Genomic DNA, 124,942 nt, shown 5'->3' on the forward strand with positions numbered 1-124,942 from the left:
GAGATGTTCCTCAATCCTATCCTACCGTCTTAGTCCCATGCAACCAGCACCCCTCCCTGTGCAGCTAGGAGAAAACAGCAGAATCTGTGGTGGTGAGTGGAGACTGTTCGAAGGCAATGCCTGGACCTGCTTCCAAGCTGAAGAATGGATTGCACTCATAGTCTGAATGTTCTTGCTGTAGGTCAAAAAGAAGCCTAAAGTACACCCACAAGACAAGTGTCAGTTGGTGCTGCCAATTCTTTATTATTCAGTCATAAAGCAACAGGGGGAGGTTTGAAACCTGATCCTGGAAGGTATCAGGAACCATTCACTGCCCTTAGCTCCCACTGGAAGCTAAAGGACCTTTACTACTTTTGAAGAAAATACTGCAGGAGCTTCTGTCTTTCACAGCACAAAGAACCATAGGAAGGCAAAAATACATTTTCTGTTGAAAACTGGGCAGGGGAGAAAGAAGCTTCTGCTCATAGCAAGTTTTTTTGTTGGACTTTGATTTTCTGAGTCTCTGAAGCACTGAAGAGTGAATTAACCAGGATAATGCTGCTACAAGGGACCCAGCTTCTCGCTTAGCAAGTTCTCTGCTGAACTGCTGGGTATTTGACAGATGCCTGGTGTAGAAGGTTGTGTGTCTGGGCTGAATATAAGTGTAACTGTCTACCAAGAGTCCATAAGTAAGCCCAGCTGGATACTGCAGGGTGGCTGAAGAATGTGCACTCTGCAGTAGCCTATTAGTGCCACAGACCAAGAGGAATGGGTGGTAGAGAGAGCATTTTAAAAGGCCTCTATGTTTTTCCAGCTCCTGGGCCTGGCAATACCTGAATTCGTTTTTGGTGCAAACTCAAATCTTCTTGAAATTTCTTTAACCTTTGTGAGGTTGCTCAAAAGTCACAGGATAACAATTCAAATAATTACTTTTTTCTTTTTTCCATCTGCCTTCTGTAGATGAATCTTTCTCACAAAACTTGGACCAGCCCCAAACTATGTGTGACTGGAGCCATAGGTACTGTTTGCTTTGGTTTCCTTGGCAAATATTACATAGATCCAGAGCCAACAAACAGACAAGAGCATTTTTTTAAAAAAGCAGGCTAACAAAAATGAAAGTATTCTTTTGTACTGCCTAGAATGGAAAAAAGGAAGATGAGTTGGAGGTAGGTAGAAAAGAGTGAACAGAGCCAAAACAGTTGTTTTCCAGTCCTTGCATGCAGTCCACAGGTAGAGATGCAAACTGCTATGTGACCCAGCTCTTTAGTCCCAGCTACTACTCATACCAGATTACACTGTTTACAAACACAAGACAAACTTAGAAACTATGTGGGAAATGAGGTTGCTGCTTACACCCAGAAGAAGTCACAAGCTTCTCACTGATAACTCAAGAGCAGAAATAGAAGCAAAATTTCCTATGAATTTGTCATTCGGCTCCAGTTAGCAATATGACAGCATGTTAGTAATGGCTGCTTTGCTCATTCCTGCCAAGGGAATTCCACAATCTGTTCTACACAGGCCTCAGATTCCTCCAGGTTAATCTAATGCATGATCTCCAGCCTGAAAAGCTTAAGTACTCACAGCTCTTCTCCCCAAGAAACAAACATATAATCAAATCTCATGCTTCAGGGAATAAACTGATGGCTGCAGGCTCTGCAAGGAATACTTCCCCTATTTTATGGCTTTGCACAAATCATGGGGTTTGCCTTTCCTCTGAAGCATGAGGCATTAGCTACTGCTGGATGCAGAATACCAGGCTTAATAAAGCAACGTTCAGAGCTAGCAGAGGCTGTGTTTTTCTGGTTTTGTCAGCAGCACTCTGTTTTTCCCTCTAAATTCTGAGGCAAGGAAGAACTACTAATTGGCAGCCCTGTTTGCAATGGTATGTCTGAAAGCAGTTGCATCAAAAATGGCATTACCTGTAAAGGAAACTTGGCTAATTATCTGGGGATCATACCTATGCTTGGACTCTCCTTCATGATCAGAGGGTCTGCTGCATGTAAATAGAAACACAGGTTTTATGAATGTTTCTCAAATGAGCAGATCTCTCAGAGGATTTGCTACAGCTCTCCAGTTATTATTTTATGGGCCAGTGACCAGGCTGTCCTTATAGCACAGAAAGGAATGCAGTTGCTGTTTGGTTTGCAGACATCTGACACAGTACCACATGTGAGTGAAAAAGCCTTTTCCATGGGAATAGGAATGCAGTTTCAAAAATACCTGTGGCACAGGTGGGCTTCTCTCACTGAGGCAGCCAACTCTCTTTGTCTCAAAACTGATGCTCAAAAGATAGCAATTCCAACTCATTTTCACAAAATTATGTTTCATTCCACCATTACCCCTTCCCTATAAATTCTACAGAGTGTCAGGACAAAATGTGGAGCCCAGGAAAGACACTGCAGTTCAATTATTTCAAGCAAGGGAAAAGCCTTGAATATTTTACAGGACTGAGTGGTCCTGCATATTGCGTTAGTAATAAACAAGCACAATGCAAACTCAGAGCTGAGTTCTCAGCTTCTAAATATACTGAAACTGCCAAGGCAACAGATGAGATTTTCCCATCAATAGCCATTGAGCAGACAATTACTCTGTGATCAGTTTTACACCAAGAAGAAGTAACATGGCCTTGTCACAGGTAAGGTTTGCGACTAGAAATAAACAGCCTCCATTTTATGCCAATCTTCTTAAAGAAGCAAGGCCATTTATGCTGACAGCAACAACAAAAGAGCAGATAATTTGACCTGGAGGTTCATTTAATAGTTGAGTAAATGTATGGGTTTGGTTGGGTTTTTTTCTAGAAAGACAGGTTTGTTAAAAGAAGACTGCAGCTGAGCAAATTCAAACTATCCCTTCAGCTGCCTTTACATTGTTTCTCCTTCTAAATTTTAAATGTTTGGTGCAGTTAGTTAATCTTCTAGTTCCCTTTTGGTTGGTATCTTTGGAGGTGTAGCTAGGAACACCTCCTGGAAACTACTGTGAGCCTTCAGGAGATTATCTACTGATCTTTACTCCCTCTAGGTGATTGCTGGACAACCTCCAAAACTGTGATATTTCAAAGGAGAGATATGGCACCATAGTACATCTCTGCAACAGCCAGAACAGACACCAGGGACCTTAGCTCAGAGAGTGATTAATCAGGAAATGATTACCTTGTATTATCTTTGTCTAGTTCTTTCATTCATCTGAAGCATCTCATCCCACACTTGACACTGGAAGTTGTACAGGACAGGTAGGGTCCCCATTGTAGATGTGAGTGGTGCCAGTCACGACTCTGACCCCTGGGTGGAGGTCTGCAGTACACAGATGAGAGATCATGAAAATAGCAAAGAGAAACAATGGAGTACATTGTCAAAAGACCAGCTGAAAACAAAATGTACTGGTCAATCCAAAGTGCCTCAAAATGTATAAGGATAAAAAAGTATGCTTTTTAATCTCCCAGTTAATAGCTAGGTGAAATTAAGACAGCAGCTCACAGAGGATGAAATTCAAGCACAATAGTAGGAACCAGGATGTGAAAAACAAAACCAAATGATTTATGACTCTGATTCCCAAGTGATAAGAATGAACATAATAAAAGTAGAATAGTAAAACTAGTTAGACAGGAGAACAAATCACCTTGATACCAATTTATAAAATAAATAACTTTTCAATAAAAATTGGAACTGGAAAAAAAGCGCATTTTCACACATAGCTCAGAGATCACATAAATGCCAAGTGACATGACAGTTGCTGAAATAAATGCTCTTTTTATGAGCAGCAGAGTAGTAAAGCAAGCAAAATAGATGCATAAAATGGGTAAATTTCCAGTGTATTAGTTATTGCTGCCTCTGAGCTGCAGTAAATAACAAATTCATTTTTACCTTTTTTTGTGTTCATGAATACATTTTTAGGACTGTTTTTCCACCCCCTTCTTTCATGACTCCATTTTTTAGAGATTTATGTTCTTCTTTAAAGTTTATAAATAAGAAGTATCCAGGTCTTTTCTATATGAGGCAAAAGGGCTGAAAACTCAGAAGAAACTATTTATTATGGATTTCTGAACTTTCTTTACATAAATTGTGTTGTCTGTGAACACACTGCTTCCATAAAACTTGTTTTTGTCTGGATGTCTTTCCCCTTATAAATGAAATCCAAAATAAGTTTTCTTCCAAAAATCGTGGACCTACCCACCCTGCATTTTTCTCCTTTATTTTTCTTTTTATAGGACAAAATCACAGTATGTTCTCTTTATTTACTGCTTACTATACCTATAAATAAAGGATGTAAGATTATCAAGACAGAGTGGACTGGAGTCAAAAAGATGAAAGATTTTTTTGAAATACAAGCTGACCGTTCCCAGCTGAAAATATGAAACTAGTCAGTGATTGTGAAAGTGAATAGACTTAATAAGTGCCACAATGTTCATCTCTGACTCTGATTACATCCTCTACCATGAGCCCTGCCCAAAAACCAGCAAACCCACACCCTGAAAGAAGAAGTAAAATTAAAGTTAAGGACCTTTATGTTCAGATATGTCTTTGTTTTCATCACCTGTGTAGTCATTCATATTGGTGCAAAAGACTACCCTGCTTTGCATCCATGTGCTTCATTTTTTTGCACTGAGATAAATGAGCGTGCAGAGAGCAGGGCAAACAGGAACCATAGCCAGAGTTTTTCCTTGCATTTATGAGTTCATATGTACAAATACAAGAGGGTTTAATTACTTACTGTGCTTGAAGATAAGATATCCCTTAAAATAGCAACACAGGAAGATAAAGATGATAGCTAATGTCTGAAATCACTTAGGTGTAACTAAAAAACCCATGCCAATATCTACTCATATTTTCAAATCAAGGTGAGGGACCTGAATCCTACGACCCTCCATTAATGCAGAAGAGCAGACATCCATTTAACCACCCACCTGTACCTGTTTTCCAGAGACGATTCCTAGTACAGATTCTTTCAATTCTCATGAGTTCTGTGGCTTCACAGATATCAAGACATATTACCCAAACTGGATAAATCTTTTTTTTTTTTTTTAATTTAATTTCTCAATCACACCATTCAAGGTTTATCCAGAACAGATTAATGCACTATAACTCAAGCCCCATTTAATCTAGCTGCCTGATTAATGTGTAGTTCTGGGACTTTTGCATGAAATTCAAAACAGGCATTCCAGATTATACATCGAGAGAAAATAAGCCCAGCAAGGAGAAAAAAAAAAACAAAACCACCTGCTAACTTTCATTAAAAATCTTATTCATATTGGCACAAAATTAAACAAGTAAAATAAGAAATGTATCAAACCTTAAGGACTAGTTTTTCTCCCTTCCCAAGCACTCCCCAGTCTTCACCTTTACTGATCATTAAAGCTGCTAAATGTACTGACAGCCCTCTCTCTACCCATGGAGCTGCTAGAGACAAGAAGGAGAATAGCAAAGTATAACCACATTTTTAATCAAGGAGTCACTAGAACACTTTGATAGGTTCTGCAGTGAACACATATGTCCAAGGGCATCCCAGTCCTGATGGTCAGTTAAGGACATCTGTTTATTTTCTTTTTCTTTTCCCAGGCTGCAGAGTAGAAACATAGCTGAGATTTGACATTAGAGTCACAGTTGGTATCAGTTTTCAGTCACTCTTGATTCAGGCTGACATACATATCTATACTCTATTAAGCACAAATACTGTGCTCTGTTACCCACACCATTTTAGTGCTTATCAGCTTGAGATTTTTGTTACTTGCCTGTTCCTCCAATCTTCATTCTAATTTGTTATGAATTACTAATCTTATAATTGCAAATAAGAAAGCCCATCCAGGAAATTAGGGGCTTTGGTTGGTTGTCATTTGAACTGGGATTTCAGACTTTACAGGTGTGTTTCTGTCCTTCTAAATAGGAAATAAACAGCATCTCTAACCGAAATTAATGCCGATGAGACAAAAACTATTTTTTTCTTTGTTGTATGACTCCAAAAAAGTTATGTTTTATTTCATCCTGATAGCTGGCTATCAATCATGTATGAGTCATGAAATCTTTTCATCAGTATGAGTGTCTATCACTCAATAAGCTAGATGCAGGAATCTACAGATACAGCAAAGCTGATTCCTGGAAGTATTGAATTCATCAAAGGCATCAAGCACCATTACAATATATTTTTTTAAAACCTTTTTTTTTTTTTTTCCTTTTCTTTCCCCCCCAGACCAGATGATTGTTGCCTCCTATATTGTGTAAATAAAATTTATGAGAAATCACAACTTTCTTCAACCTCCTTGCTTTTAATGATTTTTTTACATGTTTCAGAGAGTTTGATGGTCTTTGAATTAGCTGTCTTTAGTCACATCATGCAGTTAATTCCTCCTCTCGCAAATCCTGAAGCTGTATAGCAAAGCAGCTACTTGATGGGTAGCTTTGTAAAATTCATGATCTGGAATATACTAACAATGTCTCTCAGGTCATCATTATCAAGATTTACAAGCATCATAAGGTCTTAGAGGTAACTTCACTAGCAAAAAATACAGTTATGTTAGGGTAAGTTTGTATGTAAGATGACATCTCCACTCACACTGAAATTCCTGGGCATTGGACAATGTAAAATACTAACATATATGTGAAATTCACAGACTCTGTCTCTATTATGTATTTTACCATATTTAAAAGAATTAAATGTCTTAGATATTTCATCTACAGTGAAAGAAAAAGAAAGAAAGAAGAAACTTTCCAGGTAACAGAGTCTACTTCAAGGATGCATGATGAAACTCCAGATTATCTAAGATTTATGGATCTATCATTTCAGCAAGATATTCAAAATATAGTTCCTTTAAAAGTTTCAAGCTTTATTAATTCAGTATTGAGTGATAATAGATGAACAGAATGTAAGAGCTATTTATGGCAATTGCAAGAGATCACTTGTGAATAGTATATATTGTTCAGCAATTGGACATTCTTTAGGAGAGAAGGCATCTTCAGGCATAATTCTATCTTGTATTGTGAAGCCTTCTAAACCCAAAATTTGAAATTGAATAAAAATGGCAAGATAGATCAATTTCAGTACTTCTAGAATAATCTTTTCAAAACCATGTTCTATTTGGTGTGGTGCTGTCTATTAAAAAAAAAAAAGAGAGGAAAAGGAGTGAGAAAAGAATGTGGGTGAAGTGAAGAAAAATAATTTTGTTCAATTTCTAGAATCTGATTCAATGAAAATAGCAAATTAGATCATCCCACCTCAGTGTGGCTCCTTATTAGGTGGAACTGCAGTGTCCCTGTGAACACTATAAAGGGAAGAAGAGAAAGACTATCCATAAGTAACAGTAAAGAAAGACTGTGATAGTCATTCAACAGCAAAATACCCGATTCCTACACATTGCACATAATTGGAAGTCACTCCCTTTTAATTTTGTTCTATTAGAGACTAGAGACCTGTGGCTATCTCAAATTAGCTCTTGTTTTATACTTTTAAGATCATATTCTTCTGTGACTGCCAGAAGTAAAATAGAAAAGTATACTTCAGAATTGTTTTGGAACCTGAGCCCAGATATAACCAGAACTTTGTTAACACTGATTTGTTGCAGTGTATTTTATGCTGGGATGAAGGTTGTTCAGGCAGTGTGTGAAGGAATGGAAATAATTTTGTATCTTCCTCATTCTTTTTGTACACATGCAAGTGTCAATCACAAAAGCTGATGTAAAGGATGACCAACTAAAGAAAAATAAGTAAGCTTTACTCAGCTTTACTGAGCCTTTTTTTTTTTTTTTTTTTAAACTTGTTTATAAAGTTAGTATGAACCTCAGAAGTAATTTACCCTTGTTTCAATTTAGAAATTCAGATCTGGAATTTTAAAAGCTAGACAACTGGGAAAATGAGATCATAAGAAATGAGAGAAAGAGAGATTAGACCTTCCTTAGCCAAATGGTTACATTTCTTTTTTTGCCTCGACTTTGTGAGCAACTAATGATCTTCAATGACAGCTTTCTGAAAACATATTAAAGAGTTAATGCCATCTGCTAGGAGACACTGGAAATCATAAAACACATTCTTTATGGCCTTCCACAGACATAACAATAAAGGCGCATAATGCAATAATTGATAGCCTTTATTTGAAAAAAAAATGTGGCATTTTCTTCTTCTACTGCTTTATTTGTTAAAGAAATCCAAAACCTGAAAGCAAATATTATACAAATCATAAGTAAATAAGATAAAATAAGAAAAGAGAAAAAAAAATAGTCTGAAAATGAGTCATGTTTTCATGTCTAAGATAATGAGAAATCTAAACCAGAATGATTTTGGCAGCATCAGCTCTGATAAGAGTTTTGTGTAACAGTCATGCCTACTTATTGATGGTGGAAGAAAGGAGGACACTTGCTACATGTGCACTCCAAGGAAGATACTACAGGCTAATTTAGGAATAGCTTTAAGAGAAAATAAAAACAGTCGACAGCCATTGATAGTTACCAAAAGAGAAACTAAATTAGACACTCTGCAGAGCAGAGATGTGGACCAAGAGAAAGAGTACCAGGAGACTGACAAGTTGCTTCAGGAAGAACTTGATTTGGCTTATGCCAGTTTTCAGATCTGGGTAACAAGTGTAGTCAGGTAAGCAAGCAGTCTCTGCAGAATTTCTGAATGACAAAGCTTGACCACCAGAAGATCTTCAGTTCAGCTTGTCCCAGGGATGCTGATATGACAGTATGAGAGATCCTTTATTTGTTCATAAACACGTGGCCATGTTCATTTGAAAGTGCGTGGCTCCCGATTGCTGTTGGCACTTTGGTACTGACAGGTTGCCCATGGAGACAGATGAACTGTTGTTAGCCTCAGCTGGCAGCCAAACACCCACCCAGCTGCTCACTCATTCACCCCAACAGGACAGGGAAGCTAAAAATAGGATTAATAAGTGAGCAAGAAGACTTGTGGGATGAAATAAAAACAAGGAGATCACTTCCCAATTACTGTCACAGGAAAAAACAGACTCAGCTTGGGAATTTAACTTAATCTTTTGCCAATGTATGTAAATATTGGAGTACTTATTCAGATATTGGGAGAAAAAAGAAGCCACACAAAAAAGAAACAAACTAAAACATGTGGGGAAAATACACCCCTCCTCCTTTCCCAGATTCAGCTTGATTTCAGACTCCTCTCCTCCCTCTTGTTACTGTCCATTTATCCATTTATCTCCCTTGCTCCTTCCTTCACTTTTTCTCTGCTCCCTTGCAGGTCCTCCATGGGCTGCATTCCCTTCAAGAATATCTGCTCTGCCACAGAGCACGTCCTCCTTCTCCACCTCTTATCTTGGTGTTCCTTCTGCTGTTTCTCACTCCTTTTTGTTCCCTCCGCATCTTCCCCTCCTCGTCTCCCCCTCCAGCATTTTCTTCCCTTTCTTAAATATGCTTTCACAGAGGTACCACCAGCATCACTGATGGACTCAGTTATGTCTTGCACTGGGTTCATTGTGGAGCTGGGATGGGCTGTGTCCAACCTGGAGCCAGACCCTGGCTTCTTCACACAGAGGATATGTCTGCAGCTCCCCCCTACCAAAACCTCACCACCTTCACTCAGTAAAACCAGTAAGGGTGAACTGATAGACATGACAAAAAAAGACAGTGCTATAAACATTACCCTTAGCCTGGAGGTTATTGGTGGCTCTGGGCTCTGAGATTATTGGTTCTCTTTCACCTCAGGCTCCATCAATAGGAAATGCTACTTCTTTATAATGTGAAGCCCTTTACTGGACATCACGGCCATAGAAAAGAATTCTTTAATTATGGTTTACCTGGGGTTAGGCTGACAGTGCCATGACCTTTTAGGACACTGGAAGGTGGACAGAAGATGATGCAAAAGAAATCAGTGGAAGGCTGCAGGTTATAGAGCAGTAGTTATGTCACACAAGTGTGTGTAGCATTCTGCATGGTCTTGGTGAGGGCAAGGAGGAAAGAGAGCATCACCAAGGAGCTGGTGGAGGCAATTCAGAGATCTGAATGGCTTTTGATCAGAAAGAAGAAAATGGAGCTTTGTAATTAATAGACAATAATGATCAAACATAAGGCCTGATTCTTCACTTTGTGCACTCAAATCTTAAGTAAATCACTGGGCAAAAGAGATGCTCAGCAATGTCTTTGCACCTGGCTAGATTAGCCAGAATTAAAGCATAAGATCCTCGAAGTTTGCGAATATAGCCATATTTTATATAAAATTGTAATGACTTTTTAAAAGAGTTGAAAATCACTTAAATCTCTCTACACTTCAAAAGCTTCATCTGCAATGCAGAAAGTTCTGTTTTGTTTTGACATTACACTGTGGAAAAACCTACTAGGAATGCCAGTGTCAGATCACTACTAATTCCAGAGGAAAGTGGTTGCAATTCAATAGGCCATATGAAAAAACAGGATTTTTTTTTCCAAGGCTTTTGTTTCTTGTCTGGATGTTCTTTTTTGATGCAAGTTTTTCTTTAAGAACAGAAAAGTCTCTGCTTACTTAGGCTTCATGGAGTAGGTCATGCTATGGTTCACTTTAAAGTTGCATAATACATATGGCATATTATTAACTCCTTTACTATCATCACCCTCATCATCATCTTTGAAACTATAAAAATGCAAAGGTAAGACTTTTCGAGGACAGGTCACTTTTAAAAATGTCCAGGATAGTCTAACCATTATAGTGGGTTGTCAAGGCCCTTAATCCACAAATAGCAAGTGATGAAAATTACAGAATTGCCTGTTTCTTCCATTAAAAGAGGTTGAAACAGAAATAATTTCTGGAAATTGGATGCTACTGATGCATGTAGGTGAAAACAAATGACAAGAAATTCTGTTTTTCTTGGCATTTTTAAGGTCTTGAGAACAAAGATCGAGGCTTTGAATGCAAATAATTTGTGTTTAAAGTATTTTAAACCACTCAGAAACAATTAGTGTTGAATCTTTATTCTACTCAGAGTTGGAGAAAGCTGCAGAAAAAAAAAGGCTTTGTGGGGACAAAGAAATCATACAAGATTGATACCAAATACATAGACCTTTAAAAGGATTTCAAATCTGTTATTGAATTTTTTACTAAATATTTTTGCATGAAGAAACGTGGATTTCTGTGTGAAATTTGTGCAGATGGCCTGGTCTCCCATTTGCATACATAGTACCAAGCCATAAGTGTGCCAATATCCACCCAGGAAGAACTATAAACAAAATTAGTGAACATTTAAGTTCCACTTTTACAGTATTTGTAATATTAACTACCAGGTATAGACGTGTTCAGAAGTTTTGCTGGGTTCGTCACTGAATGTGTATTTCAGATCCACTCAATACCTGCTTTTCTCTGAGAACAAAATAATAAATTAATCACAAGCAGAGATCTGAAGACAAGAGCACAGTTTAATTTTTGTTGTCCAAGTAACATCCTATTTCTATAATGTTTTAGAAAAGTTTCCCTCGTCCATTGGACATTACTACCTTTCAATACCTGATCGAGAATTGGAGTGCATGGAGTAATTAGAAAGAGAGAACATTTTGTGAGCCACTTCCTTGTATTGTGTTTGATGCAGCAGCAGAACTAGAGCACTTCGTGAATATTTTTTGGCACGTTTCACTGCAGAACTTACTGAATGTTTTCTCTTGCAGGAAAATACTAAGGAAAGGTAATGAATCAAGAGGAAGCAGTATTAGGAAGGGACACTGGAGAAATGGAAAGGTTTATATCAAGCTCTAATTGTTTTTGAAGAACATCGTCCTCATCCATCCATCCATCTCAAAAAGTCTTACTCTCATGTCTCTGCCTTCCTGACTCCCAGTTTTTCCTTCTATATTTAATAAGTGCAGAAATGCTACTTAAGGATATAAAGATTGAGAGTGAAATCATAGATCCTTTCAAATTCATGACAAAACTCCCACAGATGTAACACAACCAGAATTTCAACCACAGGATATTTTACTAAGGCTGCATGAATAACAGAGAACATCATATAAGTAAAGCCATGAGAGTCATGAATGTTTCCTATCTGCACCGTACCAGCCCTCCTAATCTTTTCTCCTTCACTACTTTACATTATCCTCAAAGAATTTATGTTTTATAGTTTTCACAGAATCGTCTATGTTGGTAAAGACCTTGAAGATCATCCAGTGCAACCATTAACCTAACATTGACAGTTCCCAACTACACCATATCCCTCAGCACTATGCTTCATTTCCTTTTAAAAATTCAGTTTCATAGAAGATAAAGTCATTCTCAAATGGAAAATGTTTCAAAATGAAAAGCTAAATTGTTTAATTTAGAAAACTTGCAAGCAATTTTTCCCCCCCCCCCCCCCCCCCCAATCTTCTTATCTTCTTCATTCTTTTTAAGGTCATCTCTTCACCAGCTTTGCCCAAATGCATAAGAAGTTTTGTTCCTTCACTAAGCTGCATTTTTAATAAATTTACTACCTGCAAAAGCAATTCATCCACCTCTAGCATTTTTTTCCTTCTCAGACTATTACCTCACAAATAAAAATATTGTCTTCTATGTCTTCAAGTGTGCAAATACATCTAGAGGTATATTACACAGTAGTGACGATTTTTTTATATTCTAAATTAAAATTAAGAAAGTTCTGATGCAAAGTTCAATGGCATTTTCAATTTACACTTTAAAGCACAACCCCTCCCCTGTCATATCTTTCACTTATGGTCTTGTTTGTGATTTTCTGTTCCTATGACCAAGTTCGTAGAAACATACTTTTAACACCCATACCAACAGCTCTTCTAAAAACATGTTTATTACATATGTAGAACAGAACTACTACTATTTTAATATATATCCAGTCAGAAACAGTTTTCCTCAAAGTAAATAAACTAGTAATATCTGAGAAAGTTCAAATTTCCCAAGCCAGGAAATTTTTGATTTGTATAAAAACAATGATTTGCTGCAATGACTCATGAAGCTTTATGAAAAATTATACTGTATCCTATAAACATCCAATATGCCATAAAAATACAGCAGAAAGCTCTCATTAGAATTCTACATTTTTTTCTGTGATACTTTGCTGTATAAAGTGATGCATTTGTCCATTGATAAAACATAATATTTATGTAAAGTAGAGCTAATAGCTGTGTAGGACCATAACTCTCCTGCACACATTCATTACACAGCTCTACAAACAAGCAAATTTATCTAGATTAAACATCAAGGCTTCACAAACTGGCAAGCTTTAGGTTGTTAAGTCATTAGCGTCCTTCTGTGACAGGATGATTTTTTAAAACAGCACACAAGTGTCAGGATGTAATATAACACACTTAGCAAATGTTTTTTTAACAATCTTCATTACTGATCAGCAAAACACTGTATGAAGTGTTTTGAAAGACACTGAAAACATGTATAAAACTGGCTGTAATTAATTAAAGTAGCTTAATTCACTGAAATTAATGGTAGCTATTCAAACAGAATGATTTATATAAGGAGAAACTTTATTTTAGCCAGCACTTTTTTTTATAATATCCTTTGTCTACTTACTCTCTCCTGCAGTAGAATCAGTTTGCCCTCCCTCCTCCCTTCCTTGCCTTCTATTTTCCCCAAAATAAAATATACTTATTTACTACAGAAGAGTAAGTCATGAGGAATCATCAAGCTCTTTTTACCTGTCTGCTGTCTGCAGGATGAGATTAACTGAAGGGTTGTTGGGGCCAGAGTCTTTTTGTTCATTTCATGGGGCATCAGATTGAGCCCATTCCTTGTACTGAACAGTAACAGTGGCCTAGCACCGATTTGTTTATGCAATTCAGCTATGACAGGAGGAAGAAACTTAACTTTTTATCATTTTTTTTCGAACCACTGCATGCCCTGTGTAGTTTTATAACCAGGGCCAACTAATTTGTCATGCATAAGGTAGTTTACAGAAATAAAATGAAGATAGGTTAGTTGGGTCTAATTTAGAGACACTCACAACTCTTGCAAGATACTGAAGTGTTATTGACTGAAAAAGAAAGACATCTTTCAAGCATGACCCTTCGGTAAGACACAGAAATGGCCAGTCAGGCACCTGCAATGAGCCCGAAAGCAGTGGTGCTTATCTCCCAGCCCAGCCCATCTGTGTGATGCCATTCAGCATCAGTCCGAACTGGATATTCACTGAAGTTTGACAAGGTGATACAGATTAACAAACCAAAAGAGACACTGCTCACAGTAGCCAGTTCCTTGGCAGTAAAATATTCATCAGGATCTTCTTAATCAGTTGCCTAAGTATGCCCAAAATTAGTTTACCTGGCTCACTATTTAAACCAACTAAAACCTTTTTCCTGATGAGATAAATGGCATCTGTATTCTCTTGTAGACTATCCAGATCTGTAGCCAAATAGCCTAGTACAATCCATTCTTTAGCATGATACTTCTCTTTGGAGATTAGTGGAACCTGTATACTGTGACTGTACTCCCAAGTCCTCCGATTCTACAGCAGAGCCACAGTAGTCTCTTGTATTCAGCTTGTCCAACCTATTTAACATGCAGTTGGCACAGTCTCCTGCCTATGTAAGGGCTTTCAAAGTATCACATCACCAAATATGTGTCTAGCCCTCCCCATTCCTAAAGAAAAAAAAACAACAAACAAGCAAACTGATTCTACTGAAAAGATTGGGAGTGAGGTGACATGAATCTGTAGCTGTCATGTAGAATATAACAAAAAGCAATGATGACCATGTGTGGGTGTCCAAGGAGAAAACAATGGGCAAGTAGGAAAACATCCAATCTTTCTGACACAGAATTACTTTAATTACAGTTTCATAAATAATGACTCACTTTAACAAGGCAGTCATTGTCAGCAGCAGTCTCAGAAATGATAGCTGTTAATTAAAACTTTATTTTCAACTTTAGCTTATATTTTATCGACTAACATGGGCCTCAGAATAAGTTTAAGAGATCAGAACCTGCTGTTGCATTCACATGGCTCCTATAGAAACTTGCAGATTTATGCACCAAAAAATTATTCCTAATCTCACACACACACAAAATGGGTGCATCTCTCTTTCCTCTAGCTGGAACAGAATACCCCTAAATGATTATAGCAGTAGTGACTTGCATAGTAGATTTGTATAACTTTATATTTGTAAATAGTATGATGAGAGGCATTAACAAGCAGATAAGAAATTGCCTCATTAAAATGGTACACCTTTTACTGTCTTTCTGACACAATGTTTCTTAGCTCTGTAAGGTCTTTTCAGCACAAAATTATGGTCAAACTTTACACAATAGGTACAAATGATAGTATGGGTGTAGCTTTTAAGTTCACTTCATTGTAGCTTGAATACAATCAATGCACAAACACACTGCTAACTTTGTTCATATTCAGAACCCTGTTAAAAATAACATTGGCTCATACTTGTATGAGGTCTCCTCTTCACCCTTCCTACTTAACAAGTTCCTTTTTGGCTCTATTGGGGAATAAGATAGCTACCAGAGATGAATATCCCTTTAACATCCACATAAGCTTCTGGATAACCACTGCCTTTGAGATTTTGCTAACAGGCACCCAAATGTAAATGCAGTAAGCCACAGTGCAACATCAAAATGCAAGATCATAAAAAATTCTCATCTGCCCAGTTCTGCAGACTGGTTTTTAGTCAGTTCTTTGCCTACTTTGGGCAGAGTACAGATACATACAGATCATGAAAGAAATATGCCTTTAGTCCCAGAAGACCAAGATTTAAGTTATGTGATGTGTTCAAAGTGCTCATGGGATGCCATTTCAAACACAGGAACAGTCTTAATTCCCATACGAGAGAGCATCCTCCCAAATAGAAAATTCACACCCCATAGATTAGGAAGAAATACCACAAACTGTACATGACTGCTGAGTTTGTCTGTCTCCAGACATGTCCTCTTTTTCCACCTAGAAATCTTTTGGAAAAATCTGAGAACTCAAGTTTGTTTCCAGACGTTCTGTAGCAGATGGCACAAGGCAGCAGGATGTCAGGCAATCTCAAATATGTCCAGCACAAACTCTCAAACCAGGACAGGTACAGCAAGCTTTAAAGTTGGGGCCACTGTTAACAAATATGGTAAATAACAAAATGCCATGGAGCAGAATTTTGGCCAGAAATAAAGATATAACCAAGGAATATGGCACAAGAGATGCTTTCACAGGGAGCATTTTGGGTAAAATAAATAACATTTAACTCAGCTGAGATGCAGGTACTCTTAAATTAGGTGCAGCCAAACACTGTAAGGATCTGTTTTATTTCCATCAGTACTGCCTAGATTTTTTAATTGATTACTTGTCAGTAGGATGATTTGTATCAATTTTAGGCTTTTTTATGAGTAATATTACTATTATTATAACACTTTGGCTGTACAGATGGATTGTGTAAGCTGTCAACATTTAGAATTCTATGTAGATGATGGACAAAACTGAGCTGGAGGAATTTTTCTGAAAGACACTAATGGCTATCAGCAAGTGAGCCACTGATCTTGAATGAACACAGGTATTCTTCAACTTGATAGGTGTCTATGTATGATCTCTAGAAGCACGGGGGAAGGAGGGGCAGTCCCTTTATAGAGCATTAAGTAAAAGCCGTGGGAAGAATCCACTCAAGTTGTCAAATTCCATCCTAACCTAAGCCACACTAACTGAAGTGAGCCAGGGATCTGGTTTAACAGTTTGGTGATGCCCAGTGTGAAAGATGGCGATACACCAGTTCCTGAGTTGTTTCTAACCTCTATGCCAAGTGTTTCAGCAGTCCACTGATTTGATAACAACCCTGACCTGAAAGTGTCTACCAACACTGGGATTAAGTGATTGCTTAGTTACGGCAGTGTGCTGCTGTGCTTGGCAGAAAAAAAGCAGTAGAGAGTGAAAGAGCAGTCATGAGGCTGACAGTGACAAGGCAAGGGCAGATGCAGCCATACTGGGAATGTGGGAACAGGGCAATCCCTACAGCGTCACAGGATGGGAACACTCCCACTGCAGCAGTCTGGAAAATGAGGTGGCTATCACCTGCTTAGCTCCTTGATAACTGCAAGCAGCAGAAGCAGAATATACAAAAGGCAGCCTTAGAAAATGTACACAAGAAAAAACAGCTTCAATTTCATTCAGATATCCATGTATAGTCTCTTAAACATAAAAAGATTAGGTCAGAGAATTACATGACCCAGAATAGCAGTTTTCCTTTCAGCAGAAATAATTCACTGTGGTCCTGTATATTGGCCAAAAGGTAAAGATTTAATGACAGTTACGGGAGAAGGAAAAAATGAAATTGCTGCTGGAAGTGTTCTGGTTTTGATATTACAGAAAAGAGCAGACCAGAAAAACAGACATCCAGCCCCATAATTTTGCTAATTAAGAAAGCAAGCACAGAAGTGAATACTTTATGCAAGGCAGTATTGAAAACCCTGAAAAAATCTTTGAAGGCTCTTGAAAGTAAAATTATCCCAAATCCAGGAAAGGGTTATAATAGTGATGCCACTGTATTAAACATGAAGAAAAAAAAAAAACCCTGCAAAGATATATTTAATAGCCACAGGAGAACATATAAAATACCGGAAAGGTATGTTCTTTTAAAGATACTATACTTTAACTGGCAAATGCTACTCTAGAGGGGTTTAGTTCAGCGCTGAAGTCACTGGAGATGAGAGCAGTGTTTGAGTGGTGTAAGGTGTTTGCCCTGAGCATAGGTGGGTAGGTACTGCCTCTTGGGAAATAACTAGCTTGTCAGAGTCTAAATTCGCATGAGAAAGTGTCTCATGGAAAACGCTGCTCATGTTCAGGATTACTTTTGAGGTAAATGCGAGCAAGAAGGAAACTTTCCAGACTATCCTACTGATTTGGAAACTTAACTGAGAAAAACTTAAGAGCAAATCCTTTAACTAGGCACAACAGCAGCTATTATCTGATCCTCTACATGCTTAGTATTCAGGTCATCCACATCCAGGGCAAATGCCATAGATTATGTAGCAGGAACAGTTCTGGGAAAGGATTAAAAAAACCTTAGGGATATTGATAGATAAAACCATCCCACCCTGGATAGCCTTAGATTTCACTGTACATAGATGCAGATTTATTGAAGGCCAAAGAAAAATTTGTATTGAGAACTCCAAATGAGAACCACACGGCATTTCAGTCACCTGGTAGCAGGGGCATCATCACATTTGGATACCATGCCCCCCCACTCCCCCTCCCCTCCCCCCTCTGGATTTTATTCCAGAGAACTGAAGAAAAAGCCTGGAAGGTGACCACTAGAGTGTTCTCACAAGCACAAATACAGTCCTTAATTACCTGTGCTTTGGAAATAATCATATGCTGTACAAGGCCCATGTAACACAATTCCCAGTAGTGTACGTGGTCCACTCCACTGTCTAACATATGGCAATGACTACATTAGCATGTATTTTGCACACATTCCTACATTTACACTGCAAGTAGTTCAGAAATTTTTCTTCAAACTACATTTAGTTTGGTCCCTGTATGGTGCTTTCTCTAGTTTATAGATGTTCAAGGGACATATGTACCCACATATATTCAGGAAAGATGGAGGGCATTTTGGGCCCTCACCTGCAGTGGAGCTCTACTTTAGTTTTTCCCAGAAAGAATTGTAGTTCATGCACAGCAAAATCTCACTTTGAATCAAGATGAGACACAGCAGGAGATCTGAAGTAAAACACTAATATAGATGTAGCCAGTGCTATCTCCATTAGATTTATCTAAGGTCAACACATCTTATGCTTCCTGTGGTTCCTGACACAGGCCTGTTTGTCAGGTTTGCACATGGGGTGTTCAAAGCTGCTGCTTCTCACCTTGGCATAGATGCGGTTAAGGCCAAAACCAGCCTGGCACAAGCCTGACTCTTAAACACCTCCAGGGATGGGGACTCCACCACCTCCCTGGGCAGCCCATTCCAACGCCTAACAACCCGTTCTGGAAAGAAATGCTTCCTAATATCCAGTCTAAACCTTCCCTGATGCAGCTCAAGGCCATGCTATTCCCTCTTGTCCTATCACTTGTTACTTGGTTGAAGAGGCTCATCCCCAGCTCTCTGCACCCTCCTTTCAGGTAGCTGTAGAGGGCGATGAGGTCTCCCCTCAGCCTCCTCTTCTCCAGACTAAACACCCCCAGTTCCCTCAGCCGCTCCCCGTACGACCTGTGCTCCAGACCCTGCACCAGCTTCGTTGCCCTTCTTTGGTCACGCTCGAGTCATTCAATGTCCTTTTTGTAGTGAGGGGCCCAAAATTGAACACAGGAATCGAGGGGCGGCCTCACCAGTGCCGAGTACAGGGATGAGATCCCTTCCCTGTCCCTGCTGGCCACGCTATTGCTGACACAAGCCAGGATGCCATTGGCCTTCTTGGCCCCCTGGGCACACTGCTGGCTCCTGTTCAGCCGGCTGTCAATCAACACCCCCAGGTCCCTCTCTGACTGGCAGCTCTCCAGCCACTCCTCCCCAAGCCTGTAGCGCTGCTGGGGGTTGTTGTGGCCCAAGTGTAGAACCCAACAGTGGTTCAGATGATAGCTCAACTAACTGACCAACAGACAAGCATTGTATGAGCCAGACTGACCACCCAGAAAGCCCCTCATGCTGAAGTGCTGTAGTAGCTCTTCAAGATAGTTAGCAAATGTTTGACTGAAAACAGCCCTTCTTCTGTGAGATATGTAGTCAAAAATACACATAGAGAAAGAACTACTTTTCTGAGCTCCAGGAAAAACCACTCTGCACCCAAATTCAGCAGCCAAACTCCCTCCCAAATTGCTTCAAAATTTGTTGTGTGCTCTTGTCAGCATTTCCTTCATATCTTTCGGTTTCCATCATCTTCATCTTTTATCCAGGAAGGAAAATGTCAGTCTAACCATTTGGACTCAAAGTCACCGCCAGTATTTCTGGTTTCAACAAGTACAATCATTTTCATTACATTTAAGTCGAGCTTCCTGGGAAAGAAATGGGGAATCTCACCACAGGCACATGGCACATTCAAATTTTATCACCTATACTTACTAGGGCTATAACTCACAGAAAGAGAGAAAGAGAGAAGTATATTTCTCCAGAGAGGAGAGGACACATTTTCAATACTGTTGCCCTTGGGGCTCTACCAAGCATCCACTGCCACGGTCAGGCTTCTTGCTGTCTGTGTTTCCTTGGTTAGCCAGGGTTTTCCAGCTGGGAAATGGAGTGGACATACCACTCTATCCTGCTTAAATGCTGTAGAAGAAGCAGAGACTTCAAATTACTACCCTCAGTTGGTAAAAAAGAAAAAAAAAAAATGTTTTCCAAATCTCAAATATGTTCTTTCACCTAAAACCTGTTCTTTTGGTGAATTTCTACCTAAAACAACTTCTGTGAATCCAAAGTCCTGATTCAAGGGCTTTTTCATTAGCAGTCTTATTTTAGGAACCTACCTTTCCAGAATAGTCACCCTTCAAGAAGTTTTCAGTGAATCCCAGCAACTGAGCACCCACATATCATCTTTATGACACCAATCCTTCACCATTTTAGATTTGACCTAGAAACTGTGACTGTTCTGAGGATCACATATCCATGTTGCTTTTATAAAAAACGTCTTTTGCCTTTCTCATTCTGCCATGTCATCCTGGACTCATCCCAGCAAAAATGTGATACCTGGATCCCTCCCTCTGGATCTATTTCAACCCAGTTGCTGTGGTTGTCACTAACAGACAGCATGCCACTCTATTTTCTGGGGCTGGTCTGGAGACATGTTTGTCAGTTTTTCTTAACAAGGAGTCTCCAGTCACATAGATCTGCATCTTTCTGATAGTGGTGTGTATCTTCAGTCCTATCCCTTCTACTCTGCCTTCTGTCTGCAGATCTTTCTCCCTTCTGCTCCCATTCTCTCACACAGTTTTCTACACGCTGGCCTCATTTCTCCTCAGACTCCTTTCTACTCTGTCCTGTGTTTTGGTATTTTTGATGTTGTTGTTGTGGAATTTATCTTTTTGGGTTTTTTTTAACATAAGTGTTCTTCACTTCTTCCTTTCCACTATAATTTTTCTCTTCATTTTTCAGCAAATCTTGCAATTGGCTGTTTCTTTATCTTTTTTCCTTATCACAGGATTTTCCCCACCTCCTCAGGACTCTTCTCCCACCCAAGAACCTGCCTCCCACAGAAAAGTTCCAACTTTAGATAGCACTCTCAGAGTTACTATTTAGATACCCCAGGCACTGTTATTTATTTTATAGTGCATTTCAGCAAATCCTGTTTAATAGCTGTTGGGTTAGGCATAATCATTAGCCACTTACACAATATTTTAATTTCTGGTGTCCCAGAACAATACTATTTTATAGACTGAATCATTCTCGCACAGTACTACAGCATCGCATCATCCATCTGTTTTGGAGGTATTTTCATGCCTCAGTACTGAGCTTCATTTCATAATGGGCCAAATCTTGCTTGCTTTACTCTCTTGGTACATGCATTTCACTGTCTGAAGGAAGAGCACTGCAAATTCCAGCAAAAGTTAAGCATTTGACTCTGTGATATACACCAATAAACTCTGAAAGTGTCATGGAGTTCTCCACTTATCCTTTCCATGTTGTAACAGTGAAGTTGTATCTTCTGTTTCAAATGAAAAATCACAACAGAAAGTCTGCCCAAACCAGCAAGCTGTCAGATCGAATATGATGCTGAATTGTGCCTAAAATCAGCACATATAGGGTTATGCCAAGTTTGAGTGAAAAACATGATATTCTAAATGTTTCTCTGTTTGATTTTGAATATAAGATAACAATCTAGTTTCACTTACAGATAACAAAAATGCTATGTTTTAGATTCTATTTTTTATATATATATATAAAGAAAATAGATCAATATTTACTCATAAACCACTCTGATTTTGAACAAAATCCCTAAAACAATTCTACAATGCATAAGGAAAAGGGCAAAATCATCTTCAGCAAGAAAGAAGGTGTTCTTGACTACTGGTTCCATCCAGAAACCAGGAGCAGCTGACCCTCCTTCAGGCCTCTTTACAAAATCAGACATAGGCCTCCACATCTCAGAGCAAACAGCACCCACTGTACCTTCTCCAGCTTTTTTGCCAACTTCATCAACCGTTAGGTGAGCTATCTTCAGACATCTAAGACCCCTGTGTTGCCTAAGTGACTTTCTCATAGATATGCAGCACAGTTGTGACTGATAACACAGGCATCTAATGCATGAACAACGCTGTCATGTCTAGGTGCAGTTTCCTAATTCTCTGGAGTTTCAATTTTGCTTCATTAGCCATCACAGAAGCCTTGTTCTTGGGGGAAGCCACTCCTGGCAGCCTGTAAATGAAGATCCTGAAGTAAGTATCAGATTTCACCATTGAAAGTGTCTGCTGCTCTACACTCATCTTGGCTTTTTAGTGCAAAGGAAAGGAAACAGAAAAAAGGAGGGAAGGAATTTCAAACATGGAACAGCTGTTAGGATAGATTAGGTAGGGCCAAGAAAGAGACATGAGGCTTAATGGGGTGAGCCCTGAGAGCTGTGTGAATGGCCATAGCATGGGAAGAGACTGGGTTGAGCCTGGATGAAGGATAAAGGAAAGACAGTGAGAGACCTGATTACAAATCGAAACAAAATACAAATGGAAACTCAAATACAGTACTCAGTAAAAAGTATGTCCTAACTTCATTTCCTAGAACTCAATATATTAAACAATGTGATGGATTCTTACCAGCTTCATAATTCTGTCTTGTGGTGTTCACTCTAGTATTATAATGCAATTGTTATTGCAGATTCATCTTGTATTTCCTCACCAGCGAAGGCAATTCTAGGTAACAATCTATCCATTCAAAAATAATAAAATATCGTCTCCATTTTCTTTTCTAAATAACAAACCAGATCATTGTTCCTATTCTGCATAATAGGCCAGCTTCTTTACAGTAACATATCAACAATGCAAATCACTTAGGGCTTATTTTGCATTCCTCTGTACCTTTTGCAAAGCTGAAACATCTAGTAGAGTCAACAGAGTATGTATAAAATACTTGCATAGTCCTTCATATGGAAGAAGAAATAATGCTCAGGCCTCATAGTTCAGGTACCCCAAAAGAGAGCACTTGGATTTCGATGTTAGACTCAGTAGCATCTTTACATTTAATATAATTCATAAGATAAGAGCATCCCACACCGGAATACCAAATTTTCTAATGACATGGGAACTTCCAAGCAAAAGTAAACTTTTGAGCAGGGTCTCCCCACACAGAGGTGAGACATAAACCTCTATAAGTCTGGTGAGTCCTGTAAATATTCTGCTATGTCATTCATTGATAAAGCTCTAAAAAATGACATCTGCAGCTATTCAGTTTCAGTCAAAATGGGGTAGGTAGTTTCAAGATGATCAAAAATCACAGTTGACTTCCTGTCTACTTGGCTTTACCCTGCTGCAGTTCTGATACAGACATGCTTGCTGCTGAAAAAGGTAACCAAACTTTGTATTGCTTTCCATGTAGAAACAAGTTATGACAAAGTTTTTAGCTCAGATCCTGAGCACTGACAGTTTCACCACACTGAATGTTCTCTAGAAAAGAACAGTTTCTCAAGAATGAGGACTCTGTTATTGCATGGAATAGAAAAAATTACTTTTCCTGAATGAAAGAAATGATAAAAGATTTAGAAAGTCCCGATGTTCTCAGCAGTCTCATCCATGGAATAAATTTGGCTAAGAGAACTAACCTATTTCATTTTTCTGTGGTTATCTGATTGTGGAGAGGACAAACTCTTCAAAGAGGACTTCACAGGGCAAATGATCTGAGTTCATACATAAATGAAAGAGGGAATTCTCTTCATATAAAACACTTTTGCAAGAAAACCACTAACAAATCTAACTTCAGTTGGTATCAGATATGTACCATGTCAGCGATTTTGAAGAGAGAATGATGTTATTACTGAGGCTTTTTGAGTTACTCCTGAAGATTCAAGCAGCAGTGATGTAGCTTTTATCGTTTCGTTTATTTTCATTTCTAATGACAGTAAAGTCATGATTTATCTTAACATCAAAAATGTTTAAAAAGCAACAAGAAAATAGAACAATTACTTTTGGAAGACATGTTAGAGTTCAGGATGTATCCAGTGAGAATAGAAAGATTTTTTTTAAATTATGAATTATGGTAGTTGTATCTTATTACCTGGTGTGTACTGTGCATGGTAAATAATCTGATTAAAAATGTGGATAGCCTGAAGCAGCCCTCAGTACAAGAGTAAAACTAATCATGAATGTACTGGTATAAATCACAGAGGTGACATACATAGAGTCTCAAGAGTCTGAAAAATTGTGAGGTGCCCTTCTTTATTATTCTTTTAAATGAAACAGACATTTTCTACAATGATAGCTTTCTAAATGGGATACTGTGATGTTCACTTCCAGTTATGGTGCAAGTTCAGTGAGATCAGCCCAGCTTCACAGGATGGACTCCCTTGGATCTTAAAGGAAGAACCGACAAGCCTGAAGCCTGTTCCCTCCCCTGTTAACCCTCCCCTGAAGAGACAGACAAGTGCATATTGCAGGCAACCATAGATCCCCGGCTATGCTTTCACCTGGTGAGACATGACCCTATGTCGATGTAAAAACCATGTGACCATGTTGTCAGATCATCAGGTCAGAGCTAACATATTTTGTCCCTCAGCAGAATTTATTATCTCAGCCTGAATACAACCACAGTTCTGAAAATTTTGGTCTTCTGGGAGTGCAGCAGAGCAAGCTTGTGTCTGTGATTCTGGCCACATACACAATGATGCGTTTCACACTGATCATCCAAGGATGTCACCCCTTCTACCCACAAAGGTAATGAACCCAAGTTCACTAAGAGTAAAAGATTACAATTCCTTTTTCCCATTGCCCCCTTTTGTTTACTGTAATTCCACTACTGCAGTTTCCCTATAGCTTGCTGATTGCCTATATCTTTCATCTTCTTCCAAAAGGAAAACTACCATAGAAATCTTCATTTTTGCTTCAATAGATTCCCCTTTTATTTCTTGCATATGTTTATTTCTAAGGTTTAAAATGACAACCCACGCTCGCCATAACTGCAGAACGTGTTCCTCTTTGTTTTGAGGTAATCTCTTGGGCCATCTCAGAAACTTTTTCCCTAGAATGAGGAACAGATCCCTCAGTCTTTTCCACTACATCAGGTTCTTTGGAAAAATCAAACCATTCTGTTGGGATGTTAACCACTGTCATGCAGAATACTGAATATCAGAGAGATGCCTTCTACCATCACCTCTTCTGTCGATATTCTAATCTCACTACAGGCTGGTTTTAGTTTTCTACAAAACATATAATTGTAGTGATTTATTTCAGAAATTTCCCTTGGGATTCTCTAAGTAGCATGTGTTCACAGAGGAAAAAAAATATTTTTAATTTCTTTGCATTGATTGATGCACATTTATCGTCTGTTGCAACTGGTAACTGAATAAGCAGAATGTTTTTGAAGTCTCTGTGCTCTTTCAGATCCTTTCACCAACATTAGTGGTGTTAAATGCTCTGTGTGACTTCTGATCCTGATTCATCTCATCTACAGGGGTAGAATAGGGCAGAGGAACTTGTTACAGCTTGCAGACTCTGAGATCCTCACCTGTGAAACTGTTCCCTGTTTGGCAAATCGGCCACCTGCCAGTAGAGAATAGCCAGAGCACTTTCAGAAGCAAAGCACACTGTCAGCTTAGTGTTCCCTACAGTGGAGAAATGCCCAGCTAGCGGTCATACAAAACACCATAAAAGAACAGAAAAGAGAATGTGCCTTTTATTTTCAGTTGACTGATGCAAATTGAGCAAATGCATACAAGTATCTAAAGGTATATATTCATTTTGCACATGCATGCACGTCAGAAAATAAAAATGCGTTGAGATGTTCACATGTACTCTGAAAGTAAGGCAGAGAAAAAGGGACTTAATAGGACTTACTGCTAATCAGCAATGCAAGTCCTCCTCAAAACGATTCCTCTCCTCTCCTCTCCTCTCCTCTCCTCTCCTCTCCTCTCCTCTCCTCTCCTCTCCTCTCCTCTCCTCTCCTCTCCTCTCCTCTCCTCTCCTCTCCTCTCCTCTCCTCTCCTCTCCTCTCCTCTCCTCTCCTCTCCTCTCCTCTCCTCTCCTCTCCTCTCCTCTCCTCCCCTCCCCTCCCCTCCCCTCTCCTCCTGCCAACTTACTACACTTAAACTACCAGCAGTGTGTTAAGAGAAACTCAGAAAAATGCATTCTGAGGTTTTAAACTGGGCACTGTTGTGAAAATTCATTTCCATGAGGCTTTGCTCTGTGTGAGTCTCCAGTTCCCAGGGAGTCAGTCCTCAGGGATTGCTCTTCTGTATTTCTTCCACAAGAAAAGTTCTGTCTCTGGCTGTTCTAAGCACTGGTATTTGGTAATGTATGAAGCTTCTTTGACAACATGAAACTTGTTCTCAAGGATGTTTTCTAAACAGCTGCCCTCCTACTGATCTATAGTATCCCTCACTCCATCATGTGCTTTGTTTCTCTGTGGATTTGCTTCTGAAATCCTGTAAATAATACCAGATTTACAAGTAATTCCCATGCTCCTACATAAGCAGCAAATCATAGATGTGAGGTAATGAAGTTCTTGCTATTTACCAGAATCCAGAATTCTGCAGTAAACTAATAAAATTACAAAAATAAACTAAAAATGAGTAAGATCATAAGTCAAATTAATACTCTTATTTCTGCAGGCAAATGGAAAAGAAATCTACAAAGTGACCCATAGCATGTGGAGTTAGACAAAATCACAAAAAACAAGGAAAACATTTTCGTTTTCCATTTTGTAGAAACATTTTAATGTTATAAATTCTATTAATCCAACAGATATAAATATGAAGTTTCTTTACAAAGCAAAAAAACTTTCACAAGATTTTTTTCTCTCTTCTACTATTATTGTGAATACCCTAAAATATAGTCCATCTGTGGTTATAGAAAATCACAAACAAACAGGCCGTTAAATAGAATGTTAATTTCCACAAGAAAATGACATTTTTAATTTAAATATAAACTTTTCACATGAGGCTTGTTAGCTGTGTTTTAATCTGCATTAGTCTGGTTAAAATAACCAATTTCCCTTTTTTTTTCCTGTGATTCTACCACATTCTACTTTCTTTAGCTATTAGCAACAGTAATAGCAATTCCAGCACAAAGTCATTTCAGGCTTAGCTTGAAACTTCATGTTTAATGAATCCAAACATAACTAGGAAGGCATGAAATAGAAAATATAATAATCACAGAGGAATGGCAGCCCTCAAATAATAGTCCACAGTAAATCTTACTTGTCCTGGTCCTGGACTGTTTCAAATCTGCTTGACCCATAGCTGTAAGTGTGAGGAAAACTAGTATTTATTTTGCTGTGTTTTTGTTTAACCCTGGGAGAAGTAGAGAATTTCTCTGTGGCCTTCACCCTGACTTGCCAGCATCAAGTGCTCCCAGTCAGTCCCTCAAACAGGTCACCATCATTGGTGCCTGCTGTTTTAATTAAGTTCATCCTATTTGTGTACACATGTCTATTGGGTGAAGATGGCCAAGTTTTGGTAGCAGGGAGTTGCAGATGTGTGACCCATGAGAAGAGGCCAGGGACTGCCCCATGTGAGACACAGCCAGTTCCAGCCAGCTCCAACAGTCCCACCACAGGGTACAGCCCAAAACATCAGCCAAGCTGGCAGTGCCTCTCTGAAAACATGTTAAGACAGGGCAGTCAAATAAAGGAGGAGGAAACAAAAAGCGTGAGAAGCAGCAGAGGGAACACCAAGGTGAGAGAAGGAGAAGGAGGTACTCCATGGTAGAGCAGATGTTCCTAGAAGGACTGCAGCCCATGGAGGCTGCACGCCAGAGCAGAGGAAAAGAGAAGGAAGGAGTGTCAGAATTAAACCACTATGTTTTGCCTGAAACCCATCCTCCACCACTCACTGCCTCACTGAAGTAACTGAGTGTGACCTGCAGCCTGTACCTGACCTCCTTGTTTTGATTTTGACCCATGAGTCTTCTTGCTCACCCACTCTTCCTATTTTCAACCCCAGTCCTGTTGGGGGATGGAGGGTGGGGGTGAGCAGCTGGGTGGGAGAGTGGCAGCCAGATGGGGCCAAACAACCACAGTGTGTCATTGTTTGTGCCATGGTGAGTAACCACAAGGGCTACTTTTGATTTGTAAAATGTTTTACTTCATTTTTTTCTTAAAGTAATTCCCATGACACATTCTGTAACCCTCCGCATCAATTCCTTATGTGCTCTGGCATTATCCTAATGGAAAGAACTGCTTGCTTTTTTGCTTGAAATTTTGAAGTAACAAAAAGTAGCCTTAAAAATACTCATATCATGTATGCCTAAAACTAGAGAGAACATAATCACAGTTCCTTTGTGTAAATTCTGTTGTCTCAGCCTAGAACTCTGTCAGAAGGTGGAGACAGATATGAAATCAGCATGTAAATACTTAGAATTTGGCCTTTGATCATTGATGGTTTCACTTTCTCCATGGGAAACAGCACTTGATTGTTTTGATCCCCTGTTGTGACCAATGAAAAGAAAAAGCCAGAAGATAAAATACAAAATTGAAGTAAAATATTTTAAATACTTTCCTTCCTACATACATGATCATTTCTAGGTAGGGAAGATGGCTCATTTCCCTAAAAGACAGCAGTAATGTTATGATATTTGTTGGCTGTGGCCCAAGAACTTCAAGAAATAGACTCCAGAACAGCCTTCTGAAGTCCCAGAGTGTGGAATCAATCAAGAAACAGTTACAAATATTTTTTGTTACCACCTCTCTTTCCAAGAAAACATGGAAGGAAAGTTTTGTAGAAAACTGGAGGTGTAGAATGTGCTCTTTCAAGATGTGAACCAATAAAGCCAAGTTGTTCTCTTTTACCTTTTCTCCCCCTTTTTCCTTTCTAAGGCTGCTACAGAAAAAGAGTTATATAAAACTGAACTATTTTTTCAGACATTAACATAACACCAAATAGGTATACAATATCTAGGCCATATCAGTATTAAGATAACAATGCTTAACAAAATTGAAAATAGCTTAAAGTACATTTTAACCACAAGTTGAATAACAAATAGAGAAAACTAGGGGGAAAGGTTGACTATTACAGGAATCAAAATTTCAGGAATAACCTCTCAACAAATGTTCACATATAATACTGAAATCATATGAACACAAATCCTACAGATATAATGGTGTGGATGAATCTGGTGATAATAGATATCATAAGATCTGCAATATGTGTGTGGGAAAGGAACGTGATGACAATAGGAATTTGTCATGATGCTAAACAAGGGAAATTAATGTAAAAGAAATGATGATAGCCGTGATAACTCAGAAGAAGTCCTCAAGACTGTAACAAGTGCTACCATTTCTTGCCTGCTTGGTTCTCCCCAGAGCAGACTGTGTAGTAATGCAGACACTAGTTGCTTGCATGATTTGTTGCTTGTATGCATCTTTCTCCTCTCTCCAATCAGAAGAGTGCTCTGGTGCTCTGACTGGAAGAGCTTTTTAACCAGTTTATTTATTAAAAGGGGTGTCTCTAGGATTTGGACCATCAACTTCACATTCGCTTCACAGTGAAACTGTTTTTCCCATTTTTGAGGACAAGGTTTTCTTCTCCATATTCCCAGAACTTCATAGTGTAGACTCAGTCACTATGGCACTGTTTGAAGCTGTACAAATGGGCTGAGCTCTACAGATTGAGATGTATTAGTCTGTGCTCCTAAATTCATCATTAGGTATAAGGTATGAGACTCTACCCCCTACTACCACCATGTTAGGCTTTTTGCCCTAGCCAGGTAATGAAATGCACAGTTTCACAGCATTTTTAAATATCAGATTGTTTGTCTTTAGATACAGACTAGATAAACCTCAGGAATATCATTTAGCGAACACCTGTGATTTTAGTTTTTTACTTACCTTTGCAAAGCAATGCTTAAAGTGAGGTAGTATGTATTAGTTCCTCTATCTCAACCCTGTTTACATCAGCCAGTACTTCAGTGTTATCATAAGCAAAAGAAATGCAGTCAGAATGCCAGGAGCAGCAGCCATGTTGGGAACAGATAAGGTAGAGCTGATGAGTGAAGTTCTTCTCACTGAAATCTTGCAGAAGCTGTGGATCAAGATGGGTCCTGAGCCACTGCCTTCCCAAAAACAAAGCTCCTTCCCAGAGCAATGAGAAGACTTTCTTCACAGCAGCTGGAGAAACTGAGCCGAAGTGGCTTGGTGCTGACTGGCCTCATACTGTGTGGGTCACAGGCTTCCAGTAAATTTCTGCAGGCATGGGAATTGCCATCTCCTACGCAAAAGGACTCTGCACACTCCCTCCTCTAAGAGAACATGGGTAAGACACCTCTCCTCATCTCTTACATCCAGGGTATTACTCACAGGTAGGAGCCTAGACATGGTGTTGTGGTTGCAGCTGGAATAAAGTTAATATTCTTCCTAGTAGCTGGTATAGTGCTGTGTTTTGCATTTGGTATGAGACTAATGTTGATAACACACTGTTTTAGTTGTTGCTAAGCAGTGTTAATACTGTCAAGGACTTTTCAGCCCCTCAAACTGCCCTGACAGCAAGCAGGCTGGGGGTGCACAAAGAGTTGGGAGGGGACACAGCAAGGACAGCTAACCCCAACTGACCAAATGGATATTCCATACCATATGATGTCATGCCCAGTATATAAACTGGGAGGAGTTGGCTGTGGAACATCACAGCTTTGGCATTGGTTGGGCATCGGTCAGGAGGTGGTGAGCAATTGTATTGTACATCACCTGTTTTGTGTATTCTATTATTATTGTTGTTGTTATTATTATTGTTATTATTTTCCCTTCCTTTTCTGTCCTATTAAACTGTCTTTATCTCATCCCATGAGTTTTACTTTTTTTTTCCAATTCCTGCCCTTACCCCAGTTTTGGCAGGGGGGGAAGAGTGGGCAACTGTGTGGTGGTTTGTTGCTGGCTGGGGTTAAATCACAACACACTGACATAGTTCTCTGTTGATCACAATCCTTGGCCTATGTCAGACAAAGAAAAGCAATGAATATCAAAATATTCACTGAGCTGTTTACAAGATGCTCTTTCTTCACTGGACAGTAGGAGGAGCAATGAGAGCTCCAGCTCCCAGAAACTAAGAAAGAAACTTATGATTTATAATGCCAGGAATAAAGACAATTTCTTCCCAGTTCTAGTCTAGAGGGGACTACAGCAAAGTTGGTTCGGCATAATTGTTGTCTACATTATATACAGAAAGAACTGTAACTTTGTAGGGAAAACTGTGTGTTTGGTTGGTGTTTTGTTCATCCAGTCATGGCAGCACTTCCTTCGAGGGACCAGGGGTACCATTGGCTAACAATTATTGAAAGCATCAGCTGCAATAGAACACGAACAGCTCCTAATAAACATCCATCAAAAAGTAATTGTCTGCATTATTGAAGTGAAAGCTACATAGGATATTTGGTAGCAATTATTAAATTTTGATATAACAAAACATATTTTAACAAACCGAGATTTTACTTCATTAAAAATGTTTCATCCTTTTCTCTGTCCCCTCCCTCTAACACAGTTAGTGATAGGAAGGATATTTAAATACCAAAACTAATCTTAGATCACTAAAAAGCAGGACTCAGGCTGGGAGTGTCCAAAAGTTACGATATTTTGATGGATGCCGTCTACAAGAAAACCCCACCAAACAAAACCCAAAGCCTACCAAAATGACCAACAAACAAAACACAAACAAATCACCACTTTCTATTCACTAACAATGTGATAAATAGTCTCAATACAGGATTTAAGTGTTGGCCGACCCCTGGGATTCAAACTAGTCCTCATTTCTCCTGTCCCATAGTCCTGTTACTCAGGAATGTCAGTGGTGGGGCCAGTCAATGTCATTTAAAGAATCATTTCCCACGTCTCTTGTAAATAAGAATCATTCTCCAGCACTGATGACATTTTGCCTTTAAAAAATTTTCCTTTACATGAGAAATTTTTTGAGAACTTGAACTTTGTGCAATTGTCTCTTTACTAGCTATGTTATCATGTAGGATTTCAGTAAGTATATCAGAGAAATCAACAAGAAAATCAGATTATGAGTTCAGAGACTTCCCACATGGTTTTGCATTAATCCCTACACTGAGAACAGCAACTCCTTTGAAAGCAAAAGGAAACAACTGTAGACTTCATTCCACAAGTGAGTATGGGTTCAAATCCACCCTCAGGAGCACTTCTGAATCCCATAAATATTAGAAGAATGGCTCAAGTTTGCATACTGAAAATGACCCTGCTGCTTTTTAAAGTATACAATAGGGAAGTAGAGCCAACAAGAATGGAAATGGCATTCTTTTAACAAGCTGATTATTTAATACAAAGCCTCCTTCAGGAAAATAAGCAAAGGCACTGCCAAACATTACTGAAATTTTACAAGGGTTTAATGCCATATAAGCTGTTTTTCTTGTGGATTTTGTTGTTTTTTTGTTTTGATTTCTTTTAATCTATAAGAGAGCCTTCTCAAAGCTGGATAAACGTAGCAAAAGAAGCATTCACTCAAACTCCAAATGACTACAGAAATTTAGTATTTTTAACACCCTGATATTTATGAGTTTCCATCAATGCCTACAAACTCTCACATATACTTTTCACATAATACCTGTACTGATAAATGAGAAAGGGAACATGAGGTCTCTGAGGAGGAACTGGGGAAATGAGAAGTGTGAGAACAGGATATTTCACTATTAATCACATGATCATTTATGCCCTCTTTGAAGGTCTCATTCTTCTAAACAAGAAGCAAGGCTAATGTAAGATATAGATATGCAAGCTCTACAACACATAAAAAAAGCATCCTTCATAAAGTTCTTATTTATGAAATAGTTTTAGTTTTGTACAATGCAGTAGATATTCACAGAAGTAGAGGTGCCTTTGCCTGACAATTTGGACATAAGTAATAATGAGTCCTAATTATGGTAAAATTTCTAATTGCTACAAATACTAAGCATGTGGCTATTGATATCACTCACTGACTCCAAGTTTGAAAATATTTAAGATGTTTTCTAATCAACATCTTCCTCAACTCTCTCCTCAGTTGAAAGGCAAGTCCTGTTAAAAGAATTATTTTAAAATTTGGCACAAACAGCATATAAACAATAGCAGATTTTTGTCCACATTGGAGACCTATGCTTCTGCTGGTTTATGTTAACAGATGTAAACATTTGTTCTCTCTAGAAAGCTTAGGAAACAATAAATTCAATATCTGAGCACAGATTCTCTTTGTGCCAGTGGCACGGTAATTAACACATTTTTTCCAGTAATGCACACATGTGTGCACACACATGCACACAAACACACATGCAGAGTAAGAAGCAGATTTTTGCCTTGCCAAGTCTGCTTTGTATCATTCTCACACAACAAAGCAGACTGACACCAAACAGAACAAAAAGCACCAGTAGAAAAACAGGATAATTTCCTGGGAAAATAGGATTGAAATAATGGTTAGCAGAGGGGTCTGGCTGAGGAAATAAGGACTGTCAGGATCCATATGACTGTTGTCTCACAAAGTATCCAAAAGAACACTTCCTTCCATTGAAACATAATTTAGATAAACACTGCTTTTGTCTGTCAGCCACAGTCTGGGCTGGGCTGTGCCTCACTGAGGATGGAGCCTTTCCCAGCTCTTTGGAAGGCAACTTGTGTGTGCCAGCATTTGAAATGTTAGCAAATTCTAAGAACATATTGCTGGTGGGGTCTCTCAACATCAGGCAACCACAGGATGTTTACCATCTTCTCAGCCATTCCCACCCTAGATCTGTTCCTGAAGCAAGTGTTTGCACCAGTTTCCACAGAGTATAAAAGCACAAACATTATATAATAGATGACTTGTTTCTCATAAGCCAGAAGAAATTCTTTTTCCATAAAATGAAGTCTACAAATATTTTTTCTTCTAAGTCTAAAGATACTTAGTTACTTCCTAAGGTTGAGACTGATTCATAACAACGTTGACCATGTTGGCAAGCTGAGGATCACTTTCACTGATCTTGTGTGCAAACATAGAGATCAAAGTAATCCACAATGGGTCTTTTTTTCCCCCTCCTCAAAACTGTGAAGGAACTGCTGACCATTAACTAAAATATTGCTGAAAACATAATTTTTAAGACATCAGCTGAGCTTTTGCTTGCCCAAAGCAAACCACAGTTTCTCTTTGGTTTCATAGGACAGAGTAAATCACTGTAAGAATGGCAGGCAAGTCATCTGTGTTGACCATTAACATAGGCTGTGCTGCAGTCTGAACAAAACAGATGAAAGGAAATACGCAGAAAGCCAATTGTGGCAGCAGCAATGGACCTGACATTACAAGTGAGACAGAAGAATGGAACTCTGGTTTATTCCTTAGTTATAACTGTCATTTAGCTGGATATCAGGACTGTCCCTGTGTGCACACTCAATGCACTAAAGTCACTGACTCCCTGGGAGAGTGGTCCAAGAACTCCACAGCACATCCCTGCATAGACAAGATGCTCAACTGGCTTGAGACAATGGAGTGGGTTGAAACAATGTGACAGACCCAGCTCATCACCATCTTCATCACAAAGCATTTGACTAACTCTTGTAGGAGATCTTCAGGGGGCGACTTCAGACAGTCCTGAAGATTCCCCCCAGGCAACTCCTGCTGTGTCAAGACGAATTTTTTACTTACAGCAACATGTGTGAAGAGTCTGGCCCTTCCAGGCGGTTCTTGTGGCAGAGCTGGCATAGATTGGATACTTGTAAATAGTCAGTAGAAACGGTTCCTGCAAATGTAGAAACAGTTTTGTAAATGGGAGTTGGAGATAATTCAGTTCTGAGATTCTGTGATAACCTCTAGCAATGGATGATGCATGGGCTGGAGCAGTCATGTAGGAACCACAGTCCAGCTAGGTTATAAGAAGTGAGCAGAACAGCACTTTGGGTAATCTCATCTGTGACTCTCCCAACAGATTCTGATTGCCACCCAGACAGCAATGACTATCCTGTTCAAGAGATTTGATTCCCCATGCAAGTATTATTTTATGCCAAGATAAATTACAGTTTTTAGCAAGCACTCTGCCCATAGGTGGCTACACAACACTAGTTTTGGTGTAACCTAGACCAGGTGTGAGACATGAAAGCATTCCCGAAGAGACAAATGGCTTAGCGGAACAGAAGTTGGCTCAAGCAGGACAGAGAGCAGACTAAGCAGAAACACTACTTCAGAGAAGTAACAAGTGCTGACATTTGAGCAATAAATTGCAAAAGTAATGGGTCTTTCATGTTTTTTTTCACTCAGTTGATTTGTTCATAGCATATTTGGAACCATTAGAAGAGAAATTTATCCTGCTGAAGATGACATTGAATGGTCTTGGACAAACCTTAAGCCTTGAGAATGACTTCTCGCCACAATCAAGATATTTAACACTGTCACCATCTACTAGTTTCTTCTGGACACTGGTGACTGGGATTTTTTCTTTCTATTCCTACTTTTTGCTTTTCTTCCCAAAACCTCCGTAGGAACTCATTTTCAACAGAAGCTTTAATTTTTGTTTAACAAGATCATTGCTAATGTTTCATAATTGGCATGATAGTTACTTTTTGTGTTACAAATGAACTTCAATGAGCACAAGGCACATAACTCATTAAGGGTTTTTTTGCAAGATGGAAAAAATAACTGAGTGATATGGTCAGTTCTTGAGAATGTTGCAAAAACCAGCAGGGTAAGGACAAAGCAAGTCCTGCCCTTTCCACTTTAAATTATTCTCTATCATTTTTGGTGGATGATGACTTTCTTGCCTAAACTACCAATAAATAAAGGCTTTTCTGCTAGTTCTGCAAGGGATTAACTCCTGATCTCCTCATCTACACACTTTCATACGTGAGCTTTAAAACCCTGTGGGAATACTGTCACTTTGTACTATGGTAAGAGACAAAACCCCCACTGATTTTCTTTCCTAATTTTGCTAGGAATTGGTAATTACGTTGTATACACTATAAACTATCTAATCTGATCCTAAATTTCTGTCATATAAAGCTGCAGCTGCTAATCTCCAAAGAAAGACACTTCTTCCAATTTTCAGATCAGTGAGTAGTCTCTACATCATGGAAACAAATTCACATTAGTATAACAAATACTGTTTATCTGTTGGCCCATGTAAAATCTTAAGCATCAATGTATGGAGGCTTCTCAACCATAGAAGTTGTGATAAAATTTTGTTGAAATAAGTGCTACTGGCCTTTTAGATGCTTTGAAATACTCAGGTTCAATCGCTGTTAAATCCTAAAGCAATTTCCCTTCCACACAAAGAAGATGCAGAACTTCTGGCACTTTTTACTACCGTTTCTGTTTTCACACATCAATGCATGATCATAAATGATTTAATGTAATAAAGAATTCTTTGCACAATGGAGAGAACTGGTTTTGACTAACATAATGAAAAACCATCTAAATATATTAGGAAACAAAGGAAGAAGGAACCAAGGGAGTTTTGCTGCAAATATTTCATACCTTCATCTAGATATATAGTATGTGTGCATATATATACACAGACATAAGATAGATTTATACTCTTTTTGAACATTGGCAACATACTTGTTCATCCTTAATTGTAAGTTATCTTCTCAGAGACTAAACAGATTTACATATGTTTGAAAGTTTCACCCCAGGCCAAACGGAAATTTATTGTAAGAAACTGATCCACTTTAAGAAGCACCTACAATTTAAGGTGACTGTATCACTGGATTTCATTATGTAAGAGAACATACTGACAGGTACCGTAATGGGAATGGGAATAAAAGAAATCTCATTAAAGCAGTCTTAGAAGGCTGAAGTTTATTCAGCCTACAGCTGTGCTGTACTATCATAGTAGCCAGAATGAAGCAGGCAAGGAAGTTCTGACAAAGATTTCAGAAAGAACAAGACATTTTTGACAAAACCAGGCAAGAGAAAGAGAAAACTTGTATTCCTTAAAGAGCTAGAAGTTTGTAATACCATAGAGCAATATGAAATTTTACAGTGTCATCCATCTGTTGCAGGAGCCTGTGATATCATAACTATCAAAAGTTTCAGGACATACTTTCAATATACAGTTACTTTCCTTCTGAGTTATTACTGACAAAAGTAATTGTTGAATCTAGGCGCAGAAAATTAATTTGGCCTCTTGGTAAAATTTTATCAGAGTGGGGATCTCTTTCATACTTCTAGCAGAAAGACAGAAAAATAAAGGAAAAGTTTTCTGGTACCACTCACAGGCACACACAGAGGCCACACTATCACTTTCATACAATTTTAGTGCAGTAGCTGGACTGTAATAGCTTTTGGACACCTGTACATTGTAGTGCAAGATGTAGTACATTATTGTTTGTGACACCCTCAAACACCAATTTACTAGGCTACAGATTGCTCTGAGCCCAATAAATCTTTACAAACCCATCTAGAGTGGCTGAAGAACACTTTCCTCCCCCTCTTTCTCCCTTCCCTTTGGTAGAACTGGGTTGTTTTTTTCTTTTTTTTGCAAGTGTTCTACCTCAGATTCTGTCAGCCTGCGGTATTGAATTTTTCTGTTGTGTAATGATGGAAAAAGGCCTAGAAAACTGTTCCAGCTTTGTAACGCAATTCACATTGAGAAGAGTCATTTATGTAGTTAAAAGGAAGATATAGAAAACAGTTATCTCATCAGCTAGGTATATTATTACTATCTTATTTTAAATGCTATGAAAGCTGTAAAATAAAGCCAGTTCCTAGGGAGAAATGGCTTTTACTCTCACTTCCTCAGTTTCTACATACAAAAGACTATTCCAAGCAGCTGGAGCTCCACCTATGTCTAAGTGGGAGCTACATGCACTCTGCAGTGTGTTATCTTTAAAGTCAGGTAAGATCAAGAGAGATGTTCTGGCTGTGTCTACATAGATACTCCCATCAAACAGCTCTCCAGCTAAATTTCAGTTTTCAGGCATCCTAAATTTGCATCTGCACCGCTGAGTTTATTGCACATTAAGCTCATCCATGCAGCAGGCAATTTTTTAGGGCTAACAACAGTTTTCTGCTGTCGATATGTACAATTCTATACTAACCAAAGCTATTAATCCTGCTTTTATGGGGGGGGGGGAGGGGGAAAGAAAAAAGTTTTTTAAAAAAAGTCTCCATTGCAATGAGATTCTCTGCATTTCGTATTCACTTCAAGCAATTACTTTTGCACATTTTTAGCTCACAGGTGCAGAAACTGTACCATTCCTTCCTCTGTCTCACTATGTATGTTTGATTATTTTTATACTGCTTTCCCAGAAGTTATTGACAACATGCTGACAGTGGGGAATACACAACATCTCACAGAGACACTCTGGGAGTGCATGTACAAGAACACATTTTCCACGTCACTCTCAGTGAATTTACAGCCCAATGTACTGAGAACAAACAGTAATCTGCTGCTCACCATCAGAGACCTCAACATCCATCCTTGAGAGAAATGTCTTAAAAGCTGATAACTTCTGTAATTTTAGGTTCTGCTTCAAGCAAGCAAATGATGAGAACAAGCTGCCAATAGCTGTGCAGAGACAGAAAGAATCAGTTAAACTACAGAAACCCTCTGGAGGGAGAGTTGGTAGTCTGCTTCATTTACAAAGCTGAGAGGAAGGCAAGAGGTTGATTTTTTTTTTTTTTTTTTAGTCTGTTTAGGTAAGTATGGTTTTCAGGACTGCCTTGTACACCAGTGGAATAAAAATAATGCATTTTTTAAAAAGCTAAACTGAAAGCAGATTCAGTTGTCCAGGAAGGCAAAACCTCTCTGAGAATGCTAGAAAGCTGTTTCCTCACTGAACTTCAGACTAGTGGTACTAACAATAGAATAGTTACTATTCAAACTCAGCATGACTCAGGGTGATCCCAAGCACAAACACAGGCTGGTCAATCAGTGGATTGAGAGCAGCCCTGTGGAGAAGGACTTGGCGGTATTAGTGGATGGAAAACTGACTATGAGCCAGCAATGTGTGTTTGCTGTAATCATCTCTTTCCAGCTCTAATCTCCCAAAATCAACATATCTCACCTGCTAAAATTAATCTCTCTCTTTTCTATGAGCGCATTAGTTGTGTTCACATCAGTTTGTCAGCTGTAATTAGCCCACAGGTACTTCCAGCCACATAATGACGCTTGATTTCTCTTTAGATGACAGAAAAATGTCAAATCCAATAAGCTAAATTTTAAAAGTGAGTTCAAGTGATCACCTGTGTTAAGGTAGGAGGCATTGGTGGAGTTCTTCTTGTCACTATTTGGTTGAGTTCCGCCCAAATGTGAACAGCCAGTTACAAATTCAACTATAGCTAATTGTTCCTCTTCAGGGAACTCCTTCCAAAGACACTAGTCACAACTCCCCATTTGTTTACAATAAGTAATTTGTCCACACGGTACAAGGAAAGACAGATATATAGTGAAAGGTAGAGAAATGTTTCTTATTTCTGCATCCCAAAGAGATAAAAATGCTAAATGACCTCTTCCTTTGCATCTGATTATCTTCTTCCTTATGAGCAATGAGACAGAAGAAATTAAAATTAAAAAGGGTTGAGACATGACATAACCAAGAATGTTTATATGAAGTGCAATGGAAGCCTAAAAGCTTCATAAATATTTTCAGAAAAGGATGCTTCCATATGCACAGGAGTCCCTTGTTAAAGGATTAGAGAACTTTGGAGCCCAAATTGGGGATGTTTTAACTGACTTCCAAAGTAAGTAATGCCAGGGACTAGAGAATCTGAATTGTTCTTTAAATCGGTGACACCTAAAATCACCTTAATCTGGGAACTGGCTGAACATCAGGCAGCATGAACCTACCTTTAAATCCTCTTTAAGATCAAGCATAAGACATCGGTCTCTTGGCCAACACAGCTGAGGTCTTTTGCAACACATAGAATAAAATCTGTTGCCAACATTGTGAAACAGCAGTTGTTGGGAGAGGGTGAGAGGGTGGTATCTCATCTGTCTTGTTTTACAAGCACAAAAGAAAATGAAGCAAGGAAAGTCAGTTATGAAATTACAAAGACTTTTTTTAAAAAGGAGGGAGACATCAATGTCTTTTTATTTTCTTTTTTTCTGCTGTGATTTTCCAACTCTTTTCCGCTGCTGAACTCAGGTATCAATTTGCAACTAACTCAAGCCCTGTGGGCTGCGTGATGGGTGCTCTGAAACCCTTCAGGCTGGGGCCAGCAACAGATCTCTGTTCAGATTGTTCAAATTGATTTTTCTGAACACACAGGCAGACTAGGGAAAGAAGGCATATACTATACAGGGTAATCTAAGCAGAATGTACTGAGGGAAAAAAGATAATTCCTATCATGTATAAAATTCTGACATTTCAGTGTTTGTTTTTGCCCCAGATCTGAATGCAAAAGTTTAAATATAGAGATTTGTGGGAGATGCAAATTCCTTATGTCCCCTCAAAGAATCATTTCAAAAAAGAATCCGAGCATTTTCTTTCAAAACTGTCAGAAAATTCTGAAGTGATATATATGTACGCCTAGAGTTTATGATATAAAAGAGCTTTAAACATTATCAAAACAAAACACTTGAAGGTTTATTCACTGAAAATTGTTAAAATGAAAAATCTTCCCATTTCAAAGAGACTGTCTTTTTGGATAAAAACTTTTTCCACTGAAAAATCTTTGTCTAGTTCTACCTACAAGTTAGTGAGGGAGATTTGCTTTCTACTGTGAGCCAAATCTGCAATTAGGCAGAGGTGAATTATCATTCTTTGGGAAGCTTTTGTTTTGTAATACATTCCGTGCGTACAGTGCTGCTTACCTGGGGATCTCAAAACATTTTGCACAGGTTACAAACAGGAGCACACTGCACCTGTACCAACATGAAGTTTGTTTCAGGCTGTTCCAAAGCTGGAGCCTCAACCCCCCCTCAGCTGCATGACATACATGATGTTTCAGATTCAGTCTTCTCTCCAGAGTCAGTTCAACAGTTCTATTGTCAGGAAATTCAGCCTAATGCCTGCTGCAGTTCTGCCCATACATATAGGATGGACGCAACCCTGGTGATCTTCTCTGCAATTTGAACCAAGCTGGGTCTAAGGGGAGTTGCTCAAGTGGCAAAATTGGTAGAGGCAGTTTGCTGCCAACCTACTTCCTACTTACTTGTACCCTATTTGTTATTTACACAACACAGTGCCAGAGCTACATTTTCACAGAACCTTTGCACTAATTTGAACGACAAAAGACACGAGAAATAGTGGAAACAGAAATCTTGAGGGTTAGGTAGGAGAGAATTCAAAAGGTCTCCTGTCACTTTCAAGATTTTCCATGTCTAGCTGCCAAGCAGGTCAGGCCCATGGGATGAAGCTAAAATACTTCTGAAGAAATATGCCTTCATTCTCTCCCTTTCTGTGGGGGACAGTTAGAAAGGAAAGGAACCAAAGAGCTATTTTTCTCACCTTTTTCTCAGAGAAGGTTTTGTCTTGACTGCCCTGTGGACTTTTTTTTTTTTTTTTTTTCTTCTCACAGTTCAATCATTACTCTTTAATAAGCTTTTGACATTAAAATAACATTCAGGATCATTAGTCCTTCTTGCTCCCGTCTAGAGCTGAAAGCCCTCATCAAAAGGATGCACTTGCTGTGACAAGGGGAAGTCATTCTTCCGCTGCAGAATGACATTCTATATATTCCATAAAATACGTTAATTATAGTTTAAAATCTGTCCCGATAAACATGCTACTGACTCTCCCCAAAATCCTTTGTCTTAGACCAGCTGAAAGAATCCCTCCCTTTGCCTTCTGAGATCTGTAGCATAAGACCTTGTGCAGTATCTCCTTATGAGATCATCAGATTTCATCCAGATACTAGTCTTCTGAATTGAAACCAAAATAGACCACTCTCAATTTCATGGTAGGCTTATATTAGGGCAATATACAATATTGGAGTGATATTAGGGAGTGTAAACTTAATCATGAAAGCAAAGTCCATCGCTTTCTTCTTTTATAATCCTCTTCCACTTTCACATTCATGTGATGGTCCTAAACGACAGTTTATCTATAAGGCTGATGGAAAATTCATTGCAGTTGAAGGTGTTTGGACCTGCTGCTTATCTAGCAAAAAATCCTTGCCAGTCCCACCTGCCAAGTTTTTGTCAAGTCTATTGTAGACATGGTTTTTCCTCCACTCTATGGCCATAACACTGAGCATGCCAGCTACTTCTACACATTCAGCTGAATCCTCATCTGGGCAGAAATATTGGCCATGCTGAAGCTGATGTCATTGACTCTGAGGATTTTTGTCCAGTCAGTGTTTCACCCCAGGTGTCTGTCACTCCCATTACCACCTGTCACCTTTTTGTCACAGCTGCTGCAAGCAACTGCTATGTGCTTGTCTAGCTGGGCTTTATATTGTCACTCACCGGGAAGCTATATTCGGTGTTAGTTGTTACTTTCTGATGTCTTCTACCAAAAATAAAAGTAGTTTCTGTATGGATTAATTGGTGATAAACAATCTTCAGTCAGTGTATTTAATTGTCTGGCGGATGCAAATCAATCTCTCTCACAAAAAGCTGCTTGAAACCAAATCAGCCTGAAAAGATCTTTTCCTTTAAATTACAGTGGCACTCAGTCTTTCTCAGATATTGTAGCTCAAGTGAATTACTGGAAAGAATGGATACTGAGAACAAAAGAAAAATGATTGGCAAGAATAGAGGCTGATAGGATTGAAATAAAAACCTTCCAGTAGGGAGGCCTGAGCATAACTGCACGTCTTTGCATATTTCCCCAAGGAACAGGGTAACAAATGGTTTTGGCAGGAGGGAGGCATTTTAAGGTAGCAAAATAAAAGGGTCATGTATCAAACCAAATTGTGTTGGCTTTGAGATGTATTAAATCTTTACATGATCTTGTTTTTCTTTACAAAGCTTTTTTTTTCTCTTTAAAGAAGCTGAAGACTCAACACTTGAGTTTCTTTGATAATAATTATGCACTGCGTATTTCTGCCTGTATGCATTGTACGTAAGGTTATAACATCCCCATAAAAAGCAAACTTCAGTTTAAGAAAACAATAAGATTGCAAAGACTGTAAAATCTAACAAAATTATGAGATGCTGAAATTCTGATTGTACTTCCTTAATTGAATCTCCCCAAATAAAGCATAGGAAATAGCTTCTCATTGAATACTCACACATACCCACAAACTTATAGTTTCTTTGTCTCATACAGTGAGCAAAATATTTTCCACCAATGAGTAGCTTTAGCATTTGGCTAAAATAACACAAAACAGGAATTACTTTGAAGAGACGTCTAGTATTAGGCCCACTGTGGGAGTCAAACAAACAGATTTAAAAATGCAAAATTCATAAGAGGAGACAAAAGGAACAACCACACTGAGAATGCAGGAAAGAAGTGAAGTGAAACCAAGAAAGAATAGAGAATAAGGACAGAAAGGGGAGGAAATGAAGCCTGTGGTAGAATATATTACAGAGAGAACTACTCGTTCACTTGTGGGAATTGAGTGGGATTCAAAAAGCTGAAAAATGGTCTACTGCTTAAGGACTGGAGAGAATCCTGGAACCGGCAAAAAAAGACATAGAGTCTCTCAAAAAATAGTTTTTATACAACTGCAATTTTCACTAGTCTATGTTTTGTCAATGCAACATCAGTTGGCTACCCAGTATAAATCCTGAAGCATTTCTCTCATACTTAAATTCTCAGTTTAGATAAACAACCTAGCGATCATGCAGTTCCCTATCTTGCCCCTTTTAAAATCTGCTGACAGTATATATGAAGGCAGCAACATTTCACTGCTCTTAAACAAATCTGTGACACTTTTTCATTCATTGTTTAAACTCCAGTATCCTACAGTCATGCAGAGAAATGTAAATCTCCTCTTGCTGGCTCATTTAAGAAAGATCTGGAGGGGACAACAACTTATTCCTTCACAAAAAGTAATATTCCATAGGATTCCAAGCAGAAGGAGAAAACCAAACCAACCAACCAAACAAACAAAAAACCCCACACACAAACAATTTTGTATCCTGAGGTCCAGTTTTCCTGGAGCATATATAAAGACTTTTTTGCACCTCTTGACAGATGATTCAGGACCCTTATATTCCAGTCTTATCCAAATAAAGGAACAAGATACCCATCAACATTGAAAATGTCACCCAGACCTTGATACGTGTGAGCAGCATACAGTCTGCTTTATGTATTTAAAGCATTTTCTTCTACCAGAGTTCATTATTCTCAATGAATATAAGACTCCAATAGTCAGTGATGGGAAAACCACAGGGAATTAAATACTTTTAGGCATGTACAGAGCAACTGTGTCTAATACCCTCATCTGACTTTCACACTGGAAGAGAACAACAGCTACCATATGGACAAATAAGGACCAATCTTCAAGTCACCCTCTGTTCAATGGAAAATAATTTGCAGCAGGAAAGGCCCCCTCAGGATATCAGAAGACTAAGCTGGCACTGTGTACATACATCCAATTCAGCCAGGCACAAATGAATTATTCTGACAACTAGCATGAAAAACCCAGCAAAACAAAACAATTAAGCTCTACAGTTGGGATCTTTCTCCACAATGAGCAATAGCTGTAAGGCTGTTGCCGGCTCAGCTGCAAGCCTTTAGCCCCTCCAGCCCACTGCCTTCCGCTTTCCTTTTTTACACACTTGCAGAAAGTGTTCCCATCCTAAGTCCCCTCTGGGGCAGCGCATACTCTTCATAGGAAGCTCTTGCCAGGACTTTCCAGAAGATTGGAACAGTTTACATTCATGTGCAAGATGGGGAAAGCGGATTAGTGCTGGAATGTTACATGCAGATAAACTGGGGGCAGTGTCGAAAACAAAAGATGAGCTGAGTTAGCTGCTTGATACTGTTTTCTTCCCTTGTATTTGGGAAAAAAAAAAAAAAACACAAAAAAAACCCCACAAAAAACCAAAACCACACACACAATAAAAACCCAAAACAACCAACAAACAAACAAACAAACAAAAAAAAAAAAAACAACCAAAAAAACAAAGAGAGAGCATGAGGAAAATTGTCATTTTAAACAAAGACTGATTTGAATCTGCCATTCCTAACCAAGCACTTCCGTTACTGGCTATTTCCCCAACTGAGGGTGATCTTGGATCAAAACTTTCCTTTAGCCAAGGAAAAAAATAAACCTCTTATCACTCAGTTAAGTATTTTCATTCTATAGTGAGGCTCTCACACTCCTTCCCCTGGATAGTGCTTCATCTTACACAGAATAATTACCATGCTTTGCATAAGCAACAGAGAGAGTCCTAGTTGTTAGTCCACTCACCCAGGAAGGAGAATATCAGTTATACTTAATATTCTCAAGAGATACAGCACTTGATATTATAATTTTTAAAAGATAGAGAGCAAATCATTGCTAGGTCCACCGTTTCAATTAATCTAAATACAGGGTTGTCCCACAATATTCAACCACCTAGTAATGGAAAAGAACACCTTTCAAGGGAATCCCTTAAAGATATTTCTCAGCTCTCTTTTATTTAGCTATGCCTTAGTTCTACAGCACAGCATAAGTCATGCCACATATTCATTTAACTTTACTCAGGGAGCAACATATTATGATCTTTTAATCATTTTTGTACAGCTTGGATGAAGGTATTCAATAAATATCATCCAACCCTTAAACAGATGCATAACATCTACTATTTCTGGAAAATAAACTATAATACATTTATCTGGATACAGTCTATTCATCATCCACAGCTAACAGCCTTTCCCCTTCCACCTTCCCACTTCAAAGCATGGATGCAATGACCCTATTTCTCTTCACATCTTAATTTCCCATCCATCCAAGATCTCTTTCTACACTAACAACTGTTGTGCCAGTTCCTACATATAGAGATGATGACATAAACACCCAGGCTTTTCAAAACATATCAGCACCTACTCTTTAGGCCTTCAGACATGCAGTCATTGAGCAGTCTTCAACCATCTAAATAGTTCCCTTTCTCTCCAAAAATGCAACAGAAAACCTCAGAAGAGGGAGACAGAGTTAATCTCCCAGAATAACAAATGAAATCACAGCTCAATTAGCATTTTTAACAGGTAGAAACATCAGTGACTGTAACAGCAAAAGTAGAAAGTAACTATTGGCCTAAGCCCAGACTAGTGCTGCTACCCATACCATATTATTAGTAGTATATGTAGTGGATTGCTCTTGAAAAAAAAGCATTAGGTGTCTTGATATTTGGGTAGGAAGACAACGGTGTCTAGCAGTACACAAACGCTGTACAATGATGATCTGGGATTGTTGATGGTGTTTGGGCAGGACAAGAGCAAACTGTTCAGATAGCCAGGAATCAGACGAGTCACGGTGACCCTAGCTATTTGTTAATATGGAAAACTTCAGAATTGTATCAACAGAGTAAGATAGCCCAAATATAGTGTGAGAGTATATATATGTAAACATGTATGTCTGTGTGTGTATGTGTATGCATACCTGTCGTATTTTTTTCAATTTAGGAAATGAAACTAGAAACAGTAGCAAGGATTAAGTAGGATTAAACAGGCCTGACTCAATGTCATCTTAATCTGACAGTGAGGTCACAGGTCTGGAGGAAGAGACTGTTCCAGTGCCCAGAGCAGTCATGGGATTGCAGCCCTGTAATGCTACATTGCATTTGGCTATGTGCGCTGCCAACACGGCTGTTGCCAGACCACCCTATGGGACAACTCCCCCAAAACCAAACCCATGTTCTAGGGAAAAATCCTCCTGACTGAGAACGTCTGCAGTGTAGTGTGGTAACCTGAGCATCTTTACAATATGTGGAAATCCTAAACCATCACTAGCTGCTGTGCATTCCCTTGTGACCTGGCACAGTACCCTTCTTCTTGTAGCACTGCAACAAGTACAGACGTGACAACCATATCTGAAGTAACAGCAGCCTGATGCTGACATAAGGAATGTAAGCAGAAAAATAAAGACATCTTTTTGATGGTGATGGCAGCAAATTGCAGGTTCTTTTCTGTTGGTATTCCGATACCACAGGCTGGAACTCTACACAGATTTCCTTGAAAAGAGGCTGAAATTATACTGCTGTTCTTCCCCTTCTGACAATCCGTTCATTTTTGCACAACAAATTGGATAGGTGTCATGCCTAGACATGGCCTAGGAAATGTTCTCTGGGCTAAGAGTGCATAGGAAAATGTGAAACAACAAGCCCATATTCAAAACCTTGCTCAAGATAATCTCAGAAGGCAGAGCTGAGCTTTGGCTTGGCCATGGTACTGGTACTGGATATATTCTGATCATCCTCTTCCTGTCATATGAAAGATTCGTACAATTTAGTCCTTGCATGCTTCCCGAGATTAAAAACAAGAGTGACAAATTAAGCACTAATGCCAGCGGATGTAACTCCATTTGTGCCAGTGAAGTTTTAGTCACTTCCCCTACAGCTACACTTGATATAATGAAGCTATGGGAGCTGTGATGGGAGCTGTCTGCAAAACATCATTTTACTCAGATAAGATTTTTGGTGGAAGTCTAAGCATAACTATTGTCATACTGGAAGAGGCACAGAAGAGATTTCAGGGTTTGGGTTATTTACATAGTTTTAGAACACTGGCTTAGGCTAAAATCATGAGAAGTTTTATGATCCATATCATTTATGTTGAAACAACACTTTAAATACTGCAGTTGGGAATATTCCTATGACCTAACTCTATCATGTAGTTCTTAGTGGTATGCTTGTGCTGGACTCTATTCAATCCTATTAAATGGGTCTTACTGCAGTAATTTTTTGTTTAACAACTACAGTTAATGTGATGAAGGAGACGATTTTTCACTGTTTTCCTTATCTTTTTACCAGTCAAGGACTTTGCTTAGGGGGAAATAAACAAAACAAAACAAAAAACCAACACACACAAAAGGGTTTTAGAGTTTATCTGAAAGAGAAGGAAGCCCTGGGGAACCGATTTAATATTTTTAGTTTATCTTCTCACCCTGATATTCTGTAGAAGGTGTTATACTGTCACTGCACTTTGACCAAGCATAGTGCATGAGAGCGTGCACTGGCTGGAGGAGGAATAATCCTTTTGCACAGATATGGTTAACATGCAGGCTAATCGTAATACATCAGTCAGCAACCTTGTGCTATTGGCATTTGATTTAGAAGTCGTCTTCTTACTGAAAACAAACAAGACATCAGCAAATCTACAGAATAACATTTTCCCCTATTACACTGGCACTTTGATTGTGATCTTCATTTGACGATTGGTCAAAATAATGTTTTAATTTACATCGCTACATTCGAGCTAGCAAATACTTCTTCTGACACACAAACAAAAGAAGATATTAATGATTTTTCAGCAGTGACAAGATGCTTCCAAATTTTCAATGCAATTGTTTTCTCACTCACAGGTACTGAATTTATTTTTCACAGACAAGAAACACCTCTCCTGCCAAAAGGAAATACTGAATTAAGAAATTGTCCTTTTGCTACTCCAGTGCTTATTTTGTCTTTTTCTGCAGTATAGTTCTTGTTTCACTTTTTATGATCAGCCGGGAAAAATAATCTACTTATTTTCTTACCATTGCAGGGACATATATATAGTATAAGTGACACATTTGCTTTCTTCTGTTTTGTTTTGGTTTGATTTGGTTTGGTTTTTTCCAGGAGTTTATTATGATTTTAGCTTTTGGTCTTCTGCTATCATATGAAAAATATGACTGGTTTGTGGCCTGTGCAAATAGTGGTAGGTGGAATGGATGTTCTGTATGTCTTTCTGAATGCAGTTTCTATTATGTATTGCCTGTAATAACAGGGAAATTGACTTAATAACCCATCTAGCCAGCTGATCTTTTCCAGTACTATGCACCTACAACAAAAAAAGCAAAGGCTTAGGGTATAAGTTAAGAGTATACAATCTAACAAGACTTTGTATTACAAACGAACAAAGAAGAAAAAAAAAAAAACAAAAAAACAAAAAAAACAACTCATAGAGGAAAGCTCCAGAGAAATCTAAAAGAAAACCTGCTTGAGCAAGAACACATGTTGCAGTACTTATTAACTTGAAGACAGCATTGTTATAAAGTGGTTATATGGCTCCTGGTTCAGGGCTGACTTATGCCAGCCAACTGACAGCATAGTATAACATGAAAGAGATCAAGAAAAACAAATGTTAAAGCAAAACGTTTTGGTTTTTCTAGCTTGGAAAGCAAAATCTGAGTGAAAATATAACAGTGCCTATAAATATACTTGTTGAGATAATACTATAAGGGCATAAGACATATCTGAAAGTAAAGGCCAAGGGTAGCATAAGAATAAATGACCAGTAAAAGTTTGTTTTCTAACCATTAGACCAGTGAGATTTTGAATAACTGTACAGTGAGGACAAATACCTAAACAAATTTTAAGACAGAGTCAGTTTATGAAAGATATTATATGACCTTATTGTCTCTAATAGCAAGAAACAGGACTTGATTAATGATGCAGTTCCCTTTCTATCACTTCATCAAGACTTCATATTTTAGTTGACTATTATTTTTACAATAGTTCTGAGTCATCTTTCCTGAAAATTTCAGTTTATCCAGTCATCAGAAGGAAAATACTTGAAATCACTGCTGACCTGTGATTTACCCTTTGAATGAAAGACTTCAGATCCTGACAGGGAACTCCTTGATCTCAAGATTCTCTCTTTTGAATGCATCACTTTCTTTTATTCCCCTTTCATCTTTTGATCTTAAACAACTACACCTTATTCATCTATATTTCAAAATCATCCTCACTCATTCTTTCTGCTGTACTAACAAGACAATAACTCCTAATTTTTAAGTTGCCAACATTGCATATGCAGTACTCACCTTCCAACAAAAAATTTCACATTAGTGTGTAAGGATGATTAAAATATGAATGGAATGTAGTGCATGTCAGAGCATCCTCTTCTGACAACCCATCTAACATCTCTTTAAGGAATGTAGCTAGCTTCCAGAGGTCTAAAGTCAAATACATTGCTTTAGAAAGTAGCTTTAGAGCAAACCACAGAGCTCTCTACTTGGTAATTTAAATGACTGACCATTCAATTTATGAGCATTCTCAGTAATAAAATTCAGCCTGAACTTAATAGCACATTTTATGTGACAACGATGACAATTACAATCTATAGTTACTGCAGTCGCCCTTTGGTCTAGGGAAAGATGACAGTATTAATTACACACATTTGCCATTTGTCAGACTTAACTTGGCAGGCGATTGAGCTCTGAACCATCTTCAGCTTGACTTCTACATTTTACATTTTCTAATCCACTGGAACGAAGATAATTAGAACAGAGAAAAATGAGAGGCTTTCTTTTTCCTGACTTGTTTAAAGATGTACCAAACCTCTACCACATGTTAGTGGTATATTCAGTAACACCAGTCACATTAAGGCTGTGCCACTCCAGTTAAGAATCTGTCGACATTTACTTCACAAAAACTATGCTGCAGAGGTACTGCATATCTCATTCATTTTAATTTGCGTTAGATGAAATGTGACATGAAAAGTCTCTCAGCCCATATGTGTAACTTTCACATAATTCTAACATTTCTTACTATTTCTGTCTGGAACTCTATTTTCCATGCTTGTTGACATTTCTAGCCTTCCAGAGGAATTAAAATATGCTGACTTTCTTTAAAAATTGTAAAAGCATTTCTCTAAATTCTTTGTCAACTGAAAAGAAAACAGTTGATTTCAATTTAGGAAAATATCTTTATTTCAGAGGATGGCTAAGTACTTCATTGTTCTGTACTTAAGGGTGCAATTCCAAGGATTCAAGGTTAAGTTCTAAAGTCGATATGAATTTAAGTACATTCATTAACATTTTGGTGAGCTGGTATATCCATTTAAACAATCCTTCCAAACAATCAATTTCCCCAGTATTTACCTACTTGTGGAAAAAAAAAAAACCACAACATTTGTTGTTTTCTCCAACCAACCCAACTCTTCCCAAGTAGACATTTAAAAGGAAGAACTTCAAAGCATGAGACTTAAGTCAACAAATTTAGAACATCTGGGGTTCACAATAAATAGTTAAAACAGAGAAATGAGAAGGAAATAACACATTTCAAAGTTGAAAGACCTTCCTAAAGAAATGGCTGTTCTTTGTCTTTCTTTCATAAAGATCCTGTGTTGCTCACAGTCACAGCAATAAGGCTCAGGTAGGAAACCCACTATTAAGGTCACAGCTCTACAAATGTTTGAGCTCTCCTGAAGCATGGACCAACTCCTTCCTTCTCCCCAGACATGTATTCCTGTCCTGTCTATTGCATTAGCACTGATGTTCATCTGGCCTCACAGAAAGTAGATTCAGTGGGAGGAATCCTAGTAAAACATTCATACCTTATTCCCTGCCAACTTTGCTGCATAAAAAGTTCATCAGCAGATGAGATATCTGCCAACACTGTCATGAGAGAAGTGCATCAAAAGAGAAGATGACCTAAGACCTCATTAGGCTCCTGTGGAAACAAATAAACTTGAAGTTTGGGGTGTTTCATAAGTAAAAATCCAGACTTAAAACTCCTCCCAGTAGTATTCAGCCACAGGAAATTCTTTGCCACACCTTCATGGCAAGGTATCCCACATGCAGATGTTTGCTCTTCAGTTCTACAGACTGACTGACAATTCAAACATCAGTTCTAGAGTTTTTGCCTGGTCATCATCTAAACCTCTAATGTTGCTGTTTTACAATTTCACGCGTAACATCTTTGAAAAATAAAAGCCCAATTTTAGAGATGGTAATGATTTCACAGCTATTCTCCGTACTTAAAGGTGAAAATATGTTTGAAATAGTAACTTTTAAAGAAATACTGTTTATGCTGAGTAGACAGGTTTAAGTACACACATCAGTTTTAAGCATTCTATCATGAGCACTCTATTGTGGATTACATCTTCTTTCTGAATTTGAAGATAAAGGATTGTAATACTGTATGCCATTTAAAAATATCTCAAGGCCTTAATATTTTATCCATGTTATATGTCTAAAAAGAAAATTAAGTGATTGTGTCAGGGGAATTGTTGAGAGGTAATAAACCAAAAAGTCATCATTAAAAGTGAATAAATCCAATACTTGAGGCAGAACACTTTCAGAGCAGTCAGATCCATAATCTCGAATACTCCTCAAATACTCATAATCAAAGATCTACACTTAGCAATCAGACTGGCTGGCGGAGCATTTTAAAGTACTTAATAACAATTGTGGCTGTAAATCAAATACACCTAAAATATTTCCTCCTATTTAAATTAAATTCCCAGTTACTGATGCTGCTGTCTTCCACTTGAGACCATTCCTCTCAGTTTTGGCCATGAACTAGCATTGTTCCACAGAGACACACCAAAAAAAGCCATGCCCATACAAACACTGCACAAAAATTCCCAGTAGGATAAACTGTGGCAAGAAAAGATTGCTGAAACATGCCTTTTCCTGCACAGCCAAGGAATATTGTAGAGCTATGAAGTTATTGGCTTAGTCTTATGCATGTGCTAACTAACAATGCCTCAGCATCCTCTGCAAGCAACTCTTCCATGGAGATTTTGTGGAGTTTTTAAGGGTTCTGGAAAAGATCGTGATAAAATTGTGTCAAAAAGCAAAATGGATCTATGGGGACATTTTCTTTCTCAGGGTGTATTTACACTTTTATTAACATACTTTTGTGGGGATAAAAATGTAAGATATATAAATATACATAAACATAGACAGGCAAATACACACACACATAAACACATATACTTCTTTGTACCATGCCACTAACAGTAACAGCAGCAATAATAATTAGAGTGGATTTAGAGTGAAGATTTGCTACCATTTGCACAATGTGTTGCTTTAGTGTCAACAGACACTTCCTTTCAAGCCAGCGGAAGTTATGCCTTACTGAAGAACATAGACAATATTGTGATGCCTGGGTGTTGTGTTTTGTGTCTCTCAGAAAAGTGATCATATTCAGCTGCTAGCTGGAAAGGGTTTTTCAAGTACAAGCAGCTGTCCAGCGTGTGTGGCTGCCCTGTGCCGCAGCTGCCCCTGGACAACTTGTGTCCCCTGGGCTCAGGCTGCCTCAGGCCACATCTGCCTGCTGAGATCTCAGAGAGGCAATGTGATATTCACACACATTCCCTCTCCCTGAAACAGAAGATGGTGCAATGAGGCAGTTTACATCCCTCCATGATCCTTATGAATAACAACTTTACCTGTATTATATGTATTTAGAGGGGTTTTCAGGAGCTCTAGGTGTTCGGATTGCTGTGCAGAGAACTATCCCAATTTCAATCTACTTGCAGCTTCAATCCTCTCCATTAGTAGCTCAGCAAAGCCCTTCATTTCCAATTTACTTTCAGATGCTTTGAATCTTTTTCTTCCTCCTTCATTTTCCTCTTTCCAAAGGAATAAATTGCAGCTGTTCCCTCTTGTTCTATAGCCAATTGCTCAAAAGACAGGAGCTCACATAAGAACGAGGAGCAATCTTCCTGCCAGTTGCAGCCTTGTTGATCCATGCAATGCCCTCATATACAAACTGCATCACAAACCACTGTATCCATAGTGAGATGCATCTTCTATATGTGGATATCCTGACCTCTTTTACTTTATTCTTCTAAGCTTTATTTTCTGTTACACTTTTGGCTAGAATAAAAAGTCTTTTTCTTATCTCTCTCTTTAGTGAGTGTTCAGTCAGTACCAGTTCACTTTGTAAGAAAATCTGCTGTCAAGTCGAGCACTACTGGATTTGTTTCAGACTTCTTAACCTGCATTTAGCAGTCTTTGTAGTGATGTTAGCATTTTCTACTAGACATTCCATTGAGGAGACGAGACTTGATATATGTTGAAATCTAGAATCTCATACAGATCCTTTGAACGACATCAGATAAAATTTATGGGATTCTAAATTCAGCAAATACAAATTTAATACACACCATACTGTGTCTTAAATAGGATGTTAAATCTGAGAAAAAAAGTGAATGTCAACATTTAAATGTACTCCTTGCAAGCATGTATGCTGTCTCCCTACCTCCTCTGACATCCTGATTTATTCAACATCTCCTTTACATCTGTTCATGCCCAACTGACCTTTAGGTACTCTCTTAAGCAAACCGAGGATTTCCCATTTTTAGACATTATTGGCTCATTATTCACAGTAAATGAACAGGCCCACTTTTTTTACAGGTTTTAGTACAAGTTCATGTAATACTTGAGGAGAAATTAGGTTTTTCCTGTGAGCCCTCAGTTGTAGAGGTTTTAGTTCTATGTATTTATTCAAATATTCTACAATATTTTCACATGGAATATTTACCCAAGTGTTAGCTCCCAGTTAATAATTCACAATAGTTCTACCAATGTCCACTGAAGGAGTACATTTTCCTCTATCAACTTCTTCACCTCTACATGGAGTTGTTCTTCATTCCTGTTTGTATTACTGTCCTGATAAATATACATCAGGCAGTGGCAATTTTAAAAAGTTCATTTTAATTTTGCTGATTCTGATTGCATACTCCTCTAGAACACTAATATACCTTGCAATTGTTTTAATGTTTTCCAGTTGTGGACATATGTTTGGAACCATGCACCTTTCCCATTTCATGCTCTTGTTACAACTTTACAACTGTGTAGGTATTTGCTCTATAGTGTTTCTTTGATATATTTAGCTTCCTCTCATCTTTCCAGTTTCATGTTCCCTTAGTCAATGTCTAAGGTATCTACCTCTTGCCTTCTAGCATTTTAAAGTGGGTTTTTTTATATATTTTAATGTTCCCAGGTTCAACCCATTGTTTTGATCTTTGATTCCAATCAAAATCAAATCTCTGATAATGAAATCTACCTAAATAGCATGATTTCATGACTGACTTGCTAAGTTAATGTCCGTCAATAACCTTCTAAAGGACTTTCCTTCCTTTTGCGGTTTCATTTGGAACCTGGATGTTTCAATTGCTTTGATTTTCTTGAGAACAGAATATCCTTCATTCTAATTCATGCTAGCTCAGATGCAGACTGTTAAAAACTCCCATAGTTTCAGGTCCAGCAATAATTGAACAAACACTGTTTTAATCTCTTTTCTCAAAGAGTCCATCTACCCACATTTAGATGTCACATCCTTACCTTACTTTTCCAGGACTGCTACATTGTTTCAGCTGAGGGGGTTATTTTTAATATTTCCATTTCTCTTATAGTTTGCTTTCTCTTCGTTTTGGTCTTCATTTTGGATACCTACTCTTTCCAAACAATATGCAGGATTTATGATTTTTAAGGAAACTTTAGCTTGCCATACAGTGTAAAAAACTAGATACAACTCTCTGTCACATGATACTGATTCCAGCAGTCTGCTTGAGTGACCCTGATACACATCACCACAGCCTGCTCTGCTCTTAAAACACAGTGATCCATTTCCTTATACTGACAGTCTAAAGTTAGTCTCTTCAGGATGTGATGGATACCAAGAAGTCTTGCTGAAGTCAGCAAGGCACAATTCAACAACACACTGAAACTGTTGGTTAAGTGTCTGAGCATGAGGAGTCCCTGAAAAAAGTTTTAGAAGATATTAGTTCATAAAGCTAAGGAAACCAGGCCAAGAGAGTTGAGAGTTTCTTGTTAAGATCATTAAAAAAAACCCACAAGTTACTTCCTTCTCTGATCCCACTGTAGAAAAAGTTCTCAGCTATGAATTGATATCCTAAGGAAGAAAAGACAACATCTGTCCTCTCAAGTTACATTGTTTAAGGGATACTGCAGTTCTTGGGACAACTTGTTGAGAAGATGTGACAAACAAAACAAGTAAAATTTGCCATAGAGTACTTCTAATTTCTATTTTATGTTTGCATCTATAGTGGTTTATATTGTTGACAAGTCATCAATTAGCATATTTAGTCAATGATGACTGGTCTGTGACTGTTTTCTTCATAAACAAAGTGATAAAAGCATGGAGCAGCAGGTACTTTCACTAAAAAATTTGTCTTTCTCTCCAAGTTCTCTACCACATTTGAAAAACACAAAAAAATAAGAAAATATGTAAACATTATTTCACTCTAGGGAAACACTTGAAGTAAAAGCCTGGTGAAGAAACCACATAATTTTACATTAATTCTTATTTGTAGCTTGTAGAGAAAGAGTAGGGAAGTGAAGGGAAAGGAGTCAACATTTATATATATTATTGACGGTAGACTTCAGAAGAGCTGAATCTAAAATAAGGTAAGGTCTAATGTGATTACAAGATGCACTTTGCCAGACAAAGCAGATGATGTTCAGACTTTAAGCTTTCTCTGAAGTAAAAAGAGGACATGGTTAAGTGGATGAAGGTGATGTCCCAGAGGTGACTTGTAGCTGCCCAATTTTCATATGCTATTTTCATATGTATGGTTAACTTCAAATTCGGGTTTTTTTTAATACACTTTCTCTTGGACATCCCTGAGCCAACTCCAGAATTTCATGAGTTTGAAACCAGACTTGTAGCTCTACAGTTACTATATCTTGTTCCACAACTCTACTGACCATAGTCACTTTCATGCCTTTTATCTTCTTTATTTAAAGAAGCATTGTCCTAAAAGAATGTCAAGGTTCCTACTTCTTGTCTTGGTGGTTAAAGATTGTTTTATGGGAATCAGATGCCTAAATATACTTTCAAACTACAGTGGCCTCCTACCAAAGATAATTTTAGATCTCTGATCTTTTTTCTAACTTCGCATTGTTCAGCAACTTGTCACATGTTCACTTAGAAATATACAGCAGCATATTATTTATTCAAGAAAGGTCAGTAAGGACTTTATTCAAAACTCACTGGATTCAAAGGAAAGATTCCCACTTCTTTCAGTTGTGCATTGCATCAGATACTGATCTACTTGGATAGGTGTCACCAATAAATAAACCCACCATTACATTCATTGAAAATAGCAAAACCATTGATTAGTGAGTACAACACAGTGAAGGTCCAACAGCTTGCTGTTGCCAAAAGGGATTGTCCTGGCATTTGTAGCCAGGGCCCTTGAGAGCACAAGCATCAGATGACAAAAGAAGCCTTGACAATACAGGCACAGGTTGTTTCAGGATGACCTGGAGTTATAAACACAAGGCACCGATGTCACTCAATGGTCACTAAGGGAATTGAGTCTTGAGAGCTGGGCAGGGCCAAGTGCAGTAGCTAACCATATCCATGTGTGAAACCTGCCATAGCTGGTGAGAACAGAGAATGGAGAACAGGAAGATGAAGTCACAGCCCCAACAAGCCCAGGGATGATGAAAGAACAAAGACAGGAGTCACTCGCACTCCGGCTCTTCCTGTTATGGATGCCAAACCTGATCTGCAGCTCTGTACTACCAGGACAACTGCCCCTTCCCCTTCCTCCTTTGCCATACCCTCCATTTTTTTCTGCTGCAGCAATTGTATCTAAAGTGCTTTCTTTTCATATATAGTTGGATCAATTAAATTGGAATTGTAAAGAATAACAAGTGCCTGTCTTTTCTGCTCCAGTCTTCCCACACAGAAATGTGACTGACACCCCAGCAGTGAGCCAGGGTAAACTCAGGTGCAACATCTTCCTGCCCACTCCTGCTTCCCTCCCTGCCCTCTCCTGTCCCCACTCCCCACCACAACACCTTAATCCCCCACCCTGTGTCAGCCCTGGCCTTGCTTTGACTCCCTTGGGAGTATATTTCAGCTCGCTACCTCAGCAAGACAAGGACCAGCTTAATGAACTGAATTAGCTCATCAAGGGCCAGGTCCATACCTTCAGGAGTGCAAGCAAGCTGAATACCTGCCTGAGCAGGGATGGACTGAAGGGGGAAATACCTGCCTGAGCAGGGATGGACTGAAGGGTGAAAGTGATGAGGTGGGGAGGAGCAAGATCAAAACTTTCCATTGCAAGCAGCTGTCAGATCAGCTCAGCATTTTTCAGCCATCTTACTTCAGTGACCATTCTCATCACTGAATCCTCCTGACAACTTCCCAACACTAAAAATATCATTCTTAGTCATTTTGTTGTACCAATAAGTATTTAGTGGATTTGATATCTAATAAGAAGCCTATTTCTGTGACAGCAATCTTTTGGACATCCTGAAAGGAAGAATATTTTTCACCAAACTTTTAAACCAGTTATGATAAGAAATTTTCAATTAGAAAACTTTGATAAATTATTTAACAGATGACACAAAGACAAATTAAGAGTTAAACTACTTTGAAGTTGCATTTTTTTGTTAATTTTTTTCCTTTCAAAATAATATATTGCTATTAGAGTTGTTCCTGTCATGCCTCAAGCATACGAGCTATTTCAGCTGTATCTGTAACAATAGTCTCACATTGCAAAACCCATAACACTTACTTAAAGGGTTTTTTATAAGATTTTCATAAGAGCTACCCAATTTACTGATTAAATTTTGACCTGTACATTGTCATAAGCCTTGATCATTCAAACAGTCTTATTATCAAGGCAAATCCTAACTTTTCTCCTCACCTTCCCTTTGGAGTCAATAGTAGTAAACTGCCATTGACTCCAAAGTGAACTGATTTTAAATATATATATGCACAAGCAATATTACTAGCATTACAAAATACTAGGCAGAGTACACTTGGCCTCATTAAATGTTTCTAAGCCAGATCTTGACTATAACTATAATGCTCAGTTTCTCTAGCAAAACTCTCCATTCACATGAGAACTGTAATCAGGCTCTCTGTAATCAGCCTCTAACAGACTTCAATCTTAGAGGGTCTCCTGGAACAGTAATAATTTTGATCTTTCTTAGTTGGGGGTTTTGCTTCAACATCTATAGACTGCACCAGGCATAAAGACTTTTTGTTCCTTTTAGAATGGTGGTAATAAACACACCTACTGTCATAATATATAAAAATAATCATTTTGCATTCTTGCCTGTGCCAACATGTATTGTATTGAATGACCCAGGATTTCTCTTTTCACCCAGTGATTACGGCAGTAGTCTGAAAAAGACTCTCATATGTATACATGTACAGATATATAGATGGATGTTACTAAAGGAATAAAGTTTTTTGAAAGGTACATTTCAATAAATCAGATTATATAGGATTGTTTTAATAGGTTGTGTCTGTAAAAAATAGATCTAGAAATCCATTTTTAAAAGTATGGGTCCCCTAAGGCTAGAGTTTTATATATCTCTACAGACTAGCCACTAGCCGTTAAGAAGTGCCGAGTCTTTTACCTGGAGGAGAATATATCCTATCAAATAGTATATATTGCAGATTAATTCAATTAATCTTAATGGGTGATTTAGGTCCAGTTGTGTCTTAAGCATGTCTTTTCTGGGGCAGACATGTTAATACATGTGCTACAAACTTTATATAAACTTATATGTTGCTTATAAGGGAAAACAAAAAGGTGACATCTTATCCTGAATTGATGGGCAGATGTGAGCTCTTTTCAAGCTGGTGTTTGCTCGGATTTTGAAAAAACATAGGAAATATAATGAGTCATTGCATTGGAATAGTGAATGCATAGTAGTTGAAAACAGCTTATCAAGGGCCACAGACCTGCCTGAAGTGAAATTATATGAGAGAAAAGGGTCTCAGACAAGAGGTTCCAACAACATTCCACTACAAGAACAGATAAAATTTTTGCTAGAATTGGTCTGGCCAGTCTGACTCATAGATTTCATCTTTCTGTAATATGTTACTAGTAAGTTTGGGTATACTTTCATAAAGGTAGCTACTCGTAACTTCTTCATCTGCTGCCCAACTGCTTAGTCAGCATTCAGAATTAACAGAAGAGTCCCTATAAGAGTCAGGAAAAAAACCTAAACAATTAATGACCTGGACAATTGGTGGAGTGTGCCCTCAGTAAGTTTGCAGGTGACATAAAACTGGAGGAGTGGCTGATACACCAGTGAGTTGTGCTGCCTTCCAGAGGGACCTCAACAGGCTTGAGAAATGGGCCAACAGGAACCTTATAAAGCTCAACAACTGTAAGTGCAAAGACCTGCACCAGTGGAGAAACAACCCCAAGCACCAATATATTCTGGAGGCTACTCTAAGTAACTGAAGGAAATAATGCCTCAAATATTCAACACAGAAAAACTCAAGGACAAATTGTGGCCTTTGTGGTTAGTCTAAGGAATGACTTATCTACCTAGGGAAACTGAAGTGCTAAGACTTGGACAACTGGCCCAAGCCAGAGTTGACCTATAGATGAATCCTGTATATTTTATAACTGAAAACCATTGTGCCAGTAGGTGTTATACTAAGTTATAACAATGCACTCATGCTGATGTAAAAAGTGCTAAAGCATTGAAGTGCTGAAACCTGAACAACAGGCCCCAAGCCCAAGCTGCTTAGTGTGTAATCATTAACAAAGTGTGTGAACTCGCTAGTGAAAGATGCAGCTTAGACAAAATATAATCAGGAGTGAGGAGAGAATGTATCCAGCTTCCCTTGTTTAGCCTTGTTCAAGGCTGAGAACCCAAGTACCTGGCCTTGTTAGAAACTCCCTTGGTTTCCCCCCTGAGCCCCGGCCAGGCAGTGGGTGGAATCCAACAGGAGAATGAAACCAGAAATCTTCCGCTCAGAACAAAGGTGCCAGCTATTCTGGCCTGTCGATCTCTGGGATATAAGGCTGGGCCCGTTTGCAGTGACTTTGGACGCCTCACCTATGGGTGGACGCACCGCGTAGGATTTCCCACTTGCCGGGACAGGCCCCCCAAACCCTCGCTGCAACCGGGGCTGCCCAGACACTGCGGGTCTGGATGGTGGTAACGTATGCAAGTGGTGATGTATTTTTCTTGATCTCCATTCTCTCTCTCGTGTAGTAAACATTTAATGCATTACCCTGTTTTTTGCTGTTTGCTTCTTTAAGTGCACTATTCTGCTTTTTCTTACTGCATGTTTTCTGTATTACACTGTTATCACTAGTAAAATACGCCTGCTCTTTTCACTCTGGTGTCTGAGTTTAATTGGTATCCTTAAGCAGCAGAACAGAAACGGAGGGTGTATCAAAGAGTGAACGGCTCTTCTCCCTTGCAGTTGCATAGCCAAATTCCGTATAAGCCTTGAAGGGAGGAGACATAGACTGAGTAAAACCATATGTTCAGGTTAATGCCTACACCTTAATTTATTACTATAGCCTTGAACAAGAGCTAAAAGATTGATAAGAGAGATAAACAATTGACACTAGATGGAGATAATGACTGGGTAATTGCCCAAGAAACAAAAACTGACAGAAAAGTAAATGTGGTAGGGAAAGATCACGACCACTGACTTAACTGAACAAAAGGATTAATGTACCCCATTCCCCCTCAACGCATGCACAGAATGCATGCTCCACCTTTTCCTCGCCTCTCAGGGAAATGAGTTCATGAAATACCTGCCTCTCTTTGTCTAGTATGCAAATCAGCCAATAAGATGAACTTAGAAAGGTGACAGAAATCTTTGCTGGTGTGAACCCATCACCCAGGACTACTGGACCTGGGACAACACTGGTTCCTTGGGTGGTGATCCAGATTTCTTTGACTCTAGTTCTCTGCTTTCTTTTTTGTTTCTTCCCTATCTTTTCTTTCATATAGATTTATAAGAAATCACATTGTTTATTATCCTTTTCTAAGTTTTAGCCATTACTACTGCAAGTAAAACATTTTAACTGTTCTTTTGATGTTGTTTCACCTTTATTGAGCCCAAGGGGATCACAGAACATTTATGACACACTGGGCTCTCAGTCTGGGTCATAACAGACATGCAGCTGGGAAGGAGCTTGGCAGAAAAGGAGCTGCCGGTCCTGGTGGACACCAAGTTGAACATGATCCAAGAAATGTGGCTATTGCAGTAATGAAGGTGAATGGTACCCTGAGCTTCATTAGGAGGTGTGTTGCCAGCAGTTTGAGAGAAGAGACCTTTCCCCTCTACTCAGGACTGGTGTGTCCTGTTCTGGTGTCCCCAGTGCAAGAGAGACATGGGCACACTGGAGAGAGTCCAGTAAGTCCAAAGGGACTGGAGCATTTTTCAAATTAGGAAAGGCTCGGACAGCTGGAGCTCTCTGAGAAAAGAGAGCTTTAGAGAAAAGTCTCAGTGGGTATCTCATCAACATGTGTAAATGCCTGAAGGGAGGGTACAAAGACGATGGAGTCAAACTATTTTCAGTGGTGCCCAGTGACAGGACCAGAGACAACAGGCACAAACTGAAATAGAGCAGGTTCCCTATGAACATCAGGAAATACTTTTTTATTCTGAGTGTGTCCAAGCACTGGCATAGTTTGCTTGGGGAGGCTGTGGAGTCTCCATCCTTAGACATATTCAAAAGCCGTCTGGACATGGTCCTGAGCCACTGTCTATAGGCGGGCCTACTTGAGCAGCCGTGTTGTACCAAATGACCTCCAGAGGCTACTTCCAGTCACAACCCTTCTGTGATTCTGTGTGATCTAGGAACTAATTCAGAGATTAGGGAGGTTTCTTTCTCATGCAAAAATTCTTTAATACAGGCTAATATGTGTAGGGACTGTAATGACCGACAGAAACTACCAGCAATCAGTCTCATGGGTGAGGCAGTAAAGACTAACTGGAAGCTGTGCTACTAAAAAATAGAGTAAATCAAACACTGCTTTTGCATGAGATTTAATGTAGTGCCATGCCTCATCTATTTTCTCTTTCTTGATGTTTAATATCTTTAGCTGTGCTGCTCTGAGATACTTATTGTTTTACTGTTTTATTGGCATACCCCATGTCCTGGGGTGCATCAAGCACAGCATAGGTAACCACTCAAGGGAGATGATTGTCCCACTCTACACTGCACTGATGTGTTCCCCCTTCGAGTACGGTGTGCAGTTTTGGGTGTCTCAGTGTAAAGATATCAAACTATTAGAGTGTGTCCATAAGAGGGTGAGCAAGGACAGGGTTTATGAGGAGTGGCTGAGGTTCCTTGACTTGTTCAGCTTGGAGAAGAGAAGGCTGAGGTGTGATCTCATCACAGTGTACAACTGCGTCAAGGAGGACAGCAGAGTGGGAGGTGCTGATCTCCTCTCTCTGGTGACCAGTGACAAGCACAAGAAAATGGAATGAAGCTGCATCGGGGAAGTTCAAATTGGACATGAGGAAAAGGTTCTTCACCAGGAAGGTGGTCACTCACTGGAACAGGCTCCCTAAGGAAGTGATCACAGCACCAAGCCTATCAGAGTTCAAGAAGCATCTGGATGACACTTTTAGTCATATGGTTTCATTTTAGGTAGTCCTAAGAGGAGCAGGGAGTTGGACTCGATCCTTATGGGTCCCTTCAAATGTGAGATATTCTATGATTCTATAATTTTACACATCACGAATGTTCAATGGCAGAATAAATTAGGGAGTTAACTATTCCTTCTTGAACAAGCTGCCACCTTGTCAGCTGGCATGTGGCCATCATGCCAAGACACTACTTCCTCCACACATGAGAAAAGTGCTTTGTTGAGACAGGTGATGAGATGGCATCTGGTACATTGGCTCAGAAAAGAAAAGGAGAAGCTATGGGGCCAGACTGAGGCAGGGGTGCTTTCCCACTAGGAAAGACGTCACCTGGTACCTAGCCCCCTCTGTGGGGTGGATAGTATGTGTCTGGATTTTGGTTTCTACAGACTTGGACATAATAATATGGAGGATACAGATGCACAGTAACTAAGCTTATGACATTGTGATGTGTTTGGAATAATATTCTAAAATCAAGGATTCACACCTTTGTAACTGAAAGACATTTGGCTCTGTGTTTTGGAAACCCAAGTAATGGATTTAAACTGTGGTAATTTATAGCCATTAGGTAGTAGAAACAGATAGTCTCATAAATGACTACTGTATTGGGAAGTTGGCTCAACAGACTATCCCCGTTATAGCTCCCTATGCTGCTTTTAAAATAATTGGAAGGTCTCATGTATGGTGGGACATCTTACGTAAATAAGTGCTGGTTTTTCAATCCCTTTCTGGCACTACTTGGAAGTGATTTCTGTTTTAAGTCAGCAAAAAAACATGACAAAGCTGTTGGCTCTGGGAATTGAATTGCCTTCATGGAGGATTGAACATGCTGCATGAAGCTGATTAAAATGTAAAAATGCAGGAGGAAAGCTGCTCTGTGTCTCAAAGAACATGTGGCTTTGGAAGTCTTTGGGCTTTTTTTTTTTTTTTTTTTTATCTTAGCTGGAATGCTTTTGATGGATCAAATTTTGAAAGTCTGATAACAGCTAGATCAGTTCAGTTTTAGTCTTTGGCTAATAGTTCTGTGGGGCATTCACTAGACATAAACATCAACTTGTTATTCTTGAATGTGTATCATATATTGTGAATGAAAGCTTGTGAACTACAGCTTTCGAACTTTAGAGTGATAGGTATATATATTTTATCCTCATTGTTGGCAGAAGACAAAATTCTGACAGATCTGCCTGCAACTTGCAAAGAGGATGTAGTCTGTAAAAAGGTCCTTCAACATTCATATTTAAAGGTATTTGAAGTTGCCTGTAAATTTAGGGTGCTGGTAGGAGGACATGTGGGAGGAATGTCATTCTGGATATGAAAAACTTAACCAAAGTCTTTGGACTATCTTATTGCTGGGAATAAGAAATATTTAGAAGTTCAGGCTGTTCTTCAGGCTTTCATTAATGAGACATTTGGTTAAATGTTTTCCTTTCACTTGAAATAGAAATACAGAGCTACAAAATGAACCCTATTCCCTGCCCTCCACCACCCAACACACATACACAGAAGTTAGTTCAGTAAATGGATGCTAAACTGGAAAATTTGGTAATTTCCATTCACTTCAGATTAAGAATTTTTCTGTCTGGGCTGAGATATATTCACAGATGACTTAGCACATATTAGAAATAGTATAAAAATATCTAGGAGAGCAGAAAACTCTCTTTGTGAATGGGGAATCACATTCTGCTTCATACACCAATGTAACTATTGGTTATACAGCAAGAGTCCCTTAACATATTTTTGAATAAATAGAGGATCCATAATAAATACAGAAGAGGGAACAATTTGGTTTTATCTATTTCAATACAGCACAAACAATTTTACATACAGCCTTTGAGACTATGAACTGAAAGAGAATAATTTCTAGAATATACCCCTTCAAGTTACCTCAGCAATGTGTTTTTCAGAGAAGAGTGCAATAGATAAAGAAGCTGTTTTCTATTTTTCAAGCACAAAGAAAAGCAGATCTTGGGCTATACCACACCACTACATTTTTTTCTTTTTTTGGGGGAAAGGCACCATTTGGGTTGGCTATGAGCACCACAATCAGCCTGGCTAATCTTAGATTAGAACAAGTTTAATCCTTGTCCTGTGTATGAAAGCAAGAGTTTCTGCTCCCACTGAGCTCAGCAGGAAGGCAAAACTGTGCTGATGACATCTGATCCTGGGATGCATTGGGGTCTTGGTTTCCATGAGTGTACTGACACTAGAAGGCTATAGAAAGAAGCTGCAGACCTCAGGATGATGAAAGGAGATGACAACTGAAGTACAGCACAGCCAGGGAGTACTGAGAAGCTGCGTGGGGTGGGGCAGGTTTTGCTGGGGCCTCGTTTGCAGAGCCCTACAACCCTGCAGGCTCTTCGGCCATGGGAAGGGAGACTCTCAAGAAATTAAAGGCTGAGTCTTGCCAGATGTCTTCATTGTCCTGTCCATCCATAAGGGAGTTACACAAGATAGTGAGTGATCCTTTCACAGACCTGAGAAATATCTTGTGTTTTGTACAGTAACCCTACATAGGTTACTCTGAAAGTATTGTGAATGACTTTTTCAAAGGTCCACTGGGTTTTGGCTCCTAACGCCCTCGCACCTCCACTATTTTTGTAACACCACAACAAAATGTGACTTGGAACACATAGTTTTCAGCAGCATTCAATATACTGTATTGATCACTGGACAGTGATCAATTGAAGCTTGCAATAGTGCTAATGCACAACCTGTTCAATTATTTTCACTTTTAAAAGCCTTTATAACCCCATTGGCCAGAGGGACTAACAGGATTCAACACCCCTGTTAAAGCCAAGGAACCCGCATCTAAAGAATATCTGTTTAGAGGGTTCAAATGCCCAGTTTCCTCAGAATGAAACAGTATTTCTATACAAATCATACATCTAAGAGGATTTTGCTCCTTCAAGGGGCAACAAACACCTTTTCAAAGATATAACTACTTATTCTGGGGATTAGCCTGACAGTGTAAATAACTGGACAGGATTTCTTTCTTACTTTGAGTAGAAAGAGCTTAAAAGAACCAAGAGCTAAGCACCCACAGCAATCCAGAAGTAATAAATAATCACTTATTTTTATCCACAGCATGTAACATTTAAAAATCAACATTTTGCAGCATATTATAAATTATCTCCTCTTTCAAGCATGTGTGTAGGAGTAAGGGAAAGTGGTCTTTCATCTGCCACATGTATCTGTTAAGTGCTGACTTTTTAATAGCAACCAATGGAACCACCTCTAGCATGGTCTGAGCTTCACTCCTCCAACCATGGAAATGCAGCAAACCATATATTTTTCCTTAGGAAGAGCTGATGTGTATGCACATATGTATGTGTATCAGTGTGACTGAGAGTAGGTGCATGTGCGTGTGTACATATGTGTGTGTGTGTGTGTGTGTATATCACTAACTTTTTAACTGTGTAACTTTTTCTTTCTCAGGATGACTAATCCCTAGCCCAATTAAAGCAACAAAGTTCTTATTGGTCATAAGAATTTATTTCAGAGGTTTCAAGTTTGAATTTCTTGACTCCCAGCATGCATACTTGCTTGACTAAGGATGTTAGAGGGCACATCCTTGATGTGTTCTTTTAGTATCTGCTTAGGGACCTGTTATCCATGAATTTGTCTAACTCCTTTTTGATAGGAAGCTTAGGGATCTGTTGATACTTGTCTACGTCCAGAGTTTCCTGCAAACAGCACAATGTCCAGCTGGAGGCCAGACACCAGCTATGTATCCCAGGGATCAATACTAGAGCCAATATTTCTTAATATCTTTATTAGTGACCTGGGTGGATAAAAGTGCACTGTCAACAATTCTGCAGATTATAAAGCTGGGAGAAGTGGACGATACACCAGATGGTCATGCTGCCATTTAGAAGCACCTTGACAGGCAGGAAATGCAAAGTCCTGTGCCTGGAGAGAAACAGCCCCACATACAGCATATGTTGGGGGCCACCCAACTGGAAAACAGCTTGGAGGAAAAAAACATGGAGATCCTAGTAACACCAAATTGAACACAAGCCAGCAATGTGCCCTTGCAGCAACAGCTTCCTGGGCTGCATTAAAAATACCATTGCCAGTAAGTTGAGGGTGATGGTCCTTCCCCTCTGCTCAGCACTGATGAAACACACCTGGATTACTATGTCCAGTTCTGGACTTCTGTCACGTCCTGCTCAGACGAGGGAGACAAGTGACTCAGATTTGTAAATCCCCAATGGTGAGACAAGTCTCAAAGTCCAAACATTTATTAACTTCTCACAATGTACTAATTGGATACACGATAACTGGCTAAGCATACAATAAGTTGTGGCAGGCAATACAGTATGCCTTGCATTTCTTAATAGTAGTGAAGGAAGAGGGGAAAAAGGAAAGGAGGGAGATGGAGGGAATAGAAAAATAGAGATCACTAGTCTGGGTTCCTGCATCGATCCTGCCAGCGAGGGTTCCAGGAGGCATCTGTCCACTTCACTTCACTCTCTGGGCATCCCCATCCCTCCCCCCCCCCCCCCCCCCCAATTTATACCCACTTTCCTTGAGTCGACCCACATACCACATACCCTATGTATGGGGAGGGGTAAGGTGCTTCATGGGAGGATGTAATTAGCATGATCTTGTTAGTCTTCACTAGCATATTCAGGGGGGTTAATTTGATATGCATTTTGTGGATAATGAAGCAAAGGTCACTCATGGGACAGATGGTCCTTGAAATTTGAGCAGGTGCCCCAGAGCAGGGCCGTCCTGTCTCCACAGGTCTCCCCCCTCCAGCTGCATCCTGTGCTGGCCAGGCGGGCTTATGAGCTTCAGCCTCCACACTATCCACCCTGTGACTATAGTTTCGTTACTTGAGAGTGGTTGAGACATTCCTTAGCTCGGAGGGCCTCCACTCCCCCTGCTAACTTTTAACTCTTTCTCAGGCTGTTTTTCTCAGTCCATGTTTCTTGCAGGCCTGTTTCTACAAGTTGTCTCTCACAGCTCCCCAGTGCAGTAGAGATACTGGAACAAGCACAGCAAAGGACCATGAAGATGATTAAGAGACTGAGCATTTCTCATACAAGGAGAGGATGAGAGCTGGGCCTCTTCAGCCTGTTGAAGAGAATACTCATGGGGGATATTAGCCATCTGTATAAATACCTGATGATGGTAAGCAAAGATGATGGAACCAGACTCTTCTCAGTGGTAACCAGTGACAGGACAAGAGGCAACAGGCACAAACTGAAATATGGGAAATTCCATTTAATCATAAGAAAAAAAATTTTTATTATGAAAGCAATCAAGCACCAGTACACATTGCCCAGAGACTTTGTGGAGTCTCAGTCCATGGAAATATTCAGCCCTGAATACAGCCCTGAGCATCCAGGTCTAGTTGCTCCTGCTCTGAGCTTACGGGTTGGACTAGATGATCTCCAGAGGCTCCTTCTAACCTCAGCAATTTGGTGAGATGTCATTCTGTGAAGTTCATAACATCCACAACCTAGTGTGTGGTGAAATAGTTACTTTGTTTCTTTTAAAATGATCTACTAGTTTCATTGTATACAGTCTAATTCTGGTCATGTGGGATTTTGTGAATAATGTTCTGTATTCCCTATATCCATTCCCTTCATGGAAACTCCAGACTGTTCAGTCTCTCTGCATAAAGCACTGCCCCACCACCTTTGTAGTTTTATTTGCCCTTCTCTGTAGCTTTTCTAACTCCACCGCATCTTTCCTGAGATCTTGAAACTAGCACTGCACAGAGAACTGAAGATGGGGGTGCACTAAGGTTTTGTACCATGTCAAAATACTGATGTCTTGTTCTCAATACCTTTTCTGCTGATGTCCAGTATTTTTTTGGCTTTTTTAGCTGCTGCTGCACATAGAGACAGTGATTTCAGAGATCTGTCAGTGATGATTCCAAGATCTCTTTCCTGAACTGTAGCTGCAAAAAGGAGCATGATTTTCCATCTGTCCATTTTACTGAGGATACAACAGTAAAGCTGAGAGAAGTTGAAGGATGAATGGAAGGGAGAAAACAGGTCTGGTTGAATGTGTAGCAGTTTTCTTGCACTTTCAGTCTACTAGCACACATCTGTCTGTGGTGAGACCTTCTGGGGGGTAAGCATGACTACAGCTGCACAGCTCTGCCAGAATACGTTGCTGGAGAAACATCTCTGTAAGCAGAGTCTGCCACACCATCTCCCAATCTCTCTGCCACTTCTGCTTGAAGTTTACTTGCAACTGCCCCTGTGAAACAGCACTACCAAGGAAGACAACCTGATTTCTTTATGTTGTCTCAGTGCTACCTCGGTTCATCTGGTATTACCATGGTCTGACCCTGTGTTTTATTATTCTTAGAGTTTCAGTCCAACCTCTTACGATAATTATAAGTCAAATCTTCTCCAAGGCTTGCATATGGCAATTGCATTATTAGCTTTCCATTAGTGCCAAGGAAAGTATCTTAATTTAGCAACTGTCTGTTACTGAGAGTGCTACTTGACATAAATATTTATTGATCTTGCAGGGGAGGGAGGGGAAATCTACCAAGCAGAATGGAGTATTCATTCATGGTGGAAAATTAACAGCTGTTTCACTAACCTGCTTCTCCTATTGACTGCATTACGGGGAGTACATGTTCAGGAAATGAGTATACTAAAATGATTGTCACTAGTGCCATAAAGTGAAACCACAGCTAAACAAAAATAATACTGTACTCAAAAGTCCAGCATGGCATTACAGGGATTCTTATCTAACTACCTCGGAAATAGCCAAATTACAAGGTGCAGGGAACTTCAGCTTTTGCACTTTATGTAATCGCTGTATTTGCTACTCCTGCTATCCAATCTTTTCTAAATTTTAAACTTGTGCTGTCAAAAGGCGGAATAAACACCAGACAGGTCATCTTTAAAGCAAAAGAAGTGCTGAGCGGGCTAGCATCCAAAGAACTGAGATTATAGGAATCTGTACAGCAGGAAAGAATAAATGAGCAGAGTTGGACTTTTCCCAGGGTGAAGTAAAAGCATCTACTAAATCCTCAGCTGTGCTTCACGGTAACATTCACAACAAGTCACATCTCCCCTTTCCCCTGACAGACATTTAATGTAGGAATATTCCAAAAGAGCATTTTCATTAGTTGTTTCAGTCCTCGGCAGTGTCGTTTTCCATAGCAAAATGTCTGTATACCTGAATTAAGGGACTAAATCCTTCCCTACAGGCTGCAAAGGCTTGTGACATCTGATGAACCAACACCAAGAGGGGCTCCTCCCTATTAAGCTGAATTGTTTTCAGCCCAGAGAATACCCCTTTGGGTCCATAGTCATTAACCTTATGGATATCCATTATATCTGATCTGAAAAATTACATATACTAGAGCAATCCACCAAAAGTGAGGCTATGCCCAGATAGTGCCCAAGTACAAATCTAAGGTTAAAAATTTAATCCTCAAAAGCCCTGGATGGTTCCCCAAGCAATTGATATTTTCTTCCAGTGAAATTTTAAAAGTCTGTTTCTACATGAAGACAGAACTATTATCAGCTTAATAATCCTCTGCTCATGTCACAGACAGTGCCTGAGCAGCCTGCTCTTGGTGACCTTGCTAGAGCAGGAGGGTTGGAAAAATGTCCCTTCCAACCTTAACCCTTCTGTGATTCTGTGGTAACAGAGCCCAAGAAGGATCCTCAAGGTTATCACTTCTATGAGGTAGATTTCTAAATGATATCTAGTAGGTTTTCTCAGAGCAGGCTTAACAGCTGCCAATGACACAATACTGTATGCAAAATAGAGCTCAAGAAATGAAGGGAAGGATGCTGAACAAGTTTTATTGAGTAGCTCAGTGGTTTGTGGGACTTCTTTAGAATATGACAGATTTGACCTTCCTTCAGCCAAAGGTTCATACCCTCCTGTTTAAACAGATCTAAATCACTAAGGCAGTAGAAATGCACTTCCTACCTTGTCCTGTGGCACAAAGCTATGCTGTGGAAAGAAAGACAAGGGTCATTGCATGAAAAAAAGAAAGTACAGGAAATCACCTAGCCCAGGTGAATAGACCCTTGGTTTATAAGAAAGAGATATCTGGTTCTGCTTCCTGTTCCTACACATTGTGCCTAAACAGTCATAAGATATAATGCATAAAGAGTCCTGGCAATGCATGTGGAAATAAAAACTTTATTTCAAAAACCGAGCTTCTCTAGCTGCCAATTTTTTTTTTAAAAAAAAAAAAAAATGAGGCCTCTTCTGCTTTTTGAGAGGTACGTTCAGAAAATAGTTCCAGACACAAATCTTCATTTGAACTCCGTAAACAAACTTAAATTCATGTGATTATGTCCCCAAAAGGATTTCAAACCTAGTCCTATAGCTGCTCAGTCATACCCTCCATTTTACATCATGATTCTGATACTGTCCTGATTCTCCCAGCGCCTTGCAGGGAGCAGAGGTACCTCATCTGCAGTTACATGTTCCAAAATGACAGCATGCAACTGAGTATCACAACACAATATCCTGCTGCACATCCACAAAAAAATTCCAGGCTCAAGGTTTTAATCAGTGTTAGCTATTGTTTTACAGATTTTGTAAAAAAATATAATGGAAATAAATAATTAAAGATTACGGTATTTAAATAAGCTATCAAATGCAGCAGCTTCTAAATACTCTAGAATTACATTGGGGCATTTCTGAATTTTATAGGTTGTTACTGATGTCTGGATTTAAGCATGATAATGGGGGACACACCTCCTCCAAAACTACAGCAGCAGTAGTTTCTGTAGCAACATAAGCTCCATTTATTTTTAACTGTAAAATGTGTATGATTTACACTGCAAGCCACAGCCATTATAAAGTACTTAAGGAATTTTCAGCCAGTTATCCCATCTGATCACTGGTTTGGATAAACATGCTTAACACTATAATTCTGAAGAAACTGAATCTTTCTGAGTATGTAACTCACTGCCCTTAGACTATTCATTTTTAATGCATTTTAAAGACTGCATAATATCATAGTCAAGTCACAATCTTCAAAGCCCACAAAGACCTACAATGATTTCCACATTATCTCTCCTTGCTAGCACCATAATCTCCATGTGAGCTCACTTGCGTACAGCTGAGTATAATACTAAAGACTTTTTAAAGTCTTACTGTAAAAGGAACCAGTTCCTGTTTTATCATTCACTGCAAGAATTGTGACTTCTCAATAGAAGACCTGGTAACAAAGATGGATCTCGCTGAGACTTAAAAGATAGGCAACAATACTGTGCAGCTACTCTCCAGTTCCCTGGGTAATCTGGGGAAAGGGACTACAGCCTCCTGTGTTCTCTCCATGTTGTAGTACACCTGTACAATGAAAGGTCAGATGCCGAGTTGTTTGTGAAACACAGATGTATTTATTAAAGCATAAAATGTCCTTTAAATAATGGGAAAATTTCAACACAAGTAGTAAGGTCTTTCTGCTGGAACTAGAGAAAATAGAAAGCACTGATGCTTCTACAAGACGACACACCTCTAACCTCACTGAACTGTACACACACACACACACATATATATATATATATAAACCTCTGCTATAAAAATAGGCAGCAGTAAAATCCACATCCTAAATCAAATTCTCTGAGGATGCTGAATGGTGTATGAGCTCTTTTATAGACAAGGAGCATACAGGCTTCTAGGTAAGGCAGGCAAAATAGAAGTTGATGTCATTAGAAAAAAAAGAAATATAGGACTTATTGGACTTACATTCATCATTTTAATTTAAGGATGGATTTGATTGCCTCTGAGCCCTCAGGGAGCTTGGAAATAGGCTGAACTTTGTGCTCACGGCCCATTCATAAATGAAAGGTTGGCTAAATTAGGAGGCTGTGTTAGAGGCAAGAGAGAAAAGAAGCTCACACACAGGCTTTGTGGAACAGGTGAGAAGAAAAGGTGCTATTTTTGCTGCAGTTATTACAGTATGATTTTTTACCATGGAAAGATACATTTTGCAAAGCCTGCCTGTACACACATTTTTGCTTCTCCTTTCTTTTAAAAAGAAACCAGTCAGAGATACTTGTCTGAGGATCACAAGCTATTTTCTACTGAATTTGGCTTCAAGGGCTGATATAAATATGAGTAAAGACTAAGAAAAAAGGTTAAAATACCCATAATTTGAAAGCACTGTTGATGTTTAATTTCTGCTTCCCAAATATTTCAACTTGCCACTTGCTAAAGTTAAGCATGGGACTACTGATTCTGTCAGCCTCCTGCCATGGAAGGATATCTCTCCACACATTGGAATATACACAGACTATCATCTGAGATAAGTGGAAGTTTAGCTTTTTTTGCCTATTTCTTAATATGCAATCTGAAGCCAAGGTAGAGAGATTTGATTTCCTAAAAAAGGTGATAATTTCAAGAGTTTCCTACTCCTAACATAGACTGAACACAATTGCTTCATAAATCCTGCTAATCTAATTTCTACTTAAAGCCAATAGGACTTTCTCTATTGACTCAAATGGGAATTGAAGCAAATCTAGTGAGACTGGTACATCTATTGATTGGCTCCATTAGGACTAAAATTGCCTTTTAAAGTATTGTGAAGGTTTTTGGACACTTTTATTTCAACTCATCTCACAAGTACAAAATTGTATTTTCAGTAACTTTCCTAAACGCATTGAGAACATGGCAACTCTTGGATTTGGAAAGCAAGGAAAGTGTAGGAGTATACACCATTCCCACTCAGCTGTTTTGCCATGAATTCTGGCCACCTAAACTGTTTAACAGAAATTTCCATGATGAAGCTCAGAGAGGTTGTTCTGAAAAAAAGTGCATGATCCAAGCTCTGAATTTACATAGGTACACAAACAAATCCACCCTATCACTAGATGTACCACAGCTATCATGATGAGAAACTGAAATATGGCACATAGCCCATTACCAGAAAGGACCATATAATTACAGTTTTATGCACCCAGTGTTCTGTAAGCATGAAAAAGATATTTCTAAATAATAGAAATTAAATAGTAATTATTATGTAATAATCATTATTTTAATCACTTAAGATAAATATGTGATTAAATTATAAATAATTCTGAGTGATTTTGAATAATTTTGTTATTTACTGTTCAGAAATAAATTTGAACAGAAAAATGAAACTTCATCAACTACTTTTTATTTGTATTTTCTGCCATTTGAAAACTGCCTGGACTAGTTCACTGTGTAAGAAGGTAAGATACTGTGGGATGTGTATCTGTTCTCTGAATTGTTTCTCTGTAAGTCCTGTAGCAAAAAACTGTTTTATTTTTAATTGGGTGACGAGATTTTATCATATTTCTTTACTTGTGCAAAACATAATTTGGGTTATTTGATTAGACAAATAAATTTGTACACAGTTTATATTTCAGTCATATTAACATTGCTTGTCTTTTGTGCCTAAATTGCAAAGGTACTACTGTCCCCTATTCTGAAATGCCATCAGAACTCTGTGTGAAATATTTGATATTACTAGCATCCAGCACAAGATTGAGAGCTACCATGGAAAAATGTTTAAAAACTTAAAGTTTCAGTCCAAATAAGCCCCTACAAATAAGCATTATTACTGCGATCATATCTAAATTTTTCCAAACAATTTAGGCTGCAATTCCGGCAATGAAACAAGAGTGGAGCTGGAATTACTGTGTACACATAACTGCCCTAGACAGCCACCCTTAGCAAAGAGATCCAAATTTACATTTTGCTTTGGGACCTTCTTTGATTTTGAAAGATTTGTTATTTTGTGTAACAGGTTGTCCTGGGAATATGGTTGCATAATAATTTTCCTAAGTATTATGTTTCTATTCTCATCTTGATTCCCAGGAATAATGGGAACAAACTGAAAATGAAGAAACCAAACCTACCGGGGAGAAGAAGATAATGTTTCTGAAACCTCAAAGAAAATTCGGTTCTGGTTTCTTTTAGTAATTTCATAGTAAAACTGTTAATTCAAAAATATTATTTTTCTCTGAGATATTTTTAAGGCAACTGAAGAATTATCTGTTCAACAGACTTCAAGTACTGTTAGCTGGGAACTTTCTATTTGAATATTAACAGTCTTCTAATGTGAAAGTCAGTGCACCATCCAAAACTCCTGAACTCAGGTTTGAAAATGTGACCAATAAATTCTGAGGTCCAAAGGTAACTCTAAATTATAGTACTGGTCAGCAGCCCGGCTTCCAGCTTTAGGTGACAATAGATGTCGTCAAGTGAGTATCTGCAAAAATCACAGCTAGCACGAGGAGGTTTTTTTCGCAGTCTTACTCTTTACATCCACAGTACTACAACTGGGTTTTGCAGGAAGGGAAAAATTGGGGAGCCATGTCACAGCTGAGCTATACCAATTGTGGGGCCAGTCTCAAACTTTAGGACTGCAGATAACCCTGGATAACTAAGGTTTCCAAAAACATTTGGTGGAATTTGTCGAACATAGGAGGTTGCAAGCCTTATTCCAGCATGTTTGGTTCATCTATAAGCTTGAGACAACAAAGAAGAGCAATAAGTAATCACTGAATCCACTTCATCCATGATCTTGAGTTATGATTGGATCAGGGGGATCTGCTCTGACATGGTCTTGCAGTACACTAAAAAGCGGTATTCTTACTAAAGTTTCCATTGGCGTCAAGACAGGAAAGGTAATGCATATTCCAAACCAATAATGCTTTCAGGTTATAGGATATTTACTCAGAAATCACCTTTGTAGGAATGGGACTCACCTGATTAAAGCAGCATTTTCTGAAGCCTTTTTGCTGGCTTCCAGGATTAGCAATCTCATTCTTCAGGCAGCAGAAGAGCAGCTCCAGGCATGCACTGGAATGACTGAATGGGTAATTTATGCAAGAAGCAGTGTCACTGAAATTCATGTGTTCACAAACAAACCAGTGAAGAAAGAGGGTCGGGGACACACTGGAGGAATATAGCCATGGGCACGTTTGTCTTCTGAAAGCTGACAAGGCCTTTTCAGTATGTGATCCTGGATGACAAGATTGACAATCACACATAAGGTTGGAATCAATTTGACAAGGGCATGATGACATTATCTATCTGAGCTGCCCCTCTTTCGTTTTGCTATGGATTCTTGTAAGACTGCTTCAGAGGCAGCTGAGATGTTTGGCTCCTGGAAGGCCTTGAGTTTGAGTTTGAGTTCTTGGGTTCTGGCAGCCACATTCCACTAGGATCTAAGCCTATCTTACCAGTGGGTCAGGGTTCAAGCCAAGCAGATCTCTTGGAATTGCTGTAAATACAAGATAAAAATTCATTTCTGAATATGCAGGCACTTTGGATCTGCAGCTGGCCCGACCAAATTACACTGAACTGGAAGACCTGGGCAGACTGCTTCTGATGCATCAGAGAGCACATCATGGATTAATTGCTTCTGAAGCCACCAAGGAATGACCCTCCGTGAGTAATTGCCCCTTGGATTTAAAAACATGGGAAGGGTTGCACAATGATGCATAGTGGAAGGAATTTATGAGGCTATACAGCACAGATTTATTATATATGGAAGCAGATTGTCAAAAAGTATTCATACACCTTTTCACTTGCTTACAATTATGATATACGTATCTCTATTCACTTTCCTTCTATCCTCAGTCCTCCTATCCTCATCAGTGGGATGTGAGGAATGGCTGTAGCAGAGAATGTGACATGGGCTAGACACTTCTGTTTCAATCCTTCACCAAAAACCAGGTTGGCTCATTGGCTGGAGCAGATTAGGTCTGAGACAAGCTAAACTCTAGTCTTTACCCTGAGACACTCTTTCAGTCCTAACAGTAGAAGTTGCTTTGAGGATCTTTGGGGATCTGAAAGTTATTTCTGTCACTCTCTGACTTTCATTTCTTTTTCCCCTCCCTCTAACATAAGCACAGCAAGATAAGGAATTTCTATATTCAGAACAGTAAGACAAATTTGTCTAGAATCTCTCATTCTTTTCTCAAGGGTAAATGAGACAGGCTTAGCCAGTGGACCAAAGTTAGATTCAATCAGTTTAATTTTAGACATTTAATTGAAGTGCCTAGCTTAGGCTACCTGTTGCTCCAAACACCTATATAGACAGTTGAGAACAGGAACCTCTTGAGGGTATTTCCAATCCCTCTTTGATTTCTTACATTTTCCTCCAACTTGGGCAACTCAGTGAGATATCTACAGTTAGGCTGGTTGAATTCAGACCCATCTCGAAGCAGAGAAAGGTGACACTTTAGGACAATTCTCTCTTGATAACCTCTACACTGTCTCACATGGGAAAAAGGATATGTCCTTGTAAAGGTTGAAGAGGGAGTTTCACCACAAATCACTGATTTTATGACTGGGCTGTTGTAACCATGCACTGACTTCTAACTGCCAACTGTGTAAGTGTGATTTAGTCATTTATTGCCCAGCTGCTTTGTTAAAGCCATAAAGCTGAAGTTCATCACTTAAATCCATTCCTCACTCTGTCATTTATTCTCCTGCATGTTCTGATCGATACCTCAGAGCTCTTCCATACCATGTCACTGTATGTAATAGTTTGAAATTACATCCACGTTTTTGCTGTCAAGCTGTAAAATACAAACTCATACCCAGGAAGCATAATATTTTACAGAAAATTATCAATACCAATAGTACAGAAAGTTTCTGGACTTTCCTAGATGTGTGGCAGCTTTTCCCAGTTTCTGAGTACCTTATCCTGCTGAATACACTTACTGACATTATCAGGAATTGAGTGTGATCAAGACCCACACAAGTAATCAGTGTTCAAATTTGCAAACTTGTGTTCTTGTTTAAGACAGATTTACAAGAAACTTAACGGTTTAGTCATTCTTGGACAAAATGGGTTCAGTCTGGATAATAGACAGAAGTTGATTTTCTTCTGTTAGTTTCTCACTCCATTTCTAGAGGTATTTAAACATGAGATCTTCAAGCAATTCATTAGGCATCTTCATTATCCATGCATGTTATGGCTGTTCTTTTTCAAAGAACCTTTAATTTGTTGCTTCTTTTTCCTGCTTTATTTTAGGATTTTTTGAAAAGTCATCAAGTATACCTTTCATTTCTTTGAGCTGTAGTTCTCAAAAATATTTTCTCCTAAAATCTAAAAAGGTCCTATCTTTCCACACACTCTAGTAAGACCCTTTGATCCATGCTTAGCCATATGGATACCTACAAAAAACACAGTTATGATCTCTCTGTTTTATTTGGTGCATGTAGAGAACAAGCAACAGGAATAGGGGGAGACACTTTTTTTATCTCACTCCTTCTCTTTGGTTTCTGAGAGTCTATGACAAATTTCCACAGTAATTTATTTTAAAAGAACCCTAAGAGTGAAGAACACATATGCCTATTAGATGTCACAATGGCATACTTCAGAAAACTACATCTAGTGAAAATTAAGGATCTATTCAAATTCCCTTATTTCTTCTGAAAAGATTAATTTTAAACTGTTTTCCTAGAATACATGACTTATGCAAGCACTCTCTGTGTCTGTGTCTCCTCCCTTCTCTCCCATTCAGTAATTTTCATTCCTATTGCTTAACTAAAACAAATGGGCAAAGGTCTCTGAAGTATTATTTTCCCAATAGCCTCATGAAAACAGTCTATCAAAAAGAAGCTTGAGGGAAAGCCTGAGGTATTCCCTCATCTCTTATTAGACTCTGGAGAACTGACCCGGGGCCCAGACCAAGCATCTCTTCTTTGGTGCTCTATTTGCTGAATGAACTATTTGTTCATTCCTTGTGTCCTTGTTTAAATCATTCGTCCATTTTGCTTTGTAAATATCAAGACTCCATAGAGCTGCTAAGTGAAAACCCCCAGGGAAAGATCCAGGCTTTGGTAAAGTCCATCAGCATTTTACTATTGATTTTACTGAGGTCAGGATGTGACCAAAGACCTTTCTGTCTAAGTGGACAAGGCATATAAAAAGGTGAGAGGGAAGATCAATCTCTCAAATAAATTATTCCTTTCAGATTATTCTTTCAGCTTTAATATATAGACACAATGTCACCATAGCTATTCCATGTTTGAGCAAAGAGAAACTCCATGGTATCTATGATATCAGTGTGTGAAAACTGCCCAAAATATTAATTTGAGAAGAAAGGTTTTATGGGTATTTTGCTCTATCTTCTTTCTACCACATCTTTTCAGAGGTTGTTAAAAGCAAAACTAGAGATGCTGCACTTTGAAGGGATATCCTTTTCGTATACCAGCGCCCAGCGTCTGCCTTACAGAGAGCTGTCCAGCTGATGGACTGCAAGTTAGAGCTACCCCATGGGACAACTCTCTCTTGTTTACTGCCATTTCGGCCACCCACAAGTCTGGGACCTCAGGTGAGGGGGAATCCCCTTACCAACAATGCACATGCCAGATTACCCAACGGTCGGCCCAAAACCTCTGCTGTCTGAGCCCACAAGAAAACATGCAACAAGATCATGTCTCCTTGGGAGGAGGTTGCTGTGGTCCTGATGTTCCAGAACTACATTTTGATATTGGCCTATGGAAGTCCTAAAAGTGGCATCCAGCTTCTGTCTCTGAAAAGGTACACCCCTCCTTACTTACTAGTTATAGCAAACTTGCTGCACTTCATTCAATACCTTTAGTTTGAACTCTGATTTTATAGAGAAACATTATGCAAGAAGAGTGTGGTATCCAAACCTCTACAATAAATACTTGCATCAATTACCTAGCGCTCCTAGGCAACAATAAGAAAAGGGAGGAAGAACAAAAAGTTTCAGTCTACTTTTTATTGATTTTAGCTTGCTCATTCAGTATGTGTTAAATATCACAATGCAGAATCCATTTTACCAGACGCAAGTGGCAATTACGCTTTTACTTTTCCAGGCAGTAATGGAAAACTGTCTAATTTAGCCATTGTCAGATTTTAAAAATGATTCTTGACTGCAGAACTGGCACAATATAAATGTTTACCGAGTTTGCCTGAAACAAGCTGCATTACTTTAGGTTTTGATGTTAACTCCTGCTTTCTTGAGAATGTACTCTCCTGTGCTGGCTTTCCCCCTTTAATAGTGGGACAATCTGAGCACAGAAAAAAACAGAACAGCATATAAACAAGATTCCCTTTCCAGTCCTACTAGGAGAGCAGCAAAGAAACATTACTATGAATTCATTCATAATCATTGAATTTGAAAGCAAAAAAACTAACTCAAGAGATCTCGTTTCTTATATCAATGTGAACAGGACAAATGTTGTGCCCACAATATCAGGGAAAACACTGGCACAGCTTTTTAAAGGGAAGATGGTTTACTGAGTCTGCTTCTTCAATGTGTCGTAGGCTGAGTATTGTGGGATTCTGACAGCAAGTACCTGACAATGTGTATGAAATCTGAGTATTTACATTCACATTCAAATTATTCCATTACTTTAGAGAAGGAAGTGGAGCACTGTTAGGTACTTTAACACCAACTAGTGAGAAATTAAAAACCTCTATTTGTCCAAGGAGGGAGGGAGTGTTAGATTTACAGTTAGACTGGATGGTCTTAAAGGTCTTTTCCAAACTAAATGATTCTGTTTCTGTATTTAGGAACATGGTTTAGTGATGGACTTGGCAGTGTTAGATTTACAGTTGGACTCAATGATCTTAAAGGTCTTTTCCAATATAAATGAATCTATGATTCTATACTAATTACCCTAAGTGACAAACAAAGCTAATGGCCCATGAATATGAACTTTCATGCAATGGAATTTATGATTTCTAAATAGAGAGGTGACACAATACATGTGAATTTAGTACTGAAGAAGTCTGAGCAGCATATTCTTACCCCCTCAATGTTTTTCTACTGCTACCATAATTGATAGCATCACAACAGGTGCCTTCAGTGTGGAGGCACATTTATGGCTGAAAAATAGGAAGTCTTGAAGGAAAAATTATTTTGAGATTTATTGACTGGTATAACACATGAGGCAAGGTGGCTCAGTAGGTACTATCATATCACTGCTGAAAACACATGCTTAGACCATGGCATAAGGCACAGGGGAAAAGATACTGATCTTCTCTATATCCCCAAATTATCACTAAGCTTTGCAACACTGAGCAGGTACACTGAAGGAAGACTTCAAACCCAGCAAGGTTAAAGCAGTTCTAAACCAAGATGCCTTGGCAGATAAGACTCTTCATATGAGCTGCTAGAGATAATTCCTACTCATGTTTTTGGGCAAGCACATCAATCAGCATTTCCCAAATTTAGGAAGACAGAAGGGAATTACCCTGGGAAAGGAGAGGTGAGACACCATCCTGCAACACACCCCAGAGACATCAAGGGTTACTGCAGGATGCTGGAAAGCTGGGTTTTCTTGCCTCCCACCACAGCCAAATATACAATAATTCTAGTAATGAAGTGGATGTTACCTCCATACCTCTCAGAAGGGGTACCCAAGAGCACTAGTGGAACTCTTCAAGGAACCTTGAATGAGGAACATATGGAAAATAAGATTGGGAAATAAACACAGTAAGGAATTCTACTAACCACAAGTCAATAGGGAGATATCACATGCTGAAGTGAACATGTCTAAGATCTTTGCTTGTTCTTCCTCTCAGTCTTGAAATACATTGAAATAACTTTGAAATATAATAACTAGTCACTGGTAAGTATCACTTGATGTTCTGTTGTTGCAAATAGTATTATTAGGATTTCAGTTTTGCTGAGAGAAATCAACTTACTCCTTGGGGAGTACTTTGCTCCAGCTAACTGCTCTGCTGCCAGTTAGTATTTCCTGTTATCGGAAAACCTGAAAACCCTGCCATAGTCCAAGATCCCAATACAGAAAGCCTCCATACCAAGAACATATAGACAGCTCTTGCCTAAGTTTTGTCCTTGGTTCAGAGAGATAATTCAATTGTTTTCAGACATCCCCCTTATCTACTTGCATTCCTTCTTTGCTCAGCAAAAAGGAATAAAAATCAGTTCTGTTTTCATTTTAAAGCATCCAGGAATCTGAGCTTGCTTGAGTTGAAATTACCTTCAGAGCCCTCCTGCCTTCAGTGAGAGCAGGGCTTGTACTGCCAGTGATGGTTCAGGGCTTAAAAGATTGTGACATGACCTAACTGAAGAGGCAAATTATGCTGATTCAAAGCATTATAAAATATTAATATCCATACAGAAGTTCATCTTATTGACCTTCTCTATACACTGGTGAGCTCACCTGCTGAAAGGCTGAGAGCTCAAAGGTTTGACATTTTCTTTCTTTTGACAAAAAAGAAACATCTCCATGTTCTATAGAAAGGCAAATGAACACAGGAAGAAAAATACTGACACATGCTTCTCATCAAGCAATTTCTGAAAGATATTCTAGGTCTATTCTAATTGACAGCTGCTCCCTCCTATGAAAACTCCAGGCAAAGAAAACCAATTCTACTCCTGCTAAACACAGATTTTTGCATGGGGCTGCTTGTGCAAATCTGAAGAAATAGGATCTCATATCCTGTAAGATATCCCACCCATGGATTGCTGTGCCCACACAGTACCATAAGGAGCTTGACTACTGTCTAGGTTGTTGCACCTTCATGACTGGTAAAATCTCAAAGCAGAATCTGATCTGACAGACCCCATGCTATGCACAGCAGTTTTGGCACTCACCAAATGCATTGACAAGCAGTATTCTTTTACCAAATTCTCTAGGATACTGAATAATCCTTCTACTTCTTTTTAATTTAATATATTTAGCTTTCTAGGGTGTAGTAATTTCTACCTTTACCATTCTAATCTAAACTCTACCCTGAAACTAGTCTATGCACTTGCTTAGTTTCACATTCATTTCTATTGGGGAAGAATGGTAATTTGTGAAGAGTTTGACCTAGAGTCATTCACCATTTCCTGACAATTCTTAGTTATGATTTTCTTCCTATATTAAATAAATTATTAATTAAACCCCCTATTTAATTTAACCAAAAGTTTTCTAAGTTCTCCACCTGTCATCTTTTAATAACTCGTCTATCATATAAAACAATAGATCACTTCTGGTAATTTTAAAAAGACTGGAAGATGTGTAATCTTTATATTAGACAGTTCATTTGGATATCAAGGTCAGCATAATTGAGTTTCATTTCAATATCAAGGGTGACATAAGTAATTTTCTTATTGACAATGATAAAAAATGTTCATCTATTCTGAGACTCAGACTGAAGAAAGCAGGTAGTACTTCAGATGATGAATTCATCTGAATGTTGATACAATATGGACCAAGATTATTAGGCAAAGTACACTCATGAGAGTGTAATAATAATACTTGGTAATAATATTTTCATTGTAATTTAATGCACAAAATTTGAGATAGAATTTATCTATTCTTTTGCACAGTATTGCCATTTATGATACGTCAATCTTACTGCAACAATGCCCAAAGGCAAAAGAAAAAGCAGAAGTGGAAGTCCTGCTTTCCAAAGACTGTCCCAGAAGAAAGCTGCTTCGGGTTCCTGCAACAACATGAAATGAACTTTTCCTCACAAGAAACTTATTTCTTTCCAACCCAGGATCATGCAGGAGGCAGACTCTTAGCCCTTACAGTGCAAAGAGAATCTCAAATTTTGTTGAGGGACAACTGGTCCTTCAACAGCATCACTTGACAAGAAAGAATTGGTGAGTAGAAAGGCAGCCAGAGGAGAAGATGTGCTTCAGCTTCAAAGCCCAGATTTTTCCAAGTTCATAGCTACTCAAAGATCTCGTTGCAAACGGTCGAATATAGTCTTAAGTGTTCACTTCTTGCTCACAGTTAAATTCCTCAGTGCTATAACTGTTTTTTTCAAGGCCAAAACTGAAAGAGAAGGTCAAGGCTAATATTTGCATTTAAATCTGAGAATTAATTAAATTATGCACAGCATCAATGTTGTTTCACAGGATATGGCCGCATAGGCCGCAGTCTCATCACTTGCTTCTGGTGTGGTGAGTAGACCTAGAGCATCTCCGTAAGACCGTAGACATCAGTGAAGGTGACAGTAATGATGATGAAGTTGTTCAACTTGCAACAGAAGAGGATTGCAGTAATTTTCATTCTTTCTTTATTTGGTTTCTTTTACAAAGAAAATTAACACAGGCTCAACCATGCACTATTTAGCATGTCCTCTTTAATGAGATATGTGAAGAGTGAGGATATTTTCCAATATCACAGTATCCACAGGATCTCATTCTCTCTTCTTATTTTTAACAGTTATTTAGGTTTGGATAATATCTCTATATGTTATGAAAGCTTTTCTTGAGAGAAGTTGTCATTAAGTAGTTTTGACAGAAGGCTGATCATAATGAGAATACTTTTGGAAGACTGTTGTCTGTTGTCCTTTAACTTAGGCAAAAGAAGGCTTGAGCTGAATCTTACTCTGGCCATGGCTACTGCAGAGGATAACAGACAGGTCTGGTACCTGATTAATCACAGCTCAGCTTCTGTGACTCCAATATTGTTATATGCAATAGTAATAAGAAGATTGAATTGCATTTTTCCCTACTTTAGTTATGACAATTGAGGCTAAATTTAATTATGATATCCTCACTTACTTTGTCATTGTTATTTGTGAAGGTTTTAGCAGAAGCTTGCAAACATTTTAGAACCTGTAGAGCAGCTCTGTATCACTCTGAATGTCAATTATACATTATAAAATCCCTGTCTCCCATGTTATATGTGGCTTCTTTGGAAATTTTATGGATAAATCTTACAGCTGGTCAAAACTACTTCAGCTGTTCCTTTCTCAGAAAATGCTATTTTGATCAAAATCGCAGCTTCCTTCAGAAATCATTGATTTTTCTGGAAAGAAAATTGTATTTTTAACAGAATGCCTTAATGTTCTTTTTACAGATTGTCTTTAAAAATATTTTATATACTAGTCATAGCATTCTTCTAATAATGATGGATTGTGTAATTATACATAAAGTCATTAGATTGGAAAAATCTCCAAAATCGGGTTTTTAGTCAAATGACTATTTAAAAGTATGTTTTGGTCAATTTTGCTTTTCTTATAACATGGAATGAAATTTGAAATGTCAACATTTTCCACAGAGCTGAAATCCCTGGCTTTCAGTATTCGTGTGTATAACAACAAAGCCTTCATCTTTAAACTCCAGAAGCAGACCGTTTTGCTTCAGCTGATCTTTAACGAATTGTTTTCTTTCTGGTCTTCACTCTGCATTACGCTGGCCTCAGTGAAATATGCAAAGTGACTATCTTCTGATGAGCCATGATTCTATTTTCAGTGCTGCAGTTATCATTCAAGTCTGTCAAAACCAAATTGCAACACTTTGCAAAACAAGTACAGGAATATAAGCACAATCCTCAACTGCATATGTTATGTTGGCACCACTTTTAATCCAGAAGGTATAGACTAGCTGTAAATTGCAAAATGGTGCAGTAACTCCCGAATCACATTTGCTGCAGTGTGCTCTTTACCAAAAACCTTTAATGTATAGTTCTACACATTTTCTCATGTCTCTCTTGGTTGATTTGCAGATTTGACTGGTTGAAACACTGCCTGATGACCTGGCTGATGCACTATGTATCTGAATATTGGTTGACTTGCCTTTGGACATATGAAAAATCTCTTCAAGCATCCTGCTTTGGTTATGCATTAGTCTCTTGCCAACATATTCACAAGACTGTGAAATAGCTTTTTACCAAAGACAAACCTGGAAGGAGGAGTAGAGTAATGGAGGTCAGCTTCCGGCCAGCATTTGATGAATGCTTCCCTGGTAACTATGATTCTATGGCAAAAATCAATCCAGAAATTCTCTCTGCTGCAGTTTTATTCCAGCTCTCTGCAGCTGAGGGATTTATTACAGATTGGCTTTTTATCACCAGTCATTTTAGGCAACTTTGCTTTCCTTGGAAAACCAAAATATGCATAATGAAGACTGATTATGTTCAGTTTAGGCACTCCGTGAACTTTTGCATTCTTAGAAATGTGTTTCTAATAACCGTAGAGAGTGTGATATGAGAGATGAGCTGCTGCACCTGAAACATATTTGCTCTAGTGTTTTCACCACTGAGGTTCTTTGTTTTCTATGCCTTTTGACACAGGTTCTGGTATTTCTCCCTTAATATAGTATTGCAGACTGATAGTACCAGCTGTCCACCTTTTGTCCCCCCTGCTGACTCTGGTGTGACAGATGGTGCAAACAGCCTGGCATATAGTTGTTGGATCAATATAAGGGACAAAATACCTGCCAGATTGCTGATGACTGAGATGTTACATACTCTGGCACCAATGGACATTTTAGCAACAATGGTACTAGCCTAAAGGGAAAATAACCAAGATTCATTTTATTTTTCCAGGGTTGTTTCAGGATAAATATTATTTCATTTACAATTTTTGGGAAAAAAAAAAAAAAAACAAAACAAAAAAAACCAAAAACAAAACAACCACCTTTTAAAACCTCCTAGAATTTTCACCCCACTATCACAAAATTATAGTAAGATTAAGCCTCAGTTCCTTCTGCTTTATTGCAGCTTTTCATTGCTTCTTGTCACCTCTACTTCTAGATCTCAGCTACACTTTAGATCTCTCAACAGTTCAATGACTATTTTGCGCAGTAACTGTCCACTCCAACTGTGGTCCAGAATATTTTTTTTTCTCTCTGAGAATTTAAACAGTCGTCTTGATTCCTTCCTCATCTAAGCTCTGGAGGACTCAAAAGAGGAAGTGAGTGCTCAGGGGATGTTGGATTTGTTTGGCTCAGGATGCTCCTTGTGTATGTACAGCTGGCAATGCCCAGGCTGGCAGACATGACCTGTTCTGTTCTTGACAGCTATCCAGGTGCTTGGCCACAGATTTGTAACTGCATCCTGAAAGTTTGTGTATGAGTGACATAAAGAAATAACAGGTGAAAAACAAGAGTCCTGAACTGAGGCTTCTGTGTATGACTGAAATACATATGAAATTCATGAAAAAAAAAACAGAACCATGTTTAGTGAGGTATTTTCAGCTAAAAAGAACAAATGAAATATCATAGACTTGCTAGAGACATAGGAATGGAGGATGGGAAGGAACAAGAGCCATCAGCAACTGAAAGCAAGCTGTGAAAGAGCATGTGACATGTTCCCATCTAACCTGTCTGCACCTTCCTGAGTGCTGCCAGTAAAGCTCACTTCTGCAGGAGTTCAAAGGCAGATGAAAGTGCCTGGCAAGTTATGCCACCAGACTTCCAGAAAACCTTCTCAGTATTTCATAAAGCAAATAAATATCTTGTCTCTGTGGAGGGAAGGAAAAGGATTTCTTTTGAATCCTGAAATCCTGGCATTAACACTGTTCACTTGTTTTAACCAACAGATGTGAATAAGAATCATAGTTAAATAATTTATAATAGAAGGCTACTTTCCTTGTTCACCTCCCATACACCCTCAATGAAGTGTTTGAGAATGTCACAGCATTTGAAGAATATCCTGGAGAAACTCACAAGTGCTGCTGGGGTCCCTTCCAGTCCCAGGGCTGCATTCCCTCCATCCCTCTGGTGTCTGAGGTGGACCTAGTTACTACCTCTGATGTTCAAGATCAGCTCATGCTTCAGACAACACACTCTCCCAATCTTTGTCTCCCTGTACAGTCAGTAAAAATGGTAATGTGATACTTACGCTGGAATTACATTGCAGGTCTGAGCCAGCTCTCCTGTCCTGCCCTGTCCAGGGAGGAAACCAAGATCTGGCTAGTAGAAGGCATAAACTGCTTGTATCAGTATCCAGCACTGATTTCATAGCAAACAATCCAAACAAAACCCCTGGGATCACACTGTTTACTACTAAAAAGCCTTGTTTTCTGCTTGCTTTGGCTGTGGAGACATGAAGTACAGCAAACTGTGCAGAACAAGTGCCAGTGGCTGCAAGGGGAAGCAACCAAACAGCAGCTGCAGAGGTTGATTTGGGGATTTTAGTAGTCAGTCAGAGGAAATAGAGAAAAGAAAGGAGGTACAGTAAGAGTGAGGTGTGTGGAAAGAAAAATAAAGGAGAAAGAAAGGGAAAGGCAGAAAGGCAGAGAGTTAAATGAGCAGATGGAAACAAAACCAGAAGGGGAGGAAAAAAAAAAAAAACAAACAAAAAACCAACCAAACAAACAAACAAAACCAACCAACCAACCAAACAAAAAAACCACAAAGAAGACAAAGAAGATTAGGAAAGAGAAGAGGTTGTGGACATGAATAAAAGTACCAAGTGAGATGCAGTAACCAAGATGATGTTGCATTTCAGGTGATGAATTATTCTGGTAAGAGATTAATCTTTTAGATTTATTTTACCATTCTAGCTGGTCCTCAGAGATTAGAGGGGCTAGGGGCGGCTGGACTTATCTCTTAATAGGTATGCCAGTTGGGGCTGTAACTATAGGTCTGACATGGATGCACAAACAGCCCATATGCTGTAGGTCCAGTTGTGTTCAAGAGAATGTCAGATTCACAAATAGTACGGTTTATTTTCATGCAACGTCTACAGATTCTTTGAGATTGCCTGTGATAAATGCACAAACTGCAGGTTGGCTACACAGCACTACACAAAAGGAAAACTATTGCAATCACATACTCTTAGTTCCCAGGGAATCACCTGGCGTAGCTGAGGGCTGAAATCTTACCAAAAGGTGTCTCTTCTGAGGGGGGGCGAGGAGCACAAAACCCGTTGATCTGTCCCTCTGATTTGGTGTCAGATTATCTTGCCTCCAAGTTGGGCACAAACTCAGAGTAGTATTTATCTTAGTACGTATGTGTGAGTGGGTGGGATTGTAGTCAAGCCATTTATCTTTTGAGTGACGACACAGTACATTCCTTGGTGCAAAGGGAACAGCTGGTTTTTGTGGGAAAAAGAGGGAGGATGAGAAACAAGACCGGCTGGCTACTACAGAAATATCCCTTGAAAGAAAGGGGTAGAGCAGGAGATAAATCTGTCCTTGAGAAAAACGAAAGAATGGGACCATGCGGCCTACACCTCACTTTGCATTCCTCCGTGGCACCACATTAAACACAAACCACTGGACCTCCATCCCGTCCTGTGCTTGCTCTGGGCACCCTGTGTCAAGGAAAAGTGTGTTTTACAGATTTCTCACTGTTTTGCTTTTCTCACGCTTCCAACACTTAACAGATGGGTACATATATTGGTGGCAATGGTAAGAAACTGTCCTATTTTCCCTTGAGAAGACCCAAACAAGAAACATATGAAGGTGATCTAGTCATTCCGATTTTGGACTCTGATCCAAATCCAATCCCATTTAAAACTGGTTCTGAGATACGAGGAGGTTTTTTTCAAACAGAAAAACAATTTTCTTCTAGCCTTTCTTTTTTCATTTATCACATGACTATGTTAAAAATGTCACAGGGTAGCTCACCATTCTCATCATCATTCTGTGTCACCCAGAAACAAATTGTGTTAATAATGAAAGTAACATGTACAAAGCACAAAGAGATCTGAAAGGGGAAGGCTAAGCTTTTCTTGATCTACTCTCAAGGTTGTCTTGATTACATTTGTGTTCTGAGTTATTCTTTAGCTTAAACTAGTCAGTAAAAAAAAAAAAAAAAAAAAAAGATCCCAAATAAAAAAGTCCAAAATTTTCTTAGTTTCCTGAATCATCACCACACAAGATGTTCAATGATTTCCTTTCTCAAGGAGATACTGTGCATTGCAGGATCTCAGCTGTCTTATTTACATCTCACCTTTAAAAGTGCCCTTGTGGAGATGCATTATCTGAGGAGTGGAAAAGTGCACCTCCACATCAGCGGGGTTTGCAAAGTTCACACCCTGCTGCGACCCGATCCTTCGGGGGATGCAATTTGTTCCAGACCCTATTGGGGATGCAGGCTGGGAAGGCAGAGCTGGAGCTTTTCAACAGTCTCATCACCCAGGATCTTGCCAGGTTGAAGAGAAAAGCTGCAGAGCCCAGGTGGTGCATGTGCCAGGCTTTTCAAGATCTGTTTTGTGACTAAGTTTATCCTCCATCTAGGGCATCTGCTCTCTAGCAAAGATGAACCTGACTCCAGTTTTGTTACAGGGAGGAAGGAAGATATACACAGAAAGCTTTCTTCTAATTTTTGGCTCTAAAAAAAACCCAAACAAACAAACAAACAAAAACAAAAACAAACAAACAAAAAAAAAACAAAAAAAAAAAACCACACAAAAAAAAACAAAAAAAAACCACACCACACCTCATCTTTTCAATTCTTTCTTGCATTCCAATTTTAAAATACTGATATTTTTAGATTTTTCTGTCAAAATGCTGCAGCAGCAGTATCACTTAGTTTCTGTGACTACATGCCCACTTTTATAGTTAAAAAGAAATTTTAAAATACACTGAAAGAGGGTATATGCTTTACATTTTTATACTAATTTTCACTTTAAAATCATTGGTTTCAAACAATGTATGCATTTTAGGAATAAAAAATGAAAATATCTACATAAATCATTAAGAAAAAAATGGCCTAAACCTGAGTTTCTAACATTTCATTGTGAAGGAAACTTCCAAAGTGTGCTTTTTCTGTTTTCAGATTTGAAATTACAAAACTTCCCATGAAGATAGATTCCACTTTCTCAAAGATTTTCCTGTTGAAGAGTCACATTGAAAAAAGTATTGCCTCCATAAGAATGACTGGGTTTTAAAATCAATTGCTATGATTTTTTCTGGCAGTGTTTATCATGACTTAAATTGTTTTCCTTAAAGTCCAAATTGATAGAATTTGTGATTTAAAGAGAATCTCAGCATTAAGTCAGAAGGAAAATAGTAAACTGTCTAATCTCATAGTTAAATTAAAAAGCTGAAAGTCTTTCAGTTACAAGAGTAGCTAATTTTATTTCTTCCTTTAAATACCATATTTTTAATTTATTGTTATGAGTGAGATGTTAACTTGGGTTTTTTGAAGATTTTATATTCACTATGTCAGTAACTAGAATCTATAAACAGACCTGGCATAACAATTTCAGGTTTTCAAGAAATTGTAACTCTTTAAAAAGTGATAGATAATGACTGATTAAAAATTAAATTTAACTTCAGTGACATTTAATTTTAATTAAAAAATACCACAGATAGGAAAACCTATAAAAGTTTTTTCATGGAGAAGATCCATCCCTTCATTTCAAAGCGAAATGGATCATTTCTTCACAGCTGAGGATAGACATGCAGAAACGAGGAGAGTGAAACAGTGGATTTCTACTGGAACTGGACCTCCCTGATTTGGGACCTGAAAGTTCTGGCATCCCTGATGACACAGATGGCACATTGCTCTGTGGTTGTGGATGCTCTAGCCTCAGAAATTACAGATCAGAAAGGGGTTTTTTTCCTTGTTTCTAGGGAAATATTTCAAAGCCAAGCCATTTTCAAGGAACTTGCTGACTAACAAATGGGATATTCGCAGTAAAAAAATGCTTTTATATTAAAGATATGCCTGACAGCTTTAAATGTAGCTGTGCCTATGCCATTTTTGAGGAAAATGTTTCCTACAGAAATAAATTAGAATTTTCAGGGCAGAAAAAGAAGCTACAACCTCAACCATCCTCTACTGGTTCCCATTGTGAAAGACCACACAATTCCTAGCTCAGTAGCACAGGTAGAGCCCTGTTGAACACGAGCATGGCTTCAGCTTTGCTGTGCAGTGCACATAGATTTCAACCAGCCCGATTCTAACACTTCTCAGAACTGTCATTTTCACATGCAAGGAAATAATTTTGATACATATTTATGGTTTCTTGTGGTCACACACAAGCTTATTGAGTTCCAGAGTAAGATAACATTGTGTATCCACACTAGTGCAGACCCCACTCTAGACAAACAAATCCCACTTTCCAGCGTGGTATATATCCAGATTAAGTGTCATCTAACATAGTTACACAGATTTTCCATCTTGTAGCAGTGTTAAAGTGAATTCATATCTACCTGGAGGACAGCAAGAGCAGAATTGCATCTGCTTACAATATCCAGCATAAATACACCCCAGTTGTCATGAATACATAAGAGGTGTTTTAAGTATGAGAACAGTCTTAAAACCAAATATGTTATTTGAAGAGGCTAATTGATTATTTTGTACAAAGCTCAAGACATATGCTCAAGACATCTAGCTGTTTCCTCATTACAAATAAATTAAAATGCACTCAAATATCCCTATAAGAGATGTACAGTGCAGTGGCAGAACTGCACCTTTTAACTGCTTTAACAAATACTAGCTCCAAGTTCGTTGGTCCTATTTGAGATTTGAAAATCTTGTCTGTTTTTATTAGGTGGATCAGCTGGCTTAATTAAAGATACTGCTTTGTTCATATCCTTGACAATCACAATTAACATAACACTGTTATTATAAATAATATGCTGTGTGATGGTTTTCAGACACCTTTCAGACACCAATAAAAATTTCAGTGAAGTCATGCATATAGATACGAGAAGACAGCTCTTTAAAGCCAAACAATTCTATAGTAAAAGATACTTACGCTCCTTCACTCTCCTCTCAAGGTAATGCACTGTGTACATGCTTAATCTTCCTGCTTCTCTTGCTAGTTAAGAATGACCTGCTGTCTCTGTGCATAAAGATTAAAACTTGAATTAAAACATTACTCAGGGACTTCAATTACCCACTATGGATTTGCTGCCCCTGAACTTGACCCACTCCCCCAGCAAAAAATACTTACAGTGAAAAAAAAAATATCAAGCTGGGACAGGTCTGCCCATTTCGTCCCTAATACCATCTGGGAACATAATGACTCAATTCATTTTGCCCTCAGATTAATGGAGCAAGCTCAAGTATTATAAGAAGCACTTTAATTCCCTCTGATGTTTTCATTATGAATTCCTTTGTGGCAGAACTCATTTGCAATAATGCATATGTAATTTTGGAAACCAAAAGGAAATCCTGTAGCCTTCAAGACATTATTAACCTGCAGAAATGCTGAGGCACACATAAAATTCAAATATGCTAGCACCAGCAACCTCCTGAAACATTTTAAGAATAAAACCGGTAAGTAAAACTGCATCTCACTACTTGGAAGTTAAAATGACTGAATTAATAACTATGAAAATCCTAATGGTATTTAGTGTGTCTTAAGCTGTCTGTTCAGATTGTTTCTAAGGATTTAAAGATATACACTGGAATAGTCTAAAAAGTTCTGGGAGTTTATTATTTACAGATATTTGGAAGTGAATCACCTGCATCAGTTGTAGACTTCCTCTTTCTCTCTTTTTTTTGCATGGTCCATTACATGTTTGTTTATTTAAGAGTGTTCATCAGCCATAGATGGAAGACCTGATATTTTGCTGTATTCTGTAGCCAGTGTTGTCTCATTTGATGCAATGGGTCCAAGACTATTGTCTCCAGTAGTTTATGGAGTTATATAAAGTAGTCAATGTCAGATTTCACTTTGAAGTCATGGCATAATTATTGGATTGATTTCTTTAATTCTCTGTAACACAATAGAAGATTTCTCTATATAAGATTCACAGGAAATGTAACCAGGGTCATCTGCTAACCCCCACCGGCTGTGTGACAGGCTGGGTAATAGTAGGGACTACAAGAAACCAGAACTAAGGAGTTTATTTCAGTCTGCTTATGTCAATTTTGTGGTCAAAATCAACGCGTATACCATTTGGTTTTTTGAACCCAAAGGTTCATATAGAGAAAGATATCAATTGCCCTTTGGGATCAGACTCAGAATGAAAACATAAGACTTCCTAGTTCAGAGCAAGCATCCATCTAGCTGAAGGACATCGCTAGGAAAGTGTAAAAGCAAGGAAAATATGTAACATTCTTTCCTTATATTCGCACAAGCTCAAACTATTTTCATTCAGGGTATTTCCTAAGCTTGACATAGCGTGTCTGTTCGGTACATTGCAATCAATCCCTTGTCTAAGTACTTTTCCAGTCATTCTTTACATCCACTCAAGCTTCTTGTGTTGACAATGTTTTTCAAGTATTCATACAAGGCTCTGTTGACTAGAGAATCACCTGCTTTTGCTTGGTTTGAACCCAGATCCTACTAGTGTTTTTTCCTGTGTTTTGTACTGGACAAATTAATCTTTCTCTACCCACTTCATGCCATTCATAATTTTGCAGTCATCTATTTTACATTCCTAAGTCAGTGCTTCCAGATTGAGGAGCCCTAGCCTGCTCAACCATTCTTCACATGAGAAACAGGCCACACATTTGATTGTGCTTGTTGCCCTTCTCTGAACCTGCACCAGTTCTAACACATCCTTTCTGAGATGAGGGGACTAGGGTGCACACAATATTCAATATGAAGGCAAATGTGAATGTGTACAGGGGCATAATTCATCTTTAGCGCCCTGTCTCCAACTGTACTAGAAGTTTGAACTGAAAATGCCTCCCTAGGAGACAAATGTGAAACAATTTGTCCTTCACCTGTTATCCTTTATTCCTGACAAAGTTTAACTCTCAGGTATGAAATAGTTTTACAGTTCCTTTTGTTGCAGTAGCTATATAACTGCAAATACTACTCTTATTGATAGTAAATATCTAATTTCATTGTAAAGTTTTTAAATTCTTGACCATAAGATTTACCGGTATCAATGAGTTCTGCAGCTGTTTTGGTTCATGTTACACAAGGAAGTATTTCCAAACACTGGCCTTAATTTTTACAGGTCACTCTCACTGAAGGATTGCTTATTGTATGCAATGTGAATGGATTTTAGATTTGTGGATAGTAGACAAAAATATGTATAAAATACTCCCAAAATAAGGAAATAAAAATTAGAATTGGAGCTTTCCTAGAAATTAGCCCAATTTTGGCATCAATAACCATTTTTAAGAAAGCTTTTATTTCAGAGTAAAATATTTCAGTTTCTTCCAAGTGTAATTTACATTATCGTAATTTTGAACTTCTGTAATACACAGAAGTAAACACTTTGATTCTGTGTGTGAGTGTGTGTTAAAGACTACCTTTTATTAAAATATGGGTTGCAGAAACTCCTAACCTAAACCACTGCAATATAAAATCTGTTACTGAACTTCTCATAACATGAAATTCTTTAAAATATTCACAGTATAATTTTAACTGATCAGAAGATAAGCTCAGATGTTCATTCTGTGATTCCTATTTGACTGTATTACCCTGTACAAGCCTCACTTGCCCTCCTACTTTATAACAAAGCATTTTTCAAATATGTACTTGCTGGGACTCACTCCATGAGCCCAAGAAAAGTCCAGAATCCTTTTCTCTGACTTCTTCAATACTCAAAAAAAGGGATTAGCCGCAGCCACCAGTGAGGGTCCTTGACAACTAGCAATGAAACTCGGAAGAATCTGGTGTCAATTTGCTACTGCAAATTATTGGTATAGGAGGCTCAGATTGACTTCTGAACTCTGCAGTTACGATTCAAAACAGCAAATACAACAGTATTCCCGGCTTCTGAATGCCTGGTAGAGCTTCTTAGGTGCTTTGAATGAACAAGTGCAACATGCCTAAATTCACCTATAATGTAGATCGCTGCTAAATGCATGTGTTTGATGCTGTACTGTTTCAAAACACAGTCCAAAAACCTTTATAGGAGGTCAGTATCGGGCATGAAGGTAAGTAAAATGTAAACATTAGAACAGTAAGGCAAGAGATACAAAGACAAAGGAGCAGAGCCTCATTAAAATCACTACACTATTATTATTTCTGGAGTATTGGTTGTTTCAAAGACTGATGAAAAATAAAGACTTAACCTCCAGAACCTTGTGCTATGATTTGTCATTATCTCTACGAAAAAGACATAATATAGTTCTGTCCAAAAAGCTGGTGTTCTAGTTCACATAAAGCTTTGGTTTTTTCTCAAAAGTCAGTTTAAGTCTGACAGTCACATGAAATGGAAAACTTCCCAAACTTCCTGTGAACTGAAAGCCCTCCTGGATCTCAGCTGCTAAGGCATGCTCAGAAAGCACAGGACCTGGAGTGGCAATCACATTATCCCACTTCAAGTGCTGGTAGGTCACCCACTCTCTCTTTATAGCCAGTAGTGAGAAGCAGGTCCTGTAGGCACAGTTCATGTATTTTGAGTTTGGGTGACTCATGCCCTAAGACCACCATCAGCTGTAAAGGGAGCCCAGGTCAAGTGGCACAGAAGTAAACATCTACTCTGCAAACATGGTCATCTCGTAACCTGGCCAGATCTGGGCCACATGGCAGCACACCTCAAGCCTCCAACCTGTCAGAACTCATCACGGGAGATAACTTGAAGCTGCTTTGCCAAAAAGTCCACCTGTGGGCTGGAGCAGCAACATGTAGGCACAAACAGACTTTGTCCAGACCAGTAAATGGAGCAGGGCCAGTGAGGTCTGTGAGAAACCAAGTATTTGTACTGATAAACAGTTAGAGTCACTCATGACATGTTTTTCACTCTAGCTGTCACTTCCCCAAATATTTTTTCCCAGGAAAATGTGACCGATAGGACAAGGCAAGTACTGTTTCTGAAAGGATGTGCTAGCAGTTAATGGAACAATTACACTCTCTTCAGGATGGGGTAGTAAATGATCGGCAATTTGCCTTAATGCCATGAAAAGATCCTGGGTTGGTTTAATTTACAGGATAGTCATAGTGAGCTGGATCCCCAGACCCTTCTCTGGAGTTATTGAGGGCTCACTGAAACCATGGTGCTTCCAGAGAAATAGTTCAGGGTATTGACACTTATGCTTTCTGATGAAAGTTGAGTTGGTCAGATGTCCTGGACACCCCTAGTATCAGATCAGTCACTATTATTTGGAAAAATTTCTTCTCACCTTTAAATGGGAAAACTGAAAATTATCTTACTTCTGATCCTGAATTTATCTTAATTCTGACTAAAGAGTTAACAAATAGTGATGTCATTCAGCCTCTAGAGTTCATTCAACCCTTGGTCTTATCTGGAACAGACAGTAAAAGTGTCAGTCAGCAAACAGCTGACTACCAGGAATGGAAATAAATCATTTAGGATTGATTATTAAAACTGCAATTTTCAACCAAAAAAGACCCTAGCTAAACTGAAGATGGTCCCTAAAACTAGTCTTTATTGGTTTACTTTATTCCTTTCATTTCAAGCGTCAGCTTTAAACAGCTTTAGCTTAACACTCTTTTCCATACACTGAAATTTTAGCTTAGCTTTAACCATAACAGAACCTCCCATCAATGTCTACTTATTATGATGTTTATTCATCTTTAAATAGTTCTATATCAATTAGTTCAGTCTTCAGGGATGCTGGGGCTGAGACTAAAGTCAGCTTTTTAAAGGTCAATGCACAGCCACTCTACAAGCTATTTATACAGAATATTCATAGCAAATTAATTGCATAACTGCATGTACTTACTAAATAATCATAGGATCATAGAATCATAGAATGATTTGGGTTGGAAGGAACCTTAAAGATCATCTCGTTCCACCCCCCCTGCCATGGGCAGGGACACCTCCCACTAGCCCAGGTTGCCCAAAGCCCCGTCCAACCTGGCCTTGAACACTGCCAGGGAGGGGGCAGCCACAGCTGCTCTGGGCAACCTGTGCCAGTGTCTCACCACCCTCACAGGGAAGAATTTCTTCCTTCTATCTAGTCTAAATCTACCCTCTTTCAGTTTAAAACCATTACCCCTTGTCATACACTGCCTGATAAAGAGTCCCTCCCATCTTCCCTATAGACCCCCTTTAAGTACTAGAAGACTGCTAGAAGTTCTCCCAAGACCATTCTCTTCTCTAGGCTGGACAACCCCAACTCTGTCAGCCTGGCCTCATAGGGCTCCAGCCCCCTGATCATGTTCACGGCCCTCCTCTGGACTTGCTGCAAAAGGTCCATGTCTTTCTCATGGTGGGGGCCTCAGAGCTGAACACAGCACTCCAGGTGGGGTTTCATGAGAGAGGACTGTAAGGGGAGAATCCCCTCCCTCGACGTGCTGACCACACTTCTCTTGATACAGCCCAGGATACAGCTGGCTTTCTGGGCTGAAAGTGCACACTGCTGGCTCATAGCCAGTTTTCCATCCATCAATACCCACACGTCCTTCTCCACAGGGCTGCTCTCAGTCCACTGATTGCCCAGCCTGTGTTTGTGTTTGGGATTGCCCTGACTCATGTCCAGGTTTTCACAGGATCATATACAAAAATAAAACATAAAATAGAAGTCTGAACTACTTGACAGAATCCTTTTCTGAAGGGGTTGAGATTTCTTTTTTGTTATTGCATAAGCTCAGCAGATTCAGCCTAAACACAACTCATCAGCTTTCTCTTTCTCCTTTTACTGGGTAAGCATATGTCATGATCCACTGAGCACCTCAGAATCATTTACCAACCCTTTCTTAAATCAGTTCTGTAACAGGATTTCCACTGGTGATGCAAACTATGTGCTTGCAACTTCATGTTATTAGGCTGCCTAGGAGTCCTGCCGTGGGCTAGGACAGAGGGTATCCATGTTTTGCTCTATGTGTAAGTATTCACACATGATAGTCCTAGAGCCATTAAGGCTGAAAGAAAAAGGAGCTATCTGTAACTTCCGTAAGAGGAAAGCAGTTCACTCCAGATGGCATCATTTATATGGGTTGCAGAAATGCCCCAGGAATGACTCTGTGAAGCATTACAGAGGGCACTGGAGGACTGATACCCATGTGCCACCCCAGGCTATCAGCCACTCTGCCATCCCTCTGCCCACAGTCCCTACGGTTGTTAGCAAGGCATTGGGCCTGAACCAAAATGCATGGCCCTCAGCAGCCTGTATCTAGTCAGGAGCACCACCATATGAATCACAGCTCTGGGCTGCCTCACTTCTGGCCAGGCATGAAATGCCAAGCTGTGTTTGCAACTGAAAAAGGTGAAACCTAGCAAAAGGGGTCAAATCAGCATGGAAAGAATCTTCCTCTGGCTGAATGAGGTGTGCATGCCCAGTGCCAGATGAGGGGCTCAGCCCTACGGCTGCTGAAAGACTAAGGTCAGGGGTGGTATTTAGGCAGCAGTTCTCCAAAAGGAGTGAGAAGTTCAGTTCATGGTCTTGCAAGCTGAGCCCTTCCTTTGGTTGAAATCACAGAAACAGGAGCTCCTCTTACAAACAGGTGCACCTTTCTCCCAAATGCAAGAAAGATGATAATTATCCATGTCCGTCTCACTTTCTTTGAGCATTAAAGAGTTAAGAAGTTTTAGCAGAATATATAAATCTCAACTCCCAAAACATTATATAAATCCTAGATGAGAAAACTTTCTGAGGGAAGACATGGGTCAATCTTCATATAGTGACGGGGCTTCGCAACCCGTGCAAGGGAACCTTTTGGGCAAGATGGCAACAGTGCCTGGCACAAAGTGTGGTCTGGTCATAGCCTGAGAATATGAGCAAGCTACACAGGAGTAAACTCAGTTTTGATGTGCTAAAGAAGTAGAAGTACGGATCAGGAAACAAAGGAAATAAGTTGCTTAAACAGTTGGCATTGTCAAGAAACCTTCACCTGACTAGTCCTTTGGCTACTAAAACTAATTCACAGATTTAGGAACAGTGGTAACTTCATTCTCACAGACACACATGCAAACTCTAGGAGAGGCCATTTCAAATAACTGAGAGGAAGGCATGCCTTTCCACATATCATTTCCAATCAGGTTCATTTAACTATTAAAAAAAAAAAAAAAAAAAAAAAAATTAAAAAACCCCAAACCAGACAGTTTCTCTGTTTAATATTCCAGAGGGATTTCATGGGGGTCTGTGGTAACTAAGAAAGGCCTAGTGATTAAGCAGGTTACCTAAGTCTGTTTCTTTCCTAAAACATGGGCCTAAAATACTAGCTGAAATCTCAGCTAAAATGCCATCTTTATTTTCTAAAAGACCTGTAATTGAACATAGCCCAATTACTGCTGCTGAAGCTGTAACACACGGGTGTACAAACTATTGGAACATTTTATGCTCATTAACTTTTCTTTAATTTGGAAGATGCCTAAGGCATCTTTCCACACAGATAGTATAAATACATTGGGAAATATGGTAAATACATACAGGAAACTACTCAGTTCAATTTCTTTTAAGGGATACATGATAATGCATGCAGTATTACTACATAGATTTGATTTTACTGTGTGGATAGATAAAGTGTAAAGCCATAGATAGACTCTGTTCTTATAATACAAAGTTTCTTTGATGCTGCTAGGAAGTCCTAATGTTGCCGACTTCATGACTATAGCAGTTATTCATATCATCATACCAATAAACATTGAGCAACCTTGGTCCTTAAATGCACTCCCCAAAGACATGAAACACGTAATACAATCAGTTGCACATGATCAAGCAGGTGTTTAGTATGGGCTTCAATGGCAGCTTGCATCTCTAGATGCAAGAAGTCTTTGATCTATATATCAAAGCACAATGGTAATGAGTGCGCTCACTGCACTATACCTTGGTACTTCAGGTACATTTCGCTCCCTGAATGTTGAAGCAATTAAATAGAACATCAGCAATACTACTAATTAGCAAATTGCTGTCTCAGAGTCTCAGCATTTAACTCTTTATTTTGTATTAGTTCCAGAGCATCACAAACTCTGCTTCTATACACTGTAAGGTCTATTCATGGACCATCCTGGCATGGTTAGATATATTGCTCAGACATGAGGTCAGAAAATGAGACAATCTCTTGTTGCTCCATAGCTAGCACAAGCAGAGACCACTGGCAAGTCTGCAGATGCTTAATGATGTTTACAAAGTCGGTCAGCGGGGCTACTAAGAACCATCTTGTCTTTCTATGGCTCTCTGTTCCATGGCTTAACCACATCTGTCTGGATTATCAGTGTACCATGACTGCTGGAGAAGTTGAAGAAGACTCTAGAAAGCAAACTAAATAGGGACAAAATGTGAGATATCACTTATAGTGGTTTTGATAATAAAATTTTCATGTTTGTTTCACTGTAATTCTGTCTCTTATTCCAGTGGAAAGTTAATTTTACACGTTGTGAACAAGCTGATTTACACAAAAGATGATTTGGCAAAGTTAAGTAAACATAAATTCCTCAGAGGCCTTGAAAATTGTCTGAAAAAACAACATTAGTTTCTGAAGGACACTTGTTGAGGAGGTTATATAGAAAAGTATTATTGATAAGATTTTCCTGTGTCAGCACTAAGAACTAGTTTGACTTGCAACACCAATTAAACTGGCGTAGCATTCTTGACTTTAAGCTCAGACTTACCCTGTACCACCCAACTTGATGCTTGAATAATTTACCATTCTACAATTCCATTCACACCCAAAATTAAGAGGATTTCTTCAGTATTAATATTCTTCATTTCTTCAGTACTCTTCTTCATTTCTTCAATATTAATATATACTCATTGGTTTTTAAGTTCAGAATTATTGTCCTGACACAACTTTTTCTTTTGGATACTTTTTCCTGCTTAATACATAAAAATTTGGAAGTTGCACATTCATCAGGAAGTGTTAGTATGTCTCTACCAGTGGTTTTTTGTATCTGAAGTTTTACTCAGGTCCTTTTCTGAGTTCGTTAGCCTTGCTACCTCAAACTCAAGTAACACAATTCCCTATCACTGAGAAGTGACAGGCTGTTAACAATTCTAAAGGCAGCAGTATCTGAAATGTGAGCCTCAGGATCTTTAACATGAAACGAGTGTATGAGACACTTCCCGTGTACTGTTCTGTGAACCTAGGTTGCTCTTTTCAGTTCTGTGCTGATGAAGGCTATTTCTGTAAGAAGGAAGATATGCTGTAACAGGTGAAGATTTGTAGTTACAGTGCTGTTCTCCAGATTTCAAAAGATTTTGAAAGAAGAGGTTTTCTGCCTCCTGCATTTGAAACCTATACTCAATGAAACTCACTGAGATATAAAAATCAGCAAAACCCAATTGGCTAATGAATAGATAACAAGTGTCAGCAGTTTCCACAGGGGAGAAAATGAATTGCAGAGGGCCTCAAATGTAAATCCTTAGCCTTAAAACAAAGAATGAAACCTTTTTTGGACTGTTTCCTGCCACTTCCAAATGCAGAACCCTGCACACTGCATGCATTCTGCATGGAGATCCTCTCCTGGAAATCAGAGAGAGACAATAACTTCACCAGACAAATAGATGAGTCTCCATCCAAAGAATAATGGGTGCATTTCTTCTAGAAGTGTATGCATCCTGAATGTCCCAGAATGGCTTCTTAATATGGTTCTTACGTGTTTATACTTCCAATACTGAAAATAAAGCGGAGTATTTGTAATATAGTACTACTAAGCATGAACTTTTAAAGTATAAAACAGTAGAACATAATATTGTAAACTTGATTTCAGAAAAGCATTTGGGAGAATTAATTTTTGGGACAGAAATGTAGTCAGGCAAGACTAATAATAACAGCCAAAAAACCCCAGAAAGATGCACTTATGCTATAAAAGTCTTCTTTCACAGTTCTAAAGTAAGGAATCAAAAGTTCTTGGATTATTTGGGGTGGGGGGTGGATGTTGCGTAATTAGGAGGTTAACAGAGGAAATTAACAACAATGGTCAAAGAAGATAAAGTACTTTTAAAAATATTTGTCAGAAAAAAAGACATAGCTTCTTACAAGACACTGTCCAGAAAAATTATTTCTTTCTAGAAGGAAATCATCAAAAAGTTAGAAGTAGACAACATTGTTCTGAGGAACATTTCAGATACCTGCACCATAAATACAGAAAGATATCCAAATATTGAGTTCCTCAAAGACAAATTCTTCCATGAAGTTTCATCATTCTAACTGACTACAGGATTAGGGCAGAAGTATCACATTTAAAACACATTTCTCAGATAAAATCTTGAACGAGTTCAAAATCTCTGTCTTCTTCATTGTGACTACAATTTCACATTAGTATGGCAGTCTTTTATAGAGAACTACCCAAAACCTTATTTACAGTCAGATTTATTTTTAAGGATATGTCACTGACAATCAGGTCAAGGGCCCTCCAAAATTTCTATTTATATATTTCTATTGCAATGAGGAATACATTGTACTGGTGCTCTGCAACTCATGTGGGATAATATAATCCCTGCTGTAAGATAAAGAAAATTAGAAAAGTGACTATATGCCTTTTATTCTTTAAGGGTATGTTAGCAGTTTAAAAATAAATAAAAAATAGGGTGCATTTTAGTCAATGGATAGTTAAACCATGAATATGAAGAGATAACATTTCAATAAGGCGTATTTCTGTGTAGTCAGCTTCTCATTCCTTTGCTTTCTAGTCAGACTTCTAATGAACTGGTACACCCATAAATTATATATAGGATTAAATGTGTTACATATTATAAAAGAGATGTTTTATTGTTTGAGGTGATGGCTGCAACAAAATCTCAGCTTTGAAAAACTCACTTTGATTTACTGATCTCATTTTAAAAGTTGCATGAAAAATATCTGCTTATCACCTGGATAGTGTAACTCTAATAATAGAATATTCAAGTGTGGCACATCCAATATTCTAGTCCAATAAAATGAAGAGACTATGGAAAAAATACAGAGGAAAGCACTACAGGAAATGAGCTTAACACTAACTCCCCAGTTCGCACTCAAAATCTTGCAACAAAACCACCAACCCATTAAATTATTTGAAGCAAAGGACTGCAAAAGCTTCACGCAACTCACCCATAGAAGGGCTCTGAACAAACTAACAGCACAGGCACTCCTAATGAGGTCTGAAATGCCAGTTTTAGAAAGGAAGAACATCATCTCCCCCAGCTAGCAGATTGACAGCAGAATAGAAAAGCAATATGAACAATATCTCAAACTGTCATTCCTGATTTAGCTCTAAATGTAACTATGATGGTATGTTAAAACAATGTATCCACGCCCAAAGTCCTTGAGCAATCATATATTGAATAAAACTGGTTGGTGAATTTTTAAGTCTGCCTCTTTGCACACCTGTAAGTACTCTATGAATCCATCCTTTTATATTACAAGAATACATAAATTTTAACAATTTATTACACAGAATTGATCTATTGAATGTAGAATACAACAGAACAGACTATCCCCTTACTCAGCATACAACAGAAAAATTACTTCAATAAAGATTTTCAGTGAATTTAAAAATTATTTCCTTTATATCAGTGCAGCTGTCAGACTTAGTCAGAGGACCAGATTTCTCTGATTGACACATTAAGAACAAGAAGAGATTCTTAAACCACTGAAATTTCGACCGGCAAATTAATCTGTCAGATCCTCTGATCTGTCCAGTAGTTACCAAGAAGTTAAGAATTTTCACCAAACCAGATTATCAAGAGTTCATACAAGTTTATTTATGAGAAAAAGTCTGATACAACTGAATAATATTTAAACAGACTGAAGGAATTAATGATTCTGCCTTTAAGGGTGCATATTAGAAGTTGCAACGTAACTTTGTCAGCTTTTTGGTTGGTTTTTTTAATCCAAGAAGAATGCAGGTGCTACCAAAAGTATATTGCCAGACTGTTTTTTGTTCTAATTCCATAAGGAACTACCAACTGTTTTGTTTACTGGAAAGGTCAGAGAGGAGATTAGAAGGGATAAGAGTGCGTAGCTGAACACTTAGTCATTCAGATGAAAAATGATGTTAGCATTTGCACCAGAGCTAAACAGAAAAAAATGCATATAGTATTTTTTGGTAAGACTAAAAATTATACGTTCTGGTAATACTGCAACACAATCCCTTTCTAATGTGCTCATCTTAACTAGACAGCTGCGTTGTCAACTGAGGGCACTCTGTTCCACCACGTGTTGAGTTCCTGTTCTGTCAGCATGCGTGAGCAGGCGGTTTCTCCTGGAGGTAGAATTACATAAAAGCACTGGGAGAAGTTATTTTTTTCAAGCCTCCCTCACAGTTAAAACAGGACTAGTACTGGCCAAAATTGTTGGCAAATAGTAGGTCATAAAATAAATGTAGCATGATGTCAGTCTGGATGGAAGGAGCTGGAAATTGCCTTCATCCCATATTTGGAAAATAGTTTCAGTTGAAGACTGTTGAGAAAAGGAGATATTTTAGAAATGTTGACTCATTCTGTTTTGACATTTCATTTAATGTCAACTTTTATTTTTATTTTTAAATGGCATTTTTCATTCCAAAATTGCCTTTTTCTAAAGGGAAGGTTAACAAACATTTCAACTGACATCTCCAAAGATGCATTTGTTTGGGGTTCTTTCCCTAAACAGACTTAAAATTACTTAAATTTTTTTTCAGGCAAAGTAGAAAGCCTATTACTTGATCAGCTTAAAGTCTTAGAAAGCCAAATCCTGTACAGATCTTTGAATTGTCACATCAGAAGATTACAGCAATGACATTTTGTTATTAAAAATAAAATACACTTTAAAAGACTCCTGTCCTGTCCCTCATCTTTTCCTTCACTTCAACCCTAGTAACTTTCCTCCTTTATCTCAGATCCATTTCTCAGTTCTGTTTGTAAGTGGTAAGATCTGTCCCTCGGCAGCAGTTTGGTTGATATCTTCCTCCTCTCACAATAAATCTAGTAACTCTTTTCATTTCTGTTTGCTCTGTTCCAAGCTCTTCTCTACCCTTACTGTCATTTCAGCCTGGTGGATGTCTGGACTCTATCTCTCCTGGACCCAGGTCAATTCCACAGCCTCTGAGTGACAGTATGTCCCAGTTCAGGAAGATGTTAGTGATGAACAACGAAAATAATTAAGCATCCCTACACGTAACTAATTAGTCTAGGAGAAGCAGGAAGCAGACAGTATGTTCTGAACAAGTTCTATTAATGAAGAATGGTCTGACAGAGGCAATTCTAATTGCACCATGGTATGTCTAATCTAATTATGCTAATAGTTTATTTGTACTCTAAATCATCTCTGTCAGCTCAGACGCTGAAATCTGGTGATATCACACAGAGCTAGTGAAATCTTATGAAAACATCTCTCTTTCCTGTATATCTGTTCTATCTGAGCATGGGTGTTGCATTGCTCTGAGTTGGTAATTCCTTGATACAATGCTCTTTGGAGTATTTTCCTTGGGAAAAAACAGTTCATGACAGCAAAGTGTTTGCAGAAACATATTTGAGAGACCTCTCAGGTAGAGAATGTCTCTAAGTTGTTCCTTCTCTGGAAAGTAGTATTGACTTAACTTTGAGTACTTCTAAGGCCATGCCTAAAGGATTGCCATCTGCATAAAGAATATTCATCTTTACTGTGATCATTACTCTTATAAATATATTCTTAACACCAACTCCTAGAATAAGCCAAGCTTTGCCAAGAAGGTTTGTTCTTCACTGTAGTAGATAGAGCAACCTCAGTAAGAGGACCAACACAACACCTACTCTACATCACTTAAGACTGAGGGAGGAAAAGCGGATGCAGTACCTGAAAGATTCCTGAAGGCAAGTGATGCTGATGGACAATTAGAGAAGGTAACACAAGAGCCTGAAAAGCTATAATCCTTATCAGTGGTTGACTGCAGAACATTGTAAACTGCTAGGCAATAATTATTTAGAAAATTTGAGCATATTCTGATCCATACAAAATTATCAAGGAAGAAGGGAGGACAGTTTCTTGACAATAAACCAAGCAGTCAGAGCAGACAGTGGGAAATGACTAGCTGCCATGTAACAAATGGTCATGCCAATCTCAGCCATTACAACTAGACTGTTACAAATTATATAAAAAATGTATCGTAAAAATCGGTTTAACTTCGTATCGAATTTTAAAAAGCTAATTTTCAATTCAGTGTAGGCAAGTAGTAAAAAAATAATAACAAAAGCAAAGTCCTTCAGTACATCATAAGGGGCAGGAAGATAAAATGCAGCTCAAAGGTAAAATAAATGACAGCAATCTGTACTGCTACATTCTGTACAAGTCACATGTATTCAGAGCTGCGTAGCTAAAAGGTGTCATGCCACACTGCAACAGTCAACACTGAAACATCCCAGAAATTGCTAAGAAATGTAAACAGTCAGCTAGGAAACTCCAAATAAGAGATATCCCAAAGACATGTTCAGTCCTGGCAGGTTTATGAGGATTACAGAGCTTCAGTTGCCCCCACATACACACTTGAGAGAGCATTTGAGTGCATTTAGTGTCTTCCAACTGGTCTCCATGGCTGTGGATATTCCACACACCTGTATCACAGCTATCAATCCCCTGTGGAGGTGACCCTGGCATGCTATACTAGGCATCTATGAGAACAATGAATATCAAACCTCATAACAAGCTGAAGGTCCCAGAAAGGCTAAAATGATTGGGATCACCAGGAAAGGGTCCCTTTAGGACCTGCCTTTTCATCACTCTTTAAGGGAAGAAGCATGTACAGAAAATATTTCCATTTCTGAAGTGAGTGAAAAGAACACTGAGACTGGAGGAATCAGCTGAGTTACAATCCTGAGATGCCTGAAGAGAAGCTGCATGTTCGCAGAAAATCAGACTGATGAATATTTCACTGTAGACGGAAGCTCTGAATTCACAGAAAATCAAACTGATGAATATTTAACCATAGGCAGAAACCCTGCTTTTGAGGTAGGAATGGAGAACGTTACCAGAGTCTTAAAAACTGTAAGAAGCATCTTTATGTCGTCATTGAAAAGAAGAGCTCTGCATTACTTTCTTGTTGAAATGCGATTTAATTTGTCATTCCTCTTGAACCATTAACCCAGACTTCTACCACTGACTGCACTGTCTGTAGCAGAAATATATGCCTACCAAGCAGCTGCCCAGTCCCACCTGTCTTTTTGCCTCATACCCTCTGTGGTTGGTAGTGCCAGCTACCATCGATATGGTTGATTCTTCTAGAAAATTTCTGCCCACAGTAGAATATCTAAGAAATGTTGTACGACGACTCCAAAAGTTCTTGGGCTCCAGAAGCCTCTCACACACACTCCTAAATAGGAAAGGCTCCTGTATTTGGGCAGTGGGAAAAAATTACAGTGGTAAAGTACTTGCAGCCTAAATGCTTAAATATTCAAACTTCTATTGTAATCATGAGTTAACTGATCAGCATTTTGAAAATTCCTAGTAATTGATTTTTTTTTATCCATTTCTATGAGAAGACCCAAACGATCACTACTTATTATGTCAAAGAGCAGGTTGTTTGAGAGGTACAGTGGAACATGTACACATTTTAAATTCCATCTTCTAAATCAAATTACATGGAGACAGAGAGCAAGTCACTCTTCAAGATGAAATTCTTAATGAGCAGATTAACTTCTAGCATACAGACAAGAAAATTCAAAAGCCAAGCTTTGATGAAAGACAGGAATTCACTGGCAGGATTGAAAACATTCAGAAACACAATCCCCCAGGTAGGCCCTGGCAGACATATTCCATTAATAAAATAAAATTTAAAAAAAAAAAAAAAAAAAAAGACTAGAAACAAACAGATGAAGAGTCCTTTGTATCCTCTGAGGAGGACATATCAGGAAGAGAATTATTCTCTTCTCACTGCAGAGTTTGTTTGCAATACAATTTTTTTTTCTGGTCCTCTAAAAAATTTTACATACCCTTCCAAATAACTCTGCTGTAATTTAAAAAAAAAGATGACGACATTTCCTAGCTTTGCATATGTACTACTGCATGCAGAGATGCATATGTATGTTTTACCCCTTAGTTTTGTTATATCTGCTTTTCACTGGGCTACCTAAGTTTTCAAGGTGAGGTTAATGGCTATCTGGAGCTGTATGTTGGGACTCAGCAAGCACTTTGCTTAGGAGAATGGACCATTCAAAGGTTTGACTGTAACACTGTGCACCAAGACTGTATATATATAGGTCTCCAAAATCTTTGCTGATCAGATTGCATCTTCTTCTGTAAGATATTTTAGACTTGGAAAAAAATGGCAATGTCAGGAGCATAAGAAAACTCTTCTGAGTTTAGAGCTTCTATTTATTTATCTGTGTACCTTATTTCTTTACCTCTACACAGACACTTAAAACTAATAAGCTGAGTAGATCTGATTTTATAAAATGGGAATTCTCATGAGGAAAACTCTTTGGCCTCTCCTGACTCTCGCATAACATAATCAACGCTCATGAGTTCCTATGGAACTTAGTCACACAGAAACAAAACGTATTTTGTAGATTTAGGCCTTGATTCTGCAAACAAGTACGATTTTGCTCAGAAAAATAAATGGAACTGCATGGAGTTTAAAGGTAAATGTGCCCAGCATATTTGCAGGACTGAAGTTTCACTTTCATCCTTATCCGTGCTAGACTAAACTTTTCTTCCACTGTTGTTTGATTTTTATTTTCCCCTCTAGCACAGATAGGAACAATATCAGAAGCCCTATAGGAGAAGTTTTCATTCTAAGTATCTAGGACTGCTATAGCTGTTGTGAAAAAAAAAAAAAAAAAAAAATCTATCAGTTTTTCATAAGCATGAGGTCTTATTTGGAAATTATTTACATCAACTGTTTTAACACTCTTCCCATTCATGTAACAGTTTTCAGTGATAATGCTGCCTCCGTTTAAAGTTGACAGTTGACAGTGGATGAGACCCGTGTTTTGCTTATTTATAATTTCACTGATGGTAACCATTCATTTCAGAGTCCCCTAGTCCTTCTATTATTTTTGTTTCAAATCGCTCAGCTTTTCCACAGAACAAAACACTTCATGTTAGTAACATTTTCTAGCCATTGTACTGAGAACTGTTAGAGCCTTCCTGCTGTGGAGAAGGCACTTGAAAGATAGTGAAGGGAAAACTGTCCTTTGCATCAAGGACAAGCATTTTTCTTCTCATGCAAAAAAATCATCCAAATTTTCATTTTCTAGGCCTCCCCTTATACACACACACACACACAAAAAAAAAAAAAAAAAAAAAAAAGCTTGCATAGTCTTACTAAGACTTCAGCAACTCCTTCTTCTGCAGGTTATACCTTATTAACACATCTTTTTCTCTGCCTTGCATTTCACCAGAGAATACAGGAGTTTTACTTCACAAAGACTCCAAGATGTGCAGTCAAGGAAATCTTATAAAAACTGTCCGTTAAGAAGTTCCAGAGACACAGCAAGACACTTCCATTTGCCCCCAGTAAACACAACATATACACCTATATTATATTTTCAAAGGATTCTCAGGGGGCAACAAGACTAGTTCATGCTGTATAATAGTCTTTTGTTTCCAGGATACTTGCCATGTATTGCAGGAGATGGAAGATGTATTGAATGAAAAGGAAAAACCGGTTAAGGGAATAAAATGGTGTCCTAAATAACTCCATTCTACCTGGATGCCTACTACAGATGCCAAGTAAATAATTTATCATAAAAATGTTTGTTTAACCGCCATCTTCCTTAGATTTTAAGGCTCATTTTTTAGACACTTGAGATCTGCCTTATGGAATGCTGAATGCTCACTATTGCAACTGAAATTAAACACAACTAAATTTTTGGAATATATATTTTATTTTTTTTTTTAATGCTAAATGCTCTGAAGAAGGAAAAAACAAAACAAACAAACAAAATAAAATCACAACCCACCAGGCCACAGAAAGCTCTGTTATTCCTGAAGAAGTCCACGAAGTATTAATTTTACTGTTTCAATAACAAGAAAACATAGGCATAGATTTTGGAAATTTCAAGGGAAGTAACTCAAGTCAGGAAGATAACAGAGAAGCTCAGAATTTTAAAATTCTACTTTAAATCATTGCTCTGTAGATATCAGAAAATTAATTTGAGGACATTGGTCTCATTTTAACCATTTGTTGTAGGGACTGGTAAAAATTAGTTCAGGAGAATGAATGACTTTCTGAAAATATGAGTCAGTAGTCTGAGGTCTATTCAACCCCATGTGTTGCAAACAGAATTGATAGTGAAAAAACTCACCCACCCAAATATTTACTGACCTCTACAACTTACTTCAAGAAAACTCAGTTATCTGAACCAATAATGTTATTTTCTCCCTCTGTGAAACAGTCATCAGAAAGCAATATATCACACTGCTTCATAAAAAAAGGAGCTAATACACCACACCATCCAAAAAGTATCACTGTAAAATACAGTCAGGAAGTCAAGAATATGAAAATGTAATTTTGTTTAAAAAAAGAAATCAAGTTTTTCCACAGGAAATTTCTTTGGTTTTATTTTTCCTCCTGTGTTTCAGCCAGGAGAAGCAAAGCAAATATATTTTTTCGAGGTTTATCTAAATCGAAATATTTCAGTTGTCAAACTGAACTGAGCTACTATTTGTCCGCTTTAGTATAATATTTTAATATCCTATTTACCTATGGAATAAGTATACACACATTTACCTACAGAATAAAGTCCACAAGTGTGGATCTGGCAGAGCTGTTTTCCTCCTGATGCACTGGGAGGAAAAAAAAAAAAAAAAAAAAAAGAATCCTTATAGGTAATTGAATACTTAAATACATGTATTTTTGAGAAAACATGCACTTATATGCGAGAAAAAATTATTTGTCATAGAGTTGTATCATTTTTTCTACTGGAATTTTATAATTAATTTTATATTTGAATGACAAATATTTCTTTGTTGGTGCTTTATTTAACCAAGTATTAACAATATCACTTAACAGAAAAGCTAATTAGGTTATTAGTTTTTATTTAATGTGATAAAGAGCATGCTATGATTTATCTCTTCCTGTAGTTACAGGAAATATTGCTTTCTACTGTAGGTATAGTCAACACAAAAAATACTCACCATACAACAAAAATTGAGTATTTGACAAGCACAAGACAGATCTGGTTTTGTTGGTATTTTAATCACATATTTTACCAAAAGTCCAAGCTGACAAAGGTGGATTTTTCAAGTCAATCTTATAAATCACCCCCTTGATGGAAATTACTCAGAGACCTACCTGACACAGCATGAAAAGCCTACTTCACAGCAATTATATACCAGAACAGTTCAGAGCTGAGGATCATGCCTAGCAAGGAACCTGGAGTCTGATGGTATATTTCTCTAGCACTTTCCCTCCTCATCCCCTCTTGATACACCTCTATTTTATTACAGCAACAAAATAGCAGCATAAATGTGATCCTTTATCCTCTTTAACAGGAATACTTTTATTTTATTCACTGAAGTAGTATATGTGAAATATAAAACCTTGCAGAGAATTTTACTTTAATTTCAATCAGTGGCACAACAGAGCTCAGCAGATGGCTGTGTCCATCTAGAAGATGAATTTTCCATTCCAGATCAGTGTTATTGTCTTTTCTAAACGCTATAAAAGAAAAACTGAGAGTAAAGAAAAGCATGTGTTTCCACAAGTACTGCTTCTGAAAGAGTCCAGTTGCCTATGGATTTAAACTTGCATAATTTTGTATCTCAGAGGTTATCCACGCTGGAGGACAAGTAAGCTGCAAGTTTTGCACTGAAAACTTGGCCCTTTAGTGCATACATTGGCCACATCTTCATTTTGTGTTAGGATATGGAGTCAGCTCATAGAATCACTTGGATACACCAGGGATTGTAGATACAGTTACGCTTCACTGCTCTTGGTATCTAAAGCAGCGTGCACTCCAAATGTATGTCCCTCATCAGATCTTTACCCAGGATTTCCTGGAATCCTGTAAACCTGAGTGCTCATACTATAACCCATCCCTCAGCTGAGCCACTTCTAGAGACCCCCCCCCTCTACTGGCTGCCTGTTTTCACAAAGCTATGAGAGTTTAATTACCTCTCAGGCTTCTACCTGCTTGCAAAATTTGTCTGAAATATTTGAAGAGGACAGCTGTTGGTGGGTGGGAAAGCTGGAGAAAGGGAAAGGTACTGGCTACACTCACACCCATGAAAAATGTACTTTAAAACAAAAAGAGTGAAACAAAAAAATTCCACACATAATACATTACATAAAAGCTTCAATGTACATGCCAAAGAGGTAAAACATGCTTTACCATATATTATCAGATAACATGCAGAAACAAACAAATGCATTATTCATGACAAACTGCAATGATTAATGTATATTCAGTTCATATTGCTTTCTCTTATAGGTGTAAAGAGATTAGTTTGTTTAAATGCATGAAGTGTAGCTTGACAAAGTTTCTAAGTAGTTTCAACTACATCTTCAACCTTGGAAGAATCAAAATTTCCCCTCGGAACGGCTCCTTGCTGAACGCATAAAAGTTTGTTGACCTAAACCAACAGAGAACACTGCCTACATGAAAGAGAAAGTAGGTGATAAAATTCCTACACTTGTTTTCAGGCACAGGCATAAAAAACATTATTTAAACTACTGGTCATTATGTTTTTGTTTCACCTATAATACATAATTATAACATATGTTCTTATTATAGGGTACTGCGGACCAAAGAAACAATGTAAAAATGGACCAAGGCATTTAATACTATCAGGGCATGATGATAATAAGCATCTTAGTGTAAAAACATAGATCTACTGTCATTTTTACCTTATTAAATGTCTTTCCCCAAGGTCAGAGACATGTAATGCTCAATATGCAGTTCTGATGAAGCCCTTGGTGGTACATGTTTTCAAGCCAGCTGTTTTATGGTGTCTGCACATCTATACATGTCAAAACTTTTGAAGCAATATATCAGATCCTGCATCTTAACTTTTGATCCCTATAGACTTTTTCATAGACAATTCAAAGTCTCTAGTCAGGCAACATATTCCTGTGGCTGCAGGTAGTTGTTGAGAAACACCACTGTTACAGCCCTTCACACAAATGCTACCAAACCCTGAACAGAACTTTTTTTTGTTATGTAACCTTCTTTGAAATACACTATTTTGTTACATCAGTCTGGGATCAGCTGATGTTCCTCCATATTGTGAGCATCTAGCATCTTCAATAAGTTCTACCTCTGCTAACCAAAGCAAAAACATGGAGATATACCTTAAAACTTCCAAATATGTATCCACAACCTTAATTCAAAACCAAAGTTTATTTTCTTTATCCATAGCAAACTGTTTTTTCCATTGTACATTCATATTAAATCATATAAAATGCAAGGGCACCTATACGCAACACTGTTAAGCTAACTTCCAACTCAGGGTTTCATTGCTTATAAATATTACTCCAGGCACTGACCTCAGAGTTTTGTCTTTTTCATTTCTGAACTCAAGGAAAATGTACAGTCTAACACCACCTAAACTGGATTCTAGCAGTCATGAGGATGTATCACATTTCAAATTATAGCACGATGTTTATTGGCCTTACAGTTCTGGGGATTAACAGGTGTTTTAGTTCTGTTTTCATGTACACTGAAACTCCAGAGAGCACTGACATTAACTCAATTTGGATTTGAGCAGAGACAAATCTCCCAATGAACTACAAAACCAAGTGAGGGCAGCGTGACTCCTTGCAAGCAGCTGCAACATCTGTATTCTGCTTTCACTAGGTATTTTTTTGTCTCTTCAGTATACTTTCTATAAGTTCGAAGTCTTCAGGACATTATCATGCCACAAAATTAATTATTATTCTGGCTGAAACATCTATATGCTACACCAAAAGTCACACCAGGACTTCTGCAGCTGGTCATTGTTAACTGATGGTTTACAGGTTATTAGAGGTTCCTCTGTCTACCACAGCAAGTACTTTTGTCTTAAATATCCCTAATTTAAATTGTTCAATATAAGTGATATTTACCTCTTTTTCCTCGATAACAAAAATGGAACTTCTGCCTCAGAATAGTTTCTGCCTTTTTTTTTTTAAGGCATCACTGTGTGTACTATGACAGACATACCTCCTGAAACTTGCATTTCAATTCCCCGTTGCCTTCCCCTACAAGCCCTTAACTCCCCAGCTTTCCCCCTCACTAAAATAATTAAAGAAAAAAATCTTCCTTCCTATCTCTAGCCCCCTCAGCAGCAATGCAACTAATAGATGCCAAATAAAAGGTTTTTCCTCTTTGCAAAATGAATGAAAACAGACTCAACTGATAATTACCTGCTCTTTGAACTTTCACTGATTAAATAGAAACTTCTTTTCAAAAAAATAGTTTTCCTTCAGAAAAATATACTAAGTTCAAGCTAGTTCTAAATGATACCATTAAAGAAACAAAATGGATTAAAATCAGACTGTTATTTAAATTGTACTATATACAGTTTCTTGCATGAAGAACCCCAGAAAGTGTGAAGTTGGGCCAGCTATACTCTGATCTCAGAAAGTTTTCTCAATGACTTGTTAATTGAAATTGCTCCATGTTTAACAATCTGTTACTATTTTAGTGAACTTTGCTAAAAAAAGACTGAGTGCTGTCTTCCAGAATTTTCCCAAGAAACACATATAAGATTACTGCCATGAACTGCTTATCAGGCTGCATCTTAAATCCATACAGAAACTAAAGCCACAAGAGCTCTTGCGATGAATTTATCGTCAAAACATACCTTCATCAGAATTTGCAGGTTAGCTGAAATCCAAATACTTCCTGGCACCATGCTCAGTTTTATAGAAATCTACCAAAAACTTAGAAAATTGGGTGGGTTTCCACTGACAAATTGCTTATGTCATGTCAGATGATAAATGTCTGCAATGGCTTATAGGTACCCAAGATTCCCATCTGCATTTGCTTCAGACAAGGACTCTTCACATTTCTACTTTGAAAAGTGAAGCAGCATCAGTGTTTGAAATCTGTCTCCATGAAGTGGACTTAAGCAGTGACCTTCACATGACATACCAGTGCTCAAAGCAGAACGTCAACCACATATTTACACACACAGCCTCCCTGCAATTCCTACAGCAGTCTCACCTTTGAAAGGTACTTCTGTTTTCCAGAGAGCTCCTCCAGGCAAGGGCTCTTGGCATTTATAGCTATTGCACTTCTGGCAATAGATATAAAATACACAATTACTAGTCCTGCATATTTTCTCCCACCTTAACTATGCCTCTCTTCCCTCTCTCTGCCCTGTGCTCCTCAGCTAGTGGTGACACTTGGCACTAATTTCCAGCATCTTCTACAGCTCCCTAAATTACATTTTTTTAATCTTCATAATGATGAGTTTAACAGGCAACAGCCGAAAAACACCCTGCTTCTCACCATCTGAGATCACTGCAGTGCACCTGTTGGGTTTGTGGTTTAATTTTGTCTCAGCTCCTCACTCTGAGCTGAATGAATCTTATTCAAAGGTTTTGCAGATCACTGGAAGTTTACTTGTAGGACTAGAAACATAAGTTCTTTTCCAAGCATCTGGCCACCTGGCAAAACAGTCCCTTCATTTGTGCCACTGAAGAACACTGGGCTGCATCCCCTGATTCATTATAAAATCATAATCCGAGAATCATTTAGGTTGAAAAAGACCTTTAGGATCATTGAGTCCAACCATAAACCTAACACTGCCAAGTCCACCACTAAACCACGTCCCTAAGCACTATATCTACAGTCTTTTAAATACCTCCAGGGATGGTGACTCAACCACTTCCCTGAGCAGCCCGTTCCAATATTTGACAACCCTTTTGCTAAATAATTTTTTCCTAATATCCAATCTAAAACTCCCCTGGTGCACCTTGAGGCTGTTTCCTCTCATCCTATCACTTCTTACTTTGGAAGAGAGACAAACACCCACCTCACTTCAGCCTCCTTTCAGGTAGTTGTAGAGAGCGGTAAGGTCTCCCCTGAGTCTCCTTTTCTCCAGGCTAAACAACCCCAGTTCCCTCAGCTGCACCTCATAGGACCTGTGCTCTAGATCATTCACCAGCTTCATTGTCCTTCCTTGGACATGCTGCAGAGCCCCAGTGTCTTTCTTGTAGTGAGGGGCCCAAAACTGAACACAGTAGTTGAAGTGTGGCCTCACCAGAGCTGAGTACCAGGGAATTATCACTTCCCTAGTCCTGCTCACCACACTATTTCTGATACCAGCCAGGATGCTGGGCACACTGCCAGCTCATTTTCAGCCAGCTGTTGACCAACAACCCCAGGTCCTTTTCTGCTTGGCAGCTTTCCAGCCACTCCTCCCCAAGCCTGTAGCATTGCATGGGATCATGGACTACTTGATAGAGTCGTGGATCATAAAATGGTTTGGATTGGATGGGACCTTAAAGACCATCTCATTCCAACTCCCTGCCATGGGCGGGGACACGTCCCACTAGACCAGGTTGCTCAAAGCCCCGTCCAACCTGGCCTTGAACACTGCCAGGGAGGGAGGGGGCAGCCACAGCTTCTCTGGCAACCTGTGCCAGTGTCTCACCACCCTCACAGGGAAGAATTTCTTCCTTACATCTAATCTAAATCTACCCTCTTTCAGTTTAAAACCATTACCCCTTGTCCTATCACTACACTCCCTGATTAAAGTGTCCCTCCTCATCTTTCCTGTAGGTCCCCTTTTAGTACTATAAAGCTGCTATTATAAATTCTTCTGAGAGCCTTCTCTTCCCCAGTCTGAACAACCCCAACTCTCTCAGCCTGGCCTCACAGGGTAGGTGTTCCAGCCCTCTGATCGTTTTTGTGGCCCTCCTCTCAACCCCCATGAGCAGGTCCATGTCCTTCTTATGCTGGGACCTTTCCTGAAAAAATAACTTCCACACTTTTGAATAGCAAACCTTAGATATCTTGCCCTACCTGGTTCACCATGCTTCTTTCAGCTGAACTAGTAACTTCCACTAGGCATTACTTGCTGATAAACGCTCTGGTTAATCTTCTCAGTTTTGCCCATTTTAGTTTTTAGCAAAATTGCATGTAACATTAAAGACTGCCCCAGTATCTTCACTTACCTGCAACCCATTAACAAGTCGTTCTGTTTCTTAGCTGACAATAAGCCCTTAGCTTTTGATACTTCAACATTAATTAAACATACTCATGCAAACCCTCCAAATAGTTTCTCATTTTTCAAAGTGCTCTTATTGTATTGCAGATGTACAGGTTAGGACAATCACTCTTTCCATCAGGAACAGTTTCGGGACTGTGCACAGTTTGTTACTTGTTATTTGTTACTTCTCTCTAGCAGATAAAATATTTCTTATTTTGATAACTCCTTTCTTCCCTGGAATACTTAAGAGCTGGGTTTGCTCTAACTTAAAGCCTTTGTCATCAATCTTTTACATCAAATATGTATACAAACAAACATAAAAGTATACAGCAAGTTGTCTGAATGCGACTTTGAAGAGCATTTTCGTCTGGTGCAATTTCCTCACCTGAGGAAACGATTATTCAGTGGCTGGTAGGTCAGCAAGTCCTCTAATCTATACATATCATTTCAAAAGATGTATCAGCTGATGCAATTTTTGCAACTCATGAAATATAAAAGCCCATAAATGAGATTATGGCAAAAAAGCAGACATTAAGCTTTTGGAACAACACTGTGCCACAAAAAAACAAACAAACAAACAAAAAAAAAAACAAAAAACAAAAAACCTAACAACCACAATAAAAGCAACTGAAGGGTTATAGGCCTTTTTTCCAGGTACACTGCACTGAAAAATGGATGAAAAAAAGACTGCCAGAGTAGAGCTTTGGCATTAGGGAATTGTGTCTGTGGTAGGGTCAGCTCTAAATGTAATACAGGGGACTGATAATCTGAAGGGGAAGGAATTATTTTTAAGTAAAACATCTGTGATGAATAAGTTATGGGTATATTGAAAGTTCTGCTCTTAAGAAAGACCAGGGCCTGACTACCACAGCTACAGCAAATAATAAACTAAATTCTTTCCTCAAGAAAAAAAAAGTCTAATCTCACAAAAATTACATCAAAACCTCCAGAGTCACAGCAAGACAGGGAGACAGGAAAATAGAAGTTGTGCATATCCTGTTGTCAGGTATCTAACCCATAAGGGAAAATGAAGGGATGAGCCTTCAACAGGTCAAGGAGCACTGCATAAGCCTCTTGCTGCATAGGGTTAACACACCATAGACAGTAAAGTGCAAGATCTGTCTTTCATGCACACACCCCTGCAAGGAGGACACAAGCACAGCAGTGCTTGCCTTCCACTTTGCAGCAGTCAGCCACTTCTCTGGATTAAAAAAAAAAAAAAAAAGAAAAAAATAGCACAGCTCTTTCTTCCCAGCACAGGCAAAGCTGTATCTAAACTCTGCAGTATCCTCTGACCTGCTCATGGCATACTGCAGTTGCGACCTGCCCTGGGGCAGCTGACTGCATGTTTTGCTGACTTTCCTGCCAGCAGCAGGAGATCACACTCATGTGCAGACCAAGACATAGCTCTAGGCTCGTGCACCCACCCATGGGCAGCCCAGCCCTACCACCCACCCCATGATCAGCTCCAAAGGGATGCCAGGAGCTTTGGCAGCACATGCTGTCCAGCCAGGCCTTCTTCCCTTCCTCTGGGGCAAGGTGGCAGCTGTCAGACAAAATGTGCTGATTGGGAAATTAATGATTCACCTGCTAAAGCCAGTAACTCAGCTGTGCTGTCCTGCAGCTACTCCTACTCTCTGCCAGAGCTCTCAAAAGGAACACAAAACAGAAAAGCCAGTGGCCTTGTTAGCATCACAGCAAGGGAAGTTTCTTACATGACTAAAGAAAGTCTTCCACCGTCTTTGAAAATACAGGTAATCTATTTAATAATTAGGGCATTGTGTCAGGGGTTACTATAGGAAGTAAAGTTTTTGTATAGGAGAGTCACAATCTTAGATGAAGCTTTGTACCTTCAAGTTATTTTTAGCTTTTTTTTAATACTTCCTCTGTTGTTTCCTCAGATCTCACTACAGAAGAAAGCCTTGGTTTTTTTTTAAAAAAAAGCACTGTTAGATTAATAGCCAGCCACTGCTAGCAGCATGTCTTTACTACATATTGTGCTGAATAGTCTGAGTGACAGGTACTAGAGCTTTCACATGAAAGCAACTTAAGTAACAAGAATGTTCAAAATTAATTATTCCTCCATTTAATCATTAACCTTTGGTTTGGTCTGGGGAATAATTTTTTTAAAAGAAGCTCAGCAAATCAGAGGGGATTTATTCTCAATTTAAGATAAAATGTTTAGCTCAAACACACTAAAGGAATGCATGGAGGCAGCAAAACATGTGATGTACAGGTAAGTCAACAGTTATTGAATAAAACCTAAGAAAGGAAAGAAGGACCTCCCATGGAAGAGATGCAGCAACAGCAGACAGGGTGTCTGGAGACAGCATATCAAAGCAATGGTACAGCCAGGAGACACAGAACTAGCATAAAATAGGTTCATGGGACTTCAGGCTTCAGCCTGACATCACTAAATGGAGAGAAACGCTTTTTGCACTAAGCACAATATATTTCAATTACAAAGAATAATATTGCTTGCAAGCACAGGATATGAGCTTCTTCCCTTTAAAAAATAAGACCAAAAATCTAGTGTCAAAACTGAGTTGCTAAATGAAGAAGCAAAATCGCCTTTAGGGTATTAGTTGCTGCCCATATGAGATACAAGCTTAAAAGAGCATTTTACCCACTGTCAGGTTACAAAATAACCTGAAATAGCAAGGCCTGATGTGAAAGTGCCATGGTTATTGAAAAAAAATTTACAGGGTGAAGTACATAAAGACTCTGGGCAAAATTTCATGTTCTAGATGACCACAGTAACTAATCTTTCTGGAAAAGCTTGTTTCTCAGAGATGAGTACCCACATGTCGGTCAATTTAAAGGAGACTCGGTCTTCAAAGTCAAGCCACCAGTGCCAGACCACACTCCAATTCTTAATAATTCAGACCTTAAGTATTAGTCAGTGAAGAGAACACACAAACAAATGAACCAGCAAATGAAAATAATCTGTGCTATGAAACGTTTTTGAAGTACATGTATGATACATGAGTACAGTATCACCCAAAATTCACACTTTCTTTTATTCATAGATTAAAATAGATGTCCTACAGATTTGCTAGTTATTTCATAATGAAGAATCCTGTTCTACCCAGCTCCCTGAAAAAGTATAATAGATTTCCACACAAGCTAATTGCTTACATGTTCTCTGTTACCTTTGTTTCTTCTGTACAGATTGGACTGCTGCAATGAAAATACTAAAGTAGCCAAACAATTTTGAAATGTTTCAGAAATAACCTTTGTGTTCTAGGTAAAGGTAAACTAGTGCTATCTTAAGGCAAGTAGATTTTTTAATTGATTTTAAAAGCCTTCTGTTCTATAGATAGATTGAAAAAGGGTCAAAAGGATTGTTGCTGAATGTAACTTGCATTCAGTAGAAGGAAATATACTGAAGCTTTTTATAAAACAGTAGCATTTCAACTGGCTCATTAACTTCTGATACTGAAAAAAAAAAAAAATAAATCCTATGGAGCCTAATCTGAAAGAATCTGAGTATGGTAGACAGAACCAGCCATCTTAAGGAGCTGAGATGACAAACTTTTGGCTCTCAGTTCAGATCCAGCCTCGGCTTGCAAGAAGCTTTTGTACAAGCTCTGCACACTTCCCAGAGTTATCAGAACTGTACTTTCATGAACTGAGCAGGAATGAGGAGTGAGAGCAGTTCAGTGATTAACAGCCCACGTTTTGGTGTCCAGAATAAGCTATTTGCAGTGTGCGCCAGGTGTTTAAACTCCTATCAGTGATGATGAAGATCTAGTCAATACAGTCAGTGGAGGTGCCTGCCCACATAGCTTATGAAATTACGAGCATTGGCAGTACTGATTTCATCTCCAGTGACTACAGCAGGAGCAGAGACACCTGACTCACCTGTAGGTACCTCCATGGAACACCTCAGTGTAGGCCTTCCATTTGTGAGCTGAACCCCACCTTAACTGTCCTTCCTTCAGCTGTGATATTTTGTTCCAAAGTTGTGACATTTTGCAGATGGACAAAGATGAAGCACTGATAAATAGAGTACTTGCCATCTACTTCCTGTACCTAATCTTTATGTGTTCCCTAACTAATTAACTTTTCTTCTCCAGAGCTATCGGGCTGGTACTCTCCATGAGCAACACACTGACTTTCTAAATAAGTCATGATCCTTCCCCCCATTGCCTGGAAATGTGAAGTGCTCTTGCATATGACAGAATAGGCACTTCTGTATGCCTAGTAGCAAGGTGTCTTTGAAATCATGTAGGCCTTAAAGTAGGATTTCTCCACTTTTAAATGAGAAAACCTAGCAGGAGAGCTTAAAAAGCATTTAGTACCCAGCCTCAACACCATCTGGTCAGATCTGATTATTATACAATCGAGCAATCTCCTGCTAGCTGCACCACAGGGGAATTTCTTAAAAGGCCTGCCGTTTACCATTTATAACGGTAGCAGGGAATAAGTGGAATATATGACTAGGGTTTTGTGCCAAAATCAGAGGTGCTTGCTTTGGTTTAGAGACACTGATTACTCCACATCTAAACCAACAGATTTGTGTAGAATAAATAATTTACATAAACAGCAGATTTGCAAAGTGTCGTTAAGGCACCCGAATCAAACAGAACATTTACACCTGCACTATAAATTGATCACAAGAGCTCCCAATGCCAATGTTTGTGAAAAATGGTTTCCTTTAAGAGAACAGATGCTTCATTGTTAATAGGAGTTTCACGCATAAAAAATTTAAAGTTGTGGAAGACTGCCTGTTCAGCCCCATATATTCACAATGAATATCAGAAGCTCTTAATTAAGCTCCATCCCATCAACATCAAAACTGAGTTCCTGTAGGAACCAGAAGTTGAAAGAACACAGATATAGGACCATATTTAATCATTAAGGTAAGAATACTGTCAAAAATTTTCAGGGGGAGAAAACAACTATAGACTGGTGTTTTCACACATGGATAAATAAGAAAAAGAATGTCTGTGAATATCATGAATCTGGAAAGAAACAGTCATTGGCTAGAGACAGACCAAATACAAGAAGCAAATCACAATGTGCTTGTCACAAACACAGAAAAACTTAGAGAACTGTGATGCCAATATCACAGTATGATAATAAAAAGATATTATCTGCCCTAGAGAACAATTCATACCTTTATATTAAATGAAGTGTGATTCGGCTGGGATTGGTTGTTTTGTTATGATAATTTTCCTGATAGATTCTGAGCTCTATGTTTTTAAGTTTAAAATTCTTGAAACTACGTGTTGTTGTCACTTGGAATTACAGCATCTCACATGTATCAGTAGTGGTTGTTTCTTTCCTGCACAGAGAGGATCACCTGGGCTAAAGACATCAACCAAGCAACCTTCTTGTCCCCTCTCACTTCTACAAAATTCTTAGCTAGAGATTGTGATTTTTTTGTTATGGTTATTCAAAGACCTTGCTTTTCCCTGTCAAGTTCATTATTTAACTGTTTCTCAAAGAACAAAAACAATGTCTATCAGATAAAATCCCAATAATTTATAAAAAATCAAAGCCATCTATATCACAAGTTCATATACAATAATATGCTGAATTGTTCTCTTCATGATTTTACAGAACTATGATAAAGCCCCAGGACCAGAGGTAACTACAAACAGTATAATAGAAACCAATATATATTACTTCTTAATGGCTAAAATGTCAAAAGCACCTAAACACATAAACCGAAGTCAGAAACCTAATAAAATTGACAAGGTTGGTTTTTTTTTTTTTAAATTTTGTTTTCATTTCTACTAGTTATATATTTCTTTGAAATGAAATAACCCAAATCTTCACATGGTCAGCCACATGACCAGGTCAACAGTCATGTATGAATGACATTAGTTAATTTTGGGGCATAGGCTTATACCACAGGAGCTGAATTCTGGGAGACTAAAAGTTGCAGAACAGCTGAACTCTATAGTCCTTGATAGACACCATCTGCAAAGGTAGGAGAAATGATGTGATCAGGAAAGGTCATGACACCATTCACATTTTTGCAGTTAATATCAATTCATGGGTAGTTTGGTATTTATTTCTTTTTTTTTTCTTCTCCTCTCACACCAGAGGTCTACATGCCAGTCTTGAAAACAGCAAGTACTGTAATTCCTATTAATATCATTTTCTGATTCTGATACACTCTCAGGGCTATGGCCATCTGAAAAAGTAAGCAATACTAAGCACTGCCTCATTTCTTCCTGTGTTTTGTAATTTTAAAGAAAAAAATCTCAAATGCCAAAATACTTGGAATGCTTAACATTTCATCATTAATTCCTCAATCCATCCAAGTTTTACTTTTTTTCTCCTTTTTTCTCTGGAAACAGCAGCAATGACCTTTCCTGTAATAACGACAGGATGGTTCTGTAGCATAAGAGCCTAGGAATACCTGTTTCAGCATCCTATCTCCCACAGTGTCTGATATTGGAGGCCAAGAATATGAGACACATAGTGACGCCACCATGGTGCCCCCCCAGCTTCCAGTGTTCTGTCACTGAGGGAATCACAATACGTACCTTTGTGTCCAATCATATCTGATAAATTGTGTTCTGCATGAGTTGGTCTCTATGCCTCTTAACCTTCCTGAGCTTTCTTCATCCTTATATAGAAAAAAGGGGATTAATGAATAGTATTCAAGAATAACGAAGAATAATTGAAAAAGCACTTCATTTTCTTCTTCCATAACTACTTGCAAATTTCATTTGATGCCTCTTTGGCAACTGTATTATAAAGAAAGGGTGAATAGCTTTTCCTTAATTTTTCACACAATTCAGTTATAGCACAAAGGCAACAGGTTGTAATGCTGCAATGTTAAGGGTAGGCCTGAGGTCCTCTCAGAGTAGAAGGTCAAAATGAACTGGGAAGCCACATTTGCAGCCCCAGCCACAAATAAAGGGGAAAAAACCTGCATAGGAAAGGACAAGAAAGATTATGCATATCAGCAAATTTGGACTCAGTGGGGATGAGAAACTGTTCAGCTCTCATGGATATATTCCTACAACTTTTTGAAAAGATATACCAGAAAAGGGATCTGAAACTATTATCCCTGTTTGGAAAAAGAAATGCAAATACTGAAGGTTAATATCAAAATTATCAGATTACCAGTAAAAAAATCTCATCAATAAATACATCTTATCCCACAACAACTGTGAAAGACAAGCAAACAGCAAAACTTATCTTGCTTCTTAGCATATGAATGCTCTTAGATAAAATTCTCATCTAAAAACAATTTGAAATAGTTTTCATACCAGCCTCCTAGCCTGCACAGGATTTAGGGTCTGACAAATGATATAGTAGTAGCATATTCTGACTAAAGCATTTCTGCACATGTTAAATGATCTTCAGTGCATCCCTTCAAAAAGTGATGGAATACCGGAACTACAGACTTATCTTTCAATATTTTCTCTTCATTTAAAACAGATCTTCATACTAAAGATCCTGCAAAAAATCTCATTCAGTGAGGCATTTTCTGAATAATTTGAAACCATGCTAAAAATACCTTCATAGCTTTATATGGTTCAAATACCAATTGTTAGTGATAAGCATGTAATTATTTTTTATTTTATTTTATTTAACTGG

The 124,942-nt window shown here is 38.5% G+C and overlaps 1 long non-coding RNA gene across 1 annotated transcript; it reads right to left on the reverse strand.

Annotated features, from left to right (window-relative positions):
• Positions 1–3,137: 3,137 nt before the first annotated feature.
• LOC141957047 (uncharacterized) lies at positions 3,138–92,365 on the reverse strand. The gene is made up of 3 exons (XR_012633049.1): positions 92,306–92,365; positions 34,546–34,639; positions 3,138–3,269 (listed from the first exon to the last, which is right to left on the reverse strand). It is a non-coding gene; the product is annotated as an uncharacterized LOC141957047 (long non-coding RNA).
• Positions 92,366–124,942: the final 32,577 nt, after the last annotated feature.

Source organism: Athene noctua, chromosome 2 (assembly GCF_965140245.1).
Source record: "Athene noctua chromosome 2, bAthNoc1.hap1.1, whole genome shotgun sequence".
Lineage (NCBI taxonomy): Eukaryota > Metazoa > Chordata > Aves > Strigiformes > Strigidae > Athene > Athene noctua.